Source organism: Vicugna pacos, chromosome 13 (genome assembly GCF_048564905.1).
Source record: "Vicugna pacos chromosome 13, VicPac4, whole genome shotgun sequence".
Taxonomy (NCBI): domain Eukaryota; kingdom Metazoa; phylum Chordata; class Mammalia; order Artiodactyla; family Camelidae; genus Vicugna; species Vicugna pacos.
Window position 1 is genome coordinate 53,853,701 of NC_132999.1, and position 122,376 is coordinate 53,976,076.

General features: G+C 45.7%; 4 protein-coding genes and 1 long non-coding RNA gene across 7 annotated transcripts; 3 read left to right on the forward strand and 2 right to left on the reverse strand.

Moving 5' to 3' along the window:
* Positions 1 to 3,248: 3,248 nt before the first annotated feature.
* PLA2G2F (phospholipase A2 group IIF) lies at positions 3,249 to 14,926 on the reverse strand. 2 transcript variants are annotated; one of them, XM_006197056.3, is made up of 5 exons: positions 14,669 to 14,926; positions 13,933 to 13,982; positions 10,419 to 10,563; positions 9,380 to 9,489; positions 3,249 to 7,262 (listed from the first exon to the last, which is right to left on the reverse strand). In XM_006197056.3, the coding sequence occupies exons 1-5, from the start codon at positions 14,782 to 14,784 to the stop codon at positions 7,066 to 7,068; spliced, it is 618 nt and encodes a 205-aa protein (XP_006197118.1). In that variant the 5' UTR covers positions 14,785 to 14,926; the 3' UTR covers positions 3,249 to 7,065. The 2 variants fall into 2 exon arrangements, with proteins under 2 accessions (XP_006197118.1, XP_072831335.1); XM_072975234.1 differs by lacking the exon at positions 13,933 to 13,982 and having other exon boundaries at positions 14,669 to 14,811.
* An 8,137-nt stretch (positions 14,927 to 23,063) lies between these two features.
* On the forward strand, positions 23,064 to 25,170 carry LOC140700963 (uncharacterized). Its single transcript, XR_012079727.1, has 2 exons — positions 23,064 to 23,765; positions 24,150 to 25,170. It is a non-coding gene; the product is annotated as an uncharacterized lncRNA (long non-coding RNA).
* A 7,108-nt stretch (positions 25,171 to 32,278) lies between these two features.
* PLA2G2D (phospholipase A2 group IID) lies at positions 32,279 to 37,264 on the forward strand. The gene is made up of 4 exons (XM_006197055.4): positions 32,279 to 32,318; positions 34,910 to 35,054; positions 35,670 to 35,776; positions 37,119 to 37,264. The coding sequence occupies exons 1-4, from the start codon at positions 32,279 to 32,281 to the stop codon at positions 37,262 to 37,264; spliced, it is 438 nt and encodes a 145-aa protein (XP_006197117.1).
* A 23,427-nt stretch (positions 37,265 to 60,691) lies between these two features.
* PLA2G5 (phospholipase A2 group V) lies at positions 60,692 to 77,128 on the reverse strand. 2 transcript variants are annotated; one of them, XM_072975840.1, is made up of 5 exons: positions 77,047 to 77,128; positions 66,462 to 66,511; positions 65,149 to 65,293; positions 61,741 to 61,847; positions 60,692 to 61,045 (listed from the first exon to the last, which is right to left on the reverse strand). In XM_072975840.1, the coding sequence occupies exons 2-5, from the start codon at positions 66,499 to 66,501 to the stop codon at positions 60,921 to 60,923; spliced, it is 417 nt and encodes a 138-aa protein (XP_072831941.1). In that variant the 5' UTR covers positions 66,502 to 66,511; positions 77,047 to 77,128; the 3' UTR covers positions 60,692 to 60,920. The 2 variants fall into 2 exon arrangements, with proteins under 2 accessions (XP_072831941.1, XP_031539430.1); XM_031683570.2 differs by lacking the exon at positions 77,047 to 77,128 and adding an exon at positions 67,966 to 68,058.
* A 19,301-nt stretch (positions 77,129 to 96,429) lies between these two features.
* On the forward strand, positions 96,430 to 99,470 carry PLA2G2A (phospholipase A2 group IIA). The gene is made up of 4 exons (XM_006196720.3): positions 96,430 to 96,472; positions 96,667 to 96,811; positions 97,167 to 97,273; positions 99,328 to 99,470. The coding sequence occupies exons 1-4, from the start codon at positions 96,433 to 96,435 to the stop codon at positions 99,468 to 99,470; spliced, it is 435 nt and encodes a 144-aa protein (XP_006196782.2). The 5' UTR covers positions 96,430 to 96,432.
* The last annotated feature ends 22,906 nt before the right edge of the window (positions 99,471 to 122,376 follow it).

A 122,376-nucleotide genomic window follows, 5' to 3' on the forward strand; every position in this document is an offset into this window, starting at 1 on the left:
ATTTAACATTATCATATTATCATATAAACCAAGTTATTTTTAACTTCTCTCTTCATACAGGGTGAAAGAACAAATCCTTTGCGATGTTCCAAGGCCCTTCTGGAAAGGGCCAGTTTGAGGTCAGTTTGAGATCAAGAATCCCTTCAGGATTTGATTTTGGGAAAGCAGAATTGTCAAAAACATAAAAATAAAACAAAACAAAAAAGTTAGCTCTTTTAAAAGTGAGAAGCCTGGGTTCTCTTAAATAATCAGTGACATGGTACAGTTAATATAAGTACAGGAAATTAATCTGATAAAACACAAAATCTTCATTTCCTAGGCAGTTTACTCAAAACGTAAAGAAAAACACTTTACAATCTCTTTTTAAGAGCAGACCAATAATCCAAGAAAACTTTGCTGTTTTAACAGAGAGGAAGCCAAACTCTAGTTTTGCTTCAGTACACTATTCGGCTTATTTTTTAAAACCTTATAAATAAATCAATTCAATCTCAGCCAGCTTAATAACACGTAAAATTCCTTTCCCATAAGTCGTCTACAACTTTCTATATCTATTCTAATTTTTTTTGGTTTTAAATTTTTCTCTTTCTCATTCTGGAACAACTTTTAAACAACCTCTAAACAACTACTTTAAGACAAAAATCACAATCCTTTTTCCTTAAAAACATATCCTCCATTTTGCATATTTTGCATAGTTTTTTCTTCGCCTTTATTATTTGTAGTAGCTTCATTTACATATACTGATTAGAATCCTTAACCCTTAGTAACCTTAATTGCCAGTGAAAATGAGGAAATAGACAATTATCAACAATATCAACATTCTACAATAAATAAGCAAATTTTGCGAATATGCCCATCTTATAATTCCTGAAACAGTCTGCTTCCTCAAGGGCAACTTCTCATGTTTATTTAACAGATCCAAATATATGTCTCTATACCGTATAAAAATAAGAACCAAAAGTATATGAGCTTAAACTTGTGCTTAGTAATTCATGTTTTAGTAGTTTATCTTAGGAATGATCTAGACACTTAGTGAATATCTATTACTTAATTTAGCATAACTCTAAGGTTGCAAGTTACTAGAAAGATTTAGAAAGTGTTTTTAGGCAGACACATTATAACATTAAGCAAAGCTAGCCATCACCCCAAGTTATTTCCCTCTTATCTATTTTTACAGCCCATGCACGTTAGGCAAGTTCCGTAACAGCAAAAATCTAACAAAGTTAAAGACACAGGTTCTCTGTTTTACTGCTATGCTTAATCAAGATGAAGTCATGGATATCAAGCAATTCATTTTTACTGCGTTTTTACTTGTGCATTTGTTTTTAGGCTGAATTGATCATTTTTGTTGTTGTAAACGTTTAGTGGATAAGACATTACCCTGTTGAACTACTAACCCCAAGTAGAATAAAACGTATGCTTATGTTACACTTTAATGTTGATGACTCGAAGACACAGCTGTTTTTATTAAATCAATAATATGAAACTGGTCTTATTTATCAAAGATTTGCTCAAATCCTATGAACTTTTAAATTATCTTGGTTAATATCTATATTTCAGGGTGTTTTAGAAATAGTTAAGTGTTTATCTCTAAGCCATTTTTGAATAGGACTCCTTTAAGAGATTAATTTGGCAATACCATCTTGAGTAGAAAAATATCACATATACGTTACATATATACATAAATACGTACACACATGCACACACATACCGACAGCAGAGTCCTCACAGGTTTCATTCCAAAATTTTAGCCATGAATCAATAAAACCATGATACAAACCACTGGTTTGTATACAATAGTTGGATCTCCTCTTTGCTTCACTTTGTATTTTTGTCTGAATTGTGTTTCTGGCAGATACGGCGAGCTGAGATTACTTATTCAGTATGAGGGCTAAAGCTTTGTGCCAATAATTGTGGAGGAGGCCTTTAAGGTTTTCATTTGCCCTGATATGTAATCTTAAGGAGGCTGTGGATTACATTTTAAGTGAGAGATGAGGGACATCAAAGCAGCTGCCTGGATGTCTCCAAAGCCCGTGTGAGTGGACAATATATCCTGCCTGCTTCCTTTTCAGCCCCAGTTGCTTATAGAGGTCCCTGAGTCCCTTGAAAGCCCCCGATTGAGAGGCAAGGGAGCCAAATATTTAAGGGACTGAGGGTCTGGAATGTGATGGGAAGGTCTGGCAGGTAGACGGAGGGTTGGAGAGGGTAGGGATGAAGGGGGTCTCAAAGGAACTGAAGGGAAGATGGAAGGTGTGAGAGGGGGAGCTGGGAAGGAGGAAGTCTTGGAGGAGCCAGTCTGGGGATACCTCAAGTTTCCCAAAGAAGCCAGTGAAATTCTAAATTCCGCAGAGTTTCAAAAGGAGGGCTTCAGTCGACTGAGGAATTCTCATGGGAGAAGCAGGATCAAACAGAGAAAACAGAAAAGCCTCACAAAGAGCCACGAAAAATTCTCCAGCCTGAGGAGTCAGAGAGTGAATCCTGGCTCAAAAGAAAGAACCAGAAAGAGAGTCCCAGCCCAGTGGGTGCCTTTCAGACAAAGCAGTCTGGAACTCCAATCAAGCTTCAGAGACAGTAAACTCAGAATCCTGAGAATCAGCCTCAGCAGACAGTCATCCAGAGCATGGGCTCCGGAGTTGGGCTCACACTAGATCCCTGATCAGCCCATCAGGAGTGAATACAAAGGTGCCCACTTAGGGTCTTGGGTGAAAGGTGTCGACTGGGAAAAAAAACACACAACATGAGAGCTGTGTTAAGTTTTATTTGGGGGCAAAATAAGGACTCTAGCCCAGGAGACAGCGTCTCAGATAGCTCTGAGGAGATGCTCCGAAGAGGGAAGAGGGATGAGGGAAGGTTAGCAAAGGGTGTGATTTTGGCGAAGGGGGAGCCTTGCAGTCAGGCTGACATTCTGGCAGAAGGTTACTGCTCGTCATGGTGAGCAGACGTCTCTGTGAATGATTTTAGTGCTTGTCTAGATATGAGAAGAGGCAAGAAATTGGGCTCATAAAATCTTCTCCTGAAAACATCTAACCATCTGAAGGCCTGTTCTGCCAGTTTTTCCCAGAGCACAGAGCACCACAGTCCTGACCTCAGCCCTGAACTCCCTTCAGGGGGCGCCGAAGGTGGCTCGTGACTTCATCCTGGCGGAACCACATGACAAGAGACAATTTTTATTTGGCAGAGGTCTGGGGGTCCAGTGGTGCGTCTGATTTCATCTGAGCCACGACCCCTAGAAAACCAGAGCTGGACAGTAGTTTAAGTGGCAAAAACAGATTTTATTCAAGAATTATTGCAATCGGGGCCAGTACGGAATTGGGCTTAATTCCAAATACGATTTCAAATGCTCACTTCTCTTAAGTGGGGATTTATAGCCGGTGAAGGGGCGGTGGATTAAAAATTGCTGAAAGGATAGGGGATTCTTGCTAAACTGGCCTAACAGGTTTCTTGCAGAAGGCAGGTCAATGGGATCGGATGTCACCTGGGGAAAAGTGGAGGATGAGGCATTTGATCAGATTTCGAGGGCGGGTGGGGATTCTCACCAAACTGACGTAGCAGGATTCTTACTAAAACTGGGCAGTGGAAACCCAAAGGCCGAGTTGAGAGAAGGTCTCCTAGGAACCTCAGTAAATTTCGGTCAAGGGGAGAGCCTTTGTCAGTGGCAGCCCCCAGAGCAGCACAAAACAAGCATAATCCCCCCTTCAAGCTTTAGCATGAAGACCCCACCAACTTGCAAGGAGTCTTGAGGAGGGAGAGGCCACACAGACTGCAGAAACAGAGACCTTTCCCCCAAAACTGTGACCCCCATTTCTCCTCACCACCTCCAGAGGCAGCAAATACGCCATCCCAGCTCCACCCCGTTCCCTTGGAGACTCTTCCAGGATCGCCACGGACACACTGGCGGCTCCATCCTCTGTGCCCCGCCGACATCACTTGGCACCATGTGTCAAGGTTAACGACCCACACGTCTGCCTCCCCCTCCTAGGCTGTGGGCTTCCTGCGGGCAGAGGCTGTGTCTGATTGTGGTGTGCCGCCCGAACCCAGCATCATGTCTGGTCCATAGGAGACCATGGCGATACGTCCATTGAATGAATGAACCAATGAACAATCGTGTCCAGAGGTTTTTAAACTTTTAGCTGAATAGTCTCTTTTTTTCCTTAAGTAGCTCACGTCAAGTCTCAATATGTAACACAGGAAAAGCAGGACTGCTCATGGGAGAATGAGTTGGGGGCACAGACCCCCATCTGCTCGGCCTCCCCTTCCATGGACATCACCCTTGAATGTCTCCAGGCAAACCCACAGCTTTGGGGAGCATCTGAAACAGCTGCTCTGGTTGTTCTGCACATTGGGAAACTGATGCCCATCCCAGGGAAGGGCCCTGAGTCAGAAAAGCGGCCAAGGCCAGGACCCAGGACCTGGCACCTTGCTGGACTGTCAGGTGCTTGTCTCACTGGCCCTAGCTGCCCGAGTCACCATTAAGAAGCTGTGAGGAGATGACATTAAAAGTCAGATGCTGAGGATTCAGATCCTAGCCCCACCACTAATGACCTGTGTGACTTTGGGCAAGTTCCTTTCCCTCTCTGGGCCTCAGTTGTTCCACAGAAAAGGATGGGGTGGAGGGCGAGTACTGTGGAGAACGATGCCTGACAAGCACTCAGCCCAGTTGTTATCATCGTCCTACTGCTGGACCCCAGCCCCACTTTCCAACCCTGACGGAGGGCCGCTTCGCACAGGAGGGGAAGAGGAAGGGGACAGCTGCTGGGTGTCGGGGAAGTCACATCCCCAGAGCTGGAGAGCCAGGCGGGAGTCACTGTGCCCTCCCCTGATGCCTGGCCGGTGGGTGCCGTGCCAAGGAGGACCCACAGGGGGCAGCGGAGGCAGAAGGATTTATTAGTTTGAGGAGGGGGAAATCTCTGCAGGTCGCCGCATCCAGGAGAGTCTGGGGTGAGGTGGGGGGCAGGCAGAACCCCTTAGCAGAAGAATCTCATCCCAACACCCAGACTTTCAGGAGAGGGTATGTGTGCGCGTGTGGAGGGGCACAGCCAGAGCCCTGGGCTCCCACAGGTAAGGGGCCGAGGCCTCTGCAGTCCCCACCGCCAGGGGGACTCCGGGTGCACCGTCCTGGATCCTCGCTTGCTTGGAAAGGCCTTTAGCTCAGAGAAGGGGGTCCGCCCAGGACAGTGAGGAGAAGGTGGTTTGTTAGCTGGGTTCTTGAGAGGGTCTCAGTGACTGGGCACGTCGGGTCAGGACACACAGGGGACCACAGCCATCACACACCATAGCCAGTAGGACAGCAGGAGATGAGCAGCGGAAAGGCCCCCTCCCACACACAGCGACAGGTGACCTAGCCAGCGGCCTCACCCTCAGTCCCCAAGGCTGATGTTCTAGACGCTGCGGTTTGGCGGAGCTCCGTCCAGCCCTGCTGTCTTTTTCATAGCTGTTTTCTCCACCCCCGCACCCCTGCTGGCCCCCACTCTTCTTGGCTGTCCCTTCCTCTCAGCCGGTGGTCCTCAGGGGCCCAGGGCAGGCCGAGCTTCCTGGCGGATGTTCTCGGTGTCCAGGTGGGTTGCAGCGCTGTCAGTGGGTCCTTGGGGTTGACACCAGATGAAGGCAGAAGGCGGGGTGAGGCAGGACACGCCGGTGGCTTGGAGGCCGCTGACCCTGAGGTCAAGAGGTGAGACGAGGAATGATAGGGGAGGGCGTACCTGGGGAAACAACAGTGCTGGGGCAGAGTCAGGAAAGCTGGCCCATCGAGGCCTGATGCTTCTCCTCTCCTGCCCGCAATCCCACAGGTCCCAATGGGAACCCGGGCCCCAAGGGGACCCTGCACCCCAAGGGACCCCTGTACCCCAAGGCTCTCTACCCGCTTCTCCTGCTGAGACTACTCTGGCCTGGATGTCTAGTCCTCAGCTGTCTCACCAATCTCCCACTTTCTCCCCTCCCATCCCTCTTCACATCCTGCCCCCTTCCTCCTGCCTTCTGGAATCTTCCCCATGGGCCTCCCGCCTGGACCTGGGCCCTCCTGCCTTTGTTTCAGTCTTCACCGAAGCAGGTCTCAGTCCTCGGTCTCCTCCCCATCGAGAGGGCTCCTGTCGCCAGCTGCCCAGGGAGGGAGGGTTCTGGTCCTTCCATCCCCTTGCCTGGCTGCCGCCCAGGGGGTCTTAGGGGCCCGGGCCTTGCTCCCCTCCCAAGTTTGTCAGGGACTCAGGGAGCAAGCAGTCAGGGCTCTCCTCAGAGCAGCTCCACGTTGCAGGGCAGGCCGTGGCCAGGCTGTGCCTCTGACATTAGTGGGTGGGCGGGGGAGGCAGGAGGACCCGAGTGATGGGGTCGTATTTGGGCGGGCCTCCATTTCCGTCCCCATGTACCTAGGGGAGTGCACGTGGGTTCTGCCAGTGCCTGGGAGCCTGCTCTGAGGCACTCTGGGGAACTGAGGCCAGGCTTCAAGGCTGGGATACTAAGCACCAAGGCTGTCCTGTGTGTGTAGGCCGGGACTTCCGCACTGCCTTGGGAAGGCCAGGATGGGGCCACCTGCTCTTTAATGGGGCTCTCGAGAGCTTCGAGGCCCTCAAAGCAGGGGTCACTCTAAGTCATCCTGTGGGAGCAGCCAAGGGGACCCCAGTACCCAGGCCTTATGAGCAGCACTCTGCCTGCCTGCCTGGGAACCTGGATCCTAGGATGTCCCAAGCTCTGGGCCAGTGTCGGCTGCCCTGGGTCTGGGTCTCTAAGACTGGGGACCCAGCCCTGATGGCCTGGCTGTGGAAGTCAAGCTCAGAGGCCCCCAGTCCCTCTCAGGCCTTGACTTCCAAATTCTGGAAAGGCCCCAACAGGCCACATGCTCCCTGCCGTGTCCAGGATGAAGCCACCCCCGGTGCTGGGCTGAGGGACCCTGGTGGCCACGGTCAGGGGCCAGGCCTTTCTGAGTCCTCTGAGAGCCAATCTCACTGGAGGGCTCCAAGGTGGAGGCAGCGGGGCAGCCTGGGGCTCCCGACCTGCCCCCGCCTCCACCTGCTCCATCCCTCTGGTCCCCGGAGCCAGAACAGCCTGCACCCTTTTCTCTGTCAGGCCCCGGGGGCACTAGGGAGGTGTGGGGGGCGCCGGGAAGCCGTCCTCGGGGGGCGGCTCGTAGACGCTGCAGTTGGGCGTGGGGCCCTGGCAGTAGATGTTGAGGTAGTTGCGATGCTGTTCGTTGTACTTCTGCTTCTGGAGGCACAGAACCACGCTCTTGTCACACTCGCACGTCTGCATGTCACACTCCGTCTGGTTGAACTTGCCTACGGGGAGCGGAGCGCATGGACTCGGAGGCTGCAGTCGGCCTGGGAAGGTGGCCCCGGGCCGGCAGCACCGGCCCCCCCCCCTCGGCGGGCCCACCCCGGGTCTGCAGCGTCTGCAGGCCGCGGCTCTGCGTTGCGACTCAGCCAGCTGCGTTCCCAGCCCTCCAGGTGCCCCTGGTGCGTGTTGAGCAGAGAACCACTGAAGCCCAACGTGACAACATCGTGGGACCGCTGGGGAAACTGAGCCCTGAGAAGGGGTAGGGTTTACCTAAGTCACCCGGGTAAACCCAAGGCACAGCCGGGACAGAAACTCGGGTGTCAGGAACTCCTCACCCCAGGCCAGTTACTGTCTACCATTCTAGGCCATCTCTCTTCAAGCACAGAATCACAGAACACTCCCCCAGGAAGGAGTTTGTGGTAAGGACAGAGTGAGAAAAACATTTGTAAAGAGCATAGCTCAGTGCCTTGCATGGAGCAAATGCTTAATATCTGGTAACTGCTTTTATTCTACTGGCCTTCAGAAAGCATCTACCCTGGCAGTTTGCAGCCTGAGATGGGCCTTAGAATCACCTGGCACGGCACAACCCCACCCCTAGAGCTTCAGATTCCGTAGGTCTGGGCGGGGCCTGATAATTGCGTTTCTAACAGTGGTGCTGATGCTGCAGGGTCAGGGAACACCCTTGGAGAACCACCCACTCGCCCAGTGATTTGCAAACTTTCAAACTTTCCATCAGCAGAATCCTCGCTCTTAAATGAACCTCTTTGCAAAAGACTAATGTATCAAACAGTTGAGAGAGAAGCCACTCGAGCTATCAAATACTTTAAAGAGCAAGGACCACTCAGGGACACCCACCCGTCACTTCTTGTAGCAGCTGACCTGATGCCCCCAGAAATCCCCAGAGCCCTCCGTGAAAACCGCTGCTTAGGTCAGTCCACTGTTTTGGGCGAGGAGGAAGATTCCTCTCCTTGAACTGCTTGATGAACCCCTCCTGAACTCCTCTCTCAAGCCGGCCCCTCCACCCACACTTGAACATATGAAGGGCACACAGCCTTGGGCTGCCAAGGCGCCCCAGATGTGCCCAGTTCCCCCTCCAGACTCTTTCCCAGAGAACAGGAGTCTTGAGTTTCTTTGCAAAGCTGGCCTTGCTTGGGAGCTGTTAGTGACGGACAACACAGAGCCTGGGTGAGACAGGGAGACAAAGGGAGGCCCGGCTGCCTGTGGGGCTGCGTCAGGGGGCACCTGCTGCCCCAGGGAAGTAGGGCAGGGCAAGGACACCTGGGCTGCCAGCTTGGCTCCTGCGCCCCTCAGGTGAGGAATGACTGACCATGGAGAGTCCACAGTAAAGGAGGGAGTCCCGCCAGGCCTGACTCCAGCACCTCAAACCCCTAGGGGTCCTAGGATGGGACCGCCGCACCTGGTGGCTCCCAATGACAGAACTAAAAGGGAACGGGTCTGCTCAGAGTCAAACTCCTCAATGTGCCCATGGGGAGACTGCAGCCAGGCGAGGAGACGCTGGCAGAACTGGGCTCCAACCCAGGTCTCCCACATCCCAGTCAGCATGACACAAAATCTCAGAATCGCTCAAGGATCTGATTAAAGACAGAGAGTCCTGGGCCCCACCCAGAACTGACCCACTGAACCCAGATCACTTCCTAAGCTCCCCAAAGCGTAAGCAGCTCTGGGACTAGGGAACCAGGGTGCCAACGCGGGCCTGGGGGTTCAGAGCGCATCAGGGAGGCGTGCCAGAGCCCAGCCAGGGGCGTCAGATTTAGTGAGCGAACAAACCCAAACAAGATGCCTGGCTAAATCTGAATTCCAGACGAGAAATGTTTCACTGTAAGCATATCCCAAATAGTGCGTGGGATCTACTTACGCTGATTCTTAATTCTATGCTAACATTTAATTTTTGGCATAAGTACATCCCATGCAATATTTAGGATATAATTATATGAAAACATTTTTCATTGTTTAGCTGAAATTCGAATTTCGCTGGGCATGCTGTATTTCACCCGGCAGCCCTGCGCACAGCCCCAGCGCAGGCTGGGTGGGCTGGCGGTCCGCGCCGTCCTTGGGGGTCGGGGCCTGGGGTGGGGGCAGTGGCGGGGGCGGGACTCACTGCAGATAATGTCGGTGTTGTTCTCGATGGTGTAGTCATAGTGGTCCACGTAGGTGTGGCAGCCCAGATCAAAGAGCTTCTGGTAGCAGCAGTCGTGGGCATGGCAGCACCTAGGGGCGGGAGAGGAGAGCACGCAGGTGTAGCCTGGCCCACCTCCCACTGGCAGTGACCCCTATCATCAGCATCTCTTCTAGTCCCTCATCAGTCAGACCTTCAGAGTGAGGCCCAGACAGGGCAGTTACTTGCCTGAGGCCACACAGCCAGGCAGAGCCAGGCCAGCGCCCCGGGTTCTTGCCCACAATCGTGCCTCTTTGTCCTATGCCCAGAGCTCCAGCTCCACCCCCATCCCCCCCCACCCCCCGATCGTGGCTGTAGCTGCGGTGGGGAGCGGGGCTTGTGGTCAGGGTGGGAGGCAGCGGCCTGGGTTAAGTCAGCGTAGGAGGAGACCAGCTGGATGCTGCTGGCCAGGGAGGGACAAGGGTCTGGAGGGTTAAGTGGGGACTGGGGGCATGGGGACTGGAAGCAAGTGTGGTGTGGCCACCTGTCCCCTGGTGGAGGGCAGGCAATTAGTCAACAAACATTTTTTAAGTCCCCGGTGATAGCAGACTTGGTGCTGGCTGCTTTGCAGGGAGAGAGGGGCGGGAGCTAAGCCATGGCTTCCGGAAGCTCACGGTCTGATGGAGGAAGCACAGGGCCCCAGAGCCTCCAGTCTGAGGGGGCAGAGGTCACGGCCCTTGCCTCTGTCAAGCACGAGCTGTGTGAGTGTTCTCACGTGTATTTAGGATTTAGGTCAAAGGTTCCCTCCAGTGAGAACGGAAGTTGAAATGCGTCCAAGACTGAGACCTTGGAGATGGACAAGAGAAAGTGTCCTAGACAGTTGAGAAGGACACAGTTCAAATGTCAGGCTTCTGGCCACTGACTCATTGATGAAGCCGCCTCCTTGGGGAAGGGCCCCCTCCCACCTCTCAGAGATGGAGGAAGTCTGACCTCCGCTGCCCCCGCCCGGTTCTGACAGCAGCCCAGACACCCTGGGACCTACCAGTCCACCTCGTCCACGGGCAGGCCGTGCCCCCCCAGCCCGCAGTAGCAGCCATAGCCCACGAAGGACAGGATGGCGTTCCTCCCGGTGATGGCTTCCACCATGGACTTGAGGTTTAATAGGCTGCTGTGGGTCTCAGGCAGGACTACGAGAGAGGACGAGAGAACAGAGGGGATGCTGTGAACTCCCTGCCCTGTGCGTGGCTGCTCCTGTCTGACTGGCTGCCTTCCCAACACCCCAGGGCGGGGGAAAAGGGGAAGGGAGACGGGGAACAGGAGAGAGAAGCAATCAACAAGCACCCTGTGCGGCGTACTCGTCCTTACGTTAAGCACCATGAACCCGAGAATATAATAATAGTTTTTCCTGAGGGCATCTTTGTGCCAAGCACTGTCCTGTGCCCCTTCTAGGCATTAAACTCATCAAGTGTTCCCCATAACCCTATGAGGTATGGAAATTAGCCCCATTTTACAGATGAGGAGACTGAGGCCCAGGGCAATAAGTAACATGCCCAAGAACACATTGTTGAAAAGCAGTGGAGGTGGAATTTGGACCCAGGCAGCGAGAGCCGCAGTACTTGGTACACCCTGAGGGGCCTGCAAATGCTACATGTTTCTCTGAACACAATTCTGGGCCCTTCTGGCCTGGTCTGGCTCCTCTGCTCCCCGTGGGGACTCAGCATCCTGGGGCCGGTGCAGAAAGAGTTATCCAGAGATAGCTGGGTGCTCTGCACAGCCAATGAACACACACACGCATGTGCACGTGCACACACACGCATGCACAGATGTCTTTCTTCTCCCTTGTCCTTGTCTCACAGGAAGCAGTAGTGCACCAACCCTTCCTCTGGCAGCAGAACCACAAAGTCAGTTTTCTGGCACCTGCCAGGCCTGCCCACCTCAGCAGCACACTCTGCCCTCCCCTGCATCCCTCCCTCCCTGGCTCTCGGATATGCTGGCTCACTGCTGAGTCGACACCAAATCTGGCGCGTAGGTCCCTATCTGGGTGAGGCCCCCAACACGGGCAGGAGGGCTGCTCTCTCTCCATTTTATGGATGAGCAAACTGAGGCTCAGAAAGGAAGGTTTGCTCAGGCCATACAGCCTGGAAGTGGCAGAGCCCAGACCTGAATGTGGGTTCGTATGCCCCAGGGCTGGGATGCCAGCCGCCACATGGTCTGGCTCCTGCCTGCCCCCGCTGCCGGGGGCTCCTCTAGCTGTGCCCAGGGCTGGGTGCCCTGCTCAGCACCCTGCCCCCTGCTCTCTCCCTACTCCCTACCCTGCCTGAAAGAGGGAAGGTACTAGGAGAGGGAGGAAGCCAAGAATTTCAGAAACCAGAGGCCAGATGGAATCCCAAAGGCCGCGATTACTTGCTTCTTGAGACGTGGTTGTCCAACGTCGCTAGTGATGACGGGAACTCACCACCTCCACATGCCTCACTGGGAAGAGCATAGACTTTGGAATCTGGCAGGTGTAGGCCCAGAACTAAAGTTCCCTGGGACTCTGTTTTCCCATCTGTAAAATGGGAGTAACAATCCCAGCCTCCAGAGGTCAGGCAGGCCAGTGCCCGGCTCGAGGCCCGGCACTCAGCAGCCCCTCGCTCCCCCCACAGCGCCCCCTCTCCAGGCTCGTGGGGAGGCTGGGCCAGGCCTGCCCTCCTCATCAGGGGGCTGAATTGGGGAGTCCTGCTCCTCCTGAGTCCTCCTGTCTTTTGGCTTCGAGAGTTTTATCATGACAGAGAATGAGCAGCATGTGAGAGCAGGAACGAGGAAGGAGCAGGGAGAAATGACAGATGAGTTTAAGAGGGTGGTTTAGGGCCTATGAAGGTCCACGTTGGGGTCCGGGGCAGGGAGAGAGAGGCTCCTGCATTCTGGGGGCCTGGCCTGTCTCCTGGGCCACACAAGGGAGACTCGGCTGCAATGGCTGTTGAAGAAAATTGGGAGAGGGGGGCCAAGAGGGGGTCCCCGGGAATGTTAGGTCTCCCCCAACCCCTTCCTCCTGCTCTGCGGGGTCCTTGATCCTGGAGTCAAGTGTGTGCCAAGCAGGCGCCGGGTCAGACAGACTCAGATTTGCAAACCAATTTCTCCATTAGTGCTGTGGGGCCGGGGGAAGGTTGTTTAACCTTTTCCACTTCAATTCCCAAATCTGAAGAACATCACGAAAGACATCCCTGCAGGGCACCAGGACACGTCACCCGCTGTGGGGTCCTGCCTCCTCAATCCCCCAGCCCAAAGGAAACCCTGCCCCGTCTCTCCACCCCCAGCCATGGAGGTGCTGGCCCTGGGGGGCAGCTTCCATCCCTGGGGCCCCCAACCATCAGCTCCCACACACAGGATGGACACACACTCACAATCTTACACTCACACACACATGCAAACACACAGCCACACATACTTCATGCACCAACGCACATCTCACACACACATTCATCCTTGCCAACCTCACATGTGTAGTTGCTGATACTCACACAACTGACACATCACACACACACCCTCACAGGCCTCACACTCACAGGCCCACACCGGTGCATATTCCCAGTCTTACACACCACAGACGCACTCACACACCTGCCACACCCAGAGTGGCCACGTCCACGTTCACACTCCGAGCGGAAGAGACCAAACCTGCGTTCACTCAGGCTCTGCTCCCCTCACCACCATGGTCTGGGCCGAACCCAAGAGGTTATTTTCTAAATAACAGGTCACTTTGCCCGAATTCAACCAACAGTTTCTCATGTCTGGCCACATTTGGCCTTATTTTATTTCTGGCATTTTTTTCCTTTGCCTCAAGCCTGGCGGTGTGCAGGAGACGCTAAACAAGTGGACCGAGCGCCAGTGGCACGTCCACCTTCCACTTACATGGGGCACCTGCCACCAGGGTGCCAGAGTGTGTGTCAGAAGCCTCACCTGTCCTGGGAGCACCACCCCCAGGAAAGAAGTCCCCAGACCCCTCCCCCCGTCGTCTCCCAGGACACTCACACCCGAGACAGCACTACACACACGCGTGTGCCCATGTGTGCGTCCTACATTCATATACGCAGGTAGAGATACACACGCCGGGATGAGCACACTCACACACCTTCCTGATGTGCATTACACCCCTAGACATCACTGCGTGCTCAGACACACCCACACACACGTACTTATACGCGGATATCCGCATGCAAGCTCACTAGCTCCCACCTGCACGCACACACATACACAAACACGCACTCCTATGTACACACAACCCCCCCACCCCGTGTCGCCGGGTGCCCCGATGCCCAGCCAACACCACCGCTTTGGGATGCTTGCTCAGCTGTGGGCCCTGCCCCCTTGAGGCTCGTAAATTATAAATGCTTACCTACTGCCCTGGGGTCCTGGGCGTGCTTACAGGTGGCTGGAGGAGTAAACAGCCCCAAAGAGGGGAGGAAGCAGGCAGGGGCTGAGCCAGGAAGCAGAGGCCCAGGGGGAGGAAAGGCAGGCCAAGGTCTCAGGGCCCGGGGGTGGGGGCGGAGGAGGAGTTTCCCAGAGCCTTCACTCACCGCTGCTGGCCAGGAGGACGATGGTGATGAACTTCAGCCCCAGGCGAGATCTGAAAGAGGAAGACATCCTGGGGCTGAGCCCATCCCTTCCACCTGTGTGCAGTTCCAGGCCTGCTGCTCCTCCCCACCCCAGGCCTCATGACAGGCGCAGTCAGTGTCATCAACGCTGTCCCTTGCTGCCCCAGTTCCTGCTACCCCTGTCCTGTGATTAGCTCCTCCAGGAAGATCTGGGCACCTCTCGCCTGCCTGCAGCTCTGGGAGGAATAGCCCCCAGGATGGCAGAGCCAGGAGGCAGCGGGAGCCTCCTTCCCTCCCACCCTGAGCAGGATTCAGCTTCCAAGACCAGGAGCTCCCTATCTCGTGGCATTAGGCCACTGTCACAGATTCGAACAACCCCCTTCCATACACTCACGGGGGAGTCACAGGACCCAACCTGGAGGCTGGCTCTTGCACCCAGAGACAAGAGACCTGGGTCCCTGGCTTCTAGTTGCAGCTTTAGTTCCAAAATACCGTGGGACCATCGATAGATCCCTTAGCCTCTCTGCGCCTCAAGTGCCTATAAGGACTGGCTAGATGACCCCAGGGCCCTTCTAGTGCTGAAAATATGACATATCTCAGCCATTATCGGAGACTCAGAGCTCTCCTTTCTGGAGAAATGGATTCTAGGAACCAGTTGCCCACCCCCATCCCTGCTCCTCTCCACGGAGGGTTCCATCCTGGGGAAGCAATCACATACCTGGAGGTTCTCGAAGGAGAAGCGGCCCCGAGGCTTGGGCCCCTCCACCCTGAGGGGTGTCTAACCAGCACCTTCTTCCTGAACCCTTTGGGGTTGGCCTGAGCCCCATCTGCCATGTTCTGGTTTCTGGGGGGCCAGAGACATAGGGCTTGCAAGGTCCTCGATCCGCTCCGAAGGCGCTGGGGAGCACGCCCCAGCTTCTCGTTGCTGCGCAGGCTGGCAGGTTAGTACTGGGGCAATGCCCCTGGGCAGGAGGCAGGTGACACATGGCCTAGAAAAAGGAGGCTCCACCTCCTCCTACCCACCGCCGCCCTGCCCACAGCTGCCAGGTAATGTCCCACGCTGCTGGGGTGACTATAGGGGGTGGGGGTTGATGCATCTGACAGGGAGCTGCCCCCCCCCCCACGCATCTCTCTCTTCCCATCTGAAAAGGATGTCAAAGAAAAAATTATTCAATGAAACTTGTTGAAGTCCAGCAAGGCAGACTTTATTCAAAGGGAAGGGCCATTGGATAGGTGTAGGGACCACTACAATGGGGGAGAGAGACAGGACTCAACTCCAAGTGCAACAAAGAAAAGTGGGAATGTAGAGTTGAGGTGCGGGTAAGGGTCAATGGACGGGAGATTACTAAGAGGACAAGGGGTGGATTTGGGCTAAACCCACCTAACTGGATTCTTGCCGAAGGCAGGCCAGGGTGATCAGACATCACCTGGGGAGGGTGGGGGGGTGAGGGAGGCTGGCCAAATTGACTTAGCAGGATTCTTGCTAAAACTGGGCAACGGGAGCCCAGAAGTGGCCTAGTAGAGAAAGGGTTCAGGGAGCCCAAGCAGGGTGGGGAGGCCCTGCCTGGGGATGTGCGCCTGTCTGTAAGGCATTTCTCCACGTCTGAAAGGGCTGTAGTCCAGAATCTGCAGAGAACTCTCCACCCACACCTGCAAGCTGTTGGTGCCCACATGTGGCAAAGACTGGAGGGGCACAGACACATGCATCTGGCAGGAAGCCCCCCACGCACACGTGGCAGGGCGAGCCTGCGGGATCTGGAGCAGGGCTACTCCGCCCCAGCGACACTGTCATGTGGCCTCTCTGGTGGGGGCCGTCCTAGGCAGCCTAGGGGGTGGGCAGCATCCCTCACCTCCACCACTGGACCTGGTGCTTCTCCTTGCTCTCCTTGCGCTTTTTGCTCTTCCTCCCTCTCTACCCCCCAAATAATGCCTCCAGACATCGCCAAATGTGCCCTGGAGGGACGGGCACAGTCACCTCTGGTTGAGATCCTGGTGACCCGGGGGTTGATGCCATTTGTCTCTTGTTGGGGGTGGTGTGTGCGGGAAAGATGGGGCTGGGGAGAAGCTGACGGGGCTGGAGTCCTGGGAGCCCCTGGTGGTTTGGGCAGTTGCATGGATAGGGGCTCCAATCCCAGCACCCCAAATTCCTGACTGTGAGATCCCAGCCAGATAGCTTCCTTCCCTGGCCTCTGTGTCCTCAGCTGTAGGGCGGGTATAACTGGGCATCACTGAGTAAGAAAAATGCTCACAGATAATAACAGATAACAGGTGTTGTGGGCTGTGGGGCAGGTGCTCAGTTAAAGACCTGTTTGTTACCAAGCGGAGGCCTTTCTTCAGCCTTGAGGTGAACTGAAATGGTGGGAGGGGAACAAGGGGGCGGGGAGAGAAGAGCACTATTGGAGATGAAAACTCCAAATCACCTACCACCTTCACATTGGCCCTTCTCTCCCAATGTCCTCAAACTTGCTGACAAGGGACAGGAGAGATGCCATTCCACTCCCTGCTTCGAGGGGCATCCCTTCCTACCCCTAGCTTTTCCAGCTTCCACTTCTGGCTGGACCAAATCAGCTGGCTGGCCAATCCCACGTGTCGATGTCCCCTCCTCCCAGTTCCCACTGTCCCCCTGCCAAGCTTCTTCTCTGTGGGTCCAGGCCCTTCTCTTTCCCCAGAAGTTATCCTAGAAAAGCCCCACTGCATCCAGCACACATCCCTTCGTGGACGGTGTTGATTGCCACTTGCTTATTCAGTCCTTTGTAGGCACCTGCACGTGTTTTGGCTTGTGGGTCTTGACACTGCACTCAGACCAGGGGTTTCAGAGAACAGAGGGACTACAGTGTCTTCCAAAAAAGCCAGGGGTTCCCGATGGGACAGGGGCTGCATCTGCTCCATCAGACTGGGAGCTCCCTGAGAACGGAGGGTGGTGATGTGAGGATAAGGCTGGTCTCTGCCTTCACTTGCCTGCACAAAGCTTGGCTTCGGTTCTAGCTTCGATTTTTGCATAGTCTCTTAATGACATCACTCACTCCAAAGGAGGAAGAACCAAGAAGTAAGGCCCAGTCCAGTCCACATACTGAAGATATAGCCACCAAGATGCAGGTAACCAGGAGCCCCTTAGATCTGTGCCCCGGGGACCTTGGCTGGGGCAGTGGGCCAGAGGTGGGGGGTGGGGGAGGGGAGCGGGGCTCCAAGAGCCTCTGAACAGCCCTGTGCCATTTTCTCGGCACACGTTCCTACCGGCTGCGCTGGTTCGGCTGGTCCCTTGAGAGGAGGATGAGTACTTCCTTCCGCCCTCCCACCCCCAACACACAAGCACAGGGTGCTCAATATCAAAAGTCAATAATAAACTGGTCGACCCAGTAATTCCACTTCTGGGACCGTAAACCAAGATGCCAACCTGAGTTGTTCCCACAGACAGATGAAAATGGATAATGACTGAGGCATTCTTTATGCGCACACCCCCACCAAAATCAGAAGCACCTTAGGCTGGGGAATTAGTTAAGCAAATTATTAACCATCCATCCATAATTATATTTTAAAAAAACTGATGACACAAAAACAAAAACCTTAGATATTAATGGTAATAGCAATTTTGTTAAAGAAAAGAAAAGGAGGAGGTGGTGGTGAGGGATTGGTGTGTACATGTATGAAAATTATCTGGAGGGACATACAGCAAAACATTAGCAATTGTTGTTTTTAGAATAACTCGTGGTTTCATTTTCTTATTTGTAGGGGTTTTGGTTTTTTTTTTTTTTGGTATTAAAAATTGAATGTAAGGCAATGCATTCAACAACTAAAATGGAATGGTCAATTTCCTTGAAAGACACAGACTCACTCAACTGGAAATAGCCCTTATATCTATTGAACAAATTGAACATGAACTTTAAAACATTTTCATACATAAACACCAGGTTAGATGACTTCAAGGGTGAATGCAGTTGAACACTTAAGGAGTGAACAATACCAGCTGTATCAGGCTGCTAGGGCTGTCATAACCACGTACCACAGACCACGTAGCTTACATAACAGAAATTCATCTTCTTACGAGGCTAGAAGTCCAAGACCGAAGTGCTGGCAAAGCTGGTTTCCTCCTGAGGCCTCTCTACTTGGCTTGCAGACGGCTGCCTTCTTGCTGTGTTTTCTTCTGGTCTTTCCTCTGTGCGTGCACATCCCTCCCGTCTCTTTTTGTGTCCAAGTTATATCAGCTTCAACGTATAAAGTTTGCAGGGACACAGTTCAGCTTGTAACACCAATTACACATAAATTCCTCCAGAAGATTAAAGTGGAGGAAATTCTTCCCAAATCAAACTATTAAGCCACTGTGATTCTGATACCAAAACCAGCTAAAGACATTACAAGAAAACTACAGACTAATATCCCTCATGAACACAGATATAAAAATCTTTAATAAAATTTTAGCAGACAGAGTCCAACAAGATATAAAAAGGAAAATGCCTTGGGATCAAGTGGGGTTTATCCCTCAGATGAAAGTTCGGTTTTACATTAAAAATCAATCATTGTAACACACCGTATTAACAGACTAAAGAAGAAAAGCCATATAGCCATCTTAATAAATGCAAAAAACAAACCCCATTCATTTGACAAAATCGGACATCTGTCCCTGATTTTTAAAAAACCAAAAAGCTGCCAGCAAACTGAGATGGAAAGAAACTTTCTCGGCTTGAGAAAGGGCATCTACAAAAACAAACAAGCAAGCAAACCTCCAGCTAATATCACACTTGGTGGGGAAAGGCTGATTACCTTTCTGCCTAAGACTGGGAACAAGACAACAATATCCACTCTCACCACTTCTACTCAACATCGTAGTGGTGGTTTTAGCCAGTTTAATAAGGCAAGAAAAGAAATGAAAGGCATTCAGTTTGGAAAGAAAGAAGTAAGATTCTATTGACATAAACATGAATAGTCCATGTTAAAAAAAAATCCTGTAGAACCTACCAAAAAGCTGCTGGAACTAATAACTGAGTTTAGCAGCAAGGTTGCAGGATATAAGGTGAAAACACAATAAAACTAATTGTATTTCTATTTACTAGCAGTGAACAACTGGAAAATGAAATCGAAAAAATGTGTTTACAAAACGTTTCATATTTCCAAAATATGAAATATTTTGGGATAAATCTGATAAAATATATAGAAGGCTTGTACATTGAAAGCTATAAAACAATGCTCAGATAAATCAAGAAATACTAAGATAAATACAGGAACATACTGCCTATGAGTCAGAAGGCTGAATGTTGTTAAGATATCAATTCTCCCCATTTGCTCCATAGAGCAATGCCCTCTCCATCAAAATCCGAATAGACTTTTCTTGTTGAAATTGACAAGCTGATCCTAAAATTCATATGAAAACGAAAAAGACCTAGAATATCAAATCAACTTGGAAAAGAAGAACAAAGTTGCAGGATGTACACTCCTTGATTTTAAGGCTTGTAAAGTTGCTTTAAACAAGACAGTGTGAGTTGGTATAAAGACAGACAGATCAGTGGCACAGAATAGATGATCCAGAATTAGAACTACATATTTATGGAAACTTTATTATTGACAAAGTTGCAAAGGCAAGTCCATGGAAGAAGAATAGATCCTCAACAATGGTGCTAGAACAATTGACTATCAGTGTGACAAGAAAGAGAGAGAGACAGAGAGAGCACGCAAGGAAGGAAAGAAGGAAGGAAGAAGAAAAGAAAAGATAAAAGAATTTTCATCCACACCTCTCACCATATTCAAAAATTAGTCAGAGTGGATCTTAGTTCAACAAAGGTGCCAAGACAATTAAATAGGGAGAGACGTCTTCAAAAAGTGATTCTGAGGCAACTGGGTATCTACATTCAAAAGAATGAAATTGGTTCCCTTCCCCACACAATACACAAAAGTTAACTTGAAATGGATGATAAGTTTAACAGTAAGGGTTATAAAACTCTTAGAAGAAAACATAGGAGTAGATCTTTGATCTTGCTTTAAGAGATGGTTTCCTAGATAATACAACGAAAGCACAGATGACCAAAAAAAGATAAGCTGAACTTCATCAAAATTAAAAATTTTTGTGCTGCAAACTATATCAACAAGAAAGTAAAAAGGCAGTCCACAGAATAGGCGAAAATATGTTCAGATCATATGTCTGCTAAGGGACTTGTGTCCAGAATATATAAAGAACTTTTATAAGTTAACAATAAAGATAACACAATTTAAAAATTGGCAAATGTCTGCTCATATGAACAGACATTTCTCCAAAGAAGATAAACAAATGACCAATAAGCACATAAAATAGTGTTCAACCTCACTAGTCATTAAGGAAACACAAATCAAAACCCTAATGAGGTACCACTTCACACCCATTAGAATAGCTATATATTTAAAAAAAAAAAAGACAATTGATAACAAGGGTTGGTGAGGATGTGGAGAAATCAGAAACCTCATATATTGTTTTGGGGAATGTAAAATGGTGCAGCCACTTTGGAAAACAGTTTGGAAGACAGTTTCTCAAAGTGTTTAACATGGAGTTACCATATAGGACCCAGCAATTCCGCTCCTAGGTATGTACCCAAGAGAAATGCAAACATGCATCTGTACAAAAATGTGCACACACGTGGTCATAACAGCATTATTTATAATAACCAAAAAAGCAGGAAAAAAACCCAAATGTCCATCAGTTGATGAATGAAAGGTGGTACATATATATATATAATGGAATAATATTCAACAGTTAAAAGGAATAAAATATTGATACATGCTGTAACATGAATGAACCTCAGTAACATTAGGTGAAAGGAGTCAGTCACAAAGACCACATATGTGATTTCATTTATATAAAATTCCAAAATAGGAGTTGCCTAAGTCTACAGAGACAGAACGTAGATTAGCAGTTGCCCAGGGCCTGGGGGAGGGGGTGGGTGTGCCAGAGGGGAGTAACAGCTAACAGATAGGGTTTCTTCGGGGGATGCTGAAGATGTTCTAAAATCTGATTGTGATGATGGTTGTGTAACTGTGAATATAAAACAAAAATCAAATTACACACTTGAAATGAATGAATGGTATGGTATGAAAATTACATTTCAGTAGTTATTTTTTAATAAATCATATTTCTCAGCTTTAACAAGGATGGAAATTTCAACACAGGCCGTAGGGATGGACCTTGAGGACATTATGGTAAGTAAAATAAGTAAGTTGTCAGAGGATGAATACTGTATGATTCCATTCATATGAGGTGCTTAGAGTAGTCAAATTCATAGAGACAGAATGTAGAACGGTGGTCTCCAGTGAGGGGATGGGGAGACAGGGACTGTTTAGTCGGTTCTAGTTTTGCAAGAGGGAAGGGCTTCTGTGAATGGATGGGGATGATGGTTGCACAACAGTGTGAATGTACTTAATGACACTAAATTGTATACACTCAAAAATAGTTTAAGTGTTGGGTTATGTACAATTTTACCCAAATTTTAAAATACATATATTAAAAAATGGATCATAGACCAAGATGTAAAACTCATGTTTATGAAATTTCTAGAAGAAAACATAGCAGAAAAATATTTGTGACCTTGGATTAGGCAGACTTCTTAGGACAACACCAAAAGCACATGGAATATGGAAGAGGGAAAAACCCATAATAAATTGGACTTCATGAAAATTAAACGTCTGCTTTTTAAAACACTCTGCCAAGATAATAGAAAGACAAATCACAGACCAGAAGAAAATATTTACCAATCACACATCTGGATAAAGGACTTGTATCCAGAATATATAAAGAACTCGCAAAACTCAGTAATAAGAAAACAAACCACCCAATTTTTTATAAGTGAGCAAAAGATTTGAACAGAATCTTCACTAAAGAAAATATAGATGGACAAATTAGCATATAGAAAAGGTGCTCTGAATCGTTAGTTGTTAGGGAAATGAAAATTAATACCACATGAGATTTTACAAGAATGCCTGAAATAAAAAGGCTGACCATATCAAATTTTGTGTAATTGTACCTCAATAAAGTTGACTTTAAAAGAAACCAAAAATTCACATTTCTTCTATATAGCACAGGGAACTATATTCAGTATCTTGTAATAACCTTTAATGAAAAAGAATATGAAAAAGAATAGGAAAATGAATATATGTATAAATGTGCATGACTAGGACATTAGGCTGTACACTAGAAACTGACACATTGTAACTGACTATACTTCAATAAAATCAATAAATAAAAGAAACAAAAAATTAAGAAACACGTTATTGCTTCTACATTTATAGCAAAAATGTTTTATATATACAAGCGTATATAATGACTATTTGACCAAATAATTCCTAATCATTAAGCAGGGGACTCCAGAGGAGGGGGACATCCAAGGACATTATTCCCATCTTACGGAGGTGGAAACTGAGGCAGCAAGCTGGGAAGCCAGGTGGCTCCGCCTTGTGAGTCAGTGGTGGCCAGACTATAAGCAGTGACCTGAGGACCAGGCCAGCCCTTCAGACCAGGTCTCTGTGCTGCAGGCAAGGTGTGTGTGGACTTTGAGGGGAGGGGAAGGGGACCAAGCAGAAGAAAGAGGGCCATAACTAACGGCTGCTCACCTCCTCCAGGAAGCCTGCCTCTACATCCATTATTATCACTGGACTCTCTTAACACCTGTATTAATCAAAACACCACAGAGTTGGGGGCTTAAACAGCAGAGTTTTATTTTCTCACAGTTCTAGAAGCTGGAAGTCAGAGATCAAGGGGTCAGCAGGGTTGGTTCCTTCTGAAGCCTTTCTCCCTGGCCTGCAGATGGCCGTCTTCTCCCTGTGCCTTCACGTGGTCTGTCTCTCTGTACCTGTCTGTGTTCCAATCTCCTCTTCTTATAACGACACAAGTCATGTTAGATTAGGACCCATCCGCAAGACCTCATTTTAACTCAGTTATCTCTTTAAAGATCCTATCTGCAAATAGGTACTGGGGCCTAGGACTTCAACATATGAATCTGTGGGGGGTGGGGCGGACACAGTTCAGCCCATAACCCCACCTGTCGTCCACCTTGTCCCTATGGCCCATGGCTACGGCCCACTGGAAAAGAATCAGACTTGAGAGTGAGGCGGCTGGGACTGGTCAGTGCTCTGCTTGAGAAGTGACTTTGGCCCTTTGGTGCCCCACTAACCCCATCTGCAAATGGGACAAGTAATACCAGACAAACTGTGAGATCAGAGCCTTGTGCAAGGAAGGCATTGCTGTTCCTTATGGAGTTAATGGGGTATCCCCTGGGGCTACCCTTCTACCAGGTCTCAAGAGGCTGTGGGCCCCTCTAGCCTCTTGTCTGGCCCACATAAGTCAGCACCTCTGTAAACCCCCCAAAATAAAATCTTGCTGTTATTTTGGGGAGTCTCTGGAGGAGCCTTGGGAGCCCTCGGCTCTGTTCCCTTCCCCCGTCCCCACCTCCACAGCTGTTCATGAAGGCCTCAGCACCCAGTGGGGTCTCCCTACCCTCCAGCCTCAGAGCCACACTGAGCTCTGCACAGAGGAGAGGGCACACCCTCAGGCCCATCCCATACCATGGATTCACCCCTCTGTCCCCCATGCACTGCAGAGCCCCACCCACTAACCACGGGCTGTGCCTGGAGCATCTCCAGGTCTCACTCCACATGACTCAGGCCAAAGCCAGACAAATATCTTGGTGTCCACAGTCATCCCGGCATTCTGACTCCTCAGGAAGATCAACCCATCCCCACTGCAAATTAACTTACGCAAATTGGTGTGAAGCCCTCACCCACACCAACTAGACGAGCCACTGGGGATCTACACAGTCCAGGTTCCAACCAGCTGAAAAGTGTCTGGTCTCTCCCGGGACACGGTAAGTTCCTGGCAGGCCGGGACTTGTCTCACTCCGTCCTCTCTGCACCCACGCAACGCGCTGGGTCTGCCCGGGGGCTAGGGAATAGTGGGTGTTCAGGAAATGCCGGTCACATGGACTCATTTGCCTGGTGCCTATGGGGTTTCCTGGACATGTGGTCTTTGTCCTCCATAAACTAATACTAACAACAACAACTGCCATTACTGAGCACTTCCTGTGTGCAAGCAAAGCACTGTCTGTGCCCCATGTCTTGGAATCTTTACAAGAACTCAGATAGCTGGGCATTCTCATTTTTCTTCACCCCACTTAACAGATGAGAAAACAGAGGGGGAGTCACAATCCACATTGTGAATCTGACCCCTAAGCTTTCTTCTGAACATCTAGGCTCTGCTGCTTTCCAGCCTGATGTGGCCTTGAGGAAGGCAGCGGGGGACCGAGCCAAGTCTGAAACCCAGATGAACCTTCAAGCAATGACCATCTTGACGCTTCTGGGTGTGGAGATTTTGAGTTATTTTGAAAGTACACTCTGTGGCCCCTTGTCGGCTTGCGTCACTCCAAAGGAACTGAGAGGTCAAATTGGAAATCCCCTGCTACGTGAAACCAACTCTTATCATTTAGAAATAAGAGTCTCTAGGTCCAAGGTGTGAGGGGAGGTCAGAACTTCAGATTCCTTTTTCCTGGGAGGAGGAGTCACTAGATGCCATGAGTGACTAACCACCTACTGTGTGTCAATCACTCTACCTGTAGTCATGACAACAAGCAGGGGATGTATGATTGGTCCCATTTTCAGGTGGGAAGCCTGACGTTCAGAGAGACTAAGTAATGTAATCAATGTAATGTTAATAAGCTAGAATTCGAAGCCAGATTTGTCTGACATCAAAGTAGAAATTTCTTTCTAGTACACAACCTCAGATGTTCATAATCTAGAAGGATATCATCATCTAGAAAGACACTGGATCATCTAGAAGGATAGTGGATCGCCCAGAAGGATATCGGATCACCTAGAAGGATAGTGAATTTCCCAGAAGGATAGTGGATCGCCTAGAAGGACATCTGATCATCTAGAAGGCTAGCTGAAATACTTCAGAAAGTACTGACGTTTGAGTCCATTTGTTTTTCTCATCATCATCCTCATTATCATTTGTTATTACTTAAATTTAAGGATGCATGATATATAGAGAGAGGAAAACACACAAATCAAAAGTGAACTGCTGGATGAATTTGCACAATGTGAACACACCGATGTAACCAATATCCAAAGACAGAACATCATTAGCACCTCCAACGCCCGCTTAGTAACCCCTCCAGTCACCACGCCCCTCAATGGGTAGCTGCTGTCCTGACTTGTAAAAGCACAAATTAGCTTGACTGTTTGGGAGGTCACATAAATCTCTCTTACAACCTGTATGCTTTTGTATCCAGCTTTTTTCATTCTGCATTATGTTTGTGAGACTTTTCCTTGTTGTTGTATGTAGCTGCGGTTTCTTGATGTGGTGTTACTGAAACAGAGCAAGACCCTAGGGGGCTTTCTCCCAGGACAGACCCCCCCACTGCCCGCTGTGTCCTCCATCTGCCTCCTGTCTGTAGAAAAACTGTAGTCAAAGAATAAGTTTAATCAGAGAAATAAGAAAATACAGAAACAAATGGAAACAGTCAGGCAAAATAAAATAATAATAATAATTAAGCAAAGCCATGATTCCTCCTCAAGGGCTGCAGCTAGTATTCTGAGCCATATCCTTGGAGCTGTTTTGTAGATACTGAAACCCCCACCGGGTGGAAGAAGTTAACTCCACGATGACCAGACTGTAGCCATGACATAAGCTGCCACAATTCTGAGCACTGGCCTCAAAGAAATGGGAACAGACTGATCCTGGAGTTGAAAGTTAACTGTACTTAAAACAGTCACGATGATGCTGATCAGACCACCGCATGACCAAGTGCAGGATGACTGTCAGAGCTGACTGTGCTGTTCTGCACGCAGCCCCCTCCCTCTGCCTGTACATCCCTGAAACTCCCTTTGAAAGCTCTTGCCCACTGATTGTCGGTGGCAGGGATGGGGGGAGGCGGACAGAGAGTTGGCTTTCGGTTAGGAGTCTGCCCTAATCCCACCCCCTCCCCCTTCTCCTCCCCCATCCCTTCGGAAGATGCCAGCCTCCGGAATAAAGTGAACTTTCCTTTCTAACAACATGTGCCTCTTTTTGTACTGGCTTTCAAGTGGCGAGCAGCTGGACCTGCATTTTGGTAACATTATCCCAGAGTAGCTTCACCACCATTTACATTCTCAGTAGACAGACACTGGGTGTTTTCCAGTTGTTTAATCCATCTGCTTTAGTTCTGCCTTGGTGCAGCTGGAGAAAAGTGGGTCACTCTCCCACAAAGGTATCTCAAATCTCTCCCTCCCACTTCTCCCTCTGCCAGAGCGGATCAGAGATGCAGCTCAGAAGACCCAGAGGAAACCTAGCTTCTTTAAATTTCCTCTTATCCTGCAAACCTTCAGTCATTCTGAGCTGTGTCGCTAATCCCCTCTGGTAGGTTTCATCGTGGATGGAATCCAGGCAATGGGACCACTTGGTACATGGGGCTTTACAGGGAGGGATGTGTCGAGGGGAGGACTCTGGCCACTGGCTGAGAAGACTGCTCTCACCCCATGGGGGTGTCTCCTGGGAGGTAAGGGGCAGTGAGGCTGGGGGCAGCAGGCTCCAAGCTCTGCCAGCTCTTCTCATTTCCACCTCCATCTATATTAGGAAGGCAAGAAAGTACCGCAGAGCCCCTGGGTAGCAATGACTCATCTGAAAAATGGGGATTAGGGCAGTACCTACTCACATTTACTATTTGTGAACCACTTAGAACAGTGCCCAGAACATAGTAAGGGCAGCTCTGGCAGACCTATATACTAACCCACATTCTGACATGTGTCTGCTGTGTGACCTTGGGCAAGTTTCTAACCTCTCTGAGCCCCAGTAGATGGTAACTATTCTTCATAGAATTTGCACTGCAGCATCTAAGCCCTTTCCTGCTCCTTTGTGTCCACAACTGGAGATCTTGATGGAATGCGGCCTAACAGTGTCACCAAGTGTCTTTCCCGTTGTTTCAAGGGACATGAAAACACAGACTTGCTGACAAATCTCAAGAATTGATGAGGCCCAACTATTATATGTTGTTGATGGAACCAGAAGCAAGGGGGTTTCTAAATTCCTACTAACTTTAGAAAAAGGAAGTCTCCTAAGAATTCTTCCATCTTCTGATTCAGCAATTTCACTTCTGGAAATCTACTCTGAAGAAATCCTCCTTTTAAAAATAGACAAAGGTTTATCGTCATCGTGCTATCAACCACAATGAACAATGGTGACCTAAAATTCATAATTAGAGAAAAATCAATCAGTAGAAACAGATCTAGAAATGACCTGAATGATAGAAATAGTAAAGATACCAAGACAGTCATTATGACTATATTCTATATGTTTAAGAAGACAGAGGAAAGTTGAATGTGTTAATTAGAAAAATAGACATTAAAAAAAAAAAGGTCAAATTTCTAGAGAGAAAAAAATACATGGAGATGATAGAGTAGATAGGATTGATACAGGAAAAAAATGTGGGGCGAGAGGATGGCTGTGCCCCAGGTCTCAGCTGAGTGTCTGGGATGCACCCCACCAAGTGTGGGTCCTTGGCTTCACACAGGAAAGAATTCAAGAGTGAGCCACAGCTGAGTAAAGGTAGATTTATTTACAGAGATGCACACTCTCATAGACAGAGTGCAGGCCGTCTCAGAAGGCAAGAGAAAGGCCACAATGTGTGAAGGTTGGGTGCTCAGTTTAAAGTAAAATTATATACATAGGCCATAGACAGAGTGTGGTCTGTCTTACTCAGAAGGGAGAGTGGCCATGAGATGTGGGGGCTGTTAGTTTTTATGGGCTCGGTTATTTCATATGCTACCAAATGGGAGGATTATTCCAACTACTTTGGGGAAGGGGCTGGGATTCCCAGGAATTGGGCACCGCCCACTTTTTGACCTTCTATGGTTAGCGTCGGAACTGTCATGGTGCCTGTGGGTGTGTTACTTACTGTGTTAATATATTACAATGAGCGTATAATGAAGCTCAAGGTCTACTGGAAGTCAAATCTCCTGCCATCTTGGGCCTCAAGGTCTGTTGGGAGTTGAATCTCCTGCCATCTTGGTGTTAATTGCTGTGTCATTCTTTGGAATGGCCATGCCCTGCCCCCTTCCTTCCTGTCTCAGGATGAACAACAGATTAGACAATGCAAAAGAAGAGATTAGTTATTTGTTCTGTTTATTATAAGCTGTGATGATACAGATGAAATGATGATGGTGATGGGAGGAACCATAGATAACATTTATTGATCTCTGCTACAGACTAAGCTCTATTCACATATCATCTCATTATTAATCCTCATAACAAGTCTATGAAGTAGGTGTTATTGTAACTGAGCAGGACCCTATGGGGCTTTCCTGGGACAGATCTCCTCATGACCTCTGCCTGCCTCTTGTTTGTAGAAAAACTTTTAACTTCCTTGGCCTTTCCCAAATTCCAAAGAATACACTGAATCAGAGAAGTGAGAAAAGGCAAAAATAAAGGAAAACAGCCAAGCAAGACAAAATAATCACAGTTTAGCCATGAAACAAAGTCAAGGACCTTTAGTTCCTCCTCAAGGGCTGTAGATAATATTCCGAGCCAAATCCTTTGAGCTGTTTTGCAGATATCGAAATCACCAAGTGGAAGAAGTTAACTGTAAGCTTCCCACAAGCACGTAGACACCAGACAAATTGGAACCATAAGGTTGGTGATGTTGACTCCTGATGACCTCACCACCAACCAGTCAGAAGAATGCCCATGAGCTGATCACACACCATGCAACCCCCTCTCCCACACCCTGTCTTTAAAAACCTTTCCCTGAAAGCCATGGGGGAATTCAGGCCTTTTGAGCACTAGCTGCCTGGGCTCCTTGCTTGGTGCCCTGAAATAAATGCTGTACTTTCCTTCACCACAACCCGGTGTCAGTAGACTGGCTTTACTGCAAGCGGGCCAGCGGACCCCAGGTTGGTTCGGTAACACTATCGTCACCTCATTTCACACAGGAGGGAGCAGAGGGCATGGAGCTGAGCAGCTTTTTCCTGGTGAAGCTGCTGGAACGCTGGGGTGGCACACTGGGTTTGAGTTCCTCCTCCTGGCCTCTCCATCTCCACGTGATGCTACATAACTCTATTGCAGTCACCATGATGGCATTGTCTCCGTGGGTGACACTTGGTGTGGTGTGCTGTGTGCACGTGGCCTCTAATCTCCACTACAATCAGAAGAGGGAGGTACTGTTGCCCCCTCAATGTCCCTGTTCTGCAAATGAGGAAACCAAGGTTCATGGAGCGGAAGTAATTTGCCCAGGGTCCCATAGCTGGTAACGGAAGGAGCAAGGGTTTGAACGAGGTCCCTTCCATCTCAAAATCAACCCTTCAGCTGCACCGCAGGGCCTGTGCAGGTGTCCAGGACGGCTGTTTCTGAAGCACCTTTGCAGCACTGCTATCACATCTTCTTTCCTGTTAGGGAAAAGCCTTCTGGAATCAACAGAGTTCCTGGCTACTTTTGCACCTGCCCAAATAATGCCAGCTTGGGGGAAGCTGGGGCTCTGGAAGGTAGCGAAACACCCCACCAAGAGCCCAGATCTAGAAGACTGTACAGGATGATCCCACATAGGTAAGAGCAGAAGGGAATGACTATTGACCACACATGGGAGGCATGTCAAAGAATATGCCAGAGACATTTTGTTTGCCCGCTGCTTAACCATTTTGAGTGTGAATTCTTTTCTCATGTATGAGGTGTCAGTTGGTGACTGAGTCAAGGAACAAAGGAAAACTCTACTGAAAAGAGAGAGGGAAGGGAACCCTTCTACACTGTTGGTGAGAATGTAATTTCGTGCAGCTATTATGGAAAACACTACAGAGCTACCTTAAAAAACTAAAAATAGACTTAGCCTAGGGTCCAGCAATCCCACTCCTGGGCATATATCCGAAGAAAATTCTAATTTGAAAAGATACATGTACCCCAGTGTTCATAGAAGCACTATTTACAACAGCCAAGACGTGGAAGCAACCTAAATGTCATCAACAAATGACTGGATAAAGAGATTGTGGTATACATATATATATAGTGGAATAATACTCAATCATAAAAAGAATGGTATAATGTCATCTGCATCAACATGATGGACTTCTAAGTAAGGTAAGCCAGAAAGAGAAAGAAAAGTACCATATGATATCACTTATATGTGGAATCTAAAAAAAAAAAGGTCACAAGTGAACTTATTTACAAAACAGAGACAGACTCACAGACATAGGAAAAAGACTTGTGGTTATCAGGGGGTAAATGGGGTGAGGAGGGATACATTGGGAGTTTGTGATTTGCAGATACTAACTACTATATATAAAATAGATAAACAGCAAGGACCTACTGCATAGCACAGGAAACTATATTCAATACCTTATAATAGCCTATAAGGATAAAGAATATGAAAAGGAATATGTATATGTATGTATATAACTGAATCACTATGCTGTACACCAGAAATTAGCACTACATTGTAAATCGACTACACTTCAGTAAAAAAGCAAAACAAAACAAAAAAGAGAAAGAAAAGAGAGTGGGAAGAGGGCTGGGGAGGGGGAGCAATCCCCAGCAGTGACACACTTTTTGGGGGTGAACTGATTAGATGGCAGTAGAGTCCTTGAATAGCCATCTAACAGGAGTGGAAGAAATCCAGTTTCTGTTCTCATGGATTCTCTATTACACCTTGGAGATTTACTGCTGGAGCTCCTGTGACACAGACCGTCCCTTTGTAATGCCATGTGTGTCCTGCCATCAGCACCTCCACCCTAGTCAGGCTGAGTCCACACCATTTGCCTCATTATGACCTGCAAACGGGGTCAGACCTCCTGCAGGGTAAGTTGCCAACACATGTCACTTGTCTTCAAACTGTGTGTGTGCTTTGACTCAGCAAGTCCACTTAAGCAGTAAATCCTATAGGAACAGTTCTAGACAGGAACTGAGATTGAACCTCAAGGATTTCTTTCACTGAACCACTGTACAATCTAGAATAGTACAAAATTGGAAATAACTGATATGCCCAGCAACAGGGGATTCAGTAAATGAATAGCATAGTCATGTAATGGAATACAAGGCTGCCTTTCAAAATGTTTCTGCAGAAGAATATTTAACATAGAAATATGTTCAAGTTATATTAGTTAAGTCAACAGATATTGTGCTACCTTCAAAGTACTACCTGTAACATTTTCCTAATTTGGTCAGGGAAAAGTGTGGAAAGATATATATAGCAATAGAACCAGAAGGACATACACCAAAATGTTAATGGTGGAAACAATGTGAGTGCCCAGCAACGGATGAATGGATAAAGAAGACATCACATGTGTGTATATGTGTGTGTGTGTGTGTGTGTGTGTGTGTGTGTATGTATGTGTGTGTATATATATATATTAATTTATATAATTAATATATATATTTTTATATATATATATAAAATCACAAAGGAACATTATGCAGCCATGAGAAGGACATTCTGCCATTTGTGACAACATGGATGGGCCTTGAGGGCATTATGCTAAGTGAGACGTCAGATAAAGACAAATACCATATGATACCACTTATATGTGGAAATTAAAACTGCCAAGCATATAAAAATAGAGTAAAATGGTGGTTACCAGGAAGTGGGAGGTGGGGAGCGACAGGACAAATGTTCTTTAACGGTACCAACTTGCAACAAGTAGTAAATAAGTCCCAGAGACTTATTTCACAGTGCAGTGAGCACAGACAACCATACGCTATTACAATCACCAAACCTGCTAAGAGACAAGAGCTTAATTATTCCAACCACTAAAAAGAAATTATAATTATGTGACGTGGTAGAGGTGCTAACCATTGCTGCAATGGCGCTCGTATTATAATATGTAAATTATCAAATTAATATGCTGTGCACCTTAAATTTCCACAATGTTACACGTCAATTAGATTTTAAATGTTAAAAAGTTAATGGTGCTTAATGGGGTCACAAGTAATTTTAGATTTCTTCTTCTTGTTTATGTTTTCTAAATCTTCCATGCTGAACATTTTGTTTTGCAATCGCAACATTTAAAAAAAAAGATATTAATAGATAAACAAGATTACACTGTATAGCACAGGGAAAGATGCACAAAATGTTATGATAAATCACAGAGAAAAAAATGTGACAATGAGTGTGTATATGTCCATGAATGACTGAAAAATTGTGCTGAACACTGGAATTTGACACAACACTGTAAAATGATTATGAATCAATAAAAAAAAAGATATTAAAAACAAAAATACTAAAATTCCCCATTGCCAGAAAGAGGAAACAGAAAGAACATGGGTGAGCTTTACCGGAGCTGGAGCTCGGAGGGCTGCGTCTAATATAAGGGGCCGCCAGCAGGGACGGGGACTTCCAGCTGCTGCTTCCACTGCTCTGTTGGGATCATGGAACTTCCCCTGCTGTGTATGCTGGCGGTGTTTGCTGGTAAGTGGGGACAGGACCCGCAGCTGGGAAGGGAGGGAGGGAAGTAGGTATGCCCTGTATCTCTTTCCTATTCTGAGCTGCTGCTCTGGTCCCCACTGGCCTGGCTTCCCAGTCCCCAACTCTTTGGCCCCCTTGCAAGGAGTCATCAGCAGCTGTCAGTCCCCTGGAAAAGTGGCTTTGGCCAGAGAGCTCTAGGTGGCCAAGCTGTGCGGCATGCCTCTGGACTGATGGGAAGGCATGAAACTGGAGGTTCAGAAACTGGGGTCCTGCTGAGCGGATGCCTTTGGTACTTCGAATGCAAATTACAGAAATGGATCTGCATCTCTCTGTCCCTTTGACCAGACAATCTCTTGCATATGCTATGTTTTTAGAATTCTTTTGTGTTTATTATCTTCCTTGAACCTGGGAAGAGGGTTCTGTTGATTGTTGAGCAGTTTCCATCTGAATGGAAACTTTTTACAGTTTTACAAATGTAAAAATGTGTCCCCTACAAACTGGTGGTTTTGTTTCTTGATCCATCATCTCCAAAAATGTGATTTTAGAAAGGATTTTCATTTTTAAATGTGGTTTTATGTTATTTGGAGACTCCCAAATTCTTGAGAGGAACACATCTCCAGGGTTACAGTGAAAACAACTAAGAAAGTTACAATCAAGCTACAGAAATTCATCTCTCAGACCCTAAGAGACAATACAGTGCAGAGATTAAATACACAGATGTACCTGCCTTCAGACATTGACCTAACCCATCATCTCCTGGCAGTATGACCTTGGCCAAGTCACCCTACCTCTCTGTGTTTGCTTCTGTAAAGTGGGCCTGATAGCACCTTCTTCACTGGATTGTTGGAAGGACTTCAATGAGAAAACATATACAAAGTGTTTAGCAAGCACAGGTAAGAGTAAGCGAGTGATAGCTTAGCGCAGAGCACGTGCACGAGGCGGTAGTGGTGTTGCTCCTGCCCCTGTGGCTAATCCTTGTGAGAGCATCCCCCTCAGCATCCCCCTCAGTGGCAGCCGAGGATGGAAAAGGCTACCAGGGAAGGAACTGCTGTCAAGCCAAACCAGTGCACCAAAGCCCTCCTGACCACGGGATGAATCCCTCAATTTCTCAGGGCTGGGTGACCTCACTGTAAAATTTTAAGAAGCCAGGCTACCCAAAAGCACTCTGGATCAAGGCTGAATTTATTGTTTGCCTGGCAAGGGAAAGCTGCATGATTCAGCTGTAAGTTTACTTGGGTAGCTATTTCTAAGCTGAAATAGAAAGGACTAGATTTAGGGCAGAAGAGGGGATGGAGGTACATCCAAAAGGTGAGATTCTCAGTTCAGGTCCCTGGTTGGTCTGCGTAACTGTCTTGGCAGTGAACTGCTTTCAGGTGCCTTCTCGCCGAATCCCAGATTCCAGAGGGCCTGGGATCATTCCTCAGCGTGGTCAAAGCTTAGCAAGATTTCTCTTTAACACCCGAACAGCTAGAGCCACTGTGTCAAACAGGAGTGGTAACAAGGATCCCCACACACTGGGGACACGACCTGCCTGCAAGTCCCAGACACCACCAGTCACTTTTAGCTGCAGCCCAAGACAAACAACCTGCCTGTGATCTCACCCTTGGTCCACTGCTTGAGTTCATCCTACCCTCCCCTTCCCACCCCACCGTCCCCCAAATTTGGGGCTCACCTCTGGTTTATTACTTACTTCATTTGCATATGGAGCTTTCATTGTAACATCATTTACTTGAGATGGGGGGGCAGGGCTCCAAAACTAGGGTCACCCGAAGGGGCCTTCCCAGCCCAGTCTCCCCGGGATCCTGGGGTCCATCTGTGCTCTTGGATCATCACCCGATGTTGCACGCGAGGACATTCCAGTCCTCTTCTTATCTTGTCTGTTTCTTCCAAACTCTCCCCTGAAATCATTGACTTAATATATTTTATTTCTCCTAACTCAACATAATACATTCCTCTCCCCCCATAAAATAAATTCCCCTTATGATCAATTCTAATCAACAGATATTATGACTAAAATGAAAAACATCCATAAAAATCGTTTCCAAATTACACTGCTTCCCAGGGAGCCATGCATGCTCTTTAACGTGTGGATTTCTCTGCAGTGGGGGAAATGTAAGAGGAAAAATGAGCCTTCCTATTACGGAATGTAAACTCAATGCCCAGAGACAGAGAACAGAACCAGACTGCCTTGGGTTTCCATCCTGGCTCCTCAATTTACCAACCACTAAGACCTGGAGCAAGTTTCTTAGCCTCACTCTGTTCATCTCTAAAATGGGGATTAGCAGATAAAAACTATTATATATAAAATAGATTAACAACAAGTTTCTCTGTATAGCACAGGGAACTACATTCAATATCTTGTAATAACCTATAATGTATCACTATGCTGTACACCAAAAACTAACCCATCACTGTAAATCAACAGGTCACTGCATGACAAGATGCGTCATAAGCACTCACCAACTACTGAATATTTTTAATAGCCATAGTGTTTGTTATCCAAGGTCGTTGGTTTGGTCCAGGCAGGGCAGAGGTGCCAGGCTTGCGGCCCTCCGAGATTCATACCCTCTCCTTGTGGCCGGGCTCCTTGGCAGGTGTGATTCCAGCCCAGAGCAGCATCCTGAATCTGAACAAGATGGTCAAACAAGTGACCGGGAAGATAGCAGTCTTCTCCTACTGGCCTTACGGCTGTCACTGCGGACTTGGTGGCAGAGGCCAGCCCAAAGATGCCACAGACTGGTAACCCCTTCCTGGGCAGGCCCCTGGTGGGCAGTCCTGCCCTGCCCCCGCCCGAGGACACACCCCTGTCCCCTCCACCCATGTATTCATTTTGTACTATGTGCTAGGAACTCAGGTGAGCTCCAACACAGTCCCAGCCCTTCTGGAAGGTTCTCCAGAGTCTCTGAACACCCGCCTTGTTCTCCCCACCCCTAACCTTTGCGCATTGTTTTTAAAAAGTCTCACCTCTTTTTACCATGGTCTTATTTTCACAACAACCCTAGGGATCAGCCAGAGAAGGGATGAGAGCCAGCCAGGCCCAGGGAGAGCCCCTCATCCACCACTTACAGGCTGTGTGATCTTGGGCCAGTGGCTTGACCTCCCAGTCTCAGTTTCCTCATCTGTGAAATGGGGATAATACTTGTACCTCCATCACAGCAGGGTAGAGAGGACTCAGAGAGAATTCATAGATAGGACAGGTACCTGGTTCACAGGAAGCACTCAATAGTTGTTAGCTAGAAAAAAGACTAGACCCCTGTTGGCCTTGATTCTTCCAAGGTGGGCACGGGGTTTCTGCTCTGGGGCAGGGACAGGCAGAGAGACCCAAGTCAGCCAACCCCTGTCTTCTCCTTCCAGGTGCTGCCATGCCCATGACTGCTGCTACCATCACCTGAAGTACCACAAATGCCATACCCACTGGGACCACTACAGCTACACCTTCTCCCAGGGGGACGTCCAGTGCTGTGAGTGTCCTAGCCTTGGGGTTGGAGCTGGAGGCCAAGGAAGAGAGTTCTAGCACACGTTGCCTTCCTATGCTGTGTGACAATGCACAAGATACTCGACCTCTCTGTTTCTCTCATGTGTCTGAGGGCAGTAGCTGGGCACTGGAGGAGGGGCAGGAATGGGGCTGGGGGTATGGAGAGGTCCAATGGAGAGTTTGACCCCTTCAGGATCTGGAAGGCTGGCTGGCCTCAGCTTGGATCCCAGACCCACCACTGACTGCCCAGCTGTGTGACCTTGAACACATTGCTTGACTTCTCTGAACCTCAGTCTCCTCATCTGGAAACTCAGGCTGATAACAGTACTCCACCCGCTAAAGTTAATTCAAGGTCTATAATGAGAGCAGACAGAACGAGCCTCGGAGACGCCCGCTGCCAATGCACACTCGATAGGTTACCCGGGGTTACTGCAACTATTGTCATCATCATGGGTCCTCATAGCAGCCCTGCCAGGAGGCAGCTCTGCTCCGATGGTCTCCATTTTACAGACAAGGAAACTGAGACTAGAGTGAAGTGTTTGCTCAGGGTCACAGAGCTGCAAATGATGAAGCCTGGGCGGTCACCCAGGTCACCCGACCCCCGGGTCCATGCGTGGAGAAAGGCACCAGGTCCCAGGGCTGGGAATTGAATGGGCTCATCACAGCTGCCACTGTTAATGATAATAATAACAGTAACAGCCAACATTTATCGAGCACCTACTATGTACTGGAAGCTCTGCCTTCTTACTTGAATTCTCACAACAGCCCCTAAGGCAGCCCGTCTTATCCCCATTTTATAGCATCAGGGTCCCTCTTTCCTCAGAGTCTTGGCACATACTGTTCCATCTGCCTGGAACAGTCCCCTCCTTCACCCTGGCTTTCCGTAGTGGGAGCAGACCCTTCCAATCTCAGCTCAAATGGCTCTTGACACTTGACATCTCGTAGCCCCTGCGTTGTTCCTTACCCCCTCGCGGCACAGTTGGCAACACTCGTTTCTGTGGTTCTCAAATATCTGCCGCCCTAATGGGAGTGTGATCCTCACATGTCCATTTTGTTCAGTCCTCTCCCTCCAGTGCCTGCCACCGGAGAGGTGCTCAACTGTTTTTTAAATGGATAAAAAAATAAACAAAGGAGCAATGGCCCATGGGGACACATCATGGCACGTGCCCAAGGTCACGCAGCTAGGGTCAAAGAAGCTGGGAAGGGTGCGTGACAGCTGAGCAAGGACCAGGCTGCCTTCAGAGGCTCCCTCCCAGGACCCTGACCCACCCCTGCTCTGTCCCGGGGAGGGACGGTCGGTCGCTGAGCCCTCCTCTTCTACCCCGCAGCTGACAAGGGGGGCTGGTGTGAGCAGCAGCTGTGCGCCTGTGACAAGGAGGTGGCCTTCTGCCTGCGGCGGAACCTGGACACCTATAAGAAGCACCTGCGTTACTACTGGCGGCCCCGCTGCAAGGGCCAGACCCCCAATTGCTAGCAAAGCCCAGTCTGCGGTGCCGCGCCCCCTGCCCCGTTCCTCCTCGGCATCTTCAGTTCTGTAAGTCCAGCAAGGTTGCTAGCACCCCTACCCTCGGATCTAACGCCTGAACCAGCCTGGATCCTTTAAAACACTCCCAGGAAGAAGGACGGTCTTGGCTTCCCCCCTCCCCCCCACCCCTCAACTTGCCTCTTGGACCTTCTAAATCTTCCTAGTCAAGGCAGCAGCTGTCTCCTCTGAGGGTGGATGGGGATCTTAGGAAAAGCCAAGTCCAGGAGCCCCCAGGGATGGTGCCAAAGCAGCAGGTGCTGGGGAGGGTGGGGTCTGGGGGCCAATGTGTCACAGGCTGTCTCTCCACTGCTACTCACCAGGACCCCCTACCCAGGGTCCCATCCCTCCAATACACTATCCTAGCTGCAGCCCACCTGGCCTCTCTGAAGGGTGATATTGATCTTTCTGCCCACGTGATCCTACTTCTTAAGACCCCAAGGCCCTGCACGGCCCAGGATGCGGCTTCTCGCAGGAGTCTGGTGCCCGCACTGGCTGGTGCCGAGTCCCTCTCCCACAACTGGGCTTGAAGGTCCTTGTGGGTGGGGCCCATGTCTGTCTTGGACTCAGTTGCTTCTCTGGTGCCCAAAACAGTGCCCGGAACTCAGAAGGGGCTTGGCAAATACATCTCGAGGGAAGAGCTGAAGGAAGACGCTCACTTCCATTGCTTCGGTCACCAGGTCCCCAGGCACAGACCACATGTTCTCCAATCACTCTTTCCTCTCCTACTGCCTGGCATTTGCTGGCTGGACTTCTGCAGAATGTTCCACTGGCCTGCTGTCTCTAGGTGGCTAAGCCTGTGGCTAAGCCAACCCCAGGCCCCTCAGGCCCAAGGGCTCCCCCAGTCCTTTATGCGTCTGGGATTGCCAAGCTCTAGCTTGAGTGGCATGCATTTGCCCGGACTTCTCTGACCTCCTGTGACTAGGCTGGAGCTCCTGGAGGAAGGATGGAGGCCGGGTCAGTCTCATCTTTGCTTCCGCTGCTCCCCCACAGAATAGGTGCTCAGTCGAAGCTTTTGGGTCCAAGGATCCCATAATGGAGAGATGGAGGTGGTGGCAGGTGATGTTGGTGTCCCACCCAGACCCCTCCTGGCCCAGCCTTTCAACCCCCAGCTAAGCCAGGTGCTGGCTGCCAAGTGCTCTCATCTGCATCCTTCTCTTGAGGGTTGCCCTTGGCTTCGGGGAGCTCCTGTGCCCATTGCCCACCCCACCCCACTCTGCACATCTCTAACCAATGAATAGGAAGAACAACACCACGGAGGGCATAACTGCCTCCCCCGCCCACTCCATGCAGGGCCATTTGGTGGTACACTTCGTGCCCCGGAGCTCCTCGAGGGATCAGGTAGTTGTCTGGAACCACCTCTCTGCTTGCTTTGTCCCCTGGCCTGGCCTGTTCTCCTTGTTCCTGTACAGGTGTCTCCCAAGAGCACTCCCTCCATCAATCATTCCCTTGCCCAAGAATCCCCACCTCAGGCTTGGCTTCTAGGGAAACTGCCTTTAGATGGATGGATGGATGGGTAACAATTTCATATAAGGAGCCCCAATCTGTCATTCATCTGTGATTAGCCGTGTTTCCAGCTACAGGGCTGGGGCACCGGGAGCCACCCTCACCCTCCGGCCCATGACACGCGTATGTGAAACAGCCAGCTGAGTGGTTTTCCTCCCTTGTGAAGCTCAGTGGCTCATGCCAGGCAATGTAATAGGAATTAAGAACTATGGGCATTGGGTTCGAATTCCAGTTATGCCACTGACCAGCCATGTGACCTTATGTGAGAAATCTGTTTCCTCTTGTGTGATGTTTAGATGGAAACAAGAAGAACATATGTATTAAGAACTTCATGTATTAAGATTAATGAGTATTATGCTCCTAACACAGCGCCTGGCACACGGTACTCCCTCTTTAAACGTTCGTGTATTACTATTATTGTTGTTGTTGTTGTCTTTATGCAGTGACCGAATCTGAAGTCCCCCCACAATCCACCAGGAGGAGAAAATAGGTCATCAGTGCTCCCCCTCTTTCCACCTAGTTCCCGCACGACCAGCCAAGCTGTGTATGTTAGATCCTGATGCACGATGTCCATTTATTCAAGACACACGGGCAAGAGCTGGCGACCCGCCTTGCCCATCAGAGCTCCCGTGCGCCAGGCTCTGTGACTTTGTGACGATGTTAGCATTGGCAGGTATAGACTTTATTTTTCCCATTTTACAGTTGAACTGCCTGAGGCTCAGAATGGGGACAGGAATTTCCACAGTTTCCACAACCAGCAAAAGGCAGAGCCAGGATCCGGCCCTGGACTCTTCCGACTCTGCTCCCTGGTTCCCCGTCCCATTTGTACTAATCAGGAAGCTTCCAGCCAAAAACTGACTCAATGAATTTCAACAACGAGGGCATATATGACCTCACATGATAAAACATCCAGGAGGAAGGTGGCTCTTTAGTGGTTTGATGATGTCATCAGTGCCAGTTTCTTTCCTGGTCTTGGCCGGCCACCCTCACTCTGCTGGTTTTGCCCTCTGGGCAGCTCCCCTCCTGGCTCCAAAATGGCTGCCAGGGTCCAGCCCTCAAGCCAGGACATGCTAATATCCAGCAGGGAAAATGCTGGCTTTTCTGTGTCTCTTTTTAATAAGCCCTACCACCACCACACAGCAGACCTCCTGCTCAGGACTGGCCAACTTAAACCCTGGTGGCCCCAGACAGTGGGATCACCCTGATCGGTTTAGATCCCTCAGGATTTATTTACCCCTGATAGGGGACAGGGCCAATGTCCCTGAGGGGCAGGGAGATGCCAGAATTAGGGCTCTTGGGGTTGTTGACCGGATCGGCATTGGGTGGGCAAGTCCAAAGCCAGGTGAGGTGTGGGACTCCCTGTCGCATCCTCCGTGCACCAAGCACCTAATGATCCATCAATAGGTAGGTGTTGAATGAATACACGAAAAGACGAATGAATAAACCCCAGGTTGGTAAAGACACAGGACTTTGGACCAAGAGGCGGGACGAGCAGGTGGAATCTCAGGGCAGCCAGAACCAAGTTCCCAAAGTAAGAGGTGAGCCTCCTGCCCTGTGTGTTCTCATTCTGGGCAAATTCCCAATGACTGAAATTGGATAAGAGGCTCAAAGGAAGGAGAGGCTCACAGGCAGCTTCCATCCTCTCTCGTGTTCCCCTGGCTGAGGGGGGCGGACGGAAGGACACAGCCTGTGCTTCCTCTTCCCTCCGGCATCTGACTCTCAAAGGCAGGGTGGGCCCAGGTGGACAATGAACACCTGATAGGGAACACCTGTGCAGCCCACTCACCCGCTCCTCTTAACTCCCTTGGGACCTTGGAGTCGTCACCTGCCTCTTGCAGCTGCACCAGCTGAAACTTGCGGATGAGTCACTTGCTGGCAAGTGGCAGGGCTGGGATTCGAACCCAGGGCTCTCTGGCTCCAGGGCCCTGTATCACCTTACCTCCTACACTCTTTTCTGGGACAGCTGTTGACTCAGCCCTGGATGCCCCTCAGGGGGGAACAGCCACACCCAAGGACAAGGAGGTGAGGGTGGGGCGCGGACAGGCAGGATCCTGAGGGAAGGGATAGTGAGTAATCATACTGATGACAATAGTAGCACTCAGATCAAGGCCTCACATCTGGAGCACTTTATCCCGAACAAATTCTCTTCCCACCTTGGCTGATCCCATCCTCGGGCCACCTGGAGGCGGGCTTCCACCTGCGTGGGGTGGGGGCTCAGCCCAGGCTCAGGGATGGGTGGATGACCTCTCCGTGCCTGTTTTTCCAGCTGGATCCTGCTCCCTCCCTGTTGCTGGGAGGTGCAGGTGGGGCTGGGGGCCCTGTCCCCACCCCCATCGCAGTGCCCCCTTGAGAGGAACAGGGGCATTTGCTCTTGGGGGTCCCTGGCACCCATGCTCAATACTGCGATCAGTCCGAAAGCCAACCTGACCCCCGGGTAGTCTGGATAACCCGGAGTCAGCTCCTGCTGGCTCTCCCCAGCTTGGAGTCCTCTCACTGTTTTCACTTAAAATACAGGAGAGATTTTAAAACAGTTTAGCAAACTGCAGGTCAGATCAGGCTGGCCGAGGGATGCCTCTCTGTTCTTTCTGCTTTAGGTTCCTGGCCAAACCTTGCCTGCCTTGGAGCCCCTCCTGGAGGGCACTTCCCCGGGCTCTTGGCAAGACCGGCCCCTTTCCTCATGCAGAGCTCAGCTTGAGAAGGACAAGCCGGGCTGGGCTAACAAGCTAACTCACAAATCTAAGTGTAACAAGTGTCGGGTTACTGATCTGAGTTCTGCTGGGCCAACTCGTAAATCTAAGTTAACAAGTGTCGGTTTGCTGATTCCCTGCTCATGTTTTTTTTGCTAGCCAGCTGGATTTTCAAAGAGACATATCTGGCCTTGAAATGTTGCTTTGCTGCCTCCCTGCCTCTGCTTTTGTGATAATGATGCTGCTAAAGCTGTTCCATGCCTATTGGCCGGATACCCCAAGCTTGTAATTAACCCTATAAAACCTCATGTGCACGTCTTGGAGGTGCTCAGAGCTTCGGAGCAGAAGCCCCTCTGAGCCCGCCAGCGTGATACCTCTGAGTACTCCAACCCTCCGAGTGGTGCTTGTTTCTTGGCTGGCCTGTCGTTTCTGTAACAAGCTGACAGTCACCCTCCCCTGCCCTCTCAGCCTGAAGCAACCACCTCCCCACTCTTGCTTACTCCCCGTCTCCTGCCTTATTTTAATTCTCTGCTTCGCACTTTCTGATGGTTTTCTTCATTTATTATTCATCCATTTGTTCCTCTCACCTAGCACGCCACTAAAATGTAAACACTTGGAAAGCTGGGACGGATGGCAAACTTCCCAGCATCCAGAACAATGCCAGTGGTGGGGGTGGGGAGGGGACGCATGTGAAATGTCTACTGAATGAATGAGGATTGATGGAGAAGCTCAACCTATTTCTCTCAACTGGGCTACTGCACAGCGGTGTGACCTTGGGCTAATGGTTTTACTTCTCTGATCCTTAATTTGTGATCAGTAAGATGGGGGGTGACAACATCTACCTCTGAAGATTGTTTATGGTTCCCAGGAAAGGAAAATTTTGACCGAACCTTCATCTTTGTTCTGAGGGGTACTTCCAGTGGGTGAGACGTTTGTTGGGACAGAGCAAAGAGGGTGAGGTGCTCAGACTGGAAAAGGGGCCTGTTATCACCTCCCTGCTTCCTCCCTCAGGACTGTCAGAAACCAGCCCCCCATCCTCTGCCAGGAAAGCTCCCCTACTCCCAGGAGGTCAGGGAAGCGAGGTCAAAGGTCATTCTCCAGGTGGGCTGCGTCCTCTGGAGCTGCTTCCAGGGGCTGGGCTGGCTTGGGGGGAGGCAGAAGTGAAGGGTTCTCCCCCCACTCAAGGATCCAGCTGGTCCTGGCTCTGCTGCTCGCCTGCAGTCAGTGCCCGGCCCTGGCTCCAAACGCCCTAGGTCTGGGAACCACAGAGAAGAAGAAAAACTTCAGCTACAGTGGCTTCTGGCTCCCTAAAAGGGAGGTGGGAAAATGCCCAGCAGAGTTCTCTGGGCTAAGATCCTTGCATATACATGTTCTCATTTACACCTCATTATACACGGCCCTGCCAGGTGGGTATTTCGACCTGATTTTAGAGACGAGGACATTAGCTCATAAGTTAAACATCTCGCCCAAGGTAACTCACCCAGCAGGAGGTGGCAAGGCTGAGCATGGGCAGAACCATCAGGGGGCCGCCTTCTCCAGCCCAGATGGTGCACTGCTTATGACAGTGGTTCTAAATCATAATGGTGGACAAGAACCCCCCGGGGTTGGAAGAGGGAGCTTACTTAAAGTGCCATTTCCTGGGCCCCATATTCACAGGGTCTGTCTTTGTAAGTCTAGGGTAGAGCCCAGGGACCTGCACTTTTTATAGGTGCTGCTGGAGATTCTGAAGCATCTGGCCAGGAATCACACTCTGAAAAGGGTCCTGGCCCTCCTCCTCTATTAATGAGCCCCCATCACCCCCACAGTCCCTATGCCTGGCACCGAGATCAGGCAGAGTCCATCCTATGGCCAACTCCAGGGCTGATCAGCCCATTGATGTCAAGTTTCTTCCTCCTGGATGGCACAGCTCACTGGGCTGGAGACTGGAGACCCGCATTCTAGCTCAGATGCCAAGCAAGCCCCGTCCTCTGAGCCTCCGCTGCCCCACCTGTCAGACAGGAGGGGCTGAGGATTACACTTCACACATCACCTTCCTGACATTTGGCTTAATATTTCACTTTTACTTTACTTAAAAAAAAAAACAAAAACTTCTTAATCTAAATAAATTTATTTTTTAAAAAAAGCTTACATCACTCTAACATAGGGAAAACTAATATCACTTGTCACCAACAGGTGACCCTAAAATTAATGCAATGAATATAAAACTCTTATTAGACACAGGATTTACACAATTAATAGTTGTTGGATGAAACAGCAAGCATTCAAGAGGACGCACAGGCTCCAAGCTGAGACCACTTGCACCTTGATGGAGTCTGAAGGATTGAGAAGGAACCCGAAAGGGAATGACTCAGGCAGCCTGTGAGCTATTGGCCCTCTTCTCTGGGAAGTCCCATGCTGGGGGAAACGCTGGGCAGGGTGATGCTGTAGAAGGTATTGAAGATGAGGGATGAGGAACATGGGATCTACTTCCGGGGAGCCCAAGCATGGCAGGGGAAAAGGGCAGTCAAAGAAAGCTGGGCTGGGAGCCAGGAGACTCCGACGTGAAGTCTCCGACTGCTTCTGTCACTCCTGCTCCACGGCCTTGAAAGGGATCAGAATATGCCATCCCAAAATATGCCACTTTGGCGTAAGAATTATTTTGAGCAGAAGGGGATTGAAAACTGACAGATGCATGAATGTTCTTTGTCCTCCTTTCATCTGCCTAAAGCAGGACATAAATTTCAGAAGTTGCCCCCCCAACCCCACTCTGACTATCCTTCTACTAGTGATCATCAAAGATGGGGAGTCAACACCAGGACGAGTTTGCACCAACAGACTTTACTAAAATAGCTCTTATCTTCCATGAGTCCCCTCATATAATTCCCAGTCATTTCCTCACCATTTATTGTCCCTTGAAATATAAACCCTCTTTCCTTTGTTAAAAAGGTAGATAAGCCCCTGAGTCTAACTATTTTTTGGAGTTTCACTTATTTTCTGTGAACTCCTAAGCACATAATATTAATATATATCATTTGCCTTTTCTCCTATTTATCTGTCTTTTCTTAGCTTAATTCACAGGCCCCCAGGAACTAAACCTAAGAGGGTAGAGGGAAAGTTTTTCCTCACCAACACTGGCCTGCAATTCCCCATTGACACCAAAGTGATCAAGGTGAAAAACCTCATGTTCACTGGAAAAATAAATAAAACAAGATACACAATGGTATGTCCATCTTGACTCTCTGGGGAAAATGTGCCACACTAAAGGCTGGCAGGAGAAATGCTCTAACATAGTAAGTAGTCAATTGTGTGGGCTCAAGTTCCCACACACCAGAGTTGTCAGCTCTGAGGTGTCCTGACTCCTGGACATGGGATTTTTGTCATTGAGCCTCAGTTTCTTTATCTATAAAATGAGAATTATGATACCGTCTTCACAAGTCATTGTGCAGAATGAATGACAGATCTCCGGAAAGCACTTATCACGCTGTCTGGCATGTAGAGACCTGCCTGTGGAGCACAGACCAGCTGTTATTGTGATTGTTGTGGTTGTGGGTGAATGAGTGTTACCACCCATAGCAACAACATCGCCTTTCTGACCTTTCCTTTCCTTGTTTCCTTCCTTCCCCGCAGGGCTTGTCCTCCCCCAGGCCAGCTCTATAATATGATCAAACAGGAGACAGGAAAGTGGCCCCCTCCAGGCTACCTCACCTATGGATGTCACCGTGGGTTTGAGGGGCCAGGGGCAGCCTGCGGATGCCACCGATGGGTAACTCTCCCCTCTTGGGACAGCAGGCAGGCTGACCTAGGTCTACGCTGAAATCTTGCCTGGGCACCATCTTAAGCAGTGCGGAGTCACCTTGATTCAACACACATTTCCTGGGCAAAGAGGTGGGCTCTGGGCTTCATGCATGACTTACCATCTGTGCTTCCTGGGGCAAGCTCCTTGACCTCTCTGTACCTCAGTCTCTTACCGCACTGGAGAGGGTATTCACAGTACTTCCCTCATGAGTTTGTATGAGGGTTCAGTGGAACCAAGGTGAAGCACACTTCGGACACTGTCTACACTGGGATCTGCTCCATTGTGCCAGGCACAAGGCAAAGCAGTGGGATTCATAAAGTAGCCCCAGTCAGTCCTCAAGACGTCCCCATTCTCGTGAGGAGTTCTAACGTCGCTACAGGGAACCAGCTTGGGCTAGGGAGACTGCCCGAAACTTCAGCATCTAAGAACCTGGTTCAAGCAGCACTGACTTGGGTGTGACCTTAAGCAATACACTTTTCTCTCTGCCTCTCAGCCTCCCCGTTCGTAAAATGGGATGTTTTGAGGCTATGTTTGATCATGGCTTTGAAAATACTTTGAAGAGCATAAAATATTAAAAAGCCTGGGGTGCAGAGAAAGATAAATATTGTATGATATCCTTGTATGTGGAATCTAAAAAAAAATAGTGCAAATAAACTTACTTACAATATGGACACAGACACACAGACTTAGAAAATACACTTATGGTTATGAAAGGGAAGAGGGGGAGGGATAAATTAGGAGTATGGGACTAACAGGTACATGCTACCATATATAAAATAAATAAATAACGAGTATTTACTGTACAGCACAGGGAACTATATTCAGTATCTTGTAATAACCTATAATAGAAAAGAATCAAAAAATAATATATGAATCTATACATGTTTAGAAGAGCCTGACTCTCTCTCTCTCTCTGTATATATATATATATGTATATCACTTCGCTGTACACCTGAAACTTACAATATTGTAAATCAGCTATAGTTCAATTAAAGGTCTGGGATATTCTGCGTAGAAAGGGAGTCTGCAAGCTGAAACATGCCAGAACTTTGGCTGCTCATATGATAGCACCACTGTCTCCAGATGGAGAGATCCTTAGAGAAGATAATAACAGGTTTAAGGTTTACAACCAACAAGTTTATTTGAAACCTGAGTAATCTCAGCGTCCGGCAGCTGGCTCACGTTAATTTATAGGAAACCAATTATGCAACATTCCAGACTTATTAAATCAGCTGTTGAGAATTGATGACTCAGAAGAGTTTTAGACATGGGGACAAACAATTTTCAGATTCTCCAAATCAGGGGTTCTCCAAGTTGATGAATGGGTTGTTTGCCAATTCTCAGAATCTATTATTTTTGGAATGATGGATCAGTGAGTTTGAGATGTAACTTTTCTTTCTATAAGACTCATCTCAGTTTCTCCCCAGCTCCTTGCTGGAATGGGAATGGGGCAGCTGAATATAGCGGGAAGTTCAGTTCCTAGGAATTAACACAGTGACCAGGAGTCTTCCAGAAAAAGGTAAGGTCAAAAGACAACCAAAGCTGGACAGTAGTTAAAGCAAGAAAATGTAGATTCTAACCAGGAATGATTGTAATAGTGGAAAACAAGCCTCCTATAGAACTGGGCTCAGTTTAGAACACAGCATGGACAAGTAGGGATTTATAGCCAAGGAGCAGGGTAGGGGTCCCTGTGGATGGAAAATTACTAAGAGGAAACATCAGAGGTAAAGGAGGATTATTGCTAAGCTGAGTCAACAGGATTCTTGCTGAAGGCACGCCAGGGTGATCAGATATCATCTGGAGAATGGTAGGGATGAGGAATTTGATCAGATTTCAAAGGTGATCAGATATCAAGGGTGGGAGTTCTGGCAAAACCTATTTGACAGGATCCTTGCATCTTGAGGACAAAGCCTAGTCAAAAAAAGTCTGAGAGGAGCCTGACTAAAGTTTGATCAAGGAGAAGCTTTGTCCAGTCCCCTCTTGTCCAAGGAAAGAAGAGCTACTCTTTCCTCTGAAAAATATGTCCATTTCTAGTTTGGTCACCTTTTGTCCAGGAGGGTCAGCTAAATCATCTGTTGGGACTTGGCTGTAGAGAATATTTGCTGGATGGTGTGAGCAGTCACCATCCAGCAAATATTTCTATGAAATTTCTATGAAAGTAAAAGAAGAGCAGAGATTAGTAGTTGGAAACCCAGTTTCTGAGTCTGGAAGGCAGCCAGTCGAGAAGATTTCTTGTTGTCAGTCTGGAAGCATCTTTAGACGATGGAGTGAGGACAGCAGTGATAATCTAACAAATTTCCTGGTTTGCAGTTTGAATGTCTATGGTGAGGGCACTGGCGTTCCAGTGAAATTTCCGAGTGCCCCACCCCACAACAGACATGAAGGCTGCCCATGTATGATCTGCTGTGATGATTTCTCTGAAGTTTATATCAAGTCTTCCAGCTTCAGCTTGCAGGCCGTCGGGAAAAGGGTAGCTCCAGTTTTCAGTGATGCCAAGTCAGGAAGGTGGGAGAAGAGGTGGAACCCTAAATTTGGGAATTTGTAGCCAGATATTGGAGAACCCACAAGGGTGTACTGTAATTTTCCATTGAAACACAAAACTTCCCTCTACAATCATCCCCTTTTTGCAATCAAAGATGCGGGGAAGATATAGGTCAGTGGTAGAGCACATGCTTAGCATGCACGAGGTCCTGGGTTCAATCCCCAGGACCTCCATTTAAAAAAAAAAAATGAAGTGAATAAATAAATAAATCTAATTACCACCCCCTCCAAAAAATTAAAAACAAAAAAAATCACCAGAGTAAGGTTACTCCTGTTTACAAAAGAAGTCCAGTCTTATTATATTTGGCATGATTATTTACATAAGGGCAGCAAAAAGAGTAATTGCTCACATAAGCCTTTTTGCATTTGCTCTGCTGGAACGTTTCATAAGGAATCTCAGACTAGACTTTTAAAAGCCTCTCAAGACTAGGAAGCCAAGCCAGAAACTTACCACCAGATTTTTCTCACAATACCTATATGTTTGGGGGAACGTCTCTCCACCTGAAGTCCCCAAGATATCCTAGGTTTTGCGGGTCATCCAGGAAGTGACCTTCTTTACTCACCTGTAAGGCTAGGAGCCCTGTGAGCCAGCTACCAGAATAATTTTTCCAAGAGAACTTTGTAAACATAAACTTTGGCTCCATAAAGTCAACCTTAGGTCCTTAAAACTGTCTGGTCATATCTGAGTCTATGCCCATCTTTTCAAATACGACATTCCAGTCAAAGCCTTTTTAGTATAGCCAATGTTTCCAGTTATTTCCTGTGCAAGGAGAACAGATTCTTATTGAACTTATGCAAATCATTACATTGCCATGAATATAAGAATAATAAGAGTTTCTGAATTTTGGAGGAATCAGGTAAGAAAAAAACATTACATGTACAAAATTATCGTCCACTAAATTGTTACAAGTACAGAAAACTTAAGAGACAGAAGAAAAGCGTTCTTTGTACCTGGGAAGTAGAACATTAAAGAACCAGCGATGTTCCAAACAAAAACTGTAGTCATCCTTCATCAGTTCATTCAGTCCCACATCATGAATTATTCTTCTACTTGATCTTGGGTTGGCAGTTTTATGAGCCCATCAGCTACTCCATTAATTCTGGAAATCCTTACTCAGTCCAGTGGTATGGGCTCAGTTACTGAAGAAATGACATCACAAAGCATTCTGCCCTGTGGCTGATGGCAAATATTTTCAGAGAATAATCAGAGTGAAACAAGAATGAAAAAAGGTTTCAAATGGCTGCGGTTAAAAAGTTGATAAGTCATTTTAACAACGAAACTCAGTTACTTCTGTGGCACCCAACATTTTTGAAGAACTGGAATTAAGACTGATAACATTAAATCAGGACCATATCATGGACAGCCAGGACATTGACAAATTTCTAGGAATTTCATACAATTCATGAAATAACATTTTACCCATACAAATAACACTTTACCTTTACAACTTCTGAAATAACATTTTACTCATAACCTCAGGAAGGTTAAATATCTCTTCTTATTTGGCAATGCTTTCCATGAAATTTAGCACAGTAAATAAACCAAGTTATTTACAACTCTCTTTTTACAAGATAAGAGAACAAATCATTTGAGAATTGCCAAAGGTCTTCTGGGAAACCTCAAGGTCAGTTGGAGAACAAGAGATTTCATTTAGTATTTGATTTTGGGAAGGTTAGATTGCCAAAAATGGAAAAACAAACAAACAAAAAACCTTAAATCTTTTAAAAGTGACAAGTCTCATTCTCTTAGATAATCAAGGACATAATGAAGGTTAACATAAACTACAGGAAATTATTCTGATAAGACAAAATCTTGGTTCCTATGCAGATTACCCTTTACAATCTCTTATTCAGAGCAGACCAATACTCCAAAAAAATCTTTGTCATTTTAACAGAGAGAAAACCACATTCTAGTTTTGCTTCAGTATACTTTTGATATCAGAGTTCGTTATTTAAAAATCTTATGAATAAGTCAATTCAGTCTTACCCACTTGACCACATATAAAACTCCATGTTCTGCAACTTTCTATACTCATTTAGGTTTTGTTATTTCTTTTTTTCTCTTTCTCATTCTGGAACAACCAGTCATCTTATTTTAGGACAAAACTACTCTTTGTCCTTAAGAAAAACACACCCTTTGTACCTTGTATATTTTTCCTTATCAAAAACATATCCTAATTTCCTTACATATACTGTTTCCCTTATTATTTTTAGTAGTTTTTTATTTCTATTTTTTTTAATTGAAGTATAGTCAGTTTACAGTGTTGTGTCAATTTCTGGTGTACAGCACAATAGTTCAGTAATACATATACATACATATATTGGTTTTCATAGTCTTTTCCATTATAGAACACAAGACAGTGAATATAGTTCCCTGTGCTATACAGTATAAACTTGTTTTTTAACCTATTTTCTTGTCACATTTTGATTATAATTTTTAGCTACTAGTAACCCTCCTTTTACAGAGAAAACTATGCAGTAGAGAATTGTGAACTGTGGTACTGCAGCATTCTGTAGCAGACTAGCCCGTTTTATGAATACATTTCACGGTTTCTAGAGATGGGTTTCTTTACAGGTGGTGCCGAACTTATGGTTGTCTGACTTATGTTTTTTTACCTTACTACTCTGCTAATGCCGCATGCATTCAATAGAAACCGCACTTTGAGTTTTGATCTTTTCCTGGACTAGTGACTTGTGTTACAATTCTCTCTGGGGAGGCTGGGCAGTGGCGGCAGCCACAGCTCCCAGACAGCCACGTGATCATGAGGGTAAACCACCACCATCACCTAACAATCATCCTATACCCAGACAAACATTCTGTTTTTCACCTTCAGTACCGTATTTAATAAATTAAATGAGATAGTCAGCATTTTATTATAAAATAGGTTTTGGGTTAGATGATTTCACCCAACTGCTAGATAACTATTACAAAAGAAAAAAAAAAAAGGAAAAAAAGAAGAAAAAAAAAAAGGACCCCAAACCTAAAAGCAGTTAAATACATGGATTTTTTGGTTTTTATTACTGCTGTGTTGTACTGCTTGGATAAATAATGGATATCAAGCAATTTATTTCTATTGCATCTTTACTTATACATTTGTTCTTAGGTTGAATTTAAAATTTTATACTCTTGAATATCTAGGAAATATAATATTAGCCTATTTGGCTGATCAACCCACATAAAATCAAAATATATGCTCCTTTTATATTTAGTGCTGATTACTCAGAACACATAGCTGCTTTTATTAAACCAAACATTTTAAACTAATTTACAGAAGTTTTACTCAAATCATGTGAACTTGAAAAACATTTGAGTTAGTGTCTGTATTTCTGGGAGTTTCAGGAATGTTTAATTTATATGAGTGCCCGTTTATCTCCTTTAAGGGATTTTGTAAATGAATTTGATAATACCACCTGAAGGTAGAAAAATTCTCCCACGTGCATAACATACACGCAGAAACATAAAGACAGACACAGATAAGAGATTTATAACTTTCATTCTAAAATGTCTGCCACGAGCCAGGCAAGCACATTAACATGCTGTCACCTTTGCTGAACTTTATATTTTAACTTGAATTGTGTTACTGACTGATGAGGTGAGCTGACATTACTTATTCAGTATGAGGGCAAAAGCTTTGTATCAATAATTTTGGGGGAGGCCTTTAAGGTTTTCATTTGCCCTGATATGTAATCTTAATCTGTGGACTACATTTTAGGTGAGAGATGAGGGGACATCAAAGCAGCTACCTGGGGTGTCTCCAAAGCCCGTGTGAGTGGACAGTATATCCCGTCTGCTTCCTTTTCAGCCCCAGTTGCTTCTGGGGGTCCCTGAGTCCCTTGAAAGCTCCCTATTGTGGGGGGCAGGAAGCTGAATAGTCAAGTGACTGAGGGTCTGGAGTAGGATGGGGAAGGTCTTTGGGTGGATGGATGGTTGGAGGGGGTAGAAATGAAGGAGGTCATATGAAAGGACTCAAGGAAAGACTGAAGGTGGGAAGAGGGGGAGCTGGGAGGGAGGAGGTCTTGGAGGAGCCAGGTTGGGAGATTTCAAGTTTCCCAAAGAGGCTCTTGAAGTTCCCTGTGACCCTTAGTAAAGTCATGCCACCAAGAAAGGAAGCAGACGAAATTGGTGGAGCATCTAGTCGGCAGGATTTTGAGAAGGAAGCTTTCAGTTGACTGAGAAGCTCCTATGTTCTTTTTTTGAGGAGGTGGGGAGAGGAAATTGGGTTTGTTTTTTAAATTAATAAATTATTATTTTTAATGGAGGTACTGGGGTTGAAACCAGGACCTCGTGCAGGCTAAGCATGAGCTCCACCACTTAGCTACACCCTCCCCTCTCCTATGTTCTTAATTAATGGTACCTGTAAACTTATGAACAGAGACGCTTTAGGTCTCCAAGCCAGCCTCTGTGTGTCTGCAGCTCCAATGCAGCTTCTGGAATATACTCAGAATCTTGGGAATCAAAGTCTGTCCTTACTGTGCCTTCAACGGACTTTGACCTGGAGCATGAGCTCGAGAGCCAGACTCAGCATTGGATCCCCAATCAGTGAGTCAGGAGTGAAGACAAAGCCTTCCGAGGTGCCCACTTAGGGTCCTGCGTGATTCTATCTGAGTCTCAAGCACATAACTGTTAAAGAAAGCCAGAGATGGACAATAGTTAGAGAAGGAAAAGCAGATTTTAACCAGGAATGATTTCAGCAGAGGAAAAGAGACTTCATACAGAGCTGGGCTCAAGTGCAAATACAGCATGGACGGTGCGGGGTGGGGACTGACAACTAAGGAGCAGGGTGGGGGTCAGTGGATGGAAAAGTACGAAGAAGAGACATCAGGGGCAAGGGAGGTGGGGGGGATTCTTGCTGAAAGCAGGCCAGGAAGAACAGCCGTCCCCTGGGGGTGGCGGGGGAGGGGTGAGAATTTGATCAGATTACCAGGGTGGGAGATTCTCACTGAAAGGATTTAAGATTCTCGCTCTGCAGGACTAGCGAGGTCCAAGGACAGGGCTGGGTTAAAAAAGAACATAGAGGACCCTGACTAAAGTTTGGCCGTCAGTAACAAAGTTACAGGGGCTGTACTTGGTTTAAAAGGTGGGGAGGTGAGCAACGCATTTGATGAAAATATTCTGCCATCAGAGATGAAAAATATTGTAATAAATTTTTAATTAAAAGAGAAAGTTCTAAAATATACACGTTAGGGGAACAATGACAGTGGTACAAAATTCTATTTTATTTATGTCCTCTTCTTTTAAGAGAACACATCTTTACCCCTGGGGGCACTGTCCCAAATTTAGAATGTATAAAATCAGGACCAGGACCACAGGTCGTCCTGGCCTCTGGTCAACCTCAGGCCTTTCCCAAGGAGACATGTAAGTGTATCAGGTAGGTTTTGCTCATCTTTTGTGACCTTACAGCCTCCCGGTGTCCCCACACCTGACCATTGTCTGCATCACCCGGGAGCTGGTTTACAAATACAGATTTCCAGTCCCCAGACCAGAAGTTCTGAGTCAGCTTAGAGATCTGTATTTTTAACAACAGGTAATTCTGAAGCAGCCCTTCTGCCTCAGCCCCTAAGGGCGGCCTCAGGAGGCATCAGGTTCCATCTGTGCAGACCTTGCTCCTCCTCAGCAGGACGAAATGCTTAACTCTTTCTACCCCAATGGAGAACAATGCTGGGATGTTGTGGTCCCCGAGCCGCAGTCACGAGGCCCCCGTGTATTGGCAAGTAGGGCCGAGTGACCTCTTCAGGCCCTCAGAGTGTGTGAACTGGGTCCTTTGTGCGCAGTGCCCATGCTCTTTGCTTGCTCTGGTGGAGATGGAGTCGAATCTGTGGGGCGGGGGCTGGCCTGCCGCGTCAGCCCATCACCTTCCTGCTTAGATGACAGCCTCCGGATTCAACTCAAAACTCCTTCATTGGACATCGCATCCTCACCTCATGTGGAGTGCGTGTCTGTTGTGTGTCTGTCTCCTTCCCTAGACTGAGGGAAGAGATTTGTATGTTGTCGTTCAATCTCTGTGTCCCCGGGGCCCAGCGAGGCCTGACATGAGCAGGTACTCCATAAATGTGCGTGGAAGGACTAATGACCGCTGTTTGAGAGGACAAATGGCCAGGCTTCTTTCTGTGGGGGCCCAGAAGAGGAATGACGCCCTCTGCTGGGGAGGCTGGGACAGGTGTTGCCTGGAGGCAGCATCCGAGCCAGGCCTTGGCGGATGGGAGGAATGCAGGGAGAGGTGCTCCGGGCTCAGGGCAGAGCCCAGGCGAAGGATGGAGGTGCAGAAGTGCACAGCCCCTGGATCGGCTGCAGGATCTGCTTGTTCTGGGCCCACTTTGGGTCTCCCCACAGGTGCTGCCTCACACACAACTGTGGCTACTCTGTCCTGAGAGCCGGCCAGTGCTCCCCCAGATGAGACTGCTGCAACAACAGCAACACCAACGACCACATCCAGTGTGGCAAGGGCTTCACAGGGCAGCCTGGGAAGACAAGGAGAGGGGCCACCTTCTGTACTGGACACCGAGCTCGGCCCCTCAGGCTTCTGTTTGAAGTCAAAACTCTTGGGCTTGGGTTTAATGGTCCTCTCCCACGGCAAGTACCATTTATTGAGCGCCTACTGTATGCCAGGCACTGCAGGGGGTAATTTATGTGCATCCTATCATCAAATATCCCCAAAATCCTAGCGAGGAAGGTGTTATTAGCCCATTTGACAGCTGAGGAAGCTGAGGCTTACAGAGTGAAATCACAGTCCTGAAGTCACATGGTGAGGAAATATGCTACAATATGAGTCGCTGTCCGATTCCAAAGCCCTTAAACACTCGCTCCCCATGATTTAAACCCAGTGGCTTGGATCTGTTTTCCAACAAGGTGCCAAACACCTTGTTTATGTCCTGTTCTTCTGCTGGGTGGTTATCAAGTATTTAGGGAGTGAAGCTATCCCAGGTTTGGAGATCTGCAGCCAAAAGCCCAGTTCTGATTTAATATTTGGAAAGAAGGGTGAAGAAGTCAGGCATTGAGCCCTATGGGAGACTTTATGGGGTTTCGTATAATTAAGGCCAAGCCACTTGGAGGGCTGCAACTTCAGAGACTGGCGGGCGCTGAGAAGTCATACGAACAAGGGTTTCTCAAGCCCTTTTGCTGGAAACCTGCATAATGTGATGAAATTGACACCTGGGCCCAGTCACCCCACACATTCGCTCCCAGGATAGAAACACGATTTGCCGAAGCAGCGCTTTACGACTTGCAGTAGATCAGCGCAAGCACACGCACACCGCACACAAACTTGTGCTCACGCTCACGCGCCAGACACAACCCCTAAACTCATGTCACGGTCCCCTGATGTAGCAGGGCTACAGTTAAAATCCTCTCTCAGATCCACTGTTGTAATGTGGGAAAGCTGAGGTCAGGAAGGATCAAGGGCTGGGCAGGGAGGGGACAGCTCAAGTGGTAGAGCGCAGGCCTCGCACGCATGACGTCCTGGGTTCAATACCCATACCTCCATTTAAAAAATAAAGAAAGAAACCTAATGACCTCCCCCACAAAAAAAAATTCAAAAAATTTAAAAAGGAAGGGCGAGGGGCCTGCCCAAGGGGCACCCAGAACATGTGCAAAGTTAGACTAGAATCAGGTGTCTAGTTCCCAGCACTTTAAGTTACCCAAAACACTCATAGCATGTAAATGCAGCTGAGTGGGAGGTACTTGGAGGTTGTAAGGTACAAAATCCCTACAGCAGACATGGTCATTCTGTGCTTCTTCGAGGGCTCAGAAGCACTCGAAACGCAGCAGTGTCTCTGGGTCACGTCTGTGGCCATCAGTTTTTCACCAAGCCACGGGAGTCTCGGTGGCCAAGCTCCGAGTCTTGTGAGCAGTGGGGCTTAGGCCCGGCCCCTAGGAAGCTCAGCCTCTGGATTTGAACATTCTCAAGTTCAAATCCCCTCTCAGCCTTTCTCTATATGGTCAAGGTTACACACTCAGCTTCAACTGACTCACCCATTAAATGGGATAATTATATCTAACTCTTGGGTGATTTGAGAAGATCAAATGAGATAACCGTATGAAAGTCCCTAGAACAAGGTAGACAACCAGCGAGTGGTAGCATTATTGAGAAGAGAAAAGTGCAGTTTGCAGCTAGAGGTAAGGGATGAACATTGTAGAGGGGAGGAAACAGCGTGAGCAGAGGAAGAGTGGAAAGCATAGGGCAAGATCCGAGGAGCAGAGGTTTTTGGAAATTGGGAGATAATTGAGAGATCAAGATGGAGGTGCACTATAGCCACGAGCAGAAAGATCTTAAATGTCAGGCTGAAGAACTTGGCAATGGGGAGCCACTGAAAGTTTTAGAGGAAGGGGGTAATGTAACTGGAACTCATGAAAGAAAAGATGGATAGAGGACCCTTGATTGATAATAACAAACCCTGCCAGAGGTTCATATATTTTATAGACCTGGGCTTTCTGAATTTAGCATGAAATGAGATTCTGTCACCATCCTGAGACGCTTCCAGGAGGTGGCAGGATTTCTAAGTTTATCCAAGGAAGCTCCTGCCACCTAGGTGGTATGGGATGGGTGTCTCTGATTGGCTAACTAGAGGTGAGCACTCCAGTTTCCTTTCTGGGTCAGTACAGGTCTCAGGAGCAAGGGCCCAGAACAATCTGCAAGAGTAAGCAGAAGCTGGCCTTGCGTCTGCAACAGCACCTGGACACATGCAACAGCTGGAACCTCATTTGAAAGAGTAAGCCATGTAGGCAGTCCATGTCGTCCTGCTGGACACTAGGGCACTGAGTGATCTTCCCCTCTCCTGCAGACCTTTGAGGATACCACCTAGCATGGCTATCTAGCGGAGTGTCCATCCCCTCACCCAGAACAGGTCCAAACCAGGGGGACATCTGTGACTGGGCGGCCAAAGGGCAGGCCCAGTGCTTGTCCACACTGTCCAATTAGGGGGGTCAAAGTGCCCCAACCACTGTATTGTTTGCCCAACTTCTCAGTTCCCTGTTCCCACATTGATCTATGATCTCCTGGAAAGCAAGGACTGGGTCTCATTTATTCACGTGTTCATTCAGTCACTTATTCATTCAACAAACACTTGTTGAGCACCTGCCAGGTGGCAGGCCTGCTTTTAAGCACTGGGAGGCCGGGTGTATCTACCAGGGTTTGATCAGAGAGGCAGAACTCCTAGGAGGTACCTATTTATAAAATGAGGGATTTTTTAAAATAGGGATCTAACTTTCTGTGATGGTGGGAGCCAATGAAACAGTCTGTGAGAGGGTATTTTTTTGTGTGCTGGTGCTGCAACTGAATTCTTGCAGTCCAAGTGGCCAGGCAAACCAGAAACACAAGGATGTGTGGAACGCAAGAGAACAGCCTAGAACACCCTTGAGCATCTCATCACCTCCAAGTCTGAAGACAAAAAGCTAAAGCAGGTGACCTGGCAAGACTCGGAGTTGCTGCAACCCTGGCTGATTCATCCCACCAATGCGATGAACCCGCAGGTGAGGGACAACAGGCCTTAGCCACAATGGCATCCCGTGCCCCCTGCTCTGACTTTCTGATTGTATAGAGCACATGACTTCGAGTCCACATCTGCTTTCAAGTCTCCGACAAAACATCTCTTGAGACCCATGCAAACCTGGAACTCTGCAGGGATGAGAATTCTGGAAAAAGTAGTTTCAGCAGAGCTAAGCGACACAATGCAGATCCATGACAGTCCACCCGTTTTGACTTGGCACCTGTCTACACCTCTGCTAACCATTCTTAACCTCCAAAGACAGGAGCAAAATCCTGTTTCTGCTTAACATAATGCAGTACAACCAAAACAAACTAATCTCTCCCAAAGAGGATGCAAGGTCCTTTTATCCATCTTTGAGTCATGCTCATTTCTGTTCTAATTGACTCATAACCCTCTTTTGATATTCTTTGATTTACTGTTACTGAGACGTAAGGTTAATGACATGAACACATCTTCTGCAAGATGGTAGGGCCACCTGAGAGGGGGCTGTAATACTGCAACCGTCCACTTCCAGGGACTGCCAGCATATCCTGGAGGACTATCTGTAAGGCCAACCCAGGTCTTTTTCTTCCTCGGCCATCTAATCATAGGGAACTGGCCCACAAAGTTACTGGTACAGATCAAGAAAGAGGAGACAACATGGCAAGTATAGGGATTATGGGCCTCTGGGCCCCTTAGTCATGCAACTTACCTGGGCCTTCAGGACCTGTCTAGGTCCAGTGATGTTGGAATTGTTGCTGGGCACACCCAACTTTGTGACTTGGTGGGTCAGATAACAGCCAGTTAATGATAGGCAGCCCGGGTTTTGTGATAACTTGGTAACCCGAGGTCAAGAATTCAGTCTCTACAAAGACCCATTAACAAGCCAGATTGCTGTTTCCCAGAAGGAAGAGTGTTATCTGCAGCCGATGGATGGGCTTTGCTCCACAATCCTAAGGGCCCATCAAAGCTTCCGTGTGGACTTTCTAGCCGCACACATTCAGGAACCATTAGATCTGCTGGCTCTCTTGTGCCTTTTCAGTTTGGTTAACAGCTACGAGTAGACCCCTCCCCAATGTACACATGCTTTATAGATGATTTTTCATATGTATGTAGGGGTCCCGTTTGTATCTGAAGTTCAATTTCAAACAACAGTGAGGGCCTGTATTTATCAGGCCATCTGTCCGATGAGTGTCAGTGTATTTGTGTTATCTGCCTGCTTGATATAAAGATCAAGAGGTATCTACCATCTGGTCTGTACATTTCAGGAAAGGGTGGGGGTGATGGGAAGGAGGACTTTCTGATGGTTCTCTTTCCAGCCAAGAGACAGTCAAACGGACCAGTCAAGGAGACCACCTCTTCCAAGGTTTCAGGGAGCACATGGCTTCATCACTTCCCCAGAACTGTTGACTACAGTGAGAGTGGGGCCAGGGCAGCACCATGGAGGACTTTGGTGGGGTCCCCTCTACTGAGGATAAAGCCCAGTGCCCCAGCCAGGCTGACCATCCGCAGACAGACTCTGGAATCCCCAGAGGCAGCCAGAGCAAAGAAATGGAGTTGGCTTTTGGGCTGAATCGAGGGGGTCCTCCTGAGAACCCCAGGAGGAGGTCCTCTCAGGAGGACCCCCAATGTGGGTAAGTCCCTGAACCTCTCCAGGCTGTTTTCTCTCTTTGGGGGCTGAAGTTGAAGACAATGGGATAGTGGTCAGAGGCCAGGCTTTAGACCCAGGATCTGAGGTCTAATCCTACTTCTGCGATTGATGTACTGTGTGACTTTGGGAAAGTCTCCTGATCTCTCTGGGCCTCAATCTCCTGGTAGGTAAATGAAGGTTCTCCTTGAGTCCTTTCAGCCCAAATCCACGTCAGCCTGACGTGTTGCTTTCATAACCTCCCAGCATCCTTCTTGCACAAATGCCTGTCTGAATACCAGTGCTTTCAGCTGGGATGTCCCAGTGAGAGGGGCCTGAACACAGCCCTGCCCTGCCCTACAGAACTTACCAGCAGAGCATCACTCTGCCTGTCACCTGACCCTGATGGGAGAAGGGAGACGCTTGGGCTGAGGTCTCTTCTCCATCATCTGGAAAATCACAATTGAAGAGAAATGGCATTAAAAGTGAAGCTCCATATTTCCTCTACATACCTATTTGAAAACAGATTTGGAGTGGGGATGGTACAGCTCAGTGGTAGAGTGCCATGCTTAGCATGCACGAGGTCCTAGGTTCAATCCCCAGTACTTCCATTGAAAAAAATAAGAATAAAAATCAATTAATTAAATAATTAAATTACTGCCCCCAAAAGCAAAATAAAATAAAAATGGCTCTGATCAAAATAATTTCATGAGCAAATTGGACATTCGAGCCACATTCTTTGTTACATTGTCAAATTAGGCATAAGTCCATAGCAAACTTTTCTAAAACACTAGTACATTCAGAGTATTCTCATAAAGTTCAATTTTATCTTGAAAATATTCAACATTGGAGGTTTTTAAATATAGATGCCATTTATCATGCGGTTATTTGGGGATTTGTCAGTGTAAGGAAGTCAAAGGTCCTTTCTTGGAAAGGACTCTCCTTTGTTTTGGGACGTGTCCTTTCTTCCTGCAGCCTGGGTATTAGAACACCCTTTCTTTTATGACTTGATAAATGAGGCGGGCCTTATTTTTACCAAGGAAGGACATTAAAAAATCCATTTTTAATGTTTGCTCTGTGAAATCCCAGAGCCTCAGCATCCCCAGGTCAGCATCAAGGCAGCTTTGGGATTCCCAATTTACACTGCAGGAAATGCAAGAAACATAACAGTTTCTTTTTTCAAGAGATCAGAAATCAGAGAGGTTCAGTAATGAGCCTGAGGCCACACAGCTGGAGAAACCAAGCTGGGATTGAATTCAGCCGTCTCTGGCCTGGAAGCCCAAGGTGGCATGATTGCCAATCATCTCCCCACCCCCTGGAGGAAGACTGAGTCTCAGTGCTGGGCTCACGAGGATGCCCAAGGTTTAAGGAGATGAGCCCTGAAGGTTTGGTACTCATCCCAGGAAAACTTCTAGTTACTAATCGCACCTTTGGCCCCTGAGAGAACGTGGCTAATGTTGGCTTTAGTACCCTAATAGCAAAGAAGGAGGCGCAGACAGTCCCCCACAGCAGGGGAAATGCCTGTGTGGTTATTATTAGTCTTAAGAAGGAATTTTATTTAAAATCCAGATGATAGATGTATGGAGTCAATGTTGCTTCTACTTGAGCAAAACTTCTCTACAGGGTGGCAGTGATCCTCCGACTGAAGAGTTGAAAAGTGAATGCATCCCGAGAAAGTCTTCCTCGTAGAGAAGCAGGGCTGTCTTCAGGGGCGAGGAGACACACGGCTGGCCTGGAGCGAGGGGCGGGCTCTCGGCACCAGAGCAGCCGACCTTGCATCCGGCGGCCAGAGACCCTGACCTTATCAAGTCCGATGACCAGAGTCACTTCCATGGGACTCTCTGGAGGGTGAGGTGTGGCCATGGGGCTCCTTCAAGCCCCGTGGACCATTGAAAAGGAAGGAGCTCACAGAACCCAGGAGACTCTCTGAGGAACCCAGCAGCATAGGTGAGCTCTGTGCTGGAGAAGAAGGGAGTAAAATTCGTGGTCCAGGAGGAGCTCAGTGGACAATTAGATGCAGAGGAAGTTGGGGAAGTATTGGTAAAGAGGGCTGTAGCTCCTTCTGTTTCTCTTCAGGCAGTGGACGAGCTTCTGGTCACAGGCACAGAGCTCCATCTGGCAGTGGGACCCGAGTTCTGCAAACAGGACACCAAATGGAAAATGAGGAAGGGAAGATGTGCTCCGTGACAGACTCCAGGCTTGCTTCAGGCCGGACTTGCTGCTAGCCTGAGCGGACGCCCCGGTCTGCATCCTGCTCTCAGTCTGATGGGGGAGTCACAGCTTCTACACGTTGGGGAGGGGCAGTGCATAATCGGATGGCAGAGGCACAGCTGCTGCCCAGGGTGAGGTTTCAGCCCAGGGAGACACAGCTCCTGCCTTCAAGGAGTCCCCAGTCAGATGGAGGACACACATTCCCTCCCCTCTGGAGTCCCCAGTCTGATGGTGGAGACAGCCCCTGCTCTGGAGGGACTCCCTTTCTCATATAGGAGAGAGATGCTATTTTCAGACTTAGCTTTGAATTCAAATGGACCTGAGCTTGAATCTTGACTCTACCTTTGTGAACTTGGTAAGCCTATGAGTCTGTTTTCTCATCTGTAAAATGCAGACACTGAATCCACCGCACAGCAAGCAAAAGGACGTATGCAAGGACTTGGCGCCAGGTACATGCTGAGTCTTAGATGCGTCAGCCCTTCCCCTGGAGGTGGGATCCAGCTACAATCTCCTGCCCCTCTGGCCCCCAGCTTCCCCCACAAGAGATAGACTGACTGACCTCAGAGCCAGCAGAGACCCAGCCTCTCCCAGTGGCCTAAACAGGAAGCCCCAGCCTTACCACAGGTGACCAGGCCCTGTCTGACTCTGTATCTGTACGACTGTGTCAAGACGTTGCAGCCTTTCCTCTCCAGCTCCGCATAGCAGACGTCATGCCGCCAACAGCACCTGTCAATGCAAGTGACTTAGATCCTGAGTAGAAGGGGCCTGTCCCTTGAGCAGAGACCACCAGGGCGGGTGAGTTCTGACCAAGAAAGAATCTAATAACACGGCTGAGTCCTTCTACTCTTCTACTCGGACTGCCTGCCATGCATACCAGCTCACTGGCCTCTTTCCTCCCGGACCTACAGTGAGACTACATTTCCCAGCCTCCCTTGCAGGTATGTGTGGTCACATGACTAGCTTGGTGGCCGGAGAAATATTCAGCACTTCTAGACCAACCCATATAAAAACCTCCCACACTTTCACTGTCTCTTTCTCCATCTCAGCTTGATGGAGATGCTGTAGCCAAGGACTGAGGCCATAGGGAGAGCCACAAGATGGGAGAAACCTGGATCCTGGAATCAATAGATGATTCACATTGTTAAATGAGTGAAAACTAAATTTCTAGTATGAGAGGTGTGAACAACTGTTTTTTGTTTTTTTTTAAATTTGGATTTACAGAAAAATCGAGAAGATTATACAGAATGCTCCCTTTTACCTCAAACCCAGTTTCTTCTATTGTCAACATTGTATATTAGCATGATACATTTGTTGCAGCTAACAAACCAATATTGATACATTATTAAATAATTGTTAATAGCATTATTACTAAATAATAACATACCATTATTGATTCCTTAATTGTAAAAAGTCCGTAGTTTGTTTAGATTTTCTTAGTTTCTACCTAAATGTCCTTTTTCTTTCCTTATTTTAAATTGAAGTATTGTCGATTTAGAACATTGTGCTAATTTCTGGTGTACAGCATAGTAAGTCACTTATACATATATATATTCCTTTTCATATTCTTTTTCATTGTCAGCTATTACAAGGTATTGAATATAGTTCCCTGTGCTACAGAGTAGGACCTTGCTGTTCATCTATTTTATATGTAGTAGTTAGTGTCTTCATATCCTGAACTCCCATTTTATCCTGCCTATCCCCTTCCCCCTCCCCCACTAACCGTAAGTTTATTTTCTATATCTATGAGTCTGTTTCTGTTTTGTAAATAAGTTCATTTGTATGTCTTTTTTTTTAGATTCTGCATATAAGTGATATCATATGGTATTTTTCTTTCTCTTTCTAGCTTACCTCACTTAGCATGACAATCTCCACGTCCACCCATGTTGCTGCAAATGACATTATTTTATTCTTTTTATGGCTGAGTAGTATTCCTGTGTGTGTGTGTGTGTGTGCACCACAACCTCTTTATCCATTCATCTGTTGATGGACATTTAGGTTGCTTCCATGTCTTGGCTGTTGTAAATAGTGCTGTTATGAACACTGGGAAGCATGTATCTTTTTGAATTAGAATTTCCTCCAGATATATACCAGGAATGGGGGATTATGGATCATATGGTAGGTCTATTTTCAGTTTTTTAAGGAATCTTCGTACTGTTTTCCCTAATGGCTGCACCAAACACTTCCACCCACTGTGCAGGAATGTTCCCTTTTCTCCAGACCTTCTCCAGCATTTATCATTTGTGGTGAATGTCCCTTTTCTATTCTAGGATCCAGTGAAGGACCCCATGTTACAGTTCGTTGTTCTGTCTCTTTAGGCTCCTCTTGGCTGTGGCAGTTTCTCATGCTTTCCTTGTTTTCGATGACCTTAATAGTTTTGAGGCATGGTGGTCAAGTCTTTTGTAGGATGCTGTACTATTGGGATTTCTCTGATGTCTTTCTTATGATAAGACAGGTTGTGCATTTATTTCCTTGCTCATGTTGTGCCAGCTTTGGCCATTGGGAACTTTTTCACTTGGTTCCTCGAAATATCCTCATCAATGTGCGGTTTGGTTTGGGTTGGTTTTATTGGAGCCCTTCCTAGCTTTGGGGCGCTGTAAGAAGCTCCAGGCTCCTCTTGTGTGTTTCCTGCCTTTGCCCTAGAATCAGCCATGTCTCGAAGAAGGCTGGGTTCCTCTTTTTGGAGGATGGTATCAGAAACCAGATCCGGCACTAGGTGTTGCTTATTGCTTCTGGGGTATTGTTTCTTTTAGGACCTCTCAGCTGACAGAGCAAGAAAAAAAATGTGTCTATATTAACCCGTGTATATACACACATCTCTACACATTTCTCTATGTAACCATCTTCAACTATATTAAGCTAAACAGAAGTTCATACTGAAGTCTCCAACTCTAATCCATCACCATATAGATCATTCTAGCTTCCTGTCCTTGTTTGTCTGGTCTGTAAACTCCCACTCCAGCAGTGAGAAGCTTGGCTCCAACCACATGCCATCCATCTGTTTAAGTGCCTCTATTCTATTATACGCATCTAGCCATGTAAGAATTGTTCAACCCAGAAAGTTGCATTTTCCAAGAACCATCTCTCCCATCTCCCATGTCCTTCTAGAATGCTGACACCTCCCAATCAAGGGGTGGGAACTAGGCCCCCTCCCTGGTAAAGCCTGTGTGACTACCTTGACCAAGAGGACCGTGGGAGTGACACAGTAGAATTTCTGGGGCTGAATCACAGAAATGCCATACTCTTTCGTCTTACAGTTCTAGAATACTCGCTCTTGGAACCCAAGAGTCACGGTGCTGTAAGGAAGTGCAGACAATCTTGGAGAGGCTGAAGTGAGAGGAACTGAGGTCTGCAGCCTCAGCTGAGCTCCCAGCCAGCAGGCAGTGACAGCTTGCCGGCCATAGAAGTGAGGATTCTAGAAGGTGGATGACCCAACCTCAGTGGAGCTGCCCAAGCTGAAGCCGGGAGGAGCAGAGCCCAGCCACCCAACCAAGCCCTGCCCAAGTGGCAGGATCTTAGCAAGTTACATGCTTGTCATTGCTTTAAGCTACTACATTCTGGGGTGGTTTGTCACATAGTGAAAGATCAGCTGTTACATTAGGCCACTGAGATTTGGGGAGTTACTAGATGTTCATCGTTCATACAAAGAAACTGATTTACAAAACAGAAACAGACTCACAGGCATACAAACAAATTGATGGTTACCAAAGGGAGAACAGGGTGGAGGAGGGATAAATTAAGAGTTTGGAATTAACAGACACACACTACTATATATAAAACAGATAAACAACAAGGTCTTACTGTATAGCCCAGTGAACTATATTCAATATCCTATCATAAACTATAATGAAAAAGAATATATATGTATAACTGAATCACTTTGCTGTACACCAGAAACTAACACAACGTTGTAAATCAACTATACTTCAATAAAACATTTTTTAAAAATTTCAGACTTGACATCGAATTAAATGAGATATTGTGGGTGCTGAGCCTAGGGCACAAAAGGCAGTCATGATAATTAGCTCACCAGTCAATAGCATCCACGGGGGTCCCTTTGCCCCCCCAGCCACAGTAACAGCCGTAGAAGCCAAAGCTCTTCAAGGCAGGCTTCCCAGTCACATCCTCAATCATTGAACTCAGGTCCAGCAAGCTCCCTGGGACAGTAGGCACACCTGAAAGACAGCCAGTGTCCCCAGATGAAACCCAGACACACCTGCTCCAGACCCCCGTTCACAGGATGCTTCTGCCCTTTCTTTCACGCTGGGGCTCAGAGGAACCAAAGTGTCTCTTTTTCATTCTCCTCATTAGTGGGTGAGGAATGAGAAAGCTGAAGGCCAAAAGTATAGAGAGGTGGGTTAGAAGTTTGGATGTGGAGAATGAGCAAGCGGGTTCAAATCCCGGTGCTGCCACTGATTCACTGTATGGTGTTGACTAGCTCACTTGATCTCACAGAGCCTCAGTTTCCTCATCTGCAGAATGGGGGCGCCTAAAATGTACACTGACCTCTTGGAGTTGTCATGGGGGTTGAAATAAGGTACAGTTTGTAAACTTTGAGCACAGTGGCAGACACATAGTAAGTGACCAAGAAATATTAGAGATAATTAATGGGGTATCTATGTGAAGCAGGCAGATAGGCACTTCCTGTCTCTCCTGGTGATACACTCTCCTCTCCCCAAAACTAACCCTGTTTGGAACAGAAGGCACAGAATCTTAGAGAAGTAAAGCCAGCTCCCTCATCTTACAGTTGAAATGCTGGGACAGGGAGAGGAAGGTGCGCCTTCCCCAGGGTTTCACACGCAGCCAGAAGCCCTCCCTGCACCGGGTCTCCAGGGGACCTGGCCAGACACCAAAAATTAGGACAGCCTGTCTGGGTGGTGTACATGGTTACTGGGCTGCAGGGGAGGCCTGGAGCCCGGCTCCCCTGATGCTGTGCCGTTGGCTCCAGGTGGGAGGTGACAGCAGGCAGGGTGTGTAGAAAACCTGGACAGCCTTGAGCAGAGACTATTTATATAAGGGTCTTGTTTTAGTTTAGCTTTATTTTGTTTTGCGTCTAAGTGAAAAATCCGCCTCCCACATCTGCAAGCCCCATGTCCTGCACACAGCACAGCCTTCACGTATCACCTCCAAGCATCCTGCCGCAGCCAGACCCGTCCACCTTTATCCTGTGTCACAAATGAAGAAAGAGAGGCTGGGAGAGGTGTAGGCTCTTGCTGAAATTTACATGGTGAGTGCAGAGCCAAGATTCCAAGTCAAGTCTCCCAGGCTGGTCTCCTTCGCACGACCCTGTTGTTTCAAGGGGTGGAAGGGCACCAGTTCAGAGGTCTTGGGGCAAGCACTTACTACAAGCCAGGAACCAGGCCAGTATGAGAACGCCCTTCATCTCCAGGATTCTGGAAAAGAAAACGCATCCCATGGCATGCCGATCTTGTGGGGCCATCATGGCCTGTTCAGACCCACCCCTGGCTCCCCACCAGGCCCCACCCTCTCATGCCGGGCAATAAACTGCGATCTGCAGTTGGAAAAGACAAGGCAAAAACCTCAAGGAGCAGACTCAAGGGGTTCCTGAGGGGAGAGGGGCATCCTTCGGGGCATTGTCTCCAGTAGAGACAGGAGAGAATTTTTCCACCACAGAAGCCCCCAACACAATTGCTCCATCCTCCAAAAAAAAAAAAAAAAAAAAAAAAAAAAAAAAAACCTTTTTCAATTCTAGTTTACAACTGCTTTGGTATAAAAACAACACAATCCAGGCTGGATTCATTCTCATACATTCATTATATCATATTCATTTTTTTCTCCTGGCTTTCAAAGAATTTAAGAGCAAAACATTTTCTCGGGCTCCAGGCACTAGGTATCCCTAAAAAATAAGTCAGTCCCGTGTGCTCACAACAGCTCTGAAGGGTAGGTATCACTGTTCCACAGGAGAGAGAAATTTGCACCCTAAAATGTGTCTCTTTGGCATACGGATTAACCTAGGCTGATTATTTTTAAGAAACTGAAGATTCGAGGAGTCTTTCTTTTTACCTCCACCTTAACTGGCTGAAGAATGTAGATAAATGTTCTGTTCCCGGAATAGAGCTATTACCAGAGATACCTGCTGGGAATACGAGAACAGGTGTGGTGGGGGACACTAGGCAGGGCCTAGAGATCAGAGTCCACTCTGTGTCCCCTTGTCTCTTCCTGGCCCAGCAAACATTTGTTTACCAAATATTTGCTTTTCCGCCTCCATGTGAATTACTTTCCTCCGCTTTGAAATCCCAAACCACTACTCCCAACATCCTTTTTGGTCTTTAGCCGAAGATGGTTATTTAAAGTAAGGGTTCAGCCATTTTTGTGAGTTGCTCAGTTTTCCTGGTTTCTCCCATGTACACAGGCTATTAAACTTTTGTTTGATTTTTTTCCTGTTAGTCCACCTCTTGTCGATATAAATCTTAGACCAACCAGAAGAACTTAGAAGGGCAGAGGCAAATTTCTCCCTGCCCTCAACAGGTGCCATTTAGCCAGTGGAGAAATGGAGGTTTAGAGAGCTCAAGCAACTTGCCAGAAGTCACAAAGCCAGTAAAAAGTGGAGGCGGGGTTCAAACCCGGGACCTGTGCAACCCTCACTGCACCACACAGCCTCTCTCCGCAGAGGGATGTGTTCTCCTTTGAGCTGAGGGGATGGGGTTCCTTCCCATGCTCTTCCCCATAGGCAGGAGGCCCCAGCTTCCCTCCCCAGAATCTGCCTTTGGCAAACACATGAATCACCAGCCTGGAGACAAAAAAAATTACACCCAAAAAGCAGGAGAAATTCCATGTGTCTTGGGCCAGTGATGGATTCTAACTTGGCCTCTTAGAGGTTCCTTACCAGTGGCTGCCTGCGTACCTTCTCTCTGTGGGTCCCAAATTCCTTGTTCATCCAGAGCTGCTCAGCTGGCCTATGGTCTGCCAGGATTCTGCTCCAACACCCTGTGGTCTCCGGCCCCTGAGTTCAGTGGTCACTCTGCCAGAGCTCTGCCCCGGGGCCCCTGGCACCGCCCAAGACCTGGCCCCAAACACACAGCCTCCAGCTCCCCAGGGGTCCTGGCTGCTGGGCCAGCCTTTCCATGCCATCCTTCGTCCGGCAGCTCCTCTGAGTTCCAAGAACATTCCTGAGGGTTCTGTCTACCCGCAGCCTCCGCTCTGAGGGCTCTAAACAGCCAAGGAAAATGGCCCTGTATCCTACCCTTCCGCACCAATCTTTCTCACTGCTTCCTGGAGTGTGACAGGCCGAAGACACCAGCGACCATGCACTGTGCACCTCTGACATACCAGACACTGTTCACTGTCTTCTTAAACCTACCAATGGCCCCTTAACAGGCAGGTGTTGTTAAACCTGCCCTTTGACAGTCGTTTGCTAACTGAGTGAATAACAGTTGTTGATTTCACAGATGCAGAAATTGAGTCTCAGAAAGGGAAGTGAGTTGCCCCAAGGATTCAGCCCAGGACTGTGAACCTCCTCCTTTGACTGATGCGACTCCGCTGCTCTGAGCAGCCCCTGTGTACCAGCCATGTTGCACACTTTCTATATTTTATGACGCTCTGACATCCTGGGGGCCTGGCTGGGCTGGGAAGAGACAGCCTCTCCAGGACTGGCTAATTCCAGATAAAGCAAAAGCCTCTCCTCTGAACGTGCCTTTCAAATGCAGACCAACCAATCCTAAACTCACATGCCCAACCTCCGCCTCTGTATAGCTCTCACACTCCAAGCCAGCATTCCCCCTGGCCTAAATCATCGGGAGGCCAGGCAGACAACAGAAAAACAGGGTCACCCCTGCAGCCTGGAGTCTGCTGAAGCTATTCGAGCTGGCTAGTCCTAGGCAGTCCCCTGCCCTGTCTTGCCTTCCCCACAGAAAACACAACACAGGCTCCTGGCCGTGCTTGCCCTCACTTATTTTGCCTCCTGATCAACCCTGGTGCTTCCCCATGAAGCCCTGCAAGGTGTGGTGTGTCCCCTTCTCTTGAAAACTGTAACAAACCATCTTTTACACAGCACTCATCTCCTGATCTGTTGGCCTCACCAGACCTCAACAAAACCCAAATCCCAGGTGGCGTTTAGAGCACCTCGGGACATGGCTGTTGACATGAGGAGCAGCACGAGGCCCCACGCAAAGGGGTCTGAAAGTGCACAAAAGGAGCTTCACGGGGATGTGGCAGAAGCATTGAAATAGCTGCTCTGGGAGCTAGGAAAGCGGACCATCAATGGAGCCCAAAGCAGGCTCCCAGAAGGATGTGGGTTGGCTATTTTTATCAAGCAAACAGCAGAGGGAAATGAGTGAGGCCACAAGATAATTGTGGAGTGGAGCAGTGGCTGTGGGAATGAGAAGTGGGGAGAGTGGAGACCGCCAGCCAGACAGAAGCATTAAAATGTGGGGGCTGGGGAGTGGAGGGTCACTGGAGGGAGAGGTCCTCCAAGTCCACATACAGCAGCCAACCCCCTGCTCCCAGGACCATCCTCCACCCCCTATTCCAGTTCATGTCTCCTGGCTGGAAACGATGGACAGCACCAAGCTCCTTCTATATAGAAGGTGCTGCTAAGACCGCCTCCACATCTGGGGGTGGGGGGGAGGGGGCCCAGCTCTGTGTGTACCTTGCCCCCCACCTCCCCTCATGCCAGGCAAGGCAGCCCCCAGAATGAGATTCCTCACCAGTGACACCGTCTCTTCGTCCTCGGGGCTGGAGAACAGGCTGGGCGTGCCTGGTTTTAAAGGCCCCCTGCCTGCCTCCCACACCCCACCTAGACCAGCTCCAGGATTCTTGGGAACTCACACAGGAAGTCTTACGTCACCCCCTCAAGACCCCTGGGGATTTTTTTTCTCTCTTTTCTGTGTTCAAAAGTAGCTATTTTCTGAAGTGCATCAGGTGCCTGGGTGGCTTTCAGGAAAGACATTAAGGAGGATCTGGCCTGGGCCAGCCAAGGTCAAGGTTCTTCTCCATTGATGGCTCCTCCCTGATGCACACCCCCCCTACTCTTCTGAGAAGATGTGGGAGTGAGCTCCTTCCTCTCCTCGCCCTTGGCTTCCTTCTCTGTGTCTCCCCCATCACGGCAGCATTAGAGAGAAATTCCTCCCTGTGCCCTCATGAACCCTTCTCTTCCCAGGACCTAATCACCGGGGCCCCCTCAGAATCCTGTGAATTCATTTCAAAACGGAAAGTGCTTATTGAGTATTTCCTCTGTCAGGCACAGCCAGGGCTCCACTGTGAGTAAGACAGCTTCCCTTCTGGTTGGGGACACAGATAGGAAAGGCATCAAATAAGTATGCAGTATGTCCAGGGGCAGTAACCGCTGTGGGGAAAAAATCCTCTCTGCTCTGTATTTTCATTGCTCTTTCTCAACCAATCCCTTCCTCTGCCTACAGGTATACACGAGCCTGGCCACCCTAGACGAAACAAAAGCATGCCAAAAAAAAAAAAAAAACAGAAAAGAAAAAAGGAAAACATCCTTTGCCTCTGCCTACTTCTCTCCAGCTTTCTTTTTCCTCTAAAAGCCAAATGTGGAGGCAGAGAAGCCTCCTTTTGTTCGTCACCTGCTCTCTTCTGAACCCCTTGATGCCTGCCTTAGGCTGTGTCCTACATCAGCTCCCAGGGAGCCCCCAAAACCTGGCACTGCTCAGGCTTGGTCTTCACCCCCTCAATTTCTTGGACACTCCATCCCACTGACCACCTCCTCCTTCTCAAAACTCTTTCCCTCTGGCTTTTGAGTCTGCCGTCTGCCCTCCTGTGGCTCACCCTCCATCTCTCTTGGCCCCGAAATGCAGGTGTTTTCAAGGGACCCGTTCCTCCCTCTCTTCCCCTCTCTAGGGGTGAGTTGTGCGTGTTCAGGGATTTAGGTCTTTTTTCTATGCAGATTGTCCTGGAGATATCCTTGGCAGAACAGTGTCTGGCACTAACCCTCACTCAACAATAACACTGAGCGGAGAATAAATGGTTGAATACACGGATAAGGAGAAAGCACAGTGTCAGGTCAAAGAACCTGAGATTCAAGTCAGACCAACTCTGACTATTCATGTCACCTGACCTCATCAGGTCTCAGTTTTACCATCTGTAAAGCAGGACAGTAATCGAACCAGCTTCATTTCGTAATCATGGTTATTCAATGAGATGGCAGGCAGAGGGGCTCAGCGCTGTGCCTGGCACCTGGCAGGGGTTCACTGCATCATAACTACTATAAATATCATTGCTATTATGTCTTTCCACCAAATGGAGAGCCCCACGAGGGTAGGCACTGGGTCTGCTTCATTTCTGCACAACCCACATCTGGCACATAGTAAATGTTCAGGTAAGTTTGTTGAATGAATATATAACTCCTCCAGCTTTAGCTTCATTCTTGCTGCATTCCTCCAGCCCACACTTCAAATATAATTATTAAATTAATTTTATAATTATATAAATTATATAATTTATATTCACAAATATGTATAAATATAAATTATAATTTATGATTTTATATACTTTATATAATTTTATATAATATAGTTATATATAAATTATACAATTATATTTAATTATATAAATAAAATATATAATAAATATATTTTTAATGTATACACTTTAATATATATTTAAATAAATATAACAATTAAAATTCAAATACCTGCCTGATAGTTTAGCTTGATGTCTCACAAGAACCCCAGAACTAAACTCACTGTCTCCCCTACAACCCAGCCTCTCGCAGCTCCCTTGTCTTTGGTGAAGGATCCAATCATTCACATGTCAGCAGCTGAAACACCCCAACCACTTCCAACCCCAGCAGAGTGGAGACTCTTGAGGGTAAGATTTTCCTCTAGTTCCTTTCTGACCCTAGCGCCTAGAACAACATCTAACCTGTGGGAGGTCCACCAGAAATATCTGTGAAATGAATTAAAATCCCATAAGCATTTTTGTTCTTTGGCACTTGCTGTGGCTATCTCGTGTAGGCTCGTCCCAGGGCTGAAGCCCTGCTGAGGGCGGCCGTTGCCACCTGGATGTTCTCTCTCCCTGAGACCCTGGGCGGCTGAAACTCCCTTGGCCTTATCAAACCATCTGATGCCCCCCAGGCTGGTACCTAGAACAGGATAGCCTGGGGCTCACTGGCAGAGAGCCTACACTGAGTCTTCCTCCTCCAGGAAGTTTTCCCTGATTGCTCTTTCCACAGGAAGCACGCCTGTCTCTGGAATGTTATAGAACTCATCACACATACTGCACACTCTGGCCTTTCCTGTTGAAGGAGATTATGAGGCCGATAGCTCAGGAAGGAAGGAGAGAGGAACTCAGTATTCAATGAGCATCCACGGTTGCCACAAGCAAAAGGCAACTTCAGCATTTATGATCTCAGTGCTTACAAAATCTCATGGGGCGCTATGATCCTGTTCTGTAAGTAAGGAAACTGAGGGGCAGATGTTAGGCAATTTGCCCAAGGCCACACAGCTAGTAAAAGATGAACCCAGACTCTTAAGCATGACCTGTCATCCAAGTTCATGTTCTTTCCACTACACACAGAGGTAGAGATCCAATAAAGACATGATGATTGGGATTTTCCCAGGACATCTGACCAGAGGGTCACATGATTTCCTTATACACAAGATAGAGAAGTGGAAACTGAGTTAGAGTTATAGCTCATAATTCCCCAAAATGATGTGTCAACCTCATCATTGGTTATAAGCTTTCAGCCCAGGGCAATACGCAGCCCTTGGAAATGCTTCCCTTGTCCTCCAGATTGCCTTTAAAAAAATGGATTTAGTAGCTAATGTATAAACGTTAAGAGATCTCAGGAAGAAATCCAAATTTCCAGCTTCTCTTTAAAAGATCTGGCAGTCCTGGCTCTGAATTGCTGCTTGATGAGCTGCACCCATAAATTGGACGTGTGTTTAGCTTTGTTCTAATCTCCCCTACTCTTGCAGTCTTATGCCCACCCTGCCTCACTGGGGCTCCCTGCTTGCAGGGCTCTCCAGTAGCCTGTCATAGAACCCAGTCTTGAGTTCGAGCCTCTCAACCTGTTCATCAGGAACAGGACAGTGAGATTTCTGTCTTGAAGCAGAAATCCTCTTTTCTGCAAACTTGTGTTTTAAGTGCCAAGCTCAGAATCTAGCACACTGTAGTTGCTCAGTAAATATTGTATCAGCACATGAATGGAACCCATTCCAGGATGAAGCGGTCTCTGAGGGCTTTCTGGAACAGGAGGCACCTGGATTGAATTTTTAAAAGCGAATTGAAGAAATTGGAGCCCTTATGCACTGTTCGTGGGACCGTAAAATGGTATAGTCGCCTTGGATACAGCATAGCAGTTCCTCGAAACATTAGGAATAGAATTAACATATGACCCAGCAATTTCCCTTCTGGATGTGTGCCCAAAAGAATTGGAAGTAGGGTCTCAAAGAGATAGTTGTACAACCAAATTGACAGCAGCATTCTTCACGAAAGCTAAAACATGACAGCAATCCAAGTATCCACTGATAGGTGAACGGAGAAGTAAAATGTGGTGCATACACACAATAGAATATTATTCAGCCTTAAATAGGAAGTAAATTCTGAAATAAACCAGTCACAAATAGACAAATATTGTATGATTCCTCTTACATGAGGTACTTAGAGCAATCAACATCATAAAAACAGAAAGTAGAATGGTGGTTGCCAGGGGCTGGGGTGCGGGAGGAGATGGGGAGTTAATATGTAACAGGTAGAGAGTTTCAGTTTTTCAAGATGAAAAGAATAATGAAAGTGGATGGTGGTGATGGTTGCACATTATAAATGTATTTAATGCCACTGGACTACATACTTCAATTGGTTAAGATGGTCAATTTTAGGTTATGTGTATTTTATTATAGTAAAAATATTTTTTTTAAAGAGAGAGAGAGTGGATTTTAGAGTTCACCAACACAAGAATGCAAGGAAGGGCATTCCAGGTAGAAGGAACCGCCTGTGTAGGACTCGTGGGCATGCATTATAATGGCCCATTCCAGGGATTGCAAACGGATAGGGTAGCTGAGGGTGTAGACAGTAGTATTCTAGTGGAACTGTGCTGAGCAGGTATCAGGGAAGACATCTGGAAGAGGTGACACCTCCTCTTAGGCCCAGGGAAGGAGTGCAAACGTTCTACTAGGTGCCATAGGCAGGCTAGTGGCCTATTCTCATCTCCCCTATCCTAACCGGCAGACCTGACCATGATCTTTTTTTTTTAATGGTGGTCCTGGGGATTGAACCCAGGACCCGTGCACGCTAAGCACGCGGTCTACTACTGAGCTATAGCCACCCTCCAATGTCCTCTTGATTTAGCTTTGCTTTTGCTTCCTGGGTGCCTCACTGGAGCTCTGCCCACAGGAATTGCTCAGGAAATGATCGCTGGGCTGGACTGGGATTGAAGACAAGTGGAATGTCCTAGAATTGTGAGTATCTCAGGATCACAGGCCCCGAACCTTGGATCTTGGTTCTTGGATCTTGCCGGTCAGAGCAATAGCCTGGTCTAGGGTTTCTCTCTCCTCCAAAAAAAGAGGTGACGTTACAGTATGGGAGAACAAGTAGGCTTTTACCAGGTGAAAAAGAGAGTGAAGAACATTCCAGAAGGAGGGAGCAATAGCAACCGAGACAGAAAGGAAGACTAGTTCAGGGAATGTTTCTTGAGAATAAACAGTTTGATTTTTCCTAAAGATAAAGCAAAACATGTACTTGCTGTCAAGTAGGTGTTTGCATTTGCATTTTTAGCAAAAGTTTTGGTGAAAGTTAGAGTTGAGCCTGTCATTTAAGTACAAAGGGACTGAGACCAAGACAGGGCTGGCTGTGTGCATCTACAGAGCCAGCTGCCAGCCTATAGAATGGCTGAAATCCAGTGAGGCCGCTGCTCCCTCTGGACTTGGGTAGTTCGTCCACCCAATCGTTCTGTTACTCCACAAATACTTATGGACCGCCAAATACATATTCGGCTTTGTGCTAGTGACTAACAGGATGAAGAGCAAGAATGGCAATTTCCCTGCTCTGCAGTGGAAGGAGGAGGAGACAGATGCCATAAACAAGGAAAGAAACCCATTAAAGAGAGTTAAAGATGATAGTCAGTGCTGTGCAGGTGGGGGAGGGAAACAGAGTGATAGGGGGTTACGGGGAGGAGAAGGAGCTACCCTGGCTAGATGGTCAGGGAGGGCCTCCTGGAAGAGACGGCATTTACGATGAGATCTGGAGGATGAGGAATCAAGAGTAACAGATCTTGTCAAGTATTGGTGTTCTAGGCAGGAGAGCAGTCCTGGAACAGGAGCACGCCTGTGAGTTGGAGAAACAATAAGGAAATTAGGTCTACCTTTGCCAGAAAGCTTTCTTTTGAACCTTGCCCCCAACTAGGTAAGTTCCCCTTCTTTGTTTTCTCCCAGCACCCTCATCATAGCATCAATAACATTATATTACAATATCTCCTCCCCAGACTGTGAGCAACTTGGGGCTTTCATTTTGACATTCCAGTGCCCATGACTTCCTACCTGAATCGATCAATGAATGATCAAATTGGGCTACAAGTCCTTGAGGATGTTTCATTCATCTCTACCCCTGGCAGCACCTAGTACATGATATGGCACAGATTGGGTCTTAGGGGGAAAAAAAGGTTTGTCAAATGACTAATAGAAATAGCTAATGCTTATTAAGCACAGACACCATGCTAACTTCTTTACGTGGCTTATCCCATTTTATCCTTAATGTGATCCCATGAGGGACGCATCACTGTCAGATGCATTTTGCAGATTAGGACAGCGAGGCTCAAATTTGGGAAAAGAAAAGGCCCACACAGCTGGTAAGTGGCAAGGCTCTGAGTTGAACCTGATCAGTTTGACTCCCAAGGCCATGTCTACTTAGCCCAAAGCTAAACTGCCTTCCAGAAATGGGGGCCTGGTGTAAGCAGCTCTTTGCAGGAAACTGCCCTCAGCAGGAAACCCCTTTCGTCTTGTCACTAACTTTAAAGCAGACACTCCCATGCTGTATACATCCCTGGCCCAAGCTCATCCTTCATATCGTGATCACACAATATCTTGCTTAGTCTGTCGGTTCTTTTCATAGATCAAAGAAGTCGAAATGGAGAATCAGTAATTAACAGATGACCAGATCTCTTCCCTAGCTTCCCCATCAATAATCTTTCCAACAAACTGTACGAACGAGAGAGAATCCAAAGAAAAGATCACGAGAAGTGGACAAGCCTGCAGGCCGTGGAGGATGGCGGCGACTCTGACCCTCAACTGAATGATTAACTGAGATCACTTCCCCTCTTCTCTTTAAAACTTTCGTGGCCGAGCAGAATCCGCAGAGTTGGCTTTTCCACCATCTCCCCAGATTGCCAGCATTCTGATTAAAAGCAACTTTCCTTTCTGGTGTTGAGTTTTGAGCTGCCTGCGAGCAAACCTGAGTTCCCCAACACTAGGAGTGGAGGGGCAGGAGGGCCAGGGAGAGACAGAGGAAAGGAGGGTGACCTCCTTCTAAATGCCTGCAATGGCATCTTCCCCAGCTCTGTCTCTTTCCACATGGACCAAAGTGTCTGGCACAGAGGATGTTCAGTGCAAGTTAAGGAATGTTAAATAGATGTTGACGATTCCTCATCCCAAAGAAGAATATTTTCGTGTGGTTCAAGTTAAAAAGTAATGCTGGCAAGGCCTCAGATTAACATGATCCCAAGTCCCAGCTCAAACCCTATTGACAACCCCTGCCCAGGTTTGCCCCAGTCTTGGGAATGATCTGGGTAACCACCATCTTCCCTTTACATGTGGCCTTGGCTCCTTAAGAATGACACAGCTCGCAAGGTTTGATGTTTTCTGGGTAAAGGACCCCACAGCCCAGAGGATCTCCTCTGAAATGTTCTGTGCATTGCCCACCCCTCCCAGAGACCCCTCTTTGGTTCCCCAGACCCCACAGTCTCCAGCCTCTCCCACTCCAGCTGCTTCCTGCGGCCCCCATGCCCGTAACTGACCTCTCTGGCCTGGCTTCAGCTCCTGCTCCTGTGAGCAGCCTCACCAGGCAGGGCTGGAAGCCCCAGGCCCAGCTGGCCTCCAGCCGCAACACTGGGGTCCACGGGCTGTGGATGCCAACAGATTCTAGGCTTCTAGAATCTTAAAGCCAAGGACAGTGAGCAGTGAAGACAGATCTGGGGGTGGTGAGGAGACACTTCTGCCTGGACCCAGCCAGGCATTACCCTGCTCAGCCCCCAGCTGCCCTGGCAGATGCAGGGAGTCCAGCAAAAGCCCAGAGCCTGGGGCCAGCTCTCCTGCCAAAGGGGCCTTGGGCAGTCACCCAGAGGATTCCAGCGGGGGTGGATTTGAGACCTGAATTATCCAGGTCACAGCCTTATCCGGCTTCACGGGCTTCGCTAATCCCCTCAGCCTGGAGTGCTCACCCTCCCCTCGGCCCTGAGCCCAGAACTTTCTTAAGGCCCTGACAGTCTGCTAAGTATCTTGACTATTTTAGCGCCTGGGTCCTCAGTCTTGACCGAGGCAGGAGTCTGAGCACAGCGCCTGGGGATGGGATGCCCAGAAAACAGGTCGGGTGGAAAGCGGTCCAAGTAGGAGGTATTGGAGCTGTCAGGGAAGCAAATGAAGTGAGTTCCGAGAGTCGGGGCCAGTGGCCAGAAATGTGATGCTGTCATTCATTCAGAAGTGATTTCCTGAACACCTACTGTGTGCCAGCTGCTTGGCTGAGAGGCAGACAGAAAGATGAATAATGCAGGGGGCGGTGCCGGGGGAGGTCCTTGCTCTCAAAGAGCTCCAAGTTCAATGGTGGAGGCAGCATTTGCAACCAAAAACTGCAGGACTGCAGGGACAGATGGGCCCAGAGCAGCAGCGGGGAGAGGGCCGCCCCTCCCAGCCAGCAAGGGCTGGGGACTAATAACAACTCAGCTGCCGTGACAATAATGGTGGAATTAACATCAGTGGGGTGCTTACTGGGCACCAGACACTATGCTAAGTGCAACACATGATTTATCCCGCCTAATACAGACATTAACTCTATGGGAGAAAATGCTATCCACACGGGGGTCCAGGAACCTGGCCAGGGTCACACAGCTAACCAGAGCCTCCCATGAGCTTAGAAGGACTCTATTTATTCAGATTGGCAGCCCCTAGCTTGACTGATATAGTCCTGAGCACAATACAGATATTAAGTCTTTTTTTCCTCATGAGCAGTGCAGGGAAATAAAAGTCTTCAAAAGCAATCCAGAAATGTATGAAGTTAAAAGTGAACTTTCCCCATAATCCACCCAAGGTAAGCACTTTCAGAATGATTCCTAGTCTATGAAGAATAATATTTAACATAACCATGATTAAGAATAACTTTTTAGCGCTTTCTTTTAGTTCTTGACCATATTGGCTTTTGCTTTTGTTTCAGATTTTTTTTTTTTTTAAGAATTAAAGCCTTAAAGATTAAATTCCTCTTTGTCCCCTCTCCTGCCCTATTTCCAGCCTTCCTTCTCTGCCCCTCGGTTACCAGATTATGAGACTGATGTGTATCCATAAACAATATGTAACATTATTTCCTTCTTTTTGTTTCTGCAGGAATGGAATGATAGTGAAACGTAACATCTTGAAACTTGCTTTTTTTCACTCTATCCATACTGATCCCTATATAACTAACTTATTTTAAGATATATATTGAAAGGGGCAATATTGCATCATAGGGTATCCACATTTTTCCCCAAATTTTTATTTTGAAAAATTTGTAATCTACAGAAAAGTTACAAGATTCATGCAATTAACACCCATAAACGCTTCAATGCACCAATTGTTGACATTTTGCTTTCATTGCTTTACTTTTCTCTCTCACACATTTGAGGGTCAGTTGCAGATACGTCCTAAATAATTCAGCATCTATCACCTAAAGACAAAACATTCTCCTACATAGCTTCATACAATTATGACACTCAAGAGAGTTAACATTCACAGAATGTTATTATCTAGTATATAGTAACAATGTCTAATATCCAATTTCCCCCTCTTGTCCCAGTAATGCCCTTTATGTCCAGTTTGTTTGCTTTTTTTCCAGTCCAGAATCCAGACAAGAATCAGGCATCGGTTGCAGTCGGTTGTGTCTCTTTGGTCACCTTTAATCTAGAACATTCCTTAGTCTTTTTTGTTTGCTGGTTTTTATGACATTTTTGAAACCAGGCCAGTGATTTCACAGAACCCGCCTCAATTTGAATTTGCCTGATTGTATCCTCATGGTGATGAAGTTAAACATTTTTGACACAAACACTTCATAGGTCTGGTAGGGAGATGAGAATTTAATTTCGTGTCTCCATAGGGAAGGTCAGTTATCTCAACACCTTTAGTTGAACAGTCCAGTCTTTCCCCTCTGATTTTAACACTCTTTCTATCACCTAAGTTTCCACTTATGCTTAGATCTGTTTGGGGGCTTTCTTCATTTTGCTTTGATCTGTTTGTCTACACTTGCCCTAATATCACTCAGCCCGATGACTATGACTTTTTAAGTCTTTACATATGTTAAGAAAGTTCCCCTTCTTCCTCCTTTTTCTTTAGAAATTATTCTTAAACCCTTACGCCTCCATATGAAGTTTAGAATCGTTCTTCAATGACTGCTCCCACGGGGATTTTTACTGAAATTTCATTGAATTTTATAGGTGACTTGATGATAGTCTTGCCAACTGTGAAAACAACATGATCTTATGCTGTATTTATTTAGGTCTTCTTCAATGTTCTTCAATTATGTCTTTATGATTTTTCTTCAAAAATGTTTTCACATATATCTATTAGACTTTTTTCCTAGAAATCCCATATTTTTTGTTCTTATTGTGCATGGCATTTTCTTTTTAACCATTACATTTTCTAATTGATTATTGGGACATATGGTGATGAATTTGGTTCTTGTGTGTTCTTATATTTGATAACTTTGTCAAATTCTGTTAGTTCATAATGGTAATTGTCTCTTTGGATTTTCTACAAAGAAAATCATAGTGTCTGCAAATGACAATTTTGTCTCATTTTCCTAAATTTTATACCCATTTATTTTTGTTGTCTTATTCCATTGTCTAAGACATCTGATAAGATAATGAATTCCAGGTGTGATAGCGGGTATCTCTGTCTTATTTTTGACTTTAATCAATTCATTATTTCATGTATTTATTGAGTGCCTACTATATGGCAGTTACCTTACTAAGAACACAATAAAGCAAAATAGGAGGTTATTGTCATGTCGGATTGCATTTGGTTCTGAAAAATGTGCAAAATGTAATTATTACTTATGCTTTGAATGATTTATATATTTTCAAAAAATCAGTTGTCTGAAATTATAAAAGCTTCTCATCTTCTTTATTGAATTGGTTCAGTTAAATTACGTACAATTATTAATTTCAGATATGAGCTTGCTTTTTCTTTCTCAAATAATTTGTGAAGAAATTCTATCCATAGTCAGGATTTTGTCTAATCATAAATATCAGTCATTTATAAATAAATAACATGGTCATAATTGAGAGAAAACTATTTGTATTATTTAGGAATTCCTACTCAGACTTAAAAAAAGAAAAAGGTCTATAACCATATCTCCTAAGTGAGTGGGGAAAATGTGAAAAATAAGAGCAATTAAATCAAAAGAAAAAAAATACCAGTATTTGACATTCATATGCAAAATAAAAAACTTCCCTGGTATGTAAAAAAATCATCAGTAAATGATTTTTACTTTCATTTCTATCACTATCAGTAATAGACCAGCTGAGATGATTCAATTGAAGGTTAGCAGGAGGCAGTGGTAGGCTGCCAAATATTTTACAACCAATCTAGTGAAGGGTGAGTGGGGAAACTTGATTTATAGAGTTCGCCAACTTCCAGGATAAATATACCCAATGGCTAATTTCAAGCTACCAATATGACACCACTGAATGAGGAAATGGGAAAGAACTGTTAAGTGGGAATTTTTTAAAAACAAAAAAACTTCTGTTCTGTGAAAGACACAGACTAGGAGTAAATGCTTGCAAAACGCAGATCTGATAAAGGACTTGTATCCAAAATGTACAAAGAACTCCTGAAAGTCAACAATAAGGGAGTGATCCAGTTACAAAGTGGGCAAAAGATCTGAGTAGAGAGCTCACAGAGAAGACATACAAATGACAAATAAGCATATGAAAAGATGCTCCACCTTATGTCATTAGGAAATTGCAAATTATAACAACTACTACACACAATTAGAAAGGCTAAAATCCAAAAAACTGACAACATCGAGGATGGGAGGATATGGAGCAACAAGAAACTTATATCCATCACTTGTGAGAATGCAAAATGGTACAGCCACTTTGGAAGATAGCTTGGCTGTTTCTTACGAAACTAAACATCATCTTACCATACCAACCAGCAATTGCACTCCTAGATATTTATTCAATAGAATTAAAAACTTATGCCCACAAAAAAAAAACTGTACATGAATGTTTGTAGCAGCTCTATTCATAATTGCCAAAAAAAAAAAAGAAAAAAGGAAACAACAAGATGTCCTTCAGTAGGTAAATGAATAAACAAATTGTGAAATAACCATACAGTGGGATATTATTCAGCAACAAAAGACATAAAGTATCAAGTCACAAAAAAAATGGAGGAACATTAAAGGTAGATTACTAAGTGAAAGAAACCAATCTGAAAAGTCTACATATCTTATGATGCCCACTATGTGACATTCTGGAATAGATAAAACTATAGAGACAGTAAGAAGATCAGTGGTTGCCAAGAGTTTGGGATGGAAAGAGCATATGAGTAGGTGAAACACAGGGGACATTTACGGCAGTGAAACTATTCTGTAAAACACCAGTGATGGTAGATACACGACATTACCATTTGTCAAACCCCATAGCATCTACAACACAAAGACTCAGCCTTAATGCAGACTATGGACTTTAGTTAATAATAAATCAATGCTGATTCATTCATTGCAACAGATGTACCACATTAATGCAAAATGTTAATAGCAGGGAAACTAAGTCTGTGTTCAGACTGGGAGGAGGTCTATGGAAATTCTGTACAATTCTGTAAATCTAAAACTCTTCCAAAAAACAAGTCTATTAACTTAAAAAGAACTATTGTTGCAACAAGTGCTTTTACATGGTTACATATATTCTTTTTTAAAATTAAAATATACTTGACATATCATATTATGTTAGTGTCAGGTGTACTACATAGAGATTTGACATCTATATACATTATGATACGATCATCATGATAGGTCTGGTAACCATCTGTCCCCATACAAATTTATTACGGTATTACTGACTGTTTTCCTTATGCTGTATATTACATCTCTATGGCTTATTTATGTTATAACTGAAGGTTTGTACCTCTTAAATCCTTTCACCTATTTCATCCAACCCCTCAACCCTTCCCCTCTGGCAATCACTCATTTGTTCTCTGTATCTATGAGTTTATCTTCATGTGGTTTGTTTTTTACTTTCCCCATGTAAGTGAGATCATAGAATATTTGTCTTTCTCTGTCTGATTTATTTCACTTAGCATAATATCCATCCTCTAGATCCATCCAGGTTGCTGAAAATGGCATTATTTCATTTTTATGGCTGAGTACTATTCCATTGTGTGTGTGTGTGTGTGTGTGTGTGTGTGTGTGTGTGTGTGTGTGTGTATCTCACAACTTCTTTATCCAGTCATTTGTTGATAGACATTTAGGTTGTTTCCACATCTTGGCTATTGTAAATAATGCTGTGATAAACCTGGGGGTACCTATATATTTTTGAATTAGTATTTTTATTTTCTTTTGGTAAATACCCAGAAGTGAAACTCCTGGATCATATGGTAGTTCCACTTTTATTTTTTGAGGAACCTCCGCACTGCTTGGCTGCACCAATTTACATTCCCGCCAACAGTGCCGGAAGGTTCCCTTTTCTCAACACTTCTCATCCTTATCAACACTTGTTATTTGTTGTCTTTTTTTGTCGATAACTATTCTGACAGGCGTGAGATGGTATCTCCTTGAAGTTTTGATTTGCATTTCCGCGATGATTAGTGGTAACTTTACGTTCTTGATTACAAAGCAAGCATGGCAAAGATTGTGTTTTCTTTCTTTGTTCAGAGCCTGTTTGTGTTGGACTGGTTTTCATGCTCTTGGGCAATGCTTCTCAAACCTTATGGTGCCTATAAATCACTCAGTGATCTTTTTAAGGTGCAGGTTTTGATCCATAGGTCTTGGGTAAGGCTGTAGGATTTTACCTACAAACTCTCTGGTAATTCTAATACTGCAGGCATGTGGTCCATACTTTGAGTAGCAGGACATGCAAACAGACGAATAAACAAGACCAGAAGTCTTTGCCCTCTAATTTGGTTTCTAAACAAAGAGGGAAGAAATATCGAATTTCATGACAAGATTACTCAGGGTTTTTTGTGGTTACTTTTTTCATCCATCTTTAAAGGGCTATTTTCACTGCCCTTTCTTTTTGAATCATGTTCAGTGTCTGTTTCCAAAGGCACTGGAACTCCTTACTTCAACAAATGAGTCAGCTGAGATTGGAAGTTCATGTATCTGAGTGAAACTCAGCGAAAGTTCCATGACAGCCAACAGAGCCACCAGATACTTGTGTTTGTACAAGTCAAGCTGCATGTCTCCTTCTGGAGGCTGTGAAGGTCACTGCTGGGGTCGCCTGGACAGTGGCTGTTTTGGGACTAGTAAGAACATGCTACTGACTTGAAGGAGAGACTTTAAGCCAGATGGCAAACATGATGAGAGGGAGGTGGTTATATTATACAAGCTTCATGCCTCTAGACAGCCGTGGTGCACTGCAAAGTTCTGCCCCTAAACATTCTAACCCTCAGTTTCCACACCTGTATAATGTATGGTTGAGCTCCATTCTAATTAAGGGTCTTTCTAACTCTGCATGCCTTACTTTTATTCTGAGTACATTCATTCCAAATAAGAACCTGACTCTTCCTTTTCCAGGGCAAAGTTTCAAGTTTCCAATGGCACCCTCTCCCCTGCCCCACTGTCTCACTACCCGCCCCCACCCCGCCATGCTCCCCACCACCCCCACCACGCTCGTCCCACCTTTGGTCCACTGAGCGGTAGTCATACGAAACTCTGGCCTTCCACATGCCTGACTTCACAACTCAAAGCCAAGAGGAATCCAGTCCCAGAGCAAGTGGCCTCTCCTGGGCAGACCCCAGGACACTGATCACAGATAGAACCCCTCTTCCCCACACCCCTGACTAGTTTCCACTGACCTCAGATGGCCTCAGGGAGATCTGGCTGGAGAAGTTCCTGGCTCCATCCTGGAGCCAAAGAAGATTTTGCTACAATTGAGTAGATTCAGAAAGTCAACTAAGGAAATGACTGTATAAGTAGCCAGCACAAACCAGAGCATTTATTTGCTGTGGGGAAATCAAACTCTTGATTTAAACCAAACACAAACTCTTCAAGAAACCATGAGCGGCTGTTTTCCTGAACATTTCTTGGCCCAACTCAGCTGCAGGTCCTGGGTCTCTAGAAACTTTTTAGACCACAGTTTTGTCCAGTTGTGAGCCAATTATGACCCTGACAAGCATCTTGACAGTTAGCACAGAGCCTCCCTCAGGGGTGGGGCCTAGAATTAACTTTGTTGCCCTCCTACTTGGTGTTGGGTCCTCTGTATCTACAAATTTACCCTTCATTCATTCACTCACTCACTCGACACATATTATGGAGCCAAATTCAACAGGCCCTGCGCTATGCGTAAGGGGATGAGATCACAGCAGCTTACCATCTCACCTTGTCAGCCCATAGCAAGTCCCCTCTGAGTTTTTAGCACAAGAGAGGCGGGGGTACTCAGCTTGGTCCCCCTGATGCTGACAGAGCTTTTCCTCTGCATAGGGCTTCCTTGCTCACCTCTGGTGTCCTGGCACTCTCCACGCGGTTTGAACCGAGGGGATGAGCTTCCTACACCTCCTTGGAGCATGACACAGGGAGATACAGGACTAGGAGATGCAGGGAGTTTCATGTCTGATAGGAAGGACCATTCCACATTCCCAAGGAGTTCTCAGTCTGCAGGGAGAGACACAGCTCTATGCTTGGAGAGCTCTCAGACTTCGAAGAGCTCCTTGTTTGGTGGACAGATTGGGTACGTAAATACTAATATCCAAAGATTTGCAATACCTTATAAAAAAGCAATGGGCTGGCTTATGGCTGAGGAAAGGAAGGGAAGTGGCTTATCCCTAGGAGATGCTCTTTGACTAAGATATATGGAAAGAAGCATTCCTTTAGGCCCTACTCATTTCAGGCAGGAAGGAGAACCCCACATTTGCAGTTGTGCTGAGAGATTTATGACATGAGTGCACCAGGCAGGCCAGGTGGAGCAGATGTGAGATGGCCACGCTGAGTGCCAAGTTTTTAAAGTGGAAAACAGAATGAAACATGTTCTCTGGGTAAGATGAAGAGGTAATTTGATCTGTGTCCCTAGATCAAATTCCAGAGAGAAGTCTGAGCAATGGAGAGATGCAGCCAACCCAGAAAGGAGTTAAGGAATCACCAAGTTGTGTGGTCCATGAAGGGTCATCAAGTCCAGCCCCTGCTCCAATGAAAGGCTTGCTTTTACTCAGCTCCTAAATGGACTCTTGCCCTCTTTCTAGAGGTCATTCCAGCACTAGCCTCTGGCTGCCTCTGGGTCTTAAAACCATCTCCAAAACGAGTTTCCCTTCACATCTAGCTTAAACTTGCCCCTGTACTATCTCTCTTTCTTGGAAATACTAAATTGATTGAAGATAAAGTTAGGTCAATAATTCCATCTTTTACAACATAGCTTCAAAGTGCCATTGGCTGACCCAAGAAGGTCAGAAGGCCTGCAGTAACCTGGCCCCCTCTGACCTCTCCACCTTCATTTTACTATCTGCACTTTGTCCAATGGGTCTTCTGTCTTCCTCCAAAAACGCACTCCCTCCTCTTCCTTCTGTACACAAGTCATAAAACTTACAGCTTCCTCTACCTAGAATGGCCCCAACAAACTACCCCTAGGGCTCCACTCGGGATTGGAGGTCTGCCTTATTTAGAAGAAAACTCTTTACAGAAGGGCAGTGCGTCCTACGGAATCACTGAGGGGAAAAGTGCTGGAAAAGCAAGTTGAGTCTCCCAAAAAGACCCCCAGGGTCACATCACAGAACTAGCCTGCCAAGGGAGCTGCTGCTTCTGCCACAACAGGAAGTTGCTCATCAAATTGTGAAGCTGTCATCACAGCTTCCATGGCCAGAATCATGCCTCCACTACAACACTGTAAATTGATGTCTTACATCCTGCCCCTTTTCCCATTCACTCAGTTCTGAATTCAGATCTCAAACAAATATATCTATCTGATAGGCAGAATCTTAAAACACGTGGAATCTTTTTTTTAAATTGAAGTATAATCAATTTACAATATTGTGTTAGTTTCTGGTGTACAGCATAGTGATTCAGTTATATGTATATACATATATATTCATTTTCCTATTCTTTTTCGTTATAGGCTATTACAAGATATTGAATATAGTTCCCTATGCTCTACAGTAGGACCTTGGTGTTTATTTATTTTATATATAGTAGTTAGTATCTACAAACTGTGAACTCCTATTTTATCCCTTCACCCCCCTGCCCCCCAGAAACATAAGTTTGTTTTCTGTGTCTGTGAGTTTGTTTATGTTTGTAAATAAGTTCATTTGTGACGTTTATTTTTTAAGATTCCACATGTATATCATATGGTATTTTTCTTTCTCTTTCTGGCTTACTTCACTTAGAATGACAATCTCCAGGTCCATCCATGTTGCAGCAAATGGCATTTTTCATTCTTTTTAATGGCTGAGTAATATTCTCATATATATATACATATATGTGTGTGTGTGTGTGTGTGTGTGTGTGTGTGTGTATATCACATTATATATACAATATACCATACACATATATATACCATGTATATATATATATACCACAACTTTTTTATCCAGTCATCTGCTGATGGACATTTAGGTTGTTTCCACATCTTGGCTATTGTAAATAGTGCTGCTATGAACATTGGGGTGCATGTATCTTTTCAAAATAGGGTCTTCTCCACATATATGCCCAAGAGTATGATTGCTGGATCATATGGTAAGTCTATTTTTAGTTTTTTGAGGACTCTCCATACTGTCCTCCATACTGGTTGCACCAATTTAGATTCCCACAGCAAAATTAAACGAGAAATGAACAGAAAGATAGCTGGAAAACCTCAAAATACTTGGTGATTAAACAACATGGCTCTAATTAACACATGGATCAAAGAAGGAGAAATTAAAAGATATTTTTGAGCTAAATGAAAATTAAAACACAACTTATCAAAATCTGTGGAATAAAGTGAGAGCAGCGTTTGGGGGGAATTTATAACACTGAATGCCTACATCAGAAAAGCAGAAAGATCTAAAATCAATATTCTAGGATTCCATCTTTGGAAATAGAAAAAGAAAAGCAAATGAAACCCAAAGTTAGCAAAAGAAAAGAAATACTAAAAATTAGAGAAATTAAAGAAACTAAAATCAGGAAATCAATAGAGAAATGCAATGAAACCAAAAGCTGGCTCTTTGAAAAGATTAATGAAGTAAATAACCTCTAGCCAGGCATCTAAAAAAAGAATCAATATACAAACACTAATCTTGGAAGAAAGAGGAGAAGAGGGGCTATTACTACTGATCCCATGGTCGTTATAGAGGATAATAAAGAAATATTATGAACAACTCTACTCTCACAAATTTGCTAGACGAGGTGGAATGGACCAATTCCTTGAAAAACACAGTCTACCAAAGCTCAAGCAAGAAGACATAGATCATTTGAATAAGTCAGTATTTATCAAAGAAATTGAATCAATAATTATTAGCCTTCCAAAACAAAAGCCACTAGGCCCAGGTGATTGCACTGGTGAATGCCAAATATTTAAGGGAAAAATTATACCAATTTTCTACAGGTCTTCCAGAAAATCTCCTTAAGAAATTCCCTAACATGTTCTATAAGCCCAATATTATTCTGATAACAAATAGACAAAAGCATTACAAGAAAGGAAAACTATAGACCAACATCTCTCATCAACATAGATGTAAAAATCTCCAAAAAAAAAAAAGCAAAGCAAATCCAATAATGTATTAAAAATAAGTAAGTAAACTATACTACACAATCAGCTGGGATTTATTCCAGGTATGTAAGTTTTTCTCAATATTTGAAAATCAATTAATGTGTTCCATCATATCAACAGGTTAAAGAAGAAAAGCCACATGATGCAGAGGGCATTTGACAAAATCCAGCACTCACTCATTCATACAGATAAAACTCTCAGAAAACTAGAAATAGAAGGGGACGTCCTCACACTGATAAAGAACATCTACCAAAAAATCTGCAGCTGAAGTCACACTTAATGATGAAAAGCCAGATGCTTTCCCACTGAGATCAGGAACAAGACAAAAATATCCCCTCTCACCATTCCTTTTCTACATCATAATAGAAGTCCTAGCTAAGGCAGTAATAAAAGAAAAATACACTGATTGGGAAGGAAGAAATAAAACTATCTTTTCCCACAGGTGATATGATTGTCTATGAAGAAAAATCCTAAAGGATCAATAATAGCAAAAAATACAAAAAACAAAAAAGGTGGAACCGATAAGCAAGTACAGCAAGATTTCAGGATACAAGGTTAATATATACAAAAGTCAATTGCTTTTCCAGGGACTTATAGCCATTATCTTGTAATAATTTTTAATAGAGTATAATCTATAAAAATATTGAATCACTATGCTATACACCTGAAACTAATATAGTAAATCAACCATACTCAATAAGAAGTCAATTGCTTTCCCTATATATTAGCAATGAATAATTGGAACTTGAAGTTAAAAATAATATCATTTACATTAGCACTCATTAAAAAAATGAAATACTGAGATGTAACTCTTACAAAATATGTTCAAGACCTACATAAGGAAAACTACAAAACTCTGACGGAAGAAATCAAATAATTAAATAAATAGAGACGTCCATGTTCATTGATAGAAAGTCTCAATATTGCTGTCAGTTCTTCCTAACTTGATCTACAGATTCAATGCAATCCCAATAGAAATCCCAGCAAGTTATTTTGAGGATATTGACAAACTGATTCTAAAGTTTCTGTGGAGAGGCAAAAAAAATCCACCAGAATAGCCAACACAATATTGAGGGAGAAGAACAAAGTTGGAGGACTGCCTCCACTTGACTTCAAGACTTGCTATGAATCTAGAACAATCAAGACAATATAGCATTGCCGAAAGAATAGAAGAATAAATCAGTGGAATAGAATCACAAGCTCAGAAGTAGATGCGCACAAATATAATCAATTGCTCTTTGACAAAGGAGCAGTGCAACATGAGAGAGAGAATAGTCTTTTCAACAAACGGTGCTGGAACAATTTGACTTCCACATGTGAAAAAAAAAAGAAGAAGAAGAAAAGAAAAGAAAAAAATGAAAATAAAAGAGAGAATCTACACACAGAACTTCCATACTTCACAAAAATTAACTCAAAGTGGACCATAGATTAAACACAAAATTATAAAACTTTTAGAAGATAAAATGGGAGAAAATCTAGATGGCCTTGGGTTTGGTAATGACTTTTTAAGTATACTGGACTTCATTAAATTGAAAACTTCTGTATTGCAAAAGACACAGTCAAGAGAATGGGAAGACAGGAAAGACTGGGAGAAAATATTCACTAAAGTTTTAATAAAACTTTTTCTCCCAGAGGCAAGGGTTTGCAATTCAGAAACTACCTTATTTGTCCTAGAATTGAACAAATAAGTAAATATGTTGTGAGTAACGAAGCTCCAGTTAGAGAAAAGTGTTTCTAGATTAGGGAAAAACAGAAGGTTAGAATGAACCCTGTAGTGTTGGATTGGAATTGGAGGCATCGATGTAAACTCATTGTGTGTGTGTGTGTGTGTGTGTGTGTGTGTGTGTGTGTGTATTATTTCCCAGCTTTGCTGAGAAGGCCAGAAGCAGAGACATCCCACTAGCAGTGAGCATCTAAAGCTCCCAGATCTTTGTTTCTAAAAAAAAAAAAAAGGAAAGAAAGAGAGAGAAGAAGGGAGGAAGGAAGAAAAAAAGAGGAGAAAGAAGGAAGGAAGGAAGGAAGGAAGAAATGAAAGAGAGAGGGAGGGAGGGAGGGAGGAAGGAAGGAAGGAACAGAAAGAAAGAGAGAAAGATAGAAAGATTAAAGAAAAGAACCAGGGCTTCTTGGAGAAATGACTGATTCCATTCCAGGGTTTGGAAAGATAAAATATAAGTTTGAAACACCTTGTGGGGCCAGAAAGGAGTGCTAAGAAAATAAAAATGATGAAGGCATGCCAAAAGGGCACAGGTGTCAACATGAAGGTGCTCTCCATGGCCAAGATGGAACAATTTGAGCAAGAAAATAAATAATGGTGGTATTAATCCATAGATGGAAATAATGAATACAGACTGATATAAATAACTGAATAAATAAATTCAAGGAAAAACCCTGGCCTAGAGTAGAATTCAAGTTCTTAATGTAGAAGGAATGAGGGAACTAAAAAACACCAATTATTAAATTGTTGCCAGCAAAAACCATGGATTCATGCTAAAATTAGTGAGTGAAAGATTAGGAAAACTGGTCTCAAAGTAACTGCCCCCAAGATACTTACTAATTACAAAAGACAAAATAGTAACTTCCCAGTGGAGAAACGTGGCAGACACCACCTTAATCAAGTGATCAAAATGAATGTCAATAGCAATGAGATCTAGCAATATCATGTATCATAGATAAGATTTCCCAAGAAGGGCGCAATATCATTTCTGTGATATTCTTGCCAAAAATGCACAACTTCAGTCTGATTATGAGAAAATATCAGACAAATCCAAACTGAGGGGCATTCTACAAAAACCTGAGCAGTGCTCTTCAGAAGTCTCAAGGTCACAAAAAGCAAAGAAAGACTAAGGAGCTGTCACAGACCAGAGGAGACAAAGAAGATGTGAAAACTGCATGCAGTATGGGATCCTGAACCGGAAAAAAGATGTTAGTAGGAAAACAGGTGACATTCAAATAAGGTCTGTAGATTCATTAATAATGTTCATTTCCTGGTTTCTATAATCATACCATGTAGAATGTTAACATTCAATGGATGGGAGGGTACTACTTTTGCAACTGTTGAACTGAAACAAATATCTAGATATTTACCAGATATTTCTCTAGCAATGACAAGTTTATTTGGATTCAGAAGAAAATGGCAATTTAGGGTTTGCAACCATAATGAGCCACGTGCAAGTCCCTCCACAGGAAGGGAAGAAGAACTCTTTTATAGAGGGGAAAAGGAAGTTGGGAAGGCTATAGGCTACAGAGTCCATGGCTTTTCATTGGCTGAGCCCTCACCAGGAAAGAGTCTTTCTTCTCCCATTCGGTTCAGCTATTCTCACAGGGTGTGAGAGCTCCCCCTTCTGGTCACCTGACTCTATTTCATTGACGTTTCTGTTTATTATTATTATTTTAATTGACGTATAGTCAGTCACAATGTGTCCGTTTCTGGTGTAATGGATAATGTCACAATCATGCATATATATATACATATATTCATTTTCATATTCTTTTTCATTAAAGGTTATTACAAGATATTGAATATAGTTCCCTGTGCTATACAGAAGAAATTTGTTTTTTAAGCTATTTGTGTATATAGTAATTATCATTTATTATTTCTTACACAACTTTCCTATAAAAATATTTCAAAATTAGAAGGTTTTTTTTTAAAGAAGAGTAATGAGTCATTTTTCCTCACCAAGGAAATGTTATGAAACAGAGAACACAGAAACATTTTCAACCATAATCCTGACATTGAAAACAACACTGGTAATAGGCTGACTCTTTTAATTATTAATAACTGAAGAAAAGTTTTCTGAGTGCTGGCTGTGCTCAAAGAACATCTGGTTTGAGGACATCCATCCAACGGAAAATACCAGTCCACTCTTCCCCCAGACACACTCCTGCTTCCCTTATCCATCTCTATTGCCTCTTTCCCCTTGGCTTTATCACCATTCAAGCGTCAAGGTGTTGACCCTTGAAAACAACACAGGTTCAAACTGTGCGGGTCCATTTATACATGGATTTTTCAAAATAAGTATACACTACAGTGCTACACAATCGCAGATTGGTGGGATCTGTTTCTGCAGAGCCATGGATACCAGGGCCCAATGCAAAGTTACACACGGATTTCTGACGGCTCATGTTGTTCAAGGGTCAACTGTAAATCATTAATTTATTGTGTCTTTTGTTTATTGTCTGTCTCAGTCCACTAAAATGCAAGGCCCACAAGAGTAGAATTTTTGTTTTGTTCACTGACACACTCCAAGTGCTTAAATTCATCCTTGATGAAGGAGGTTGGACAAGGAGCCAAATCATGGAGTTTGAATTCTTGTGGGAAATTATGAAAAGATGGAAAAAGGAGAGGAAGTTTGTGACATCACCAGAGTCCTTGGGCACTGGGGCCTGGCTGCCACCAGGATACACAAAAGGGGTGGAAGTTTGCCTGTCCTAGAAATGACAGTGTTCCAAAAGCCGAGGCCTTTAAAAAAGATCAATGTCTAGCCCATCGCCTCTGAACTTTCATTTAGGCCTAAAACAAATGGACATGAGAGCAGGAATCTTAGCAACTGAAAAAAAAAATGCAGAACATAAAGGTTGAAAATGAGGTTTTATCTGAGGCATTACTGAGGACTTAAGCCTGGGACACAGCCTCTAAAATAGCTTTGCGAGACTGTCCTGGAAAGGTAAGGGACGGGACAGCATCTATAGGAGTTTTTGCAAAAAACAAAAAACAAAACAAAACAAAAAGGTGGTCAAACATCAAAAGATGACTGCTAATTCAAGAGAACGCAGACATCTCAAGTTAATGAATTTAGTGCTTTTCTCTGTAGGGGAAGATACAAGAGTCTGGTCTTAAGGAAACTATTCCTTTGATATGCACCTTCACTATGGAGGGCCGGTATCCTGTTTTTCTCCATCCCAAATCCCCTCAGGATGTACCATAGTGGGTGGCTGCAGGGGTGATGGCTTGATGGCTGCAACGTCTTCTGTTTACTGATATAGCTGGTGACATTCTTTGTTCACAAGTCCCACACTACAGAGACACACAGAGATCTCTGGAGGCTGGATTAATTTGCTAGGAATTTGTACCAGGTACAAGGTACCACAAATTGAGCAGCTTAAATGGTAGAAATGTATGGTCTCACAGTTCTGGAGGCTAGAAGTCTAACACCAAGATGCCAGTGTGGTTGGCTCCTTCTGAGGGCTATGAGGAGAGTCTGTTCCATGCCTCTCCCCTGGCTGTGGGGGTTTCCCCACCATCTTCAGCCTTCTTTGGCTTATAGAAACACCCCCTCCATCTCCACCTTCATCTTCACATGGAATTCTCCCAGTGAAGATGTGTGTGTATCTCTATGCCAAGGTCTCCCCTTTGCATAAAGACATCAGTCATGTTGTCAGTTAAGGCCCACCCTAATAACCTTATCTGAACTCCTCACTCACACAAAGACCCGGTTTCCAAATAAAGTCACATTCTGAGGTCTTAACTGGAAGTTAGGACTTCAACATAGGAATTTGGCGGGGGACACAATTCAACCCAAAACACAAGCTAAGCAATTCAAGGAAATTGTATCTTCAAGATGAAAGCTGCCTGGATGGCTGTTAGTATAGATTAGATTATTGTAGTGTAAACCCTGACAGTTATTCGGGGGGTTTGTACATTTTCTTTCTAATGTAAGTGCCTGCGAACCTCTGATTAGTGCCTGCTAGCCTTTGATGGATTGCCGACGTACCCGCTCTAACGGCTATCTTGAATAAACACGTAACAGCCACACGAGTACATAGAGAACCAAGCCGCCTCCTCTCACTGAGGCTCCTTTGTTTTCGAAATTTTGGTTAATTCTACCATGAAGCCATCTGTTTGTTCTCTTCTTGCTGCTTTTAATTCCTGCTCTTCTGTTTTAAATTCATCAATAAGGAGTGAGTACACAAAACCCCAGCCACTCCCTGCCTCCCCCCTCTCGCCTGGAAGCCAATAAAAGCAGAACCCCAGGCCCACGATCTCAGGCTCTCTCTCTTTCCATGACCTCGCTGTGTGGACCCAGGTGTGTAGTGTCATTTCCAGGTCCTGTAAGTAGTAAACCTTTGTTTTTGTCAAAGTTTTCTAATGGTTGTTGTTGCAGGGCATCTTGCAAACACAAGAACCATAAGGGGCTGGTTCAGCCACAACACTGGTTATTGGTAGGCTGAGATCGACACACAACATCAGTGATTTAACACAACCACATTGTATTTCTTGCTCACACCAAGACCGCTGAGGCTCTGCGGGACTCTCCAGGACACTCTCCTCCATGCTGTGACTCAGGGATCCAAGCTGTTCCCGTCTTCTGCTTCCAGCACGAGGGGCAGAGAAAGACGAGGGCATTGCATGGAGTTTTTACTTAGTTTCAGCCTGGCAGTGGCCCTCAGCACGGATGCTCACATTGTGCTGGCCAGGCTGTTTCCGGGGCCCGGTTACCTGGAGGTGTGGGGAGCAGACAGAATGGTGACGAGCATCATATCCTCTGCCTCGCTTGCTTCTGAGGGGACCGGTGTCGGGGAGTGTTAAGGCCGTGGGAGCTGCATTCTTAGTGTTGATGGGCCAGGATAAAACACATGTCTTAGAAATGAAAGCTGGAGTCACTGTGTCCCTGAGGCTGAAGAAGAAACAGCAGTAGACCCCAGGAGCCTTGGTCAGCTCCGACTCCAAACAGGTGAGGACTGGGGATGAGGCGGAAGCAGTACTTGTGGGGGAATCTCCAGGACAATCTCTGGCTTTTTCCAGAAGGGGAGGGAGATAAAGAGGAACAAGAAAAGGCAGTGGAGGCGCTCAGCCAAGTCAGTGGGAAGGGACCGTCCGCCCCATTGCATGTCTTTCTGTGCTGCAGTCCCTGGGGTCCCTGGGGCAGGACAAGTCCTCGTCACCTCCTGAGAGGGTGACGTGGGTCCTGGCCCTTTGAAGAGGCTTAGTATGTGCTTCCTGGGAAAGACTGATTGATTGAATGAATGAATAACACTAAATGCCCTTTTTCTTGTTCCTGAATGTCACATTTAGCAGAAGAAAGGGCAGTCGTTTGTTTGTGACCCGCTGATGGCCCCTGCCCTCTCCTGGAAGTGGTTGCAGGGAGGTGACTGCTGGCCATCCCCAGACCCAGTTCTGGGAGTTTATTCACTTGGGAGAGAGGCCCAAATGGCCCATAGAAAGTAATCTAAAATTCTGGCATCTGCTAATGGCACAGAGTTTTTCCATCCTCAGCTCTGTCCTGCCAGCTGATGCGAGGAAGAAAAGAGGATTGCTTAGGGGCACGGACGTGCCAAACTCTGAGTTCCCCCACTGGCCGTACCCCTGCCTCCTTCCCCTTCCAGCCCAACTCCCAAGCTCCCAATGGGAGCAGCCATTTAACTGGAGTTCAGAATAAACAAGGCAGTCACTTGGAAGTATCAGCTCCAGCATCCTCTGAGAACTAAATACCCAGAAATTAATGCCTGGTCCCTGCTCCTTGGCTGCCTTCAAGTGTGGCTATGTTTCATGTGTGTGTGTGTGTGTGTGTGTGTGTGCGCGCGCATGTATGTGCATGTGTATGTAGGCACACTTGAACACAAGCCTGCACAGGCATGATTTGGTTTGTACAAGAGAGTGTGTGTGCACAAATGTGTTGTGTGGGCACATGAGTATATCATATCAAAGGATGTCTGCTCTAGGAGATGAACTCGAGTGTGTGTGTGTATGTGTGTGTACACATGTGTGCACACATGTGTGAGTAGGTATGCGTCTGCACACATAGATGTATAAGGGGTCGGAAAGTCTTTCAAAGAGAGGGCTGCTGCTTTAGTTCTGGAGAAAAACACTGGGGATCGGACTCCATGGGTGAGACTCCCAAGCCTTGAATCCAGTGTTGGGTGGAGGCGAGTTGGATATGTTTAGAGAGGGACACACAACCTAGGACCTCAGCGATCTCCTGGTTTGTTGGGAGGATCTGGTTGCAACCTCCCAGGAACTGTGAGTCTGATGAGGAGCATGGAGGTTTCATTAGTGCATTACGGGTGGGGGAATGGGTCTCGATGTGTGAAACGTTCACCGAAGATGGGAAGGACCTGGAGGTCGTGTGTGCGCACATTACTTGTGCACTCTGTGTGTGATGAAGGCAGACCCCGCCTGGGATTGAGGAGCCTGTCTGTGTGCTCCCTCGACGACTCCTTCACCAGGGTTGTTGAGTGTGAACAGAACAGGGGCCAGGGCAGAAGAGTCTAGGAACCACCTGGGAGAGGAGTCTAGGCCAGGCTATCTGCATCTCTCCCACACAGGACCCCAACATGAAGACCCTCCTGCTGTTGGCAGTGATCATGGCCTTTGGTAAGAGTGGACCCTGACTTCTGGCCACAAGGGGGAGGGAAGCACCCTCATCCCCCAGCTTCCCTTCCCACTGCGTCATGCCCTCGGTGGGAGGAAGAGAGGGACCATTATGGGGAGGGGGAGGGGGAGTAGCAGAGAGAAGCAGAGGGAGGACCCAGGGCCGCAGCCCCCATCACCAGGTGATTTCCTTCCAGGCCTGCTGCAGGTCCGTGGAGACTTGCTGAGTTTTCGGAAAATGATCAAGTATACGACAGGAAAGGAGCCTGTGTCCGCTTATGGCTTCTATGGCTGCTACTGTGGCCTGGGTGGCAAAGGATCCCCCAAGGATGCAACAGATTGGTGAGGCCACGCCCAGTCCTCCCTTCCCTCTGCCCGCCTGTGGCCCCAGCGGGGCTGGGAGCTGTAAGCCTCGTGCTGCTGTCTCATCAGCACAGAACCCCAGCTGAAAAAGCAGCCAATTTTTTTGTTGATGCATGTAAATGTATAAGGGGTGGAAAGTCTTTCAAAGAGAGGGTGCTGCTTTAGTTCTGGAGAAAAACACTGGGGACCGGACTCCCCTAGAGCAGAGGAAACTCCACTTTAAACTATTGCAACATCCTTGGGTCCCTGCCCAGGGTCAAAGAGGTAAGACCACAGAGCACCAGGCTCCCTGGAGCTACAGGGGGACAGCCTCAATAGCGTGGTCTTGTCACAGGTGCTGCGTGGCGCATGACTGTTGCTACAGACGTCTGAAGAGAATCGGCTGTGGCACCATATTACTGAGTTACAAGTTTAGTTACCTCCGGGGCCAAGTCGTCTGTGGTAAGAAAGAGTCTTACAACCCCGCCCAGCCTCCTTTGTTCATTTTACTGAGTGTCCACTGTGCCGGGCACCAGAGATGGATACGAAGGGACAGTGTCCCTGCGTCAGGATGCTCACAGTTGAGTGGGAAGTGAAGAAGGTGAAAATAAACATGGCAGACTCCAGTAGGAAGTAAGAAAAAGGACAGGGCCCTGAACACAGCCTGAATTTCAAGGAAGGTTCCTGAGAGTGGTGACCTCCATGCTGAGTCTTCAAGGCAGTGAGAAGTCAGGCCAAAGGAGGGTTTGGGGCACCACAATGGGAGGACAGAGCAAGGTCAAAGGGACCCAAGGGAACGGCAATAATTCCATACTGCTGAAGGGAAATGTGAGGATGAGATGGAGCGGTGAGGGATGATGCTGGAGAGGAAGGAGGGGGCTAGATCAAGACTCCAAAGCCATATTGAATTTAGATTTTGTCCTAAAGCAGTAGGGAGCTCTTAGGCAAAGGAGTGACATGATCAGACTGGCATTTCAGAGGACTCACGCTGGCTGAGGGTGGACAAAGACAGATGGAAGAGGGGGAGCAGTGAGAAGGACATTGCCATAAGACAGAACATGAGACAGTAAGAGCTTGACCTATGGCAATGGTGGTCAGGATGGAAGGGGTGGAGAGCGACATTAAGATACATTTAAGATAGAATCTGCCCAGCTTGGTAGTTGACTGGCTGGGGTGATAGGGAGCTATTGAGTGGCTCTACAACTGTGTGGGCTGTGTAACTGAGGAGGTCCTGGTGGGTGAGGGGAGGAGGAGTTCTATTGGGAGCATGTTGAGTTTGGAGGCTTCCGGAACATCCAGGGAGATGTGCATCAGGCAGCCGGATGAAGGAACTCATCGGCTCAAGGGAGGGGTCTGGACTGGGGCACAGTTTCAGGAGGTGGCAGCAGAGAGCAGAGGGGTGGGTGTATTCACCCATTTCATGTTAAAAGGCCCAGAAAAGAGACAGAGGAGGGAGAATCAGAGAGAGAGGAGAAAAACCAAGAAAGTCAAGGAGTTGGCAAGGAGGAGATAATTAATGGCAGCCAGCTTAACAGAGGAGTCCTCCAGGATGAGGGCTGACAAGGCTCCTCGGATCTACAGGCAGGAGGACCACTGAGGACCTCAGTGGGAGCTGGTTCCATGAGCTGGTGAGGGCAAAGCCAGATTAGAGCAGATTGGAAGGTGGGTGGGAAGTGAAGCAGAGGCAGTGAGTGGGAAGTAGACCCACGAGTGGGATTTTGAGAAAGCATGGACTCTTGCCCAACAGCCTGAGTTCTGTAAGATCAGAAATTATGTCTCCTCATCATGACCTCTCCATAAGATCATGTGTCTTTAGCAGGCTTTGGGTGGCAAGCAACAGGATTCCCAACTAAAAGAGGCTCAAACATAGAAATTCTGACTCTCATATAACTGAAGTCTGGAAGGGGGCAGTGCCAGGGCTGGGGCAGCTTCTCAACTTTGTCTTGAAGGACTCAGCCTTCTCCCAACCTTCTGCTCTGTCGTGTTGGCAACGTGATGTCAAGACATGCTACAGCTCCAAGCATTATGGCTTTACTTTCCGAAAGAGGCTCTCCTTTTGTATGTCTCTCTGAGGGAGGAAATTAATACTTCCCAGAAGCCCTCAGCAGACTTTCCCGTGTGGCTCATTGGTCAGAGCAAGGTCACAGGCTACCCAGAAACCAATCACTACAAAGGAAAAAGGGATGACTGTGACGGGTTTACACCAATCATGACCCATTCCATGGTCCCGAGGCCAGGGGCTTTGCACCCTGGACACATCTGCTAGCAAGGAGAAAGACCCAGGAAGGCCTTTAACAAAATACCAGTGCATGGCTGCTGGTGTCCCCATCATACTGGAGGTAAGGGTTCTGAGGGCAGGAATTCTGTCTCCCCATCAGTCAGAAATGTCTGGAACATAGATGCTTCCCAGGCTAGAAGCCCCTGGAAGACAGGGGGCTTCTCCCCCTGACTTCCCACAAGAAACCATGGAATATTAACAAACCCCTCATCCTGTGTTTATTTTCTTGTGATTTCAGACAAACAGGGATACTGTAGGAGTGAACTGTGTCAGTGTGATAAAAGAGCTGCTGATTGCTTTGCAAGAAACCAGAAGACCTATAATAAAAAGCTTCAATACTACAGTAACCTACTGTGCAGTGGGAGTGCCCCCAAGTGCTGAAGGTCCCCTGATTCCAGAAGCCTTGCCACTCAGTGCTGAGTTTCCTTTTCCAGCACCTGCCCCTCTCCCCTAGCCAATGGTGAATGAAGTAAACCCTCTTTCACATCCTAGAGACAAGCCAGGAGTCCTTCCCTTCCCAGATAGAAGCCGTCTATCCGGAATGAGAAGCCCAAAGCCTGAGCATGTATGCCTGGCCCCTTCCCTCTGCTTCCTTGGGCAGCGGGGGATTTCCCCATTTCCATGCTCTTTTAAGTCAGACTTCATGCTTAGCGTAGCAGCTACACTCCTGGTGGGCTCTTCTGAATAAAGCAATCCATTTGGCAAACTAGATGTGAGTATGTGTATGTGTGTGCACGCACTACTCCAGGCACTTTCAGTGTGAGAATAAACTGGTACGTTTCTGTTACAGAAACGACAGGCCAGCCAAGAAACAAGCACCACTCGGAGGGTTGGGGTACTCAGATGTATTACGCCGGCGGGCTCAGAGGGGCTTCTGCTCCGAAGCTCTGAGCACCTGCAAAACGTGTGCATGAGGTTTTATAGGGTTAATTGCAAGCTTGGGGTATTCAGCCAATAGGCATGGAACAGCTTTAGCAGCATCATTATCACAAAGGCAGAGGCAGGGAGGCAGCAAACAGACATTCCAAGGCCAGATATGCCTCTCTGAAAATCCAGCTGGCTAGCGAGAACAAACATGAGCAGGGAATCAGCAAACCGACACTTATTAACTTAGATTTATGAGTTAGGCCCAGCCCGGCTTTTCCTTCACAGCACAAGGCAATATAGTATAAGACGTTAAAAACACAGACTTTAGAGTCAGACTGGCTGAGTCAAATCCCCACCACCATCACTTCCCTAAACCTTAGTTCCCTCATCTAAATGGAGATAGCTTTGGTACCAAGTGCACGGGCTGGTTGGAGAAGTAAAAGTGTTAAAGAATGTAAAGCACTGGGTCTGGCATGTCTGTATCTGTTATTATTATTACAATAATAATACCTTCTCCTTCCCTGGGCAAGAGCAGCTCCTGCTGGCCTGTTGGGGAAAACAGGAAAGTGGTTCTTGATGTTTGGGCAGCTATAGCTCATGTCTTCCACGTGGCACATTTTTCTTGTATGTTGCCAGTCTGGTGAAGGTGGGTCAGTGTAAGGCTGGCCATCAGCTGGATTCTCAGGGCATTTGTCCCCTCAGCCAGGGCTGGCTCCCTGGACTTGCAACCCATGCAGAGTCCCAGTGGGCTCTGCACCTAGTTGAATGCACTGCCTCAGCCATCTCAGAATTCTTAATGATGTGGAGTCTTGCATTTTATCTTGCACTGGGACTCACAGATTATGTCGCTGGTCCTACCCTCACCTGGATGCTACTTCCCCTCCCGTCATCCAGGGTTCTGCTGAGATGTTCTTACCTGGACTAGCTACAGCCCACCCAATTCTTTAATAATTATCATCAGGGCTGCTGGGTGTGGATCTCAGAAAGGTACCCTGCTTACAGAGCATGGATGGGAGCTGCAAGCTCTGCATCCACCCAGAAGTGGTGTCTTTTCTGTAATTCATCTTGGAAGAGGTGCTTTTTTCTAATTCTGCATAAAGATGCTTCAGTTGCTAGCAATAGCCCTGATCACATTCACTCTCGCTCATGATAAAAGGAATGTAAATTAAATCTCCACTGAGATACTATTTTTACTGATCAGAATGGATAAAAATCCAGAAGAGTGACAACCTGCTCTCTTGGCAAGGCTGCATGGGGAACCCGGCCTCTCAGAGGTGATTGGAGGGAGGGTAGAATGCCCACAGAGGGCAAACTGGCAATATCGACCAAAATGAGACATGCCCTGGGGAGGGTATAGCTCAGTGGCAGAGTGCTTGCCTAGCATGTATGAGGTCCTGGGTTCAATCCCAAGTAATTCCATTTTAAAAATAAATAAACAAGCCTAATTACCTCCTCCTCCACCAAAAAAAGTTAGACATACATTTATCCTTTGGCTCAACAGCCTCACTTCCGGCAATGCACCCTATGAAGGCATATTGATTACTCAGATCACTACTTCTAAATTTTTATTTATTTATTTATTTATTTATTTATTTATTTATTTATTTATTTATTTTAAGGAGTAATTAGGTTTATTTATTTATTAGTTAGTTAGTTAGTTTGTTTATTTAAATGGATATATTGGCGATTGAACCCAGGACTTCGTGCGTGCTAAGCATGCACTCTACCACTGAGCTATACCCTCCCTCCTTCAGATCACTATTTTTGTGAAATAAAATACATACAAAATATCAACCCAGATGTTTTATTATTTGATTCAATGAACATCAAATTACTCTGTCAAATTTCCAGGACCAGATAATTTCATAGGTGAATTCTACCGAACATTTAAAGCGGAGTTAGTACCTATGCTTTTCAAACTATTCCAAAAATTTGAAGAGGAGGGAATGCTTCCAAACATATTCATGAGGCCAGCAGCATCACCCTGATACCAAAACCTGACAAAGACACCACACACACACACACACACACATTACAGGCCAATATCACTGATGAACATAGATGCTAAAGTCCTCAACAAAATATTAGCAAACCGAATTCAATAATGCTTTTAAAAGATCATACACCATGATAGAGTGAGATTTATTCTACAGATGCAAGGATAGTTCAATATTTGCAATTCAATCAACATGAAATATCACATTAACAAACTAAAGAATAAAAACCTATGATCATCTCAATAGATGCAGAAAAAGTATTTGTTAAAATTCGACATCCATTTATGATTTTAAAAAAAAGCATTCCACAAAGTGGGTATAAAAGGAGCATACTTCAACATAATAAAGGTCATATATGACAAACCTACAGCCAACATCATATTTAATAGTGAAATCTGAAAGCATTTCCTCTAAGATCAGGAATAAGACAACGATGCCCACTCTCACCACTTTTATTCTACACAGTATTGGAAGTCCTAGCCACAACAATCAGACAAGAAAAAGAAATAAAAGGAATCCAAATTGGAAAAAAAGAAGTAAAGATGTTACTGTTCACAGATGGCATGATACTATATATAGAAAACCCTAAAGATGCCACCAAAAATCTATCAGAACTAATAAATGAATTCAGTGATGTTGCAAAATACAAAATTAATGTACATAAATATATTGCATTTCTATACAGTAACAATGAACTATCAATAAGAGAAATTAAGAAAACAATTCCACTTACAGTTGCATCAAGAGAATAAAATATCTGGGAATAAATCTAACCAGCAAGGTAAAAGACTGGTACTCAGAAAGCTATAAGACATTGATGAAAGAAGTTGAAGACAACATAAAAAAAGGGGAAAACATATGGTCCTCATGGATTAGAAGAATTAATATTATTAGAATGACCTACTACCCAAGGCAGTCTACAGAGTCAGTTCAATCTCTATCAAAATATCAAGGAAATTTTGCCCACAAAAGTAGTATAATTCTAAAATTTGTATAGAAGCACACACAAAAAAACCCTTAGTAGCCAAAACAATCTTGAGAAAGAATAACAAAGTTATAGGTATCATGCTCACTGATTTCAAGCTATAGTACAAAGCTACAGTATGGTAAACACTGTGTGTTTCCAAAAAGTATGCTACTGGCACAAAAACAGATGCAAAGACCAATGGAACAAAATAGAGAGCCCAGAAATAAATTTACACTTATATGGGCAATTAATCTACAACAAAGACGGCAAGAATATATAACCAGGAAAAGACAGGCTCCTCCATAAATAGTGCTGAGAAAACTGGACAGCTACATGCAAAAGAATCAGACTGGACTACTTTCTGACACCATATACAAAAATAAACTCAAAATAGATTAAAGACTTCAGTGTAAGCCTGAAACCATAAAATTCATAGAAGGAAACATAAGCAGTATGCTCTTTGACATGTCTTAGCAATATTTTTTTGATATGTCTCCTGAGGCAAGGGAAACAAACAAAAATAAATAAATGGGACTACATAAAACTAAAATGCTTTCACACAGCAAAGGAAACTATCAACCAAATGAAAAGGCAGCCTACTGAATGAGAAAATATATTTGCAAATGATATATCTGATAGGGAGTTAATATCCAAAATATACAAAGAACTCATACAACTCAGCTTAAAAATGGTAAACAAACTGATTAGAAAGTGGGTAGAGGAACTGAATAGACATTTTTCCAAAGAAGACATGAGATAGCCAACATCATTAATCATCACAGAAATGCAAATAAAAACCACAATGAGATATCACCTCACACTTGCAAAATGGCTATTATCAAACAGACAAATATGAAGGTGTTGGCAAGGACATAGAGAAAAGGGAACCCTTGTACACTGTTGACAGGAATGTAAGTTGGTGCAGCCACTATGGTAAACAATATGGAGGTTCTTCCAAACGGCCATACAATCCAACAATCCCACTCCCGGGCATATATCCAGAAGGAACTGTAATTCAAAAACATACGTGCACCTCAATATAGCACTATATACAATATAGCAGCACTATATACAATAGCCAAGACATGGAAGCAACCTAAATATCCATCAACAGATGACTAGATGAAGAAGTTGTGGTATATTTATATAATGGAATACTACTCAGCCAGAAAAAAGAGTAAAATAGTGCCATTTGCAGCAACATGGATGGACCTGGAGATGGTCATTCTAAATGAAGTAAGCCAGAAAGAAAAAGAAAAATATCATATGATATCACTTATATGCAGACTCTCAAAAAAAGAAAAAAGAGGACACTAATGAACTCATCTACACAACAGAAACAGACTCAAAGACATACTAATCTCATGGTTACCTGGGGCAAGGGGATGGGAAGGGATAGATTTGGGAGTTTGAGATTTGCAGATGTTAGCCACTATATATCAAAATCAATTTAAAAAAATTTTCTTCCATATAGCAGCACAGGGAACTATATTCAATATCTTGTAATAACCTTTAATGAAAAAGAAAATGAAAACAAATATATGTATGCATATGCATGACTGGGACATTGTGCTGTACATCAGAAATTGACACAATATAACTGATTATACTTCAATAAAATAAAATAAAAAGATATATGCATCCCTATGTTTATTGCAGCATTATTTACAATAGACAAGATATGCAAGTAACTGAAGTGCCTGTCAGCAGATGAATGGATAAAGAGGATATGGTATATATGTACAATGGAATATTACTTGGCCACGAAAATGAACGAAACCTTGCCGTTTGTGACAACATGAGGGTATTATGCTAAGTGAAATAAGTCAGACAGAGTAAGACAAATACTGTATGATTTCACTTAAAAGTGGAATCTAAAAAAACAAAACAAATGAACAAATATAACAAAAACAGAAACAAACTCATATACAGAGAACAAACAAGCAATTGCCAGAGGGAAGGTACGTGGTGGGATGGGTGAAACAGTGAAGGGAATTAAGAGGTACAAACTTTCAATTGTAAGATGAATGAGGCAGGGGGATGAAACATACAGCATGGAGAATATAGTCAATAATATTGTAATAACTTTGTATGGTGACTAGACTTACAGTGATCATTTAGAAATAAGGCACAGTAATATCAAATCAGTAGGTTGCACACCTAGAGCTAACGTAGTGTTATAGGTCGATTGTATTTCAATTTAAAAAAAAAATTTCCCTCTTTGTCTTTGAGGTTCTTAATTTCACTACAATGTGTCTAGCTGTCAGTTTTCCTTTATCCGTCCTGTGTGCATTCTTAGATCCTTTCAGCTTTCTTGAATATTTTCTTGAAAATTTCCTTTCCTCCATTTTCCCTCTCTCCTTCTGAGACTTCTATTATCCAGATAGTTAGCACATTTATCCTCCGTATCTCTTAGATTTTATTTTCTATTTTCAATATTTTATCTTTACACTTTCTCCTAAAGGATTTCTCGATCTAAGACCCTTGTGTCATTTTGCAGCTAGCCGTCCCATTTCAACAATTATATTCTTCATGACTAACATTTACACTGAGATTTTGTTTGAATAATTTCTTATTCTTGGCTTTTATTACTAATATCTTCCCCTATCTACATACATGTGTTTACCATGCTTATTTTAATTTCCTGCTCATCCATTCTGACAATTCCATTCAGACGGTATACTTTGTCAAGTATAATTCTTTTCCTTTAGTGGGTGTGGTCTGTGTGCCTCGAGGTAATTTAGGGCAAGGGGAGAGGTGCTCCGGGCAGGATTTCCTCATTAAACACCTGGGAAGCAGCAGCACTGGTAGGAAGCTGCATCCCGAGGTTGAAATCAGCCATCCCCGGGATTGGGGAGTTGCTGGAGGAGGAATTAGTGAAGGATGAAATGAAAAAAAATGAATGCCTGAGGGTAGATGAAGAACCTGTATTGTTTTTAACAATTACTCACCCCAGCAGGATTTTGGACAGCCCTAATATTTCCTCTAGAACTTGAGCATCTCAGTTCTGGCGTCTACGGTGAAGTGACAAAGGGAGAGGCATAAGAGAACTTAAGAAGCTTCTTTCTAGCCTATCCAGTCCTTGCCCAAACTGGCCATCCTCTGCTCCAGGGCACAGCTGGTCCCTTTTCAACATCCACGCCCAGCTGTGGAGATCAGCTTCAGACCTCCTTGTAGGTCCCTGTGTAAGTTCTTTTGTAAGTTCTTCAAATCCTAGATTCTCCCTCAAATCTGTAGTTTTGCCAGATTGGATCTGACAAAGGGAGTCAGCAGCCTCTGCAAGTTTGCAATCTTGGCAGAAGAAAAAGGGAAAAATACAGTGCAGAATCTTGTGTATAGCTGAAAAGCATACACAGCAGAATCACTAAATATTTTTCAAGAAAACCATTGATCTAAATAAACATATGAAGGATAATCAGTAGTGGAAATGAAGGAAGAAGAGAAAAAAATGAAGAAAATAAAATAAACCAATGCACAAACCAATGATAACAGCATGCTATGAGGAGAAATCATGGGACAATTGGTCTTTTGTAAAAGCACTTATATTTTGACTCAGCATCCCCACTTCTGGAAATGTATCCTATAAACACATGCGCACACACACACAGAGTGATGCATGTGCAGCATATAATTGATGAAATGAGAACTCAAATCCAGATCTATCTTGATCCGAAGTCTGTTCCTTCCACTGCTCATGACTTTAGGAAGCCTTGCCTGGGATGTTGGTGTGAGTGCCAGGTGACACACAAGCCAGCTGGACCTCTGGGTTCTCATTTATACCATCCAGCCAGAGTGAAATGAAACACTCAGTTCTCAGTTATGGCTCTCTCTTGGCTATTTTCACAGAAATCGTACACAGTCCAAAACTCATTTTCATTTTGCTTTTGTCTTCGGTTTTAAGATGGAGTTAAACTGGCACATACTGCCTGACTGAGCAGGTAGAATAGAGTCAGGTCCATGCTGAGTGTCAGGAACGTGACCACCTGAGACTGAAAATCTTCTATACATGATGCAGTGGGACACTAGTTAAGTAAATAAAGGAGTGAATGATAACAAATCAGGGATAGAAGCCACACCTGGGGGCCTGGCCCGGATGCAGCAACTGCTGAGGGTCCAGGACACAGGTGGGGCGGCAAGAATCTGGGGGGACACGTCAATGGTTCCTCACACAGTTCACCCCTTGAGTCATGCAGCTCCGCTCATGCTTTTCCATTGCACCCTGCTTCTTCTCTACAACACGGGGCCTCTGTAATCGTGTGACAACAAGGTGACCTCACTTCTACACTGAGACGGAGGTACAAGGCCAGTGGGTCACAGAGCTCTCCAAACCCAGATCTCCCAAAAGACTTCCATCAAGAAGGTTGGTGAAATCACAGTCACAGTCCCTGCTGCTTCAGCTGCTTCTAAGGTTTTGGCTGACACTCCCCATGCCCGTCCAAGCCCATTGCAGATTTCCTTCATTCCCAGCCAACACGTGAGCTCACTTCTTGCTCATGTGGCAAATGTCACCTTCACTGGAGAGGACGAACCTGGGCAAGCGACCCACACAGGTCCAGGCGGTGACTCAGGGCCACTCGGGCAAGGACATTCCAGAGTCACAGGCACCCTGATCGCGGTCCAGAAGGAGGCCCACAGGTTCTCGGCAGGCGCTTTCCGTGGCCCACAGAGTCCTCACCCCAGGGCAGAGATCTTGGCTACCCAGGTCGAATAGTGGTACTGCTGCCCATCGTGCCTCGAGAAACTCTGAGAAGGGACTCGGCAAAAATGATTTGTCTCAAAGAAGAGGCTCTTTCAGGAAAGGCTAAACTTTTAGGGGGAAAAAATCAGCCTTTTTTCTAGTCACCTTCCCAAAGGCATATCTTTATTTCCATGGCTTTTATTTGGCCACTGAAGTGATGAGGCTTCCACTGGTCTCTGAAGACCTGGAAAATCAAATCTAAACCATCTGAGCTTCCCATATTTAGTTCAAACCTAGCCCAGGAGGCATTTCAAGGGCAGAGCTGCTGCTGAACTCCATCCCCGAAGGGAAACAAATCACAGCAACTGCTTTGTGCAGCACAGAGGCGACGAGAGAGCCAGCTGGCTGGCTGAGGGACTTTCCCACTTTTCAACTGGGTCATGGCCCGGGAATAATTTCCATCCAAATGAGAGTGTGATGGAGAAAGGTGCTCAGAAGCCGGGGTACTGACAACACAATGACAACATGAGCAAAAACAATGTGTCTCAAAATTCCCACTTACTGGCATTTAATTTGCAGCAGGCAGGTCCCGGGCCAAGCACTTTAAATGCATTTTCTCATTCAATCTCTTAGCACTCCTATAAGGTAGATAATCTTGTTATTCCCACTTTCCATTCATTCATTCATTCAACAGGACATTTATTGAGCTTTCAATGTTCCAAGCACAGAAACTAAGGCACTAAGGATTTATTGCAAAAGTCAGTCAGGCAAGGTCCCTGCCTCTTGGCACTTATAAGCTACCAGGAAGAGACAGATGCAGCCAATAAACAAATTGCAAGGGGAAAGAAGATAGTAATATATAATATATGGGAAAATAAAATAGAAGATTAAGAGGGGAGGGGGCAGGTGGGGTATGTATTTGGGATAGAGTGCCCAGGGAAAGTGCTGCATAAGATAAAGCATCTGAAATGAGATCACGCATGATATGAAGAAGTCAGCCCTAATACAATCAAAGAGGAAACTGGTCCAGGCAGAGGGAGCAGCTAAGACAAGGGCACAGAGGCAGGACCAAGCTTGGCATATTTGCAGACAGAGTGAAGGAGATTATGGTTCAGAACAGAAACAGAAGGAACCAAAAGAAGGTGCAGTTAGCAAGCAGGAGAGTATAAGACGTCACCCTGAGGGTAATTAATCTTACCTATGTATGAAATCTCTTCTCAGGCAGGTAAGCAAGACAGAAGAAGATGAAGGAAGAAGAGAAGGAGAAGAAGCAAGGTCTTTGAGGTCTGAATGAAATGTGGAGAAAAATGCATAGCTAGCTGAAAACTTTGGGAATTAATAGTAATAGAAAGATTGTGCCTCTGGATCAAACCCTACCTGAAAGCCTCTAGTCTTTTCCTTACACAAGCTCAATAGATTTCTTTAATTGTTTAAACCAGTTTGAGTTGGGGTTCCTATTACTAGTATTGAAAGCATCCTGAAGGAGGGATCAAAATGGCAGAGTAGGAAGACCCTGAGTTCACCTCCTCCCGTGAACACATCAAAACTACAATTACTTATAAAGCAGCTCTCGCTGAAAACAATACAAAGACCAGAAGAATGGCTCTTCCACAACCAAGGTTATAAAGAAAGAACCGCACAGAGTCTGGTAGGAGGGGAGGAGAAGCCATTTAGTCAGAACCTACACCCCTAGAGAGTGACTCGGAAGAAGAGGGAGGTATCAGGGGCTCAGGGATCCTCCCTAAGGACTGAGGAGGTCAAGCCCCATATTAGGCCCCCCAGCCCTGCGGTCTGACGCTGGGAAGATGAACCCTTGTCTGGGCTGAAAGCCAGTGGGGCTTACCAGAGGGTTGTAAGAAACTGAAACTCTGCTCTGGAAGATTGTGCAAAGGATTTGCTTGCTCCCAGTCTTAGCAAGAGGCAGCAGACTGAAAACTGCCTGGTGCTCTGGCCGGCCTGCCCAGACCACTCCAGTGTATACCCCAGCCCACAGCAGGCTCCTACTCCAGCCCCACCTGCTCTGGCCCTGCTCCCCACCCAGACCGAGACCACCATCGCACACAATGGGAAGAAGCAGAACCGACTCAGAAGTGCGATTCTAGCCCCTCACCCAGGGCAGTAACCGCCATCGCCTGCACCAGGGAGAAGTGAGGCCAGCTCAGAACTGCCGCTCCAGCCCCTCAGGACCCGCCCTGGCCTCCGCCCGCAATCAAAGCGGAAACGTCCCTCTTTCCAGGGGGAAGGCCAACCCTCTCAGGGCTCCTGCCCCAGTCCCTCAGGGTCCAGTCACACCCACACCCCTAATAGAGCAGTGACTGCCACTGAGCCTGGGGAGAGCCCCAGCTCACACTGTGCTCCAGCTCTAACCCCTCCAGCTCCAGCCCTACCTCCCACCACGGAGTCGGCTGCCAGTGCACCCCAGGAGAAGGCAGCTCGTGATTTCTTCGGATCCATTTCTTCAGATCCATTTCTTCCATCGAAGCCACTGGGCACACACAGATTGTATAGGGACGCTCCTACACAAGGACACACCTTGAAGGCCGGGTAACTGGTTCACCTAATTTCATAGCGACAAAGAGAGAAAGTAAAACAAAATGAGAAGCAGAGGAATATGTTCAAAGTCAAAGAACAAGGTAAAAACCCAGAAAAAAAAAAACCCTAATGAAATGGAGCTAAATAATTTATCTGACAAAGAGGTCAAAGCGATAGCAATAAAAATGCTCACTGAACCCAGGGGTAAAAAATAGAGGAACACAGTGCGAATTTCAACAAAGAATTAGGAAATATAAAAAAGAACCAAGCACAGCTGGAGAGTACAAAAACGGAAAGCCAGACTAGAAGGAATTAGAACAGATCAGGTGTTACAGAAGAACGCATAAGTGATCTAAAAGGCAGAATCGTGGGAATCATTCTATCAAAACAGCAAAAAGAAAAAAAAATTAATGAGGACAGTTTAAAGGGCCTCTGGGAAAACACCAAGCATACTAACATTCACATTATAGGGGTTCCAGCACAGAAGAGGAGGGAACATTTCCAAACTCATTCCACCAGGCCAGCATTACCCTGACACCAAAACCAAAGACCACACAAAAAATAAAATTACAGGCCAGCATCACTGATAAACATAGATGCAAAAATCTTCAACAAAATATTAGCAAACTGAATTCAACAATACACGAAACGGATCACACATCATGATCAAGTGGGATTTATTCCAGGGGTGCAAGAATGATTCTGTATCCACAAATCAATCAATGTGATACACCGCATTAACAAAAGGAAGGCTAAAAATCACACTGTCACCTCAACAGATGCATAAAAAGCTGTTGACAAAATTCAACATTCATTCATCGTAAAAATTCTCAACAAAGTTGATATAGAGGGAACATACCTCAACGTAAAAGGTCATTTATGACAAACCCACAGCTTACATACTCAATGGTGAAAGATGAAAGCTTTTCCTCTACGATTGGAACAATATAAGGATGCCCACTCTGGCCACTTCCATTTAACATAGTATTGGAGGTTCCAACCACAGCATTAGATAAGAAAAAGAAATAAAAGCCATCCAAATCGGAAAGGAAGAAGTATGACTGTCAATATTTGCTATATATATAAAAAATCCCAGAGATGCCACCGAAAAACTATTAGAACTAATCAATGAACTCAGTAAAGTTTTAGGATGCAATATTAATATATAGGAATCTGTTGCATTTCTGTACACTAAAAATGAACTACCAGAAAGAAAAATCCAGAAAACAATCCCATTTAAATCTCATCGAAAAGAATAAAATTCCTAGGAATAAATTTAACCTAGGAAGTGAAAGACTTTACTCTAAAAACTATAGGACACTGAAGAAGGAAATTGAAGACAATGCAAATAAATGAAAAGGTATCCCTTGTTCATGGATTGGGAGAATTAATATTCTTAAAATGTCCATACTACCCAAAGCAATCTACAGATTTAATGTGTTCCCTCTCAAAACGCCCGGGACATTTTTCACATTTCTGGTTTGTCATAATAATTCTAAAATTTGTATGGAACCACAAAAGACCCTGAATAGCCAAAGCAATCTTGAGACAAAAGAACAAAGCTGGAGGTTTATTTTCTGAGGTACTAGGGGCTAGGATTTCAAGGCATGAATTTGGAGGGCGGGGACACAATTCAGCCCCTAACTCTGGGAAAACCACTATTCTTACCAATTCCACATTTGATTAATTTGCTTTAGAACTTCCTAGTTGGAAATCATATATTGTATGTACTCTTTGTGTCTGGCTTCTTGCATTCAGCACAATAACTGCGAGATTCGTTCATGTTGTTGTGTCTGTCACCATTTGTTCTTCTTTCCGGCTGAGTAGCATTCCAGAGTAGAAATGTACTACAATTTGTGTACTCATCATCCTGACAATAGACATTTGAGTTGTGAACAGTTTGGGAATATTTTGAATAAAACTGCTCTGAAGATTCTTATACAAGTACTTGTGTGGTCATAAGTTTTTCATTCCCTCGGATAAATATCTGGAAGTGGAAATGCTAGGTCAAATGGTAGGGGTAGTTTAATTTTATAAAGACCAGACAAAGTCTTTTGACAAAATGTCTGCCCCGTTTACGTTCCCACCAGCAATGTACGAGAGCTCTGTTGCTTGACCTTTGGCACATAACCTTTCAATGCTTGAAGACCCTTCCACCAGCAAAAATGGTCCAATCAAGTGTCCAAGCGTTTGACCAATCCAGAGTAACCTCTCCAGTGACAGCCTTGGAGGTGCACCCTCACTGCTCCCTTCCAATGAGACTCTGTTTGAGGAGTGTAGTCGGTGGACAAGTCCCCGAACGCCTGCATCCTTGGGAACCACCACCTGCTCATGACCAAGCCGTGTTCTTCTGAGCTGACCTTATCCCTGAGATGACAGGGGTCTAGAGCCAGGCAACTCTTGCCATTGCAAGACTCCTCTACTGGGCATTCCTCGTTTGGGGACGCCCATCAGATTAGCTGAGACTTTCCTCAGAACTGCCCTGCAGTTTGAGGCTCTTCCCACCCAATCCCCCTTCCTTCCCTCTCTCCTTTCAGAGGTGTCAGATCTGCTTTGGGATCTGAATGCCCTCTCTCCTTACTCCTCTCCCTCTCTCTCCCCATTATCTTTCAGAGCTCTTTCTCTCCATAAATCTCTTGCACTTCCAACTCCATCTGGGCATCTGCTTCCAGAGGACCTAAACACACAAGCCTCCTCTCAGGAGGAAAGCAAGAAGAGGACTGGAGAAAACGAGATAAGGTTTTGACGCTTCCCCTAGCCAAGAAGCCTACCAAGCTCCATTTTTCATCCGTCTGTTCATTAATCAAATAATAAAACATATGTAGATAAATAAGATGCTCAAGATCATAGTAACTGCCAAGAAGGACCTAAGCAGGATGATGTGGAAAAGAAAACACCTACTTCCAGGTCATCCTTTGGTTTAAACCCTTCAGACATATCTCAGTCCCCAAGGATGAATGGCAAGCTTCTTTCTGGGACCTCCAAGGTCTATGCCTTGGTCTCCTCTTTGGCCTCAGGCCTCGGGCTTGTCCCTGCACCGCTTGCCTTACACCCATCACTCTGGTCCAGAGGATTATTTCTTTTAACCTTCTTGCCTCTGTTCTTGCTGTCACTCCAACCTGGAAATCCCAACCCTTCTCTTCTTCCCCTAGGTTGCTACTATTCTTCTTGTAGACTCAGTTTTTAAGAGCCTCCTCCTCCAGGAGGGCTTCCTGGATGTTCTCAAACAGGGTTTGAAGATCCTCTCTCCTACCACCGCACTATGTGCTTTCTTGTGTGCACTCAGTATGTTTTAATTTATTCGTGGGTCGATCAAGAACCCAATACGAGACGGGGTTCCTTGAGGACATGGGCTGTGTCATATTTATCTGTCTCCACCCAGTTGTCAGCAAAAGAGCAATTGCACAGTAGTACATCAGCTTGGCCAATGTGCACCAAATAAATGAAGAGGTTGAGTGGACTCTCTCTTACCACACATAAATTATATTTGTTTAGTGTGAATTGAAACTAAAGCAATATTTCAGGATTTGGGGCTGGTACCCACTTGCTTCCAAATGGCCCGAGCAACAGTCACACTTGAAACAGCATCTGCGTGCTTCCCCCAAGGCCAACCCTGGCTCCCCAAGGCTCTCCCCACTCCCTCTCCCCGCCCACCCAATCCCTGCCATAGAGTCCATTCTTTCAGAATGCTCTAGACCAGCACAGCCCAAGAAAACTTTCTGCAGTGATGGACGCATTCTATATCCCCACTGTCCAGTATGGTAGGTAGATATTAGACACATGGGGCTGTTAAGCTCTTGAAATGTGCCTGGTGCGGCTGAGAGACTGAATTTTTAACTTTACTTCATTTTAATTCATTGAAATTTAAACAGCCATGTGTAGCTAGCAGCGACCATATCAGACAGCATGTGTCTAGAATCTAAACTACAGGCTTCTCTCCATCTTGGTCCCCCTGTATTTTCAGCATCCTGGGCAGGGCACATCTCAACAAATGCTTGTTGAATGACTACAGGGCCAGACTCGACAGCGTGAACAAGGAGAGCACCCCAGATGCCCTCATCCTCTTTCTTCAAACTCTCTCCTCCATTTTGAACCACACTATCCTGGTTTTTCTCTCATCTCACTGGCCACTCGTCCATCTCCATTGTAGGCTTCCTCCTTTAACTGACCGGAGTTCCCCTGAGCTTGGCCCTGGGCCTTCTACATGGAATATGGACACAATGGTTGGCACTCAAGCAACCATATTTAAACATGAGGAACTACACTTAGAAAACCCAATCAGCAAAACAGAGGATACCCAGTCCTTGATGACTGTAAACTCATTTTTACACTCAAGACTGCCTACTTCCAAAATTCTTTTCTGTGAGAGCAAAATCAACTTCCATGTTGTTTAAGCCACCATTATTTTGGGTTTTATCAGTCACAGTTGAACCTAATTCTGACTCACCACCCCAAAACCAAAGCTGAAAACCCATTTCATGTTCTGTTTCCTATTTCATGTTCAGGCTCATTGTCCAGCACAGCCTATTAGAGGTCCTGCAATGAGTTCAAATGACATCAGAAAGATACTCTAATGACAAATTCCAACAATAAAGTGCCCCTCATTTGAATATGAATGCTCTCCTATAATCACATTCCCAGGAAGAAAGTAAAATCTGAAAAGTAACCTAAAATATTTATTCTAAAATGCACGTTTTCCCCCTTCCTTTTAAAGTATCCAGATTTAATGCGATCTGGAAACATCTTAAAATCAATATCATTTTACAACTGACAGGTAGAATACTTGATCTAGTTGTGTAAAAACCTTCTATTGACCACTTCAGATAAGAAAAACCAGCATCAGAGCATATTAGATTAAACAGGAGATTAATTTACCTTCCAAGCTAACATCCAAGGGAATTATGGTTCAGAATTTATCCTCCCTAATTTTCCATTGGCTTGGTCCCAGCTAAAGGATCCAAGATCTCGTTTTTCCTTTTATGTCTCTAGGGAGCCTCCCAGTATCTAGCCTTTCTCCTAAGGCAGTGGTTCTCCAGCTGCAGGGAGCATCAGAATTACCTGGAGGGTTTATAAAAATGAGTTTGAGGGCCCTACCCCTAGAGTTTCTGGTATAGAAGGTCTGCAGTGTGGCCTGAGAATTTGCATTTCTAACAAGTTCCCAGGTGATGCTGCTGCCGCCCCGCAGGGGACCATGTTTTGAGAACTACTATTGTAAGGAAATCTCTCCCCTAAATTAACCTGCCTGGTTTCTTTTATTTTGTTTTCCTCCTTCTACTGCTCCTGTTCAGACCAAAAACAAAAAAACCAAAAAACCCTGAAGCATGCTTGTCAAATAATTCCAGCTCCTTTTTTAAATTTCCTGAGCAATTGGACACCTGGAGACAGAGTATTACAAACGCAGGCCACTTTAATTGCCTTCTTAACCCTCAAGTTGACAATGATTTAATTGCATCATTTATTTCTATACCTCACCACAGATAGATGGCATGTTATGTTTATAGTAAAAGTGTCCATTCCTTTTTTATTTTTTTCTCTGTTATAAAATCTACTGTCTTTCCGTGGGTGGATCTCAAAGTTGACCATGGCTTGACTTCCGTATTTAATAAACCCAGAGCTAACTTGAGACTTTATGTGGGATTGACCACGTTGGACAAGCCATCTAAATTCAAGGCTGATCCCTCTGCAGCAGGGTTTTCAGCCTCGGCACTATCGACATTTGCGGCTAGGTTAACTAACTCTTGTAGGGGCTGTCCTGGGTATGGTAGGATGTTTAGCAGCATCCCTGGCCTGCATCCACTGGATCCCAGTAGCATCCTCCCAACTGCAACTAAATATAACTCTAGGCATTGCCACATGTCCTCCCGGGGCCAAATTACCCTTAATGGAGAATAGTCCTCTACACTGTAGTGCCTTGTCTCTGAGGTCATTCAAAGCAAATTAAATGGAAAGGAATTTGGGTGGTCCATCTATACCCTCTACAGAGGACTTTAATGCTAAAAGCTAAAGCCCTCATGCTCCGGAGCAACACTTCTTAAAGTGCAACATGCCTGAAAATCTCCCAGGGAATCTTGTTAAAATGCAGATTCTGGTTTCCGGTCTTGCATTTAGGTCCACTACAGAAAACAGTTTGGAAGTTCCTCAAAAAACTAAAAATAGAGCTACCATATGATCCAGCAGTTCCACTCCTGGGTACAAATCAGAAGAAAACAAAAACACTAATTCAAAAAGATACATGCACCCTAGTGTTCATAGCAGCATTATTTGCAGTTACCAAGATACGGAAGCAAACTAAGTTTCCATCAGCAGAGGAGCAGATAAAGAGATGTGGTAATGTATACAACGGAATACTCCCCTCAGCCGTAAAGAGGAATAAAATTTTGCCATTTACAACATGGATGGACTTGGAGGGTATTATACTTAGTGAAATAAGTCAGACAAAGACAAATACTGTATAATATCACTTATATGTGGAATCTAAAAAACAAAACAAACTAGTGAATACAGCAAAAAAGAAACAGACTCACAGATAAAGAAAACAAACTTGTAGTTAACAGTTGGGAGAGGGGAGGGGGGCATCTATAAAAAGTAAGGGATTCAGAGGTACAAACTGCTATGCATAAAATAAATAAGCTACAAGGATACACTGTACCACACAGGAAATACAGCCAATATTTTATAACCACTTCAAATGGAGTATAATGTATAAAAATAATGAAGCTCAATGTCATATGCCTGTAACTAATATAGTATTGTAGATCAATAATACTTCAATTTTAAAAATAATTACTTCATTTTATAAATGCAGATCCTGATTCAGGAGGCCTGGGGTGGGACCTACCTCTACTCAAAGTCCAGGGCGATTCGAACTAAGTGAATCAGAATCTGCATTTTAAGAAAATCCCAGGTAACTTATATGCCCATTAAGGTTGAGAACCGCTGTCCTATAATAACGTACTCAAATTTAGCTGGAGCTCAAGGCCTGGTTTCCAGACTTGGCTGAATGAACCCAGGAAATCCAGCAAATGGTCATTCTGCCCCCAGTGTCTGCAGGGTGTGCCTACGGGAAGCCTCGTTCCTCCCACAATGAGTCCTTGCCTCAGCTGTGCACACCACCTAAAGCTCCCACAGCTCTCTGGCATCTGCTAAAGATGTCTGCTATCCCACAGACATGTGCTAAGGCCGGCTCCTAGTTCAAGGTGAAGGTGAAGTAGCCCATACAATAAGGCCAGCACGGTCCATGCTTTTACTAAGTCCCTCCCCATAAACCAGCCCATGTCTGCTAACAGTGTCACCTGAAGCCCCACCTGTAGGGGAACAGCAGCTTACCTTGAATGCCACCTGTATTTTGCTTCCCTAGTTCTATTCCTTTTTTTTTGTTTTTTATGTTCCTTGCAGACATTAGCTGTGAGCTTTGGAAGAAGGGCATTAAATAATACTTTTCCTTTCCCATGTCAGTAGCTTTTGTAGTGAACTTCAAATCCTGTCTTCCACTAACCCAGATCCAGAAGAACATCTTATCTCACCTGGTTCATTTTTTTTTAACAATTTGAAACATTTTAACACAAATACTGTCAAATTTTATCTCTATTGCTCCTAATGCACTTACTACTTTCTACTGAGTCAAAGTTATTTCTGCTCCGGCTTGCCTCCTCTTTAGGACAATAGACCTGGAGGATAGGCTACTTATCTGATTTGTTCTTGTACCAGGACATAACCCTGCACATAAGAGATACTCAATCAACATTTATTTAATTATCATGACTGTTTTGCCCCCTTAGTCTGTTTTATAATAAATTAACTCTTCAAATCCTTTTAGACGTGATGTAGAGCCTGGCCAGACCTCCTGCCTCATATCAGAACTCTGAAACTGTGTCTTGCAGATCTTATGCCATGTTGTCTAACTCACTGATGGATTTTTTTCCTTGTGTCATTCTGGCCTTTTGTTAATGTTTGAAAACGTTTAATTGCTTTCATCTGTTCTTGTTCCATTATCTCAGCAGCTAAGGATCTGAGGGGCAATTTCAGGTCTTGATCTGAAAATGTTCTGTGTCTAACATCAAAGTTTAGCAAGGTGACCCTGGGTAGAAACAGACTTGAAGCTGCTTTAATCCTTGGTGAGGGAAAATGAGAAAGGGATGGGCCGGAGCTTGGCTATTGGCATTTCACACATGGTGTCACTTAACACGACCAGTGTAGACTTGGGAGACGTGATGATGGGGAAGGTGACAGGTAGATGATGATGATGATGAGAAGGATGAAGAGGGAGAGTCATCAGCATGGTCTTTTCCATGACACTCAAGTACATGAAATTGCTTTAACTTTCCAAGTCAAATCCACTTGGCTCACCTGATGCAGGTTGGTGGGCAATTTAAGGCATGCTTTGGAGGAATATCTTCCCATTTCCTTGAAGCTGTCCAACAGCCCTCAGGATTTATCCAGCCCAGAACATTCTGGAAAGGGTCTTGGTTCACCATGGCTGCTCTTCCTGGTGGTCACTTGGCCCATTTGAAAAGCTGGAGCTCTTCTCTCTCTAAGCCATGGTTGCACACATGGATCTTTGATGAGGTTTCTAACCTCCACACCTGGTGTTCAGCCTCACCTCCATGTACCACCCAGACACCTCCATCCTGGGGATCTCCTGAACACAAGTAGGACCAGATTTCTGCTATGCATGGAAACCTCCTGGGTTAGTCTGCATCCTTCTGAGTTTCAAATGACAGAACCCAAGTCAAACTAGCATAAGTTACAAAGAGAATTTCTTGGTTCACATAATTTGAAGGCTCAGAGAAGAAGTCAAATGATGTTGGATCCAAGAATCTCAGTCTCTGTCTCTCTCTCCCTCCATCAGCATATTGGCTTCATTCTCCAGGCAGCTTCTTCCATGTAGTCAAGAAATATGGTCACTGACGGCTCCAGATGTACATGGTCTTTATTGCTCAAGGCCCCAGAGAAATGGAAGACCCATAAATTAAAACTAATGGAAGATTCTGATTGGTCCAGTTTGGGTGCCTATTCTGGGAAATATCCCTGTGGCTAGGAAAAACAACCTGCACTTGGACATCTTGGGTCACAAGTCTACCCTAGTGATGGAAAATGCAGGGCACCATGACAGATAATCCTACAGGATCTTATGAAATAGAGAGGAGAGATGGTTTTTGAGGTAAAAACTGGTTATAACTAACAAAATGGAAAGGAGATGTTAACACAAACCCTCTCCACTACACACACATAAACACACATACACACGTAGCATGTCTAGTGGCTGGACATCCAATCTCCCCATCCCCTGTCAGACCACCACCACACTCAAAGCAAAAATAAAAAATTCAGAGGACTTCTCTATTTCAAAAAGTTGTCCAGGAGTAATTAGGGTAAGTAATGTGGACTTCCATGCCTAAGATAAAAGAGCTCTTCATTTTGGCATGAAGACTGGCTCCCTATGCATCCATCAAAAAGCCCTGGATGGCAGGCCCCACCCATATGCATGGAGATGTTTGTTGTCTTGTTTGTAAATATCAGCAGCCAATCAAGGACTACCAGAAATGTTAAAAAAAAATGTAAAAGGAAGGAGGCCAACATAGACAAAATGAGGGAAGGTGGGGGAGATGACCTGGAAGAAATAGAGATAATTCAAGGAACAGAAGATATATATTTTTTAAACCTCTAATTTTTACCCTCAGAAAGATTCAAGGAAATAATGCATTCATAAATCGCCAGGAAGTTATGTTAAAACAGTAATTGGATAACAAAACAGAAGTTTTAAGAAAAGAGATGATTGCTGGAATTTATAAAATCAAGAGTTGGAAGATAAAGACAAGGGAATTCATAGAAAGTAAAACCAAAAGACTATAAAAGAGAAAAGATAACAGAAAAGACAAGGGACTCAGAGAATCAATCCAGGAAGTCCAACAGTCACCTTACAGGAAATCTAAAAAGAGAAAACAGAGCAAAAGAAATTCTCAAAGAAACATGAGAATTCCCCAGAGCTGCAGAATAACAGCCCTCACATTGAATGACATCTTTTGAGTGCTTAGAAAATCAGATGGGGAAGACACTCACACCTGGCCACATCACTGTAAAATGTTAGAACAGTAAGATGAAAAAGGGAACCACATGATTTATCTACAAAGGAATAAGAATCTGGCAGAGGGCTGGATTTGGTCCATGGGCCATAGTTGCCAACCTCCAGACTAGAGTTCTAAATCCAGAGAAAGTGTGAGGTGACCAAGATATTTGGGAACCTGGAAAGATTTAGAAGTTTACTTCTCTTTTTTAGAAAATTATCTGAGGATGTACTCCGACAAAAATAAGAATGTAAGCTGAGGTAAACATGTAAAATTAAAAAAAAAAACAGGGCATCAAACTCACAAAGATAATAAAAGAAAGTTCCAGAATGAATAACAGCTGTGCCTGATGAAAATCTGTGACAGTCTGAGTCTCCTTCTAATTTAGAAGAGACATTCTGATAGGCTTCTGGACCCTAAGGAACCTCGTTGACATTGAGATGCTATCTGTTCACCATCTTGTCATCTTGTCATTCAGGTGTGTCAATGACTCAAATCAAATAAAACCTCAGTGGGATACCAGCCCATTTCATTTCTGATGACTCTCATGTAGCTCAGCCCATGCTCTGAGATCACCTCACTCACCACCTACCTGCCATGGTGACCCCATTCATTTTGCCCCTGGTGATTGCCTGCTGCCTCCTGCCTGGGCCACCCTGGCATCTGTCAACCCCACTGAAATAATGTTACCTGGAGCCCCTCCCACTAGCATTGTCAGACAAGAAAGAAAATCTCAGAACAACGTTTTTAAAAGTTCTGATGCTCCCCCCACCAATCAGGTTCTCAAAGTGACAGAAAGGCATCGGGACCCTCTCAGGGGGACAGTAGGAGGGTGGAGGGGAAGCAGGGTGCACAGAACAGATACCAACAGGACCTCATGTCTCCTCAACGTTGTTTCATTCCTCTCCACTGTGAAAGGAAAACCAAAATGGAGTTGGTACTGCTAAGAGGGCTCGCTAAAATGAAACAAGGAGGGAGGCCAGTGAAGAAGCACAAATTAGGCATATCTCAGCCTCAGTGGACTTTGACCTTTTGACCACTTATTGTCCTAACAAAGGCACCTGGAACATCTGCCAAAAACTCAAGATACTGATTGGAACTTACCCTAAAACAACTCGTGCTAGCCATCCCTTAAAGGACAAATATTTCCTTTCTTGTATCGGAGTACAGCCTCATGGCTTTTGCCTTTATAAGCCCCTCACTCTTCCTCTTTCCCAGAACACTCTTTCCTTTTTACTAGAATCTGTGTCCTAAATTGCAATTCTTAAAACTCCAAATAAACTTTTCTCATTTGTAGCCTTCTGCAGTTTTTTTGGTTGATACTCCATGTTAAGGCAATGAGTTGTGGCTTTCCACGTGCTGTGAACCAGCATATGAATTCACCAACCCAGGCAACATTAGACTCATAGAGCTGCCCAAATTAGCACATTGAATTGTAGAACCTTGGGCAAGGGCATCCATAGTAATGAATTCAATCTGACCCAACATATTATTCTTGGTGGAGGAGCCTCAACATCTATCCTCACAGTGTCTCCTTAGATTTTTTATAATATGAATCAGCAAATTCCTTTGATTCTTTCTGGGATAACACTTCTATTTCTTACTCTAAGTACCTATTGTGCACCAGGCATTGTTCTAGGCACTAGGGATGGAGCCAAGCTCAAGACAAAGTGTCTGCCCTCAAGGAACTCATATGCTACTACAGGAGAACAGAAGAAATAAACAAAGAAACCTGACATCTAATATGTTGGGTGGTTCTGGGGTAGGATAAATATCCCCCTCTTAAATTAACCAAATGCTGTCAAAACCATCACCCCATCATGATGTCTCTCCATTCCTCATCCCCTTTAAATTGTTGTGTCCACAACCATCCAGTGCCCCAAGCTTTGCCCTTGGGGAGCAGGTGGCTGTTTAGCGACCCTGAATACCATGGACAGCTCCTGTCCCAAATCGTGGTCCCATCTCTGCCTAGTAATTCATCCCAGATTCCCTATTTCCCTCAGGGCCTGTTGCTTACAACCTTCTTTCTGGTGCCAATTTCAATATGAAATATAGATCTTTGTTTGCAAGCCCAATGAATTGTTACAGAAATCTATTCTGGTTAATCAAAAGGAATTTGATGAAAGGAAACTGGATGACTCATAAAATAGAAGAGCTGGTCCAGGACAGAGTCTCAGCAGCA

Coding starts and splice junctions, on each gene's coding strand:
- PLA2G2F (XM_006197056.3), bottom strand. CDS start 14,784: ATGGCAGATGGGGCTCAGGCCAACCCCAAAGGGTTCAGGAAGAAGGTG. Junction 13,983..14,668: donor TCTCCTTCGAGAACCTCCAG/GTATGTGATTGC, acceptor TTCCTCTTTCAG/ATCTCGCCTGGGGCTGAAGT. Junction 7,263..9,379: donor CAACACCGACATTATCTGCA/GTGAGTCCCGCC, acceptor CGCTCCCCGTAG/GCAAGTTCAACCAGACGGAG.
- PLA2G2A (XM_006196720.3), top strand. CDS start 96,433: ATGAAGACCCTCCTGCTGTTGGCAGTGATCATGGCCTTTG. Junction 96,473..96,666: donor GGCAGTGATCATGGCCTTTG/GTAAGAGTGGAC, acceptor ATTTCCTTCCAG/GCCTGCTGCAGGTCCGTGGA. Junction 97,274..99,327: donor CCGGGGCCAAGTCGTCTGTG/GTAAGAAAGAGT, acceptor TTGTGATTTCAG/ACAAACAGGGATACTGTAGG.
- PLA2G5 (XM_072975840.1), bottom strand. CDS start 66,501: ATGAAGGGCGTTCTCATACTGGCCTGGTTCCTGGCTTGTA. Junction 65,294..66,461: donor GGCCTGGTTCCTGGCTTGTA/GTAAGTGCTTGC, acceptor GCTGTCTTTCAG/GTGTGCCTACTGTCCCAGGG. Junction 61,046..61,740: donor ACAGGGCCTGGTCACCTGTG/GTAAGGCTGGGG, acceptor TCCTGTTTGCAG/AACTCGGGTCCCACTGCCAG.
- PLA2G2D (XM_006197055.4), top strand. CDS start 32,279: ATGGAACTTCCCCTGCTGTGTATGCTGGCGGTGTTTGCTG. Junction 32,319..34,909: donor TATGCTGGCGGTGTTTGCTG/GTAAGTGGGGAC, acceptor GCTCCTTGGCAG/GTGTGATTCCAGCCCAGAGC. Junction 35,055..35,669: donor CCCAAAGATGCCACAGACTG/GTAACCCCTTCC, acceptor TTCTCCTTCCAG/GTGCTGCCATGCCCATGACT.